A 121,940-nucleotide genomic window follows, 5' to 3' on the forward strand; every position below is an offset into this window, starting at 1 on the left:
CCTTTCTGCCTCCCCAATACGTCCTCACACCAACCACATCCCTGGCCTTCCGGCCACCACCACCCCAGAGAAAAATATGGTAAAGGTGTGTTTGGGGGGTGGGTGGGAAGCATCTAATTCCCACTGAAACTGACACCAAAGTGGTGCAAGGGTGGGGGGATGGAGTGTTTGATGGCTGAAGGGTATGACTGCTTTCTCTCCCTCTCCCTTCCCCTCCTCCCCAGGTGACATTCATGGAATAAATGACCTGCACTCTTTGTCGGGTGAGATGGAGCTGGCGGTCAGTTTCTTGACCAGGAAATGGCTGCTCTTATGTAGCAGTGGAGAACTAGGGATCGCTTTTTCCACTAATGCGCCATCTCTCACAATTGGGAGTAAGCTCCCCACTAAACCTAAATTAAGAGTCTGGGTTCGGATTAAATAAAAGAAAACTATTTGTTTATTTTTAAAGGCTCTCTCTGTGCCACTGCATCTCACATTCCGGATTTTAGGAAAGCCAGGTTGAAAGGAGGCACCTTCCGTTCCCAGCAGAAATACGACTTCCAGCGCGGCCTAAGGGCGAAATATAGTTTGGACAAAGGAGACCAAGTCCGATGGTATAATAGGAACGGAATTTGGCAGGGTTTTATCAGAGAGGTTGGGAAGGAGGTATAGCCAAAGGAGGAGAGAAATGGGTGATAGAAAGGGGAGTGGAAGGGGGGGGAGTAATGCAATGACAATTAGAGGGGAAAGTAGAGAAAATTAAAAGGGAAATAAATGGAAGGTGAGGAAAAAAACAAGAAAAGAGCAAAAATAAAAGGTATGGTGCACAAAACACGGAACTGGCAAAATCGTGCAGAGGTTGCAAATAATATACGGATCATATATAAGGATAAATGGAGGGATGTGGCAAAATATATACAATAATACTGTACTTAAAAGTCCTACTGCTCAGGGCAGGGGAGAACGAGGACATTATAAGGGTGTCAACATCTTGTCAGGCTGCCACACAGTTCCAGACAGACAAGGGCAGGCACCGAGAAGCTCAGAGAGCAGCGTGTATTGGGCTTGGAAATGTAGGGAAATGGGGCAGCGAAGGACACCCTGTTGCCAAGGGACCAGTAAGCAGGTCGCTTGAGGAAATCGCAGGCCAGGCCCTCGAAGGGCTTCCGCGCTGGACCTAACCAGTAGGGTGAGCTGTAGAGGAAGACAAGGGGCAGAGGCACTGCAGTGCTGAAAGGGTTACCACACATACAAATGCACATACACATGCCAGGCAGCAATAAAAAAAGGTCACTGCAGAGAAATGAGGTCTCACTTGACAACAGCAGATGCACACCCAACAGAAAAAGAAAGGCAGACACACACAAACAACCGCACCGACCCACAGAGCAACACACAACAACGGAACAGTGCGGCACTTCTCCTCCGACCCTATGCGTAGCGTCTAGCGAACACTGGGGGTGGGCAGAAGAAAGACAGAGCTGTGCTAAATACACAAAGCAATACAATTAAATCACAGGAGTCAGACACACAGACAACACACAGCAGATGTGGGTGCCATAAAATAAATAAATAAATAAATAAAGGACACCGATTCCACACCACACTTCTATGGGGACGTTCTCCAAAAATAAGATGCGGCGCTACTGCCTGCCGATACTCATCAGCACATTGTATTGCACACATGGGGCTGGCGTCCCCTTTCAATTTATACTCGTGGGTTCTAATCCAGATTAGCGATTGGAAAAACTTCAGGGGAGATTCCACAATCATTGTGGATCAACGATCATGGGGAGTAAAGCAGTGATCTTGTGATCTTCAAGCTTTAACCTTTCTGCCTTCGTCACTAGGCCCAGGTCTCACAAAGTCAGGGGCACTCCAATCCCCTCAGTTACTATGGCTCCTCATGAGAGAAACCGGACACAGAAACACCATTTCTAGCTCATAGCTCCCTCCTCAAACCCAGTCGGGGTTACCACCTGCAAGGAGCTGCGACTTCCAGGTTAAAAAACAAACAAACAACCCAGATTATTGGGATGTAATTTCGAAATACAGTGTTTCAGTGATAGGTCTATGAAAGTGAGGCCTAGTAAAAAGATGTGGGGGGGGGCATGGCCGGCCCTATCATGAGGTAGAGTGAAGCAGCCACCTGAGGCAGCTTTCAGGTGCCAGGAAAGAGCAGCAAATTGTGAATCATCTGATTTTTTTATTATTCTGTTTTATAGGAAGGAAGTAGGAGCTCTGGTGAAATATTCCAGTTAGGAGCCAATTAACTATGCACCTTGGCTTGAGAAGGGAGGGTGAGGGACATTTGCTGTGTTCCCTCCCGCAGCAAAATGTCAGGGGGCGAGCCCAACCTTTTGACAGGACCAGCCCTGAAGGGGAGGACGAGGCATTCTCTGAAGTTTAGGCAAAAGGAGCACTTCCCGTGATTTGCACCCCACACCCAGAAGGGAATAACCCTTCACACAATCCAAGGAAAAGGCAGTAATAGCAAAGAGATTTTGGAACTGTCTGGTGACTAAAGGATTTGTTCCAAGAAGGACCTGGCCCATTATATCAACAGGCGCGCGCACCACAAGGCCACACACGAAACAAGGGGGCTTGACAATGTATCGCTGCCACCCCTTGACACACTTTAACAACCCTTTCGCACACACACAGGGCACACACACCCATTATCTCTTAATGCAGATTAATTACCCCTTAGTGAGCTTTAATCACACTGTACTCACAACCCAGTGATAAAAGGCTGGGAGGGGGGTGTTCACCCTTTCAATCCATCTTTATGGATGAAGTAAAAGATTCTAATCCACATGAGCGAACAAGAAGGTGTTAGCTTCTCCAGATTAATTAATATGGAGCACAAGTGTTTGAATTTGAGTATACAAGATTAGGGTATGAAAGAATGATAGAAGGTTAGAGTTCTTTCCAGAGTTTGACTTAATCTTTATATGTGTGGTGGCAGTTCCAGTCTGTTTTGTGAGGATTAATCTAGGAAAATACAAGTGGTTCCCCATAAATAATCTGAACCAAAACTGTGCGGTCTTTCTTATGCGCTCAAGGAAACTTACAAGCCCAACAACTGACATGGCAATTCAGACACACAAGGAACAGAAAGGGATGCAATCTATATAGGAAAATGTAAACTCCCATAGATGACAAATAGATGGATTATGCACACCCATGGGGGCAATTTGTACACTTGCTGGGGCATAAGACACACACACACACCTCTCAAATTGCAGAGGCCTGAATGGGGATATTTAAGAAGAAATAAAAGCTGTTGGGTCACCCAACAATGCAACTGGCAGGGGAAAGGACTGTTGCAAAACTCTTTGCGGCTTCTGCATTTATTAGGTTTTTGCAGAACCTACTCCAGAGTAATTTCCACTTCGCCCTCTGTCACAGAAGTAAGACCCGCTTGCTTCTGGTGAATTATCTACCAGCGTTGCTCACAGGTAGACTTGCAACTGCTTAAAGAAAAAATGCAAGAGTGCTCTTGGTGGTTTAAGCAGACAAGAGGTAAAAATTTGGTGTCTTAAATGAACACACTGACAAAGAACAAGGGGGAGGTCAGAGGCAAGCAGCCTAGTATGTTGCCTGCTTCACTTACACCAGTGCCCACCTGTCAGGAATAAGGGGGTCTTTACAGCATATAACCACTGCTCCCAATTTCCCCATGGCAATGTCCTGTAAGTGCCCAGCCCATATCACACCACCTAACCCCATAAGCAAAGCAGCCCAGTTAGTCATTTCTGAACTCCAAGTAACTATGGACAAGTTAGGGAATGCCAATGAAGAGAGAGAGAGAGAGAGAGAGAGAGAGAGAGAGAGAGAGAGAGAGAGAGAGAGAGAGAGAGAGAGAGAGAGACTCGCCAAGGAAATGACAGGCTCTGGGACAGCAGACCAGAAGGCATCCCTCAATTCGCTCACTCTCTAATGCAAAAACTCAAGTAACAGAAATAGCAGCCGTTTTTGGAAAACTGGGATGATGTTCCAGCTTGGCCTGAGAGACAGCTATCACACCAAACATGAATTTGGGGAGTAGGTGAATCTGGATTTAGGGGTTCAGGACGGCTGAAGGTAACAGCCACACCCCTAGATCCATTATTCTTAACCCTATTCTTAAGAGATGTGTTCTCTGCTCTCTATCTTCCTCCCTCACAACCCACACACTCACTTTGGAAATTTTGGTTGCACTCCATTCTTTTGGCTCTATCTTCCCCCCCCCTCTCTTTCTCTCTCTCTGCCCCACTGAATCCAGACCACTGACACCCCTTCCTTCAGCAGGAGCTCCCCTCTCTTCTATCCAGTGGTCTCCTTTCTTTATTATCCAACTCTCCTCCCCTGCCTCAGCCACACACCCTGCCCCCCCCAGATCCACCTCCTCTCACCTTCCCCCATATAGGTCCCCTTCTCATACACTCCCCCACCCCCCCCAAAAAACACAGCCCAGTCAGAATCTGACCTCTTCACCCATCTAGCCACTACCCCAGGTCTCCCTTGCACGTGCCCCCACCTCCTAAAGATCCTGGCAATATCTCCCCCTCCACACAATAGCTGCCATGCGCTGCTAATAATTATTAATAACATTCTTCCTTTCCTCCCTCTTCTCCACCCCCACCCTGTCCATGGACAAAAGAGTCCAGTTCTCGTTGTATGTATCTGCCTCCCCCTCCTCGCTTCGGCCATTGCACCTTCTCCCCCCCCCCCCCACAACCTTCACTTTCTTTCCCCCCACCCTCACCACCGGTTCTTTGGACAATCCAAACCATTCCATCTTCGGTGAGCACCCCCCCCCCCGCGCGCGCGCATTATGCAACTTGAGTTTATAATAGAGAAGGGTCTATATACTCACTTATACCCCAATAAACACAGAAACCCCCCCCCCCGAGAGTATGAAAGCAATCGCCGCTAATGCACAGCACAAACCCCATCTTCGGGGGTGGGCGGGGGGGGGTAGGAATCCAAATATTGCAACACATTTCCTAACAATATATGCCCGCTTTGCAAAACCGTAAACGCCGGAGCCACAACCCCCCATCTCCTCAGGTTCCTTCCGTCTATTCCTCCTTTTTTCCCTCCCTTCTTTCTTCCATCGCCAGAGCATCAAAATCCGAGCCACCGCCACCGAAAAGCAAAGAGACATTTACAGAAAATCCTCTACAACGTTTTCTCTGTCTTCTGATTTTATTTTCATCCATGCAAAAAATAATAATATATAGATATGTTTTTAAACATTCGCTCATTGCACAAAGCCATTTGTAAAAGGAAATAACGGCCAGCAAATATAATTTTTTGCCATTGCAAAAAACGCCTCCCCTTTGCAATGAATAAAAATGCCCTTTAAAAACACGCCTATATCATTTTTGCATTTTATTTGCTTTTGTAAAAAAATAAAAATAAAATGCATTTTTATATATGCATCTCTCCGTTATTATTTTTCCCTCTTTGCAATTTTTTTTGTCCGTTTCCTTAAAGGCTGAGCCACAGACACCAGCAAAAATAATATGCCAGGGAGAGGAAAAAAAGAAAGCTCTTGGAAGGAACAATTGCAGCTGCCGTGTTGAGAGACGAAGAGAGAGAAAGGAATAGACTGCCTTGTGTGTGTATGCGTGTGTGTGTGTGCAATAGACCAGCTGCTGCATTAAGCATTTTGCAATCAATAAAGAGCGGGTGAGATTTATGCAAAGCGCAGATATTAATATGCAAAGTTTTAAAGATTTTTAAATGGGAGAGAGAGGGAAGGAGACAGGGAGGAGGAGGCGGGGTGGGGGGGATTGCATAGAGACTGCACCTACCTCTGCTTCCATCGGTGGGCGCAAGCTGACTCCTCCATGCGCGCATGGGTGCAGCCCAGATACACAGGGGCTGAGGGGGAAGCAGCAGCAATAGCAGAAGCGGCGGCGGCGGCGGCGGCGGCAGCAGTCAGAGCGCGAGCCAGGGCGCGCGCCGGATTCTCTCCATCATTTTCCCCCTCCCCTCCCCATTCCCCGGCTACGGTTGCCCGGGCAACGAGAAAGATGCAGCAGCATCAGCACCACGATGAAAGATGCTCAGGGCAGCAACAGCAGATGGGGATGGAGATGGGGCGCGCGTGAAAGGGAGCCCTGATTGGAGGGGGGAGCAGATGGGAGGGAAGAAATAAGAGGAGCTTCCGAATTTAAGGGGGGGTGTTTCCAAATTTCTTAAACTGAGGGACTGAGTGGGGGGAGCGGGTCTTTGAAAGTGGGAGGGAGAAAGAAAAATGCCCAGAGTGTTCCCAGCTGGGGCGGGGGCGGGGGCGGGGGACAAATGAAGGAAGGGACAATATAGAAAGGTGGGGGTTATTTACGATCTGGAAATTATGTGTAGGGAAGGAGGGCATCAAAGTCGGGGCGTGAGAAGGGTGCTTCTGAACTTTAAGATGGGGGGGCGGAATTATAAGAGTTAGGACAGGGTTAGGGTGAAAAAGCCTTAGGGGTTGGGTGGGAAGGGAAAGCTCTCTTGAATCCTGGAGCAGGATGAGCCCCCCCCCCCCCGGCTTAAAATGGGAAGGAAAATAGGAATGGAAAAATGGGAGGACTTCGGAGGGTAGGATAGGCATCAGGCGAGATTCTATTTGGGCATGCTTAGGATCCTGGGGTGTATTGTATGCAGTGTGTGTGTGTGTGTGTGTGTGTGTGTGTAGTCTGTAAACACCTTCCTTCCCCCCTCTCCTTATTTTGCACCTTCACACTATCACTAAATGCAAAATCAGGAAGAGTTTTAATGCTCTATGCAACTATGCAAAAGTTTTCTTTCTACGTTGCTCCCGCCGTCTGCATAGATCTGCCTTCTAGATAGAAATGGAGAGGAAAGAATTCTGTGTAGTCTTTCACAAAGGGGCCATGAAAAAGACCTGGTGATAAAGAACGTAACATTTTATAGAAAGTGAAGGATTTGTATGGATAATCCTAATTCAGAATTTAACATTTTGGCATGCAGGGAAAACATGCAGCACACTTTGGAGATTTGAAATATGTAATTAGTATTCAGGGGAATCAAAGGTAATATAATCTGGACAGGAACATTGCTGAAGGGGGGATTAGGTGTTCTTGTACAATGTTATACTCAGGATTTCAAATTATTGTATCCTGACTAGCAAGTGCAAAAGATACATATAAGGAGTTATTATAAAAGAAAGTAGAGTAAAAACTATATAAGGATTAAATGTAAAATTTGGTTTTAAAAACTGTGTGAAGTAGATGTTGGGGTTAAAAGCATTTTATGAAATACTATTCTATAGTGGAAGTACCATGTACAAAGCCTTACATAAGTAACGTGTTAATTAATTTAAATCTGACATTTTTGAAGTTAAAAGTCATATATGCTAAAATAATTAAGAGGTTTCCATGAAGTGCATATTAAGAAGTAGTAGTGCGACAATTTCAAAAAGAGAAAGTTACATTTTTATGAACTCTTTTGATTAGCAAGATAGTCATACACTCTAAATAAGATTTTATTTAAATATGCAAAACAGTCTTTTAAAATGTATATTTATGATCCATAGTATTACTTTGAAATCACTGAAAAATGCAGCTAATATTAAATGCTTTATGTAATTGTTGACCCACAGCTGAAATTACATTTACTTAGATTATACAAGTTCCTGCATGCTACTTAGAATTTAAATGTAAATAATCATGTGGCAAAACTGAAGAATCTGTGCATTTTATTATAGTACAATATATAGATTATTATGAATATATGTATATTATATATATATATATACACACACACACACACACACACACACACACAACAAAATATTTAATTATTTCATTTGCAAACAGAACAATATCAAATGACATTCATACAATCAGCACAAGGTGAATATTACTCATTGGAAAACAAAATTAGTGGGTACATTTAGAAATATTTTTACATTTCATGTAAATTCTATTCAAGGTAAACAGTATTATATGCAAAGCAAAAAAATGAAAATCCCAATGTAGTGTTAACTTCTAGGAATTGATATGTAAGGGAAACGAAATTTATAAGATTACATATGTCACTCCAAATATTATAGTTATATGTAAATCCAAGTAAAGATTTTGCATACGGTGAAAACAGGAAAAAGCATAATCAAATTGCAGTAATTAAAAACAGGGATTGCTGTGGATAAATGAACATAGGTATAATATTTAGAACTTTATATTTAATACTCTTTGATTAATTTTCAATTGATATGTTATATGTAAAAGAATAAGCATAGATTAGATACAGAAGCTTAAAGCCTAGCAAATTTTAATGACTACTGGAAATATATTTTCAATCACTTTATATGAAGAATTAATATGAAAATATCACCAAATCCAGAATTTTAAGAATAATTACCAACACAGAAAAGTAAGATTATCATATTAAATAATTCAAAGTAGTGTATAAAATGGAAAAAGAAAAATCTTCAATAGACCTTTGAAATCTAAATTCTGGTCTGCATACATGAAGCCCAAATTTTACAGCACTGGGTTTCTAATATTTAACTTTCAAATCCATTTAGTTACATGTATGTTAAATAACTGAAACATTACATAAGGCATCTAACTTTTAATTAACTTTCCAAGAAAATGCACCCAGAAATTCCTTGTTAAATGAAATATTTTTACTTTGCTCCCAGACAGTGTAAAAATATACAATACTAAGAAAAATAGCTGTAATTAAGTTAGAAAAATAATTCCCGGCCCCTTTCTAATGTGTGTGGACATTCAAAAGTAGTTGAAGCCAATATTTTAAGAATTAAACCTACAGCATGTGATGTGTATCATTGGATTGCGATATTTTGTTTGTCCGAGGGCTTCGTTTCTCAGCTGGTCAGCTTCATTGCAAAAATAAAAAGTAAAAATTGCTGGGGCTTTTCCCTGTTATATGCTCTGGAAGACTCGGAATTAATTCTCATTAGCCAAATAGGTAATGTTAATAATATGCACAACATCCACTATACATCCGTAATTCTGTGTCTGTTGTGTGGGTATTTATTGGTTTGAAAACCAGTCTTAGCAACTGAACAGGATGAATTACTGCCTGCTAAAGTTGCTAAGATGACTATCATGCTAACATAAAAAAATTATCACATTGGGCATTAGGTTTTGATACCACACCTAGAACTTTGCATGTCATAACGGTTTTACAGAATCTGTACTGCTTTATATGTGTTCTTGCTGTACAGTACGCTGAAATCTAAACATTTATTACATGCAGTCCTTATTTACATGCAACATGAATTCAGCATTCCACGCAAAACAAAAATTGGGGAAATCCTGTACAATAATTAAAGTTGTCTGAAGATGCATCTTCAGGATCAAGGGAATAACAAATGACAATAATGCCGAGAATGAAGCATTTTTGCAACAGAAAAGCCAAATGGGAAAAAAAACTGTTGTATTTATCTAATGGGAATCTGGAATGGGTTATTATTTTCTTACGTCTCTGAAGACATATATATATACATATTTGTTCCAAATCTACAGGTTGCTGTAAATGGCAATTAAAATATTTGTAAAGGATACACACTCATGATTCTAGACATCGTACCGAGAGTGGTTTTAGTGTTACGTAGAACACTAGCAAGCGAAGACCAACACACAGGGTCTTTTTAAGTGGAAAAATACAGATTCTATTAGTTTGTGGGGGGTTGGGGGGGAACCATGTCATGTGCCACAACTCAGACTCGCAGCCTGGAAAAAAAAAGGCTCTTTGCACCAAATGTTGCTGCAAAATTGACTTATCCTCTAACCCTTTTAACTGAGATATCAGAGTAGATTAATTATTGTAATTAATTTGAGATCCAAAACTCGGTGGCTTCAAAATGCATGCTTCACAAACAGTTAATTCAGCCTCGCTCTCCCAGCCAGTGCTCCCAAACCACAGCTGACATGCCTGATGCTTTGTTTGCCATTTTCATCCATGTGTCTGACCACCGAACCTCAATCCATGCTTGCAAAGAAAGCAGGGTCGCATGGCCAGATATAGCAAGGGCCAACAGTGATTCTGCACGCCATTCGTTTAAGATGTCTCAGGCAGCGTCATTTAAAACACCTCACTTTCCTCTTTAATAAACTTTGCCCAAACATTGCATCTCCCATTTTGCGACGTGGCGAAGGCCCAAGGACTACTTAAGAGCTGTGGGGGAAAGCTAAGGAGACCCCTTCCCTCTCTAATTCATATATTTCATCAGAAAGCTAGTTGTTTGTTGGATTATACGTTGTCTGGCGTAGCACTGACAGGCACGCATTTCCCGGGAGCAAATGCCTGCGGTGTGTGAAAACAGCGACGTGATGCCTTACCACTGACCAGATGCAGCAAACTGGAGTTGTGGTGGTGGCAACGCGGGGGTGGGGTGGGGGATCCTAATGGAAAACCAGCCCCCAGCAAACCTAGAAGAAAGATTTCTGAGTTGCGGGAAAAGATTGCTGCGCGATTGGTCTTGGCGACTCTTGGTAACAAAAGAGAGTGGGTTTTGTTTATATTCAATTCATGGTTTCCTTGAACTCGGTGCTGTGTCTCGAGTGGAAGCTGCCATTGTAAGGGCTTCAGAAGGGATCGTGTGGCAGCTGTGGTGGGGGTGGGCTTGGGGGTGGGTGGGTGGGGGCTGAGCAGCAAAATCTTCTCGAAAGCGAATGCCGGGTAATCTTGAGCGGCCGAGCCCTGAAAGGTTATTTTGTGACACTACACTATGGCGAATAAATATTGCCATGAGTTAAATTTACATTAACATATGTAATAAATTGTGGCGGGGTTTGTTTGTTTGTTGGCAGTGGGGGGACCATACTTATGTCGCATCATGCTTGGAGGCTTTTGCTTGTGGACAACGGTTCATGATCCTTGCTTATAAGACATCTCTCGCATTCCAAAAATAAATAGAACCGAGAAATCCCAAAGCCTGTCTAGTTCTGTTTCAAATGGGCAATCAGTTTGAGCAATTGGCCGTTGCCAAACAGCTACTTTTGAGTCTGGGTAGGCAGGCCAGAGGTCCCACACACCTCAAAATGGCCTCCTACCAAATCTCATTGCCAGGGCGGCAACTTCCTTCAGCAAAATGGAGGCCCAAATAACAGTGTCCGGAGAGCCCAGTTTGGTTCAAAGGCCACCAGTTGCTAAACCCAGCATCTGTCTCCCTCTTTCTTTCTTTCTTTCTTTCTTTCTTTCTTTCTTTCTTTCTTTCTTTCTTTCTTTCTTTCTTTCTTTCTTTCCCCCCCTCTCTCTCTCTGCCACCATTTCATGCAGGGAGTGGACAGGAGCACTAGCATTGCTACAATCAAGGTGGTCTTAGAATGGCAAGTGAGGAAGCTACTTTAATAAAGTATAGTGGCGCCCCCTACCAAATGATCTGGGAATGTCAGCTTCGAAAAATACTCATCTCCCTGCAATCCAGGAAGGTTTGCAGTCCAGAGGTTTGATCGTAGAACTAGTCATCTAGTCCCATGCAATATTCATATAACTTCCATAAACAAATTAATTAAATTCCATTGTAAATGCTGCTCTTTTTTTACAGATGTTTAAATTGTGTACTGTACAATGCACAGGCAAATATGCAGTAGGCAACAGAAATACTTGTTTCGGCCGTCACAATATATGTTAAAATGTTTGTTTGTTTGTTTGTTGAATTTATATACCGCCCTATAACCAGAGATCTAAGGGCAGTTAATATAAAAATATCCCAGTATATAAAATAAAAATAAAAGCAATAACCCAATAATACCCATTCCCAAATGAGCCACATTTTAAAAAGGTATGGGATGTTGATCAGGTCAACCAAAGGCCTGGTTAAAAAGGAACGTTTTCGCCTGGCTTCCTAAAGGTGTCCCTGGGGAGACCCACTGCACAGAAGGCCCGTTCTCGTGTTGCCATCCGCCGGACCTCTCGAAATGTTCCAAAATTTTGCAAAGGTCAGCCTTAATTAGGAAAATAAATGTGACTGAAATGTCCCACCTAGGTCACGGTTATCTCGCCGCACCCTAGAGGGGTTCCAGGCTCTCTCTGCAGGGCCGGGCGGAAGATGGTGCAGTCAAATAGCAAGAGAAAATGATAGGTTGGGGACCCATACACTTCCAGGAGACAGCTCAGACTCTGGGGCTCAGATGCAAAAGAGGACCAGGACTCCTGCACCTTTAACAATAGTGCAGAAGAAGACATTCCAGAAAGCTAAGCTTGCATTGCAAGCTACAAATGCTGCGAATCTCTCCTGAATGCAGCTATTAAAGTTGCAAGATCCCCGGTCCCATACCCTACAACATTTATCCAATGAAAATAGTGACGTCCTATTCCATAACACTAATTTTATTATTTATACCTCGCTCACCTGGCTTGGTTGTCTCAGCCACTCTGAGGGGCTCCAGACGTATTTAAAAAACATAATAAAACATTAAACTTTAAAAACAAAACAGAAAAAACATCTCCCTATACAGGGCTGCCTTCAGGTGTCTTCTAAAGGTTGTATAGTTACTTATCTCCTTGGCTCGGGGGGCGCATAACTCCATACCCTCCAACATTTCTCCGATAAAAACAGGGACATCCTAAGGAAAAGCGGGTCATTCTGATATCAAATCAGAAACCAGGATTGCTTCTGTTCCTGGGAAACAGGGGCACTTGGAGTGTTTGCTGTCCTCTGTCTCGTCTGGTACATCCCTATCCCAGACGAGTTAAGGCAGGTGTGGAGAGAACAACAGTGTGGGACACCCCACCCCCAAAAGACCTACAACCTCAAGAAAGCATGAAATAGCAAAGACAGTTGGAGTCTGTAAGTGACCTGGAGAGAGAGATTATACTGAACAAAGTCTGAGGACAGGAAGGGAAGTAATATAGGAACAGGAAAGGGAAAGGGGCTAGGGGAAAGGTGGGAGGCTCTAAATAGGCTTGGCCCTAGTGAGACTGGTGTTTTTTTCCAATGCAATGCCAGGAGCTTAGCAGAGATGCAACCCAGGTTTTGAAAGGCCTGCAGTTCAATGGGCGAAAACATGTTAATTTCAGTTTCTCATTTTACCTAAATTCTTCACATTTCCACATCGATTTGCGAATATTTTGCTTGAAGGCCTCCTGAAAATTCACCATCATTCTAGTGTGAATTTATCCTAATATACCTTTTTTTCCCATATGCAGTTTTGCTGACTAGATTTTGCTAAGGCATTTTCACCAGGCATTTGTATACGCATTTTGCCCTGGTAAATGCATTTTTATTTTATTTTTTGGCAAATATTACTCAGCTGGGGAACTGCACCACAAAACCTGGAGAAGTGCAAATTTCAAAGGCTGGCTCTGTTTTGATTCACACATTGTTGCAGGAAGTGCGCTTCAAATTAAGTCCACCTTTCAAATGTGAACTGAACTGGATTTCTCCCCCACCCCTACCTGCAGTTGATGAGACTTGTGCACATTTTGATACCTATCCTGTGCCCCATTTTGATTCTGTCTACGGGTGTAGCTGAAGCCACAGATCTTGATAAAGGTCTTTGCTGTGAACCAAGCAAGGTCTGCCCTGATCCTAGGTTCAGGATGTGCACAAAATAGCGTGTTGCTAATAAAATCCTGCTAGTGTTCCAGGATTTTATAGTCGCAGGAGCAGCAAAGATTTTTACTCCGCTTTTCAACTAAAAGGGTCCACAAAACAAGGTACAAAGAGAAATTAAAACATAAGAGCCTGCCAACCAGTGCGGAACCCACAAAAGGACCTAGCCACATGAACACTCACCCCTACTGTGACTTCCAGCCTGTGCCAGATTTACGTATAAGCTAAGCAAGCTATAGCTTAGGGACCCACTCTCTTGGGGGGGCCCAAAAAAAATTAAAGGAAAAAAACACCAGGTGTACATTTTCAAAATATAAGATTTTTAAAAAACCAAATAAAATAAAACATACAGCAACAGTGTTTCGTGTTGTGTAGGCTCCAATGATGTAATTAATGGGCCCCGCCTGCTAGTCTGCTCCCTAAAATATCACTGGTTTGCTCCTTTCTGTATCTAGAGTGCCTACATTCTGCATGGAGTGGTTACATGGCAACATGCGCAAATGGCTTTAGATACCTATTAAAGGTAAAGGGACCCCTGACCATTAGGTCCAGGCGTGACCGACTCTGGGGTTGCGCGCTCATTTGCATTATTGGCCGAGGAAGCCGGCGTATAGCTTCCAGGTCATGTGGCCAGCATGACAAAGCCGCTTCTGGCAAACCAGAGCAGCACATGGAAACGCCGTTTACCTTCCCGCTATAGCGGTTCCTATTTATCTACTTGCATTTTGACGTGCTTTCGAACTGCTAGGTTGGCAGGAGCTGGGACCAAGGAACGGGAGCTCACCCCGTCACAGGGATTCGAACCACCGACCTTCTGATCAGCAAGCCCTAGGCTCAGTAGTTTAACCACAGCGCCACCTGGGTCCTATTAGGTCCACAAATTACCATATAGCATATATTCAACACAAAAAACAGCGGCAATTTGTTGTTGACAAAAGGACAGCTGGACATATAAAGGGCCCCATTACCTTCAGTAGCTGAGGGCCTCATCAACCCTTAATCCGGCCCTGCTTCCAGCAACTGGTATACAGAATGATTTCTGCATCTGACTATGGAAACAAGAGCATAGACATCATAGCTGGTAGCCATTGATATACTGTACGTAGCCTTCTCCTCCATGAGTTTGTCCAAACTGCTTTTGAAACCCTGATCTCAGACATGCAATTAAAAAAAAAACCATTGGCCTGATCCAGCAGGCTCTTCCTGTGCTATTTCCCGAAAGGTGAGAAACTGCACTGTAAAGTGAGAGGTTATGTTTTATTTGGAGCAATGTCGCTGAACCTCCCAGCAGAAAATCACGATGGATGCTTATTGAGCAGCATCAGGCTGGTAATGTGCACTTCCTGAGATTTTTGTTTTTAAGTCTGCATGCACAGCTACAGAAATACCTGAGCACTTGGGGTAGGATCTACACACAGGGGAGGAAATGCTATAAGTAAGTCAGAAATTTATTTGTCATAACAAAAGGGAAATAAATTATTATTATTATTATTATTATTATTATTATTATTATTATTATTATTTGTTATTTATACCCCACCCATCTGGCTGGGTTTCCCCAGCTTCCAACAAAAATATTAAAATACAATAGACTGTCAAACATTAAAAGCTTCCCTAAACAGGGCTGCCTTCAGATGTCTTCTAAAAGTCTGCTAGTTGTTTTTCTCTTTGAGAAAATGACAAAGAATATTTCTTTGCTCTCCGGCGCCACCTACTGCTACATGTTTATAGTGCATTGGTGTTTTTTTACTAATGTAGCTGAGCCCTTGACCAGAGCAGAAGACAGCGGAGGGCAGACAAGGAATGATGGAGGAAAGGAACAACCCCCTGCCCCACAGAAACATTCTACCAAGTTTTGCCCAGAATAGCAATGAATGACCATGAATCACACACAGAGGAATGTTTGGAAGCAAATGTACCAAATACGAAGACAGGAAAAACTGGCTGCAAATGACCCGTTTGTGCTCGGAGGTCTCCTCTTGGAAGTACCCAGAGCCTCTGATTTATTTTCCTTCTTATTTGCTTTTAACATCTGCTCGGGACTTTGGACTAAGAATATTTCATGCCTCCACTTTTGCTCAGGTGCTGCAAGGAGCACGGTCTCGCTGCCCAGAGGGCTTTGCACAATCAACATTGGAAGGGACAAGCGTGGGCTGTGGAGGGGAAGAGGTCAGATGCTGGCAAATGAGCAGCAGCGATTGGGTCGGGAGGCAATGCTTCATTCCCAGGCAAAGCTGTCCAACCCACTTGGACCCTTTTCGTCTGAGCTTGTGACTTGCACAAGGGCTGCACGACAAAAGGCCCACAGGCTGACTGCAGGGCCCTCTGTTGATAGGGACTTCCCCCTGCATATCTGTTGCAACAGGGTCGCTTCACGGCCTTTTGGCTAAGATCAAGTGTGGGCAAGCTGCCTCATATTCACACCCTCCAACATTTCTCTAATGAAAACAGGGAGGTCCTATTCTTCAACAACAACAACAACAATTTTATTATTGATATCCCACCCACCCAACTAGATTGCCTCAGCCACTCTGCACATATGTAAAAACATAATAAAACATTTGAAAACTTCCCTACACAGGGCTGCCTTCAGATGTCTTCTAAAGGTTGTATAGGCAGGGCCGTCGCAAGGGGGGTGGGGTGGAGGTGCAGTCCGCCCTAGGTGTCATGCCTGCCCCCCCCCCTGGCAGATCGGCATGGTGGTGCTCTCACACCCGGCGGGTGGATTTTCGCGATTGGTGCGATCACCGCCATGAAAATCCGCCCGCTGATTGCACAAATACGCCCAGCAATCAGCCTGGTACCCCCCAGTGGGCGCTGCTCGCATCCCCAGCGGGTGGCTTTATGCAATCGGTGGTCGGATTTTAAGCTAAACAACTCTGGGCAACGTTCCCAAAAATTGCAACGTGAGGAGGATGACAAAAGACAAAAAAAATCGCAGCGGGTACCACGTGACCTTGCTCCGCCTTATCTCCTTGGCTCGGGGGTCACATAACTCCGTACCCTCTAACATTACTCCAATGAAAATAGGAATGTCCTAAGGAAAAGTGGGACATTTTGGGATCAAATCAGAAACCAGGACGGTTTCTGTAAATCTGGGACTGTCCCTGGAAAACAGGGGCACTTGGAGGGTCTGCACTATACACAAGGAGCCCTTAAATTGATCTGAGCTGCAGACCTTGGGCCACAGCCTCTGTTCCCAGCGCCCGGTCCATGCTGCTAACCACTAGGCCACTCAATAAACCACAGGCTTATGCTCTGATATCAGAGCCCTTTAAAGCCTTAGGATTAATTTTGCAACTTGGGAGCAAGTTTGCAATGTGATCAGGGAGGGAATCTGCTACAATCCAAGATCCTGCCCTCCTCATTAATGATCAGCGGCACATTTTTGATTCATAATTGGGGAAATCGCAGTCATTTACGGGCCTGAGAAAAGAAACTGGACAAATACAGTACAGTACTGTATAGACAAAATATCCGAGTAGCAGGGGAGGACATATGTAGCTTAGTGGAGCCACCTGGTGGCAATTTTGACAAACAGCGAGTGGTGTTAATTTGCGACTGCTGCCTGATTCACAAACACCTGTTTCAAAAGGAACAGAGGCTTAGTTAGGATTGGGGAGGAGGAAAGATGATGTGCTGAAGTTTGGGTTTAGTCATGGAAAGCAGTCCTGAGATGACTGAAGTAATGAGTTCGAATCCCACCCTTCCCAATCACGGGAGAGACTGCTACCATAGTTCATGGGTGAAAGTCCAAGGTTCGATTTTCGATCAAGAGCATTTCAGGTTGCAGTATGTGCTAGAAGCAGAGGCAATGCAATTTGTTGCCAGAAGTGGAGCACCAAATTCTACCAGGGGCTGATGAGAATTGCAGTCAAAAATATCCCAAGGGTGGCAGATCAGGGAAGGCTAGAGTAAACAATTTCAGACTAGGTGAATGCCTGATCTGACCATTGGCTTCAACTTCCGGATAGGAAAATAAGGGATCAGCGGCGGCGCGGCACCGGAAGTCGCTTCTACGCATGTCTGGAGAGGCACAGAGGCGATTTCCGAAGCCAAGTGAGCGAACTTTCAGCCGGGAGCCAGGACATGGCCGCCGGCGCCAGTAGGAGCTGCAAATCCGGGGGATTTCCGGGATATTTTTCAATTCGGGAGACCAGCAGGAAATTGATTTAAATCCGGGGGTTTCCCGTGAAAAACGGGAGACTTGACAGCTATGGATCTGACTTGACCACAAATCAGCTACATCTGTACTTTACATATTGGTCTGATGCCAAAGGATGGCAATACTGAGTGTGTGTCAGGTCCCCAAGCCTAGCAGCGGACTTGCCACTCTGAAAAAGCAGCCGTTTGTTTCCCCTCTTCATAGAGAGGATTAAAGAAGACCTAGAAATATCACTTAGGATGGATGGGGAGGGTCCAATGTGGACAATGGATCTGGAGGGGAGAGGAAATTCTGGAGACAGCTCTGTTTGCAGGTGTACCATTTAAGACAGGAGGCGATAAGATTCAGCAAAGTCCCCAAAACAATTGGGAATTATAGGGACAGAACCACCTAGATTGTATAGAAATTTATTTGTGTATGCTACAACAGCGGCAAGAATGCTACTTGCCCCAAAGTGGAAAGAAGCAGAAGTCCCAGCAAAGGAAGAATGGATAGAAAAACTCATGGAATAGGCAGAAATGGTGAAACTTACGGGAAAAATAAGAAATCAAGATAACAAACTTTTTATAAAAGAATGGAAATGGTTTATTAGAGTATTTATAGATAAATTGTAAACAGATAAACAGAAAAAAACATAGCAGGATTATTGTAATAACCTGCAGTTTCATAATAATATATATCTACAGTAGATGATTAAATGAGCAAGTGAAATGAATTTGGATATGCAGAATATATTAAAAATTAAAAATTAAAATTAAGGAACCGCAGAAAGAGGGGGAGGAAGTCAGATTTTGAAATGTTAAATTGATTGTATAACTAATGAAATGTATAGACTTGAAAAGTATAAATGAAAACTAAAAAGAAAAAAAGATTCAGCAAAATCCAAAATGCTAGTTGCTGATGCCTTTGTAAAATATAGGTATGCCATGGCTGAACTTGGGGTGCTGTGCATGGTTCCTACTGGCCTGTCTCAATATGGGCATACAGTGGTACCTTGGTTCTCAAACTTAATCTATTCCGGAAGTCCATTCCAAAACCAAAGTGTTCCAAAACCAAGGCGCGCTTTCCCATAGAAAGTAATGCAAAACATATTAATCCGTTCCAGACTTTTAAAAACAACCCCTAAAACAGCAATTTAACATGAATTTTACTATCTGGCGAGACCATTGATCCATAAAATGAAAGCAATAATGTACTATACAATAAATAATATAGTATTGTAGATGATAAAAATTAAAATTATTTTTTTTTCCATACCTGCACTGATGTTAGTCATTGTTTGGATGGGGGGGGGGCTTTATCCATTTCCACAGTCACACAATCAATCGATCAGTAGCTGAACTGGGTTCCACACAGTCACAAAAACTAATCAACACAAAAAGCCTAAAAACAAAAACTCAAAATAAATAGCAAAAACAAAAGCGCCAAACTTAATTCATTCCGGAAGTCTTTTTGACTTCCGAAATGTTCGAAAACCAAGGCGCAGCTTTGCATTGGTACAGGTGTCCCGGAAACAATAGGCAACAACCGCATCGGACGTTTGGCTTCTGAAAAAGTTCAAAAACCTGAACACTTACTTCCAGGTTTTTGGCATTTGAGTACCAAGGTGTTTGAGAACCAAGTCCATCTAAACTGTGGGAAGCCTGTAAAGCAGGTCACTGATGAATGTCCACAAATCTGGGAGGGCTGCAGCTCCTTTACTGCAAAGACAAGACTGCAATGTATGAAGCTATTTAGTTTAGAAATGAGGTAAGGTGTGATTAGAGGCTCATAAGATTATTCATGGTGCAGAGAAAGTTGGATAGGGAGAGGTTTTTCCCTCCCTCTCTCATAGCAGTAGACCACTGGGGTCATCTCAAGTTGGGAAATGGTCCAGTCTAAATCCCTCTTCTCAGTTTACCAGTATCCTCACCGTGGGTGCTGATATTGGCAGTGGTAGTCATTTGATCTGTAGCAGAACCCATCTCAAAAGATAGTGAAGAAAAGAGAAGACACACATACCCAGTCTAAAGCCATTTGGGGTGGGGAGGTGGGTAGGAAAAATTGTACCCTTTCCATATTGCAGGGGAAAGGCAATTTCCCGAGTTGCATTCAAGATGTCAAGTTGTTGTTTTGCTTTTATGATTCTTGCTTTAATGCCTTTTAAAATGGCGATTAAAATAGGAAAAAGGTTTTCAGGCAAAACGGGACGCGGTTTTTGGTTGCTGAAGGCATTCTGCCAGGAGACTGAACTGAGTAGTAAGTGCTCTAGATGTGGGTAAAGATGGGATTCTCTGTTCTCAGGGGAACATCATTAGAAGGATTGTCACCTTCATTAAGATGCTGGTACCAAGGTCAGAGCAAATGGGAGAACCTAACTTGGACCTGGCACTGTTCAGAGGTAAAATGGAGGTAGTACCTCCAATGATCTGGCAAGACCGGGATTTGAAGATGAGAGATCTATCCAGATGAGAGATGAGACCGGGATTTGATGAGAGATCTATCCAGACTTAAGACAGCTCAGGGCTTGGAGAACTCCCAGGCTGCCATGGAGATGTTGTCATCGTCTTTATCATCATCATCATCATCATCATCATCATCATCATCATCATCATCCTTTAAGGTTATTGGAGCTGAGGTCTACTCTCCAGTTCTCATATTTCTCCCAAATGGAGAAAGTAGGCAGGGTCACTCTTGCAATTAAACTTATTTTGTCTAGTACAGTAGATGCTTTACCACCGATGGGGTGTTTTTTCCTGTCGCAATTATAGAATTGTCAAGCTGGAAGGGAGGGTCATCAAGTCCAACCTCCCGCAATGCAGGAATCTTTTGCCCAACTTGGGACTCAAACTCACAACCCCAAGGTTAAGAGTCTTATGCTCTACCAACTGAGCTACATAAGTGGGTGAGAATTCAATGGATGAGCTTTTGAGATGGTTTGCACCAGCTTGTGGAAGACAATTCTACACATTCTACACAAGTACTGGTTCCTCCCACTGGTGGGTTCTAAGGTTGAGTGTGTGTGTGTGTGTGTGTGTGTGTGTGTGTGTGTGTGTGTGCAGGAGACACTCTCTGTCTTAGGGTTTTTATGTTGTAAACTGTCCTGTGGTCCCCAGATGAAGAGCAGTCTAGAAATTATTATTTTTTTTTAAAAAAAGATTAGACTGCCTGTTGTCTCCAAAGGCAGAGGGCTTAGCCAGCCCCCTTAGGAAGGTCTGGAGTGGAAGTTTTTGCATGGATTAAGCAATACTTGGCATTTCTGTGGTGCTTCCAAAGGTACAAAGAGTTTCACATGCATCATCTGGCTGTGGTTGTTTACAACAGCCCTGTCGGGTAGTCACTAAAATTATACCCTAAGTAAGGGGGCTGAGGCTACAAGAAAATCCCTTGCCTAAGGCCACTTAGTGAATTACAGTAATTAGTTATTCAAACTGGGCACTTCCTGATTTACAGATTAGCATCTTAGCCACAAGGCTACGCCAGCTGCAGGAAAAACCAGGAGGATGTATGCAGGACTTGGGGTGTTTTTGTGGGGGTGAGATGATGTGGCCTGCTGCATTTTCTTTACTGTCGGAAAGCACTAATGGGGATTTCCCCGAAGAATTTATCCCCTTCCACAAGGCAAGGTGGCAGGGCTTGATCTGCATCCACGTTCAGCCAAGCTGCAGTTTACCAATTAAGGAGGCAGTTTTGCCACCCTGTCTCAGCCCAGGAGATCTCAGTTAAGGACATCCTGAGCTGATCAAACAGAAAAAAATTGGCCAAAACAGATTGGCCTGGGCATTTTTAGGAGCCAAGCTCCTGCTTTTTTCTCCTAACCTTCTCTAAGTCTTCTGGGAAGCGTATGGTCCAAAGATGACTGGGGGGGGATCTCAGTAGCCCCTCTGGGATGAGAGTGTGACGTGAGCTCTAACACCCTTCTGACCTGGGTTGGCTGTGATGGGAAATAATCCCACTTGAGACTACAGCTGCTAGAGTCTGATATAATGGCCTGCTCTCCCTTGGGCACACACCCCCTACAAATCCTTGCTGACAAAATCTGAAAGCTCTGCCCTTCTCCTTAGTTTTTGATGCCCGTGTGCTCACTGTCCCAAGGCCCCAGTGCTAAGGGACAGCGTCCAAGCACAGGGGAGGAGAGGGAACAGGATCCTCTGTGGGGCAATGCTACAATGCACCTTCCTCCAGGACCCTGCTTTTCCAGTGAAAGGGGTGCACAGGGAAGAATGAGGTTGCCTGTGTGCATTGTGGGGGTGTTCTTTTTTGCTCCCCCCCCCCCGCCCTGCTCCCAGCAGAGAACTTCCCTCACCTTCTTGTATTATCCAGGGGCTGATGGCAGTCGTAGTCCAAAATGTCTGGAGGGCACCAGGTTGGCAAAGGCTGATTCAGGTGGCAGAGCCTTTAAAGGAGGGGAGAAGCTGCTTCTATGGCAACGCCTTTAAGACAATCTCTGCTCTCCTACAATCAGGGGTTTAATGGGAAAACTTGCAAAGCCACATAGGGGATTTGGGCCGGTGGATGATGCAACAGTGATGCCAATATGACTGGCAGGTGGGCCGACTAATCAATTTTGTCCCACCCAGCCAATTCTGGTAAGGATCTGGCCTTCAGGACCAAAAAGGTTCCCCACCCTAAGGAACACTGTAAGATAGCAGCAGGGTGGAGAGGAGAGAGAGAATCAGGTTCGAGTGTCCAAGAAACTTTTAGTTTCTGTCTCTCTAATGATGCAACTATAGAATCCAGTGTGACTTGCAGCAGAATACTGCTGGGGTATTTAAGTGGCCACATTTTCCAGGATGCCGGCACCACTGAGTTGGAAGGGACCAGAAGCGTCATTTACTCCAGTGTTTCCCAACTGGGGGCCATATCCCCCCCCCGGGGGGTGTCCCAGCATATTCCAAGGGGGGCACAGGTGAAAATTATGTAAATAGCTGGCTATCTGTTTGGCCGATCATAAGCAGGTAAGGGGGTAGGCCACCAGGGGGCAGGCTAGCGCTTCTTTTTGCCACACACATTTTCTTGGAGCAGTTCTGGTTTGTTTCCAAGATCGCTGAGGCTCCCGTTTTGACCACTGCTTGTAGCTGCCCTAGCTGAGCAGGGTCTTTTGCTGCTGCTGACTTGCATCTAGTATATAACTAAGTGTCTACTCAGAAGAAAGCTGCACTGAGTTCAGTGGGCCTTACTCCTAGGTAACAACAACAAACAAACAAACAAACAAACAAACAAACAAACAACTTTTTTATTTATATCCCGGGCTCAGGGCGGCTAACATCCAATATATAACATTAGTATAAAATCAAACAATAATTAAATTACCTCCTAAAGAAAGGTCAAAATCAGATTAAAGTCTAATTAGATGGCTTTCTGCAGCGTTAGGGTTGGGAACAGTAAGTCCTCATCGGCCCAACTGTTTACGCTGATCTTATATGGGCCTGTGAGAATGCTGGGAGGCCTCTTTCATATTAGTTCTTCTACAAAAAGGGGAGTCAGGCTGAGCCCTGACCAAAGGCCTGGCGGAACAACTCCGTCTTGCAGGCCCTGCAGAAAGATGTCAAATCCCGCGGGCAGTGGTGAAGCTTCATGTTCTAGCACCGGGGGCAGAGAGTAGGCGGGGGTGGGATGCACCGCCAGCAGGGGGGTGGCACACGTCCTGGGGAAGGGGCACACAGCCCACAGGGGCATGGTGCGTGTCCTGGGGGCATGGTGCGCCACCTGCTGGGCCAGGGGGGCAGCCGCAATGGCACCCTGCTGGGATAGTGTTGCTGGGGACGGTGTGCTCCCCCCGCACTCCTCTTTCTCCACCAATGCCCACAGGGCCCTGATCTCTTGTGGCAGAGTGTTCCACCAGGCTGGGGCCAAACCCGAAAAGGCCCTGGCCCTGGTCGAGGCCAGCCTAAACTCTCTGAGGCCCGGGATTTCCAAGGTGTTATTATTTGCAGACTGTAAGGTCCTCCCGTGGGGTGTGCCAGGAGAGGTGGTCCCATAGGTACAAGGGTCCTAGGCCATATAGGGCTCTAAAGGTTAAAACCAGCACGTTAAACTTGATCCTGTACTCCACCGGGAGCCAGTGCAGCTGGTATAGCACTGAATGAATGTGATCCCACAGCGAAGACCCCGTAAGGAGCCTCCCAGCCACATTCTGCACCTGCTGGAGTTTCTGGGTCAGTTTCAAGGGCAGCCCCACATAGAGTGAGTTACAAAAATCAAGCCTGGAGGTGACCATCACATGGATCACAGTGGCAAGATCAGGGTGAGAGAGGTAAGGGACCAACTGCTTAGCATGCCAGAGGTGGAAAAATGCCGCCTTTGTTGTAGCTACAACCTGCGCTTCCATAGAAAGGGAGGCATCGAGGATTACACCCAAACTCTTGACAGAAGACGCTGACACTAATTGCGCCCGCTCAAGAGATGGGAGCTGGCCCCCAGCCCCATATTGTCCCGACCCAGCCAGAGGACCTCTGTCTTCAAAGGATTTAGCTTCAACTGGCTCGCACGCAACCATCCAGCCACAGCTTCCAAACATCTGACCAATGTGTCTGCGGCCGAGTCAGGTTGGCCGTCCATCAACAGATAGAGTTGGGTGTCATCAGCGTACTGATGGCAGCCCAGACCAAAGCTCCGGACAAGCTGGGTGAGGGGGCGCATAAAGCGTTAAAAAGCATTGGGGAGAGAATTGCGCCCTACGGCACTCCACACACCAAGGAGTGCTGCGATGACAGCTCCTCTCCTAATGCCACCCTCTGTCCCCGACCAGAAAAGAAAAGAGCGCAGCCATTGTAAGACTGTGCCCTGAACCCCACATCGGCAAGGTGCTGGGCCAAACGTTCATGATCGACCATGTTGAAGGCTGCTGACAGATCTAAAAGGATCAGCAGCCTGACCCGCCTTGATTCAGCTGCCTACGGAGATCATCTGTTAGGGTGACCAGAGCCGATATTTCATCCAGAAATCCACCAAGCTGTTCAGCAACCGCTCTCTCAATCACCTTACCGAGATACGGAAGATTCGAAACTGGGCAGTAATTGGATAGATTTAAAGGATCTAATGATGTTTTCTTTAAGAGCGGACGCACCACTGCATCCTTCAGCTCCTCTGGGAATGCCCCTGTGCCAAGGGACAAATTAATGATGACACCTAGGGGGGCACGCACCTCGTCTGGGCACGCTGTAATCAGCCAGGATGGGCACAGGTCAAGAGGGCAAGTGGTGGGCTTTCCAGATCGGAGGTGTCTGTCCACATCAGCTGGGAGTATCCAATCGAAGTGGTCCAATACTGTCAAGGTAAAGGTGTGGGGGGCTGTAGTGTTTTATCTAGGCAGCCAGGGCTTCTTTGGATGACAGTATCTTTTTGTACCAGGTGAGGACCACTTGCGTTTTAAAATTCTCCCATATATACAGAACTCCCTGTGCGCCTTTTGCAGACCCTCCAAGTGTCCCTATTTTCCAGGGACAGCCCTGGATTTACTGAAGTCGTTCCCGTTTCTGATTTGATCCCAAAGTATCCCGCTTTTCTTTGACATCCCTGTTTTCATTGGAGCAGTGTTGGAGGGTACGAAGTTATCTAACCCGAGCCATCTGAAGGGAGGCCTGTATAGGGAAGATTTTTTAATGTTTAATGTCTTATTATGTTTTTATATATGTTGGAAGCCACCCAGAGTGGCTGGGGCAAACCAGTCAGATGGGCAGGGCATAAATAGTTAATTATTAAGGAATAGGACATTCCTATTTTCATTGAAGAAATGTTGGGAGGATATGATTTTGGATTTTGAAACAGAGTAGGTTTCCACCTCTGTGTCAAATAACTGGGGTCAAGTTAAGTGTTGTGTACTTTTTATAATACATGGAAGATGGATCTCCCTCATTAGGTTCTGCACTCTCCTTCCTTGGAGGTTTCTAAGCAGAGGTTCTGTCTATGGGTGCTTTAGCTGAGTTTCCTAAATTGCAGGGGGTTGCACTAGAAAGATGACACTTGGGGTCCCTTCCAACTCTATGATTCATTATGTTCTTATCATCCTATGTAATTCTATTTTGTATAAATTATAAAAATTATAAATAAAACATGTTCTATTTACAAACAAAACACTTAAATAGTGTTGGATGGGGGTGGGGTCCACAGGAAGGTAACAAGGTTGGAAAGGGGTCAGAGTCAGAAAAAGGTTGGGAAACACTGATCTAGTCCAACCTCCTGTGACCCAATCTTTTGCCAACGTGGGGTTTGAACTCACGACTCTAAGAGTCTCATGCTCTGCCGACTGAGCTATCCCATCGGCAGGGCTTGCACAGACCAGGGACTAGGTCAGGGGCTGATAATCTGTGGCCCTCTATAGATGTTGGCTGGATTACAACTCCCATCACCCCGGCCCTTGGGGCCCCCAGGCTGATGGCAATGGCATCTCAACCACCTATAGAGGACCACAGGTCCCCCTGACTCTGTTACAGAGGGAAGTCTGTGACTCAACTTGGAGGGAGACCAGCAGCTCAGGCCATTTTTTGCAACTCTCTGTGGTCTCATGGCCAGATCCTGGTGGCACTTCACGCATCTGAAGAAATGGGCTCAGCGCTCTACTCTGTGAAAGCTCATGCCATAACTATTTTTTTTCTTGAAGTGTGCATGCACACGAAAGCTAATACCAATGACAAACTTTGTTGGTCCCTAAGGTGCTACTGGAATGAATTTATTTTGTTTCGACTACGGCAGACCAGCACGGCTACCTACCTGTAACTAGAACTATGATGCTTGTGTTATTCCTTGCCTCTGTTCTGCCCAACACACTTTGGACCATCAGCAGCAGCTGATCCTTAGGCAACTGACAGGGCCCACAGCTGTTCCTGCCTAATGGAATCAGGTGGGATAAAGGGAAAGGAGTAGAAGCCTCTGAAAGACTCCTCAATTACAACAGGCATATATCCAAGTTGTTGTTAGGACTTTAAACCTGAGACGCTGGCAAATTAGAGTGTAAGAAGTAGAGTGTAAATTTGACACTAGGGTGCGCAAGATACAATCGGTGGGGAGTATGTGAACCACACGCTAGCGACATGGTTAAAACGGAAAGGTATAGTCCATAGACTTACCAATCCTTATTCACCACAGGAGAACTCAGTTGCGGAAAGAAAATTCCGAACATTGCAAGAAGCCATTGCTGCTTTACTGTTTGATTCTGGACTACCACAGCGTTTTTGGGCAGAGGCTGCACTGTATGCAAATTATTCCTTTAATAGAGTGTACAACAGCACAGTAGGCAACACTCCTTACTTCATGTTGTTTGGTAAGAAACCAAAAATTGACCATCTAAGAGTTTTTGGATGTCGTGCTTATGTGCTGGTGCCTAGGGCACAACGTAAGAAAGGTGATCCCAGATCTAAAGAAATGATTTTCTGTGGTTATCAAGCAAACACAAAAGGTTGGAGATTTGTAAATGTAGGAGGTAATCAAACAAAAATCACAATCAGCAGAAGTGCTGAATTTTGTGAACAAGATGGTTGGAATAGAATCCATGGTAATTCTGACATACTATTTGATGTGTCAAATGAAAAAGATCAGACACAGGTCCCAAGGCGAGAATTAGTTCCAGAACAGGCTGAGGAATCTAAGTCTGAGGATGAGGGTGAGAAACCTTCTAGTTCACACAAGTTTGAAAAGTCTATCACGCCCATCACTATATGGGGTGATAATCAGCCATGTCTTAAATTAGCACAGAATGGTCAATTTAAAGGTCGTACAAAACATTTGGATATCAGATTTCAAAATGTTTGTCTAACAGTGAGAGCGGGAATTGTTAAATTAAGTTACTGTCCAAGTCATGAAAATTTAGCTGATGGATTTACAAAACCGCTTGGGTTTCAGCGTCATGAAGAATTTTGTGAAGAATTGGGTCTGAAATAACTTTGTAGAACTGTTTATGTTTTTGCCAGCGAGAGGGGGTGTTAGGACTTTAAACCTGAGACGCTGGCAAATTAGCAAGGTCATGTGATGTCGTTAAGTTGTTAAGATGCTCAGTATATATAGAGCGTTTGTTTTGTTTGCCTGTGGGGTGTGGAGCAGTCATGTCTGAAAGCTCTGGAGGTGTTTCTGTTATTTTTCTGAAATAAAGCTGTCTTCAAAAGTTGAGCTTTGGTGAGTCGTTTTCTGCTGCAAAGCTACAAGAATTCTACAACAAGAAGAATCCAGCCGCTGTGCTTAAAGCTCTGCAAAGAGAACTGTTTCTGGTCTGTATAGCGCAGCAAAAGCGTTTTTACTGGACCAGTGCAGAAAACCTCTTTAGTTGTTTGCACAGGACGTAAGCTGTGGGATCTCCTCTCAGGAACAGAGGAAGTGGATGGGAGGAGTTGCCAGTCTTCATATCAAATACTGTATATACCTCTTCAGGATCTTGGTAATGATTTATAGGTCTAGAACAGTTTTGGAGTAGGGAAAATACCAAACCAAACACTGACATGATTAAATTTGTTGACTAAAAAGAACTGGGAAAGGAGGATCTGGGGCCTAAAGAGGGTGACACCAGGGGGGTAGTATGAAGGTTTGATTTTGAGGCTGCCAAGCATGTCTGGGTCTGGTCACCATATACACTGCCTTGGGAATTCCATGCAAGAAAATCAACAGAGATATCCCTGCTCAAAGTACAAGCAGGACAAAAAACAAAAGATAGTTCCTATGAGATTACGGATAGGTAATCCTTGACAGTGGGGAAATCTCTTCAGGACCCTACCGTGAGCTGATTATTTGGGGAGTGTTCCTAAGAACTCCAGTTCCAGTTGAAACACTGCCTTCAGCATTACATAAACAGCAGAAGGCAGAAAAACCTGATGTACTGGGCTATTGCCCATTCAATTTCTTTGGCTGATGGCCCACATCTAGGGTAGATGGCCAAGCAGAGAATCTTCAGTGTCACTGTATTCTGCCTTCCCTGGTGGCATTCACCCTCTTGGAATCTGGATAGCCAAGCCCAACAGCTGTACTTGCCTATTCTACATTAACAGATTATTTTTAATGAATTAAGAGGTAGGAGTCTGGCCGGTATCTAGATCCTCTGTATTCTAGTCTGCATAGTCAGGCAGTGGCAATGGGTCAGTGCGTCTTAAAAGTTAACCAGAAGGCTGATGGTTCAAGCCCACCCAGGGATGGCTGTGGGCAGGATTCCTGCATTGCCGGGGGGGGGGTGTTGTTTGAACTAGATCAGGGGTCCCCAAACTAAGGCCCGGGGGCCGGATGCAGCCCAATCACCTTCTAAATCCGGCCTGCGAACCAGCCTGTTTTTACATGAGTAGAATGTATTATTTTATTTAAAATGCATCTCTGGGTTATTTGTAGGGCCTGCCTAGTGTTTTTACATAAGTAGAATGTGTCCTTTTATTTAAAATGCATCTCTGGGTTATTTGTGGGGCATAAGAATTCATTCATATATTTTTTTCAAAATATAGTCCGGCCCCCCCACAAGGTCTGAGGGACAGTGGACCAGCCCCCTGCCAAAAAAGTTTGCTGACCCCTGAACTAGATGGCCCTCTGATTGCCTTCCAACTCTTATGATTCTACAGCTTCTATGACCAGGTACCCATCATCTCTCAGAACTTCTCACTAATAAAGAATGGAGGAATTCACTCTATAAATGTCCTTGCTCATCCTCTCCTTGCTCTTGGGATAGGCCCATCTGTTGTGTGGAAGGGTATAGGCCCTGCCCCCTTGCCAAACTAGTCACCTCAGTGACTCTTGGGTGGCCAGGAACTCCCTTTGGAAGCAGGCATACCAGCCTAACTGCCTTTCCTTGTTGGACAGGGAACAAGGTTTAATCACTACAGCAGCAGCTGTAGGCCAGGACTCTTGTATCTCAGCCTCTGATCCTGGTAAAATTGAAATATGAATCCAAGCAGTTGCAAATACTATTCTTTATTGACATTTGCAAATACAATACATTAAGAATCATTTGTCAAAAAAGTCTTAATATAAAAAATACAACTTTTTAAATTACATGTTTCTGGCCTCTGGCCCTCCCACTGCAGTCAAGCAGTGTCCTCAGCTCAGAAATTCAACCAGAAGGGTTGCACCACCTTTTTTTGAACCCTATTATTTATATTGTGTACAAATATCCACAGAACTGACAAGTTCCTCCAAAAAATGACTCAAGTTTCCACTTCTATCATCATTGGCTTTCCTGCCATGGGACTTGGATGTATACTTAAGAATGGAAGCTCACCCCTAGGTTCAGATTTAAAGGAAAATAGGTTATTTCTCTTTTTCCAGGAAAGTAGGCAACATAGCATGCCCTGCTACTGGCCTTAAGAGGTGCACCTGCAACTCTGCAAAATGAGATGCTCTCCACCTCTGCAATAGAGGTCAAAAACACAAGTACTGGTAGTGAGCATGATGCACATACCAATTTATTCCAAAAGGGTTTCAAAGCCCCTTTTTTGCTTCATTATCGGGACTAAATGGCTCTCCAAAAGCTGTCCCTTTCACTTCAAAATGAGGAATCCACGCTGAGTGGGTGCCTCTAGCCAAGCCCTACTTACACCTGAATGTCAATTAAGACCATTCCCAGTTGCTCTTTCAAAGCTTCAACCTATACAAGAGCAGCTGCTGCACAATTCTAACTACCTGAAGTCCCATCGCTGTCAAGATCCAGCCCTGCCCCGCGACAGGACAAAGGTTCCTTTGCTAAAAAGAAATTTCCTTCCTGAAGTCTACATCCAATTCAGGTAAGCCATGTGGTAATCGGGGAGTAAAAATGAAGTGCCCTGTGAGAAGAAGAAGAAAAAGATTAAGAGTGACAACCAGAATGGATGCCAACTCCTTACGCATTTATCTGTTGTCATCCAGGCACCAGAAGGGCTGGTTCCCCACCCCCACTGAGATCCTTTGGGACTGTTCATTTGCTAACACCTGTGCGATTTATGCTTCTGATACTCTTCTATTTTGCTTCTGATACTCTTCTATTTTCTGGTTCGAGGGCTTTAAGAAAACCAATCTCATCTTTCATGTTTTTAATTTCTGTAAAAAATTTTAAAATAAAATATATATGGCGGACCCAAGTCTTCCTGAAAAAGAGCAGCGATGGAGCTAGCCCTTTTATCAGTGGTGGCAAGCCTGTGGCACTCCAAATGTTGTTGGACTCCATCAGTCCCAACCAGGATGGTCAATGGTCAGGGAGGAAGATGAGAGTTACAGTGCAGCAACATCTATAGGGCTCCAGGCTTCCCATCTTGTCCTACACCAATCAGTCAACAGAAGACCTTAGTCAACAGGTTCTGGGAAATTGAACAAGTCACAAAATTAGGACAAAGGCATATTGTTGCAGTGTAATTCACTATATAGTTCAACTGCAGAACATCTGAAATTGTCCTGGCAGAAAAACTGACTTATTAGTTAAAAGCAAAGCTAAACTATTTGATTTTTATATATTTATTTTTACATTTATGTGTGTGTTTACATTTTATGTTGTATGCAAATCAGAGACCTTTCCCCAAAACTTCAATATGTAATTACAGGATGTAACTCTATTTTGGTTTTGTAGTTTGGAAATATCTGTTCAACTGCCTTGAGCTAGTCTCTTCCTTAAATTTATTGAAGCACTGGACATCTCATGTCATCTAACACCTAGACAAAAAGCCCCTAACGCCACTTGCAAAATTAATACTCTGTGTTGAGCCAATGGAGCAAGAAGACAGCTGGCAAGTAGGGGGAAATGCTAAGTTTTCAGAGAGTGTGAAGACGACAGATACTATCGCAAGCCAAAGTGAAGAGAACATACCTAAATTTCCTAGTAGCTAAAGTTACCAGGCCTGGGGAATAACACTTTCCAGTAACAGACGGCGACCCTCCTCATAATCATCTTCATCCACATTGACTAGCAGTCGAATAGCCTCCTGGCCCACGGCCTCTTTGAGAGAGTCCGTGATGAAAACCCCTTTCAGTGCCTCTAGCAGTGAGCCATTCATATAGTCGTTCCAGAAGGCATCAAGGTAGGACAGCTCTGAGAACTTGATGTCACAGATTATTGAGCCCAGGTCACGGGATTTGAGGATGGTATTGGATTGTCCAAAGACATCAAACTGCCGCTCCAGATGGTTCTGCTTGTTTGACATCACATTCTGACGCAAGACAGGGTCATGCTCACAGTATTCTGCACGAACACGGAGCCGGATGTCTGAGCAAGACACACAGAACAGAGAGAAAGAGAGAGAGAGAGGGAGGGGAAAGGAAGAGAAAGAGCGGCATTAGAGCTGGAGGTCACAAACAGATTACGCAGACAAACACACGGTCATGCAACAGTATTCCAGGGTTGGGCTGTTCAACAGCCATGAGCAGGTGCTGAACATCAATACCAACCAAGCTGAAGATGCAGGCCACCTAAGACTCCTGAAGAGTTCAGGTTCCTTAAGATGGTCAATCCCAGCAAGGGGTGTTCACTCTCGTTTTTGAAGTCTACCTTTGGCACAAAGTTACAGCTGAACTCCAATAATCAGTTACTAAAAACATCTCAATTCTCACCCCAGAAACATTCCTCTAGTATCCCCCCCAAATCATTCCTGTTGAGCTATCTGCACCAATCCTGAAAAGTCATCCACAACAGTAAATTCTTCAAAAGGCTTCCCACCATTTTCAATCCAAAACCTTGGAAAGAATTTTTCCAAGTTAATATAGCTTGTTACATGATGGCATTATCAAACTGGACCACTGCTTTATTAAGGGCCATGAGCCATTCTCGACTTGGAAGGGAAACGACTTGGGGAGATTCTGAACTAAAGCTAACTACCAACAGCCAGCCGGACTCTTTGGCAGGAAAAACTTAAATTTTAGCTAATTAAGTTCTAGCCATCTTGTGAGTGACTTGCTGCAACAGAAGTGTATTACCATGCTCTAGATGCCCCAGTAATTACTGAAGTTCAGCTGTAACTATGGACATTGGGCAGGTTTGTGTTTTGTTCAGTTGCCCAAAGTATCATCAGCATTGTAGCCAAAAATTTAAAAGGTTCAAGAGGGAGGGAGAAATGGAACAAATACAGAGTAGGATATGTTTTAAAAAATGAGGCAGGTGGTGTATTACATACGCTCAACAAGGCCGTCAGCTTTAATTTCTCTGTGTCTTGTGGTCGTCACCTGTAGAAGCATTAACTCAAAGTGCAGTCACAGCCCTTTACCAGCAACTTTGTACGGCCTGGAGCCCACACCCACCCATACTAGTTAGCTACAAGGCAGCTTTTTGGTAGCCGGTTGCTAGTTTTCAAGCAGCATGACAATTAGAACCCCTCTTTCCAGATGGGCAACAGCAGAGCTGTGCAACAAATTCAATTTGACAATTGTCCATGGCAGATTAGCCAGTAAACAGCACCATTTCAGTCCATGTAAGAAAGCCTAGAGCTTATACTAAGAGCAGTGCCATTTCCACCCCAAGAAAAACAACGTACTGTAAAACTTGAGTAAGGAACAGAGATGTCCACAATTTCTCTTTACAGTGTACACCAGCAACTGCTTTGCCTTGATAGGGCAGCACATTAAGAGCTCAGCTGTAGGACCCACTGGAAACCTTTCTCACATTCCAACCACAAGCTCCCACCCAATATGCTATATGCATAGTAACTCAGAGGTTTCATTTTATTACTCAGCTTAAGATACACAACTTTTGCATCCATGGTTTGGCATACGATTTCATCTAAATACCCATCCCACCCACTTTCCAATATAAACAGTTCTCTGAAGTAAAAATGATAGCAGCTGTCAGAGTTGGCATCAACATACTGGCACCTCTTGTGTCAGTTATGTCTCACAAGTGCCTGGAGGGCTCTTCCTCCCCTAGGACAGGATAAAAGCCTCAAATTATTGGCCACAGGGGGGAAACCCACAGCTTTTATTTCAAAACAAGCAGGATGCACATCAACTGCAGGACTGTGGGAAGAGGGTTTCTGCACAACTCAGTTGTACAAGGTGGTTAATTGCTCCATGGCCATGCTCAGCCAGTAGTAATGCAAGCCCTGAGCAGCTGCATCTAATTAGACACTTGACCTATATATGCAATAAAGAAACCAACTGAGGCAGCACAAACAACATGGTACCCACCCAACCCTCCACTTTCAGGCCCCAGTCCCAGTGAAATAATCCCACTGTAGTTTCTGTATAGACAGCTTCAAAACACGCCACTGAGCCACATACTGCAGAGGCTTCTGCCAATGTCTTTTCCCAAGTTTGAATCACAGTAACAAGAGTGAAGAAGCCTCCAAGTTAATTACCACTAAAGTAGGATGGTTTCAGAGATTGAGGCCTGTCACCTCATCATCCATGCAACTCTTTTAGCGTGTGTTCAGCATTAGAATAAGAAAACTCAAGTTATCAGTTTTCCAGAAAAGAACTGGGAACAGCATAGAGTACCAATTCAATTCAATTCAATATACCACATTTTCCCACCCACCTTTGACACACATATTTACAGGCCAGCAAAACCCATTACAGACAATGTTAACCGCGCAAAAATGCCTCCATTGTGCAGAAGGCAACAAGTCCCAGAGTCCAAGGCAGTGTCCCTCACAGCTTGTTTAACAAGAGCGCTGCAGGGTCCAGATGCAGGTCGCTTCTAACATAGGAGAAGCGGTGAAGAGGCAGCTGAAATTATCATGAGGGCCACACTTAAGTTTTTGCTTTTTTTAGTTTGCCTGGGTATTTATGCCAGTGTCTGGTACTTGGCCCGCTTGCCTGGGCCAATACTTATGCTTTTCCAGGGATGAATTTCAACTGTGGACCGAGAGAAACATGGTTCAAGACTTTTAGCACATGGCAACATCAAGAAATCATTCTGAGATTCAATATGGCAAAAGAACACAAAATGGTGTGAAAACCCTGGCCTCACTTCTAGGTAAGTTGATAAAGAGCGACTGCTGCAGATACCAGATACAACATGGGAATTCTCACTGCAAGGACACAGGGTGCATGTTCTTGCTTATTCTTGACAACCACCAAATGGCACATGTATCAATGCAGGTTAACATCCATTGTGCTGACAGATTTATCATGAGAGAAATAACCAAGCAATGCAAGTGGATTTTGAAGTGAGAAGTGTGGAAGATTTTAGAACTATTAATTGTTAGCAGCTCATCCATCAATGATAAATGTTGACCAGCAAGAGGGAAAACTGTCCAAGAAAACTGATGGAAGCATCTGGAGGACAGGTAAAGTAGTTAAGGGAATGTTTATGCCCTAAGGAAAAGGATGATTCCATAGCAGCTCACAATGGCCTGATATCTGCAGCAGTAGCTATTAACATAACTAAGGGATCACATGATATGAGAGCTATTTGCTTCTTTATCTAGTAGAGCAAAACCTTTAATTGACTGGCACTTGAGACATCATCTGATGACTGTCCCACAAGAGGCTCAGTCCTCATAGCTTTAATACCCCCAGCCCGTTTACATCACTCTGCTGGAGGTTTGCAGCATAAGCCCCCTGCAGTGCCAGTTTTGAGTGGCTCTGTACACGATTACAATCCCAAGAGCTGCCAATGCAGCCTTGTCCCCACTGACCATGAGAATAGCCAACATGCCTTTACAAATTGGCTGTTTGAGAGGCTGGCATGCAGGGTGGGCTGCCTGTGGTTCCTCTGGAAATAGGTAACTCAGCACACATTTAAACACAGATTTGCTTTCACATAGAACTGGTGGAAATCTGGGTGCATGGATTCATTTACCTTTGCGAGACCATTCTGTGAGAGGAGTGCACAAGAGAGACAGAGTCTCTTTATCATCAACTTTTGCTTAGTAACCTGGAATTTAAATGGTGGATTGAGAAAGAATTGGCAGAAATCAAGCAGCAACAAAAAAAGAGATCATTTGGGGGTTTGTATGCTCTTTTTCAGTAACTAAGCTCTAGCTTCTGCAGGCTGAAATAGCTCAGGAGGTTGCAAACTGGAAAAGGAGATGAGTTTCAAACTCCCAAGCTTAGGTGTGCAATTCAGAAGGGTTATAAAATGCAGAGCTTATTTCAGAAGCAGCTGCCTGGAAAACAAGGGTCAAGCTCTGCCCCAGTGAAGCAAGGCAACATCATCAAGTATACAGGCAACAATCTAGTGTTGAATGGAGCTTACAGTTTGATCCTTGCACCTACCCGGCAGAAGCCTTATAGCTGCACCTTGAAGTTGCAGTTTTGACACTAATTGTATTATTTTTGAACCTTCTTCGTTAGAACCCATTGCCTGTAAATTGGTCAGATGGTAAGACAAGTGTTTTTGTGCATTCGCTTTTGTTTCATTTGCATTGCACTGACACAAAGACAATAGCACATTGAGTTATGTAGGGATCTAAACCAGCCCCTAGCACCTGCCTGCTGAGTGAGAGCAGCTTCAAATGTTACGTGCAACACAATGCATTTCTGGGTAAGAAAACCGTAAACACTGTGTGTGTGTGTTGTCAAATAGATGTTTCACAGTTTCCTTATACAGAATGTCTCTCCATATAGCAACACGTATCTGAAGCTCTAAGTTAGAAAAGAGTATATGCTGGTGTTAGAGATAGACATTCAACACTGAACTGGAAATCAAGCCAGAAATTTTGATATAATTCATTTAACTGAGTTTTAATATGAATTCAGAGGAGAGTCTGGGATTTAAGAAAAATCCAGTTTGATGGGTTGGTGCTACCGACCAAGTCAGGAGAATAAACCCCTTTCGAAAGTCAGATACAGAACCAGTGCGTAGTGCAGTGTGCTATAAACTAAACATGCAAACTCAACAGATGCATCTAACAGAAAGATGTACAAGAAGGCTCTCCAGGAAATATTACGTTATATGTTACTGGTGAGCACGTACAATTTTGGAAACAACTTAAGAACGTGGACAAGTCATTCATAAGCTTGACCACCTCTTAATACTATTCAGTGCTGAAGCTATGGCACTCATGACTCCCTTGCTTAGGAATCGTACTTTCTGAAGATAACTAGCTTCATAATCCTCAAAATAGTTTTATGTTACTCTTTAAGAAATTATGTGCCGCACATCAAAAATCTCCAGAACCTCATTGTTCTGAAGAATTCATTGAATTAATTGGAAATAGTTTTAACAAAGGTTGAATTTATTTTTAATTGGAGATGACTGAAGCAGAAAAATGGCAACGATGTGTTTTGTTATTACAAAAAATAACATCAGAGTAGCTAAACCAGTCTCTTTCCAAAACCAGCATATCACATGTAATGTTGTACTGACATTAACAGCCTCCACATCCCTCCCAGCAACTGGTGCCAAGGGATTAGCAGTCTGAAGGTATCCTTTCCTCATTTATAAAGCTTTCTTTTTGGTCTTATGTTGCTCTCAGAGAACTCTGCCTGAAGGGCAGGGTATATAATTGAAGTAGTAAATAAATAGAACTGGACCTTCTAGAGCACTATCAATAAAATAGGTACCGAACAGATCACCCTGGGAATTGAAGACAACATAACAAGGAGTGGGTTAGAACCTTCCCACCCTCACCCCAAAGAGGGGGCCAAAGCTCCCATTCCCCCACTGCACTGGAATGAAGTCCTATCGCCAGATTTGTACAGAAATTAATAGTGCAAGCCAAAACTCAAGTTCACTGACATAGAACAAAACTGACAGCACTCCAGCTACATATATATATATTTTCCTCCCCCAACCCTTTCCCCATTTGGCTCCAGCCAGAGAGAAGATGAATCACTGATCAGACCCTTAACAGAAACCAAGCTGCTAATTAGCATTTTAGAATGGTTTCATGGCATTATAAAAATACTTTGTTCAATTCAAGGGCACCCCCGGGAAAAAAGCACATGCAAGGCTGACACCTACCACAGGTGACTTTCGTGGGAGTTTGGACCTCCTGCATTGGAGCATTAGTTGATTTAGCTCCCCGCCGCCTGCGGGAAGTAGACTTTGACCGGCCTCTGCTTACTCGCTTCCTTTTGCTCGTATTGGAGCCTAGAGAGAAAAAGCCAGGCATAGGCAATTATTTACACCAAAGCCTGGCAAAGAAAGCTCAGATTCCACACAGCTCCTGCTCCTACCCCCCCCCCCAAATAATCTGATATCAAATGCAAACTGTTTAAAAGGAATTGCTACCTTTCATCAGGGAGAAATTAGAAACTATTAAAAATGTATCTACAAAGCAGACAAGACATAAAACAGCTATGTAAAAACTGATGGCATTGTATATTAACTACTACACAAAAGGGATGAAACCATACACCTCCCCCCGCAGGCTGCACACTCACACACCTGTCTCCCACTGATCATTTCGAGGCTCTGCAGAGGCTGAATTGAGACAGTTGTCCATCTGCCGGTCAGATGAAAGGACAGATGGTCCATAGGTGTATCTCTCAGGAGAAACTATGGTTTAAAAAAAAAAGGTAGACACTATGTCAACTGGGAACAACAGTTCTAGAAGAAAGCAACATCAAACCTGTCAAATAAGATCATAAGTTCATAGAATCAGAATATTCTAAGCTAAGCAATAGAGGACGTAATACCTTAAAGATACCCACCCCCTATCTTTCTATTGCTAAAATTCTGGCCAGAAAGCTGAGTTGGAAGCTAGGATTATGTCCATTCAAGAAAGAACTTCATTTCACTCAATTCAGTCAGGAAGTCAAAGTTAATGACACTAGATCGTATCCAATGTTAGTCTTTCTCAGAGTATATTCACTGAAATGAGTGGCTTGGGTCCACCAATTTCAACCTATCTATGCTCAGAAAACAGATAATACCCACTTGCTCTCTACTTTTCTGGCTCAGTACCTGTACGCTGCCTTTTCAGAGTGACATATGGCAGCAGATCATGCCTTGTCAGTACTCTCAGGAGCTGCAGAAGCTGCACGAAGTTGGTTTCATCACATTTGCCCCTCCTCTCTAGCTCCAGGAGCAGTTGTACACCATTCTTGGGCAGTTGCCTCTGAGCAGCAACTTCAAGACTACCATCAGTCTTGCCCAAGCTACATCGCCATTGATTTTTCCTCTTCCAGCTCTCCAGCACAGGTGTGGTAGTCTCAGAACCACTCTCTTCTGCTGCTGCCACAGCCCAAAGAGCAGGATCCAATGGGTGAGTCCAAGGCTGTGTCTCATCCAGAAGGAAAGAGAGTGCATCCATGTCATTTTCTGTAAGCTGGGAACCAATGACCTCAAACATTCGATGCAGGGAAATCATCCCATAGTACTCTAGACATTCTTCCTCCTCCCATATGTGGGTAAAGATTGGCCTTCTCATGTCAGCCATATGGAGACACTAACCCCAAGAGGGATTTACTGTTATGAGCTAACAGAACAGATGTGCTGTGCTCTCAATACCACGGGAAAGAGACACGTTTTGGCAGGCTGTGTATGATTATAATATGCTATAAGAGAGCCGGGGAAATAGAGGTCTTGAGGGAGGATCCCAACACTCCACAAATGCCTGTAAAAGGAGAAATGGGGGTGATTAGAGCATACCACTTTGCCCCACCCTAAAAAGCTGTTTAAGAGGCAGAATACACACAGAATAACACAGATAAAACGTTTCTAATTCTGCCATGAGTCCCAGCCAAAAGAGGGAACATGCGATGTGGAAGGAGCAAAGATACAGGGGAGAAAATGCTCTCTCAAGGCCGCTGCCGTGGCTGCCTCCTCCAAAGGATGCAGGGCCCAAAATGCGCCACAAGATGGCAGCAGCCACAGGAAGCAGCAGTCTCCCCTCCCCCTTGTCACAAGAGCAAGCACAAACCAGCCAGAGGTGTGTGTGGACTAGCCCCGTGCTTGCGGCTCAGCCCCATCTTGGCGTGCGCCGTGACCTCCTCTTCTCCATCCAAACACCCCTCCCCCCGCTATCCCAGCCAGTCAAGGCTCCGCCCCCTATTTGCATAAACAGTCCCTCTGAGAGCGGGGTGGGGCTCCTCTGGGCGTGGCTTCTCCTCCCCTCCGCCCGCCGATGTTGTTTTTCTCTCTCCGGCTCACACCACCGCCGTAATTACGTGTTCTTTTACCTCTCCATGTTTTCGCGAGGGCATTTCTGGGACTCTCCCCCCCCCCCACGAGACACCACCCACCCCCGCTCTTCATATACACACTTCCCCCCCCCGCCTCCTTCAAGTATTTTTCCACCCTCGTCGCCTCACAGCTGTTCCCCTTTTCGACGCTCCTCTGCCTCCCTCGCCTATATTCTCTTGCCGGCCCCCCAAGCCCCGTTTCCCAGTTTACCTCAGGGAAAAACGGCTCCCTCAGCCGTCCCCCCCCCACCCCTTCCCCTCAAAGCCGCACCACAGAAGTCGCCTCGTTTCCTTTCCCCTGTCGCCATTCCTATCCCAAACCTATTTCCCTACCCGCCCGCCCCCCAATAAAAATAAATCCCACACACGAATAAATCCCCCTCACCGGGTCTTCCACCGCCGCTACAGCCGGACGTCGCCGCCGTTCCGATCTTTCTGGTAGCTTCGACACGACTGCGCCTGCGCCAACCGAGCCTCAAGAGCAGGGACGGTTCTCCCACCACCTCACCCGTCGCGCATGCGCCCGGGCTGTCCGGCGTCTTCCACTCCCCCAACTGGCGTCGCAGGATCCCAGGCTGCGCACGCGCAGGCCCTGCCGCCAATCCGAATAACCGCCGGCGGCGGCACGTGCGTCGCCCTCCCCCGGCTCACGCGGACAGACCGCTGGTGTCCGCGTGACCCACGTGCGGGGGAGGAGCCTCCTTTGAGTTGGAAAGAACCTCAACGGCGGCGGCGGCGGCAGCAAAAGCAACTGCAGACCTGATAAATTGCTCTCGCTCGTAGCCGGCGCCGCTGTACGCCGCGCTCTTTACGTGACGGCTTAATTTAGCTGATTGGGTGGTGTGATGTAGCAATTGAGGGCGGCTTTGCGCTATAAGCGCAGCGCAGTTCCCCCTACTCGGCGCCTCTCTCCCTCAGACTTACAATGTTTACGTAAACGGGACGTGCGGTGTCAAGGAGACGGCGCTGATTGCGTAAGCGAGGGACCGGGAAAATAGATACTGTACGTCGATGCAGCGGCGACAGGAGTTACGTAACATGCGTAGGGAGAAGAGGGAGGCGGGGCGGCAAAGCGCAGTACTGTCACCTCCTTCCTCGTGACTGGGCGGACCTAGAGAGCCGCCAGTACGCTTCTTTTGCCTCCCTCCTGAATGGGTGCCTCTCGCCCCGCCTGTGCTTGCTGGCCCCACCTGAGGGCGGGCTGGACTTCACGTCACCGAGCCGCTGGAGCCGAACCGCCCCCTTAGTATCGAGGCAGCTGATTGGCTTCCCAGCGGTTGTGGAGGAGTCAATGAGAGGGCGCGGTGCAGCCTAGGCCAAGCAGGGCCTGTGTGAGGAGACAGAGAGAGACTGAGAGCAGGCAAGAGGGCGGGCGAGCAGCTGTGGCAGGAGTGGGACAGGCCCACGGGCCGGGTGAGTGTGGCGTTCCTCCCACCACCCGAGCCCCCCGCCCCCTCTTCCTCCTGGCGGCATTGCAGTGAATTCCGCACAGATCTGCGGGGCCAAAGGCATACTAGCAATACCCAACAGGGCCGCCCCTTCACCCCTTTAAATGGCCATAGCAGTGGCACTGAAAGAAGGGGAACAAGGAGCTCTTGAAGGGTTGTGTGTAAAACTCTTTCAGGATCGCCTGGGGTTGACACCAGTTTTTTCCATTCCTGGTATCATCGCTCTTCTCAGCTGTTTAGGTACTTCTGCATACCGCAGCAGACATCTCCCTGCTCTTTTTGTTGTTCTTTTTGTACCTCCATTATACGAACTCTCATGGTGCTATGCATGACTTTCTCCCTTTATCCTCCCAGCAACCCTGCAAGAGGCATTAAAATAATACACCCTATCAAAATGCCCACTATCATTTACTACAGACAGACACTCCTAATCTATCTACCTTTCCTGTTATTCCCTTATCTTTCTCAATACATGATGGTGTCTTCCAAAAATTAATATTCCTTTCCTCTTTTTTTATTTTTAGGCTGAAACAACTATCCATTTATACAGAGTGTTCAAACACTGCTTTTCTCTTTTATAATCTATCATGGTCCTTTAACTCACCTTGGTTTTTCTCTCCACCTTGCAGGCGAAAGCTTGCAGTTACCATGGAAGAAGAACTGCCTCCCTCTTTGTTCTTCCAGCATCAGTACATGTGCTCAGAGTGTGGACTCCTCTACAATACTTTGGAGGAGGTGCTGATCCACCACCAGAGCCATCTAGGCGAGGCCTATGAGCCTGAAGCTGCTGCCACTGTTGTAGACACAGGGCCCCAGCAGGACAACCGCTACCAGTGCCTGGAGTGTGGCTGTGTCCTTTGGTCACCTGACGAACTGCTAGCCCACCAAGAAGTGCACCCCAGGGAGGTGCCAACCCGGCCTCAACCTCCGCCAGCTACCAGTGGACAGATCCGCTACCAATGCAATGAGTGTAATGAACTCTTTCCTTCTACCAGCCTATGGCTAGCACATCGCCAAACACACCAGAAACAAGAGACTTCACCTGAGGCTCCCATGTCAGCCCCACCAACCTCCCAGTCAACTCCATTGCCCCCTCTCCAATCATCTGTTCCACTACCTTCCCAGCCATCCTCCCCACCACCCTCTCAGGCTTCACTTCCAACACCTCAGCCAACTCCACTCATGCATCCCTATGAGTGCTCAGAGTGTTCTTGCCTCTTCCCAACTCCTGAGGAGCTGCTAGATCACCAGGGTGAACACTTCACTGAGATTGAGAAAGAGAGCAGTGAGTCATCTGAAACAGCAGCTCAGGAGATTTGCAGTCAACGTGTGTCCCCGCTGCCATGCCCTGAAGAACCCCCTGCTGTGCCTCCACCTGCTCAGGCCTTCTGTTGCCGTGAGTGTAAGCAGGCCTTTGGGACAGTGGAGGCGCTGCGGAGGCACCAGCAGGAGCACTTGGGGAGCAGTGAAGAGTTTCTTTGTGGCGAGTGCCAGCGTGGTTTCACAACAGCCAAGCGGCTGTTGGCTCACCAGCGAGTGCACGTAGATGGCACGTACGAATGTCCCAACTGCAACAAGATATTCAAAAAGGCAGCATCCCTTGAGCAGCACATGCGCATCCACAAAGGTGAGGCACTCTACCTCTGCGTGGACTGTGGGCTTGGCTTCTCTACTGAGATGACTCTGATCATGCACCGCAAGAGCCATACAGCCAATCCCCTGCACCGCTGCCACTGTGGCAAGACTTTCAGCAACATGACCAAGTTCCTTTACCATCGGCGCACACATGCTGGCAAGAGTGGCATTCCACCCACTCGTGGGGCCGGGGATCAGGCACCCAGCCAACCTCCTGAACCAGCGCCCAGCGACAGAGAATCAACTGTAAATGGCTCAGTTTCCCCTGCCGTCACTGCCTCCTCCCTGCCAGGGACATCAGTAGAAGTGCCCAGTGCTGGGTTTCTGTGCCCTCAGTGTGGAAAGGCATTCTCCACCCACATCCGGATGGTGCGGCACAAGCGAGTGGTGCACGTTCTGGAGCGCAAGCACAAATGCCCCACCTGTGGCAAAAAGTTCAAGAAGCTGGTGCATGTGCGGAACCACATGCGGACACACACTGGTGAAAGGCCATTTCAGTGCTCTGAGTGTGGCAAGACCTTTGTCTCCCAGGCAAACTTAGCACGGCACCACGTGACGCACACTGGAGAGCGCCCCTACCAGTGCCAGGTGTGTAATAAGCGCTTCACCCAGTCCTCTAATCTTCGCCAGCACCGCCTCTTGCATATGGCACCTAATGGAGAGGGGCCTCACTCCTGTGAAGACTGTGGAGTAGCTTTCTCCCGAGCCCATCAACTGGCTCTGCACCGGACCGTGCATACGGGGTGTTTGCCCTTTCCTTGCCTAGACTGTGACAAATCCTTCCCACGCCGTCGCCTCCTGGAATTGCACCGGCTCAGCCATTCTGGGCATGAGCCTCACCGTTGCCCGGATTGTGGGGCTCTCTTTGTTACGGCTTCCAAGTTGCAGGAGCACCGCTGTGCTAGGCGCCGTGACCAGGCGACTCTGCAGTCCTTCCTCTGCATGTCTTGTGGCAAGTACATGGGCTCGTTGGCCAAGCTTGCGCTACACCAGCTGGTACATTCAGGCCAGCGTCCTTACCCTTGCCCACTTTGTGGGAAAGCCTTCACCACTCCCAGCGGGCTGAGCCGGCATCAACAGCGCCACGCTGGCCTGCGCCCCCACAAGTGCTCTGTTTGTGCCAAGACTTTTGTGGCAGCCTCTGGGCTTCAGCTGCACCAGCGTATCCACACAGGGGAACGCCCTTTCCCCTGCCCTGACTGCGGTAAGGCGTTCCGGCAGGCTACCCACCTGCGGGAGCACCGGCGCCTTCACACCGGTGAGCGCCCCTACCGCTGCCCAGACTGCGGCAAGTCTTTTGTGCAGTCCATGCACCTTGCTGAGCACCGGCGCATTCACACCGGGGAGCGCCCCCACCCCTGCCCACTTTGCCCCAAGACCTTCAAGACTCTTTCCAACCTGCGAAGTCACCGCAAGACTCACACTGAACTGGCTTCTAGTCAGGAGGCGCTCCAGTCTACAGGGTCTCTCGTGGCTACTGGCCAGCCCACCCAGATTATCATGTGCACTGAGTTTGGGGAGGCTATTGCTATCATTGAAAGCACTGAGCACCTCCCCTTGGTAGAAACTATAGAGATCTACCAGACGACACTAGAAGGCAACATTTAGGTGACTGCCTTTGTACAGGGACTGAGCAGACACAGTCTCTTCTTTGCTCAAGGGCTCTATGCAGGTCAGCAGGAGGGAGAGTACAGCTCCCTTTCCTCCATGCATCAGTTTAGCATGGTCTACCAGTGACAGAGCCTGCAGACCAATCTTAGTGTCCTGATGCAATCTGTTCAGTTTTGTGGTGGAACCTGGCTCATAGCCTCACCTGGAGGTTTCTTGAGGCAATGCCTTTTTTGTGTGCAGCGGGCAGTGCTGTGGAATGGCGTCAGACTGCTTGTCTCTGCCACAACTTACATGTTTATTGTAAATTGAAGCAAAAAGTTCTGTTGTACTGCTAAATTATTCCTGTTGTGTCTCTGATTATGAGACTCTAGGAATGTGCCTGCCTGCTGCTAGCTTGTCTGTAAAATTCAACTCTCTAGTACTGTTCATCCACTCCTAGGAAATAGATGGCATAATTTCCTGTTGATCAGAGAGCAATGAAAGCAAAGCCTTTGCTTTTCATGATGAGGTACTGTTGCCTGATTTTGATACCCTAATGAGAAAATACTTCTTTGATAATTTTACAGAAAGAAGGGTTGACACATGCAGCTCCTCTCACCAGATGAGCCATGTTTGTTAAAACTGTCCCTACTGTGCAACAGGTTGACATACAGGGTCTCTGTTTCGTTTTGAAGATGTAACCCTTGCTGAAGGTCTGGTCCAGTTTTATTTTTATTTTTTTCTTAAATAAAAGTGGGGGAATGGGACCAATATCTTGTTTAGGTCACTTGGGGTACCTTGATCAATTTGAATTTGTCTTTTTTATTTCAACTACTGATAGGAATCTTGGATTTTAGTTTAAGATGTTTTTCAGGGCAGGAGATAGCAGCATAGGGGAAAAGGAAGCTGTTGCTTTTGTAGCCCTGAACATTTGCCAGGAAACTGTTTGTGCTGAGTGGGTTATATTGGATCTTTCTAGGAACAGCCATTTACATCACCACTGTGAAAGAGGCATACCTACAGACTGGTTCCTTTAGCTATGTTTTACAGTGTTTTTATCTGTGTACAGGAAGGATAAGATTAGTTAAGGATAGCTCATTTTTCTTCCAGAAATGCACAATACTTCCAGTATTTGTAACGTTACTAGAACAAATATGCATAGGAGACTGACCTCTGATACAAAAGTTGAGTGTATCACTATTTTCAGTTAATGGCAAACACCCCTGAAATATAGCAGCAAAACCTGTGGTATTTTTAGAGGAAAACCAGTCCAATTGCAGTAACTGTAATCAAGTTACGCAGCTGCTCTTTGGCTAGTCCAGAGCCCCGTGTGTTATATACACTGTACAGAGAGGTTCAGGTTTAACCTTTGCTGGTAAAGTTCTTATGGAGAGTTCTTAAAATTAGCTGCAGCCGCAGGATAGACTTTGAAAGGTGTTTAGCCACTTGCAATTAAGGGAGGGAAGGAGAAGAGTCATAAGACTATTTTGGAAAGCAAATGTTGGTTCATGCTTGCATTATTATAACTCACAGAACACACACCATAGAGCTACGCTTCCACTGTCCCATTTACTGCAGAGTTGAACATACCCAGAGCCTTTTGGTTTAATTTTTGTGCTGGGACCTCAGATCAGGGACAAGGAACCTGTGGTTCTTGGGCTCCATCGCCTATCAGCCCCAGCCATTCTGGCCAATGTTCAGGGATGGTAGTTTTAGTTCAACATCTGGAGGGACACTGGTTCCTTATGCCTGCAATCTATTCCCATCCCTTCCTTGTTGCAGTACTGTAGCCTTCTTGTGCCTCTGGGCCCCTAGATATCACAAGCAACATACAGCTTAAAACATGCACAGATTTTCAACTCCACAGAGGCTAGTGGTATCCCCAACAGCAAGCTGGGTGGTGGTGGTTTACAGATGGTGAAAAATGCATGCTTGCCCATTATTGTCTACACTTCGGCTTGTCCCATGCTTTTGAGGTACAGGTCTGAGCGATCTTTTATTTGCCCTGCCACTTTCCCTGGGAAAACCTGCTATTTAGTGCTGAATTGGAGCAAACATCAATCAATGTAAAACCCAATTGAATTTTGTTCCGTTTCAGTGGTAAAGGTCAATTTCCCTGGGGGAAAGCCATAGTCTGAATGAGCCCTATGTGAGATGTAATCCTTGGGCATCAGGACACTTGGTTTGGGCATGTGGACATGTTATGACAGGGAAACATATAGAGCTCATATTAGTCAAATTTTAAAAGGTTATTTCAAACTCAGAGCCAGGTTTTCAAAATCTAGTTAACATTTTAATCGGCCCAGGAACACACAGGTGGCAGGCTGCAAAGATTCATGCTAACAAAACTGAGTATTAACTAGTTACATTGAGGTACCACATTGTGAAACTGATGGACTAAATAAAGGGCTTTTCTCCACTAACTATTTAATATCCATTTGTTGGTGTGAGGCCACAGTTATTTATAGCATGTACACATGTTTTATGTGAATTAACATCTAGGCACTGGTGTTACTGCAGACAAATCTATACCTCTTTGAAGGGAGGCAGTTTTTTCTACCTCACCCTCTTGCCCCGCAAAAGTTATGCAGAATCCAGGAAATCCAGCACTGCCATTTGCAGCTGGGTGTGGAACCAACTTGTAGCCTTGGAGCAGTTTTTTCTTTTAAAAATAGTATTCCAAGTGTGCAATTATGCAGAAAGGTGGCATGAAGGCTAAGGTAATCTCTAGGAAAAGGATACAAGCAGGCCTAAGCTCCTGTGCTCACTTCCCTCATGGGAGACATCAGCAACAAAATCAGGAAACTGCATTGTTCTTTGAACTTGAGTTACTCCCTGGGCTTTGCTGCTCAAAGACTGGGCAGAAGCCACAACTCAAGTAATTGCAGAATCTCGCTGTTTGGTCGTTCAGTGTTCTCTGCAAGGGGAGTGGAGCATGCAAGCTTGAGGCTCCTGATCTCACCATGAGGGAACAGTGTCAAGAGAAACAAGCTATAAAAAGGATTTGGAGTTATGAGGAAATGCAAATGCTCCTTGCGTACATCAGTGAAGAAATTGCTTCAAGTTTAACTAGCGGGAATGGTTAAAGCAGATGTCATCATATGCAGTGCTAGTGAAGTGCCTACTCCTGGGTCTGTAGTACATGCATGACACTGAACAAAAACAGTGCCACATTTTGCAAGTCTTTCCTTGTGTAGAAATTGCTTTATATGCTCAGCTGGCAGAGCATGAGACTTTTAATCTCAGGGTTGTGGGTTCCTGCATTGCAGAGGTTTTGACTAAATGACCCTCACGGTCCCTTCCAACTCTACAATTCTAGGATGCAACGTCCAACGCTCATTGACAATGGAGCTTTAGTTACCAAAGTCTGCTTTACCTCCATGCTTATGGCACACAATTCTTGGTCCCTACATTAAGGGGACATTTAAGCATAGGGAAGCCGTGGTTGTATGAAAGTAAGCTTGGAAGCAAATGAAGCCCATTGTCTCGCCTCTGGTTGGAAGCACCAAACGTTTAACCACCAGGAATCTCCCTCCTTGCCAGTGGCTTCACCCTGCTGCCTTTCCCAGCTCATCCACACTACCAAGACCTTCCCTGGTCCGAACCCATAATAAGGAGCTCCATGCCATTCTTTCCGTTCATGCCAATAATTTATTGAACCGGATGTCTGTACACAGCCAAAAAACCTAAGAAAGAAACTAACACACAATGTTGGAAGGGAGGGGGGGCAGTGATGAGGAATGGGCATGGGGAGGTGGGGGGAATTTATCCACAGGCTGCACCCTGGCTCCCCAGGGGGGGACCTTCAATCCTAGAGCGATCTGAAGATGGAGAGGGAAATGGGGTTTGGGGCAATCATTGCAACGTTGCATTAAGAAAAAAAAGTATAATCTATTTACAGGGAGAATGGTGAAAGGAAGCCACTGAGGGAGAGGGGTGGGGAAGAAGAGATGTATTTACAGCAGGAGAGGGAAAGGGCATGGAATTAAAACTTGTCTTCTCCTTCCCTCTCCTCCCACCCGCTTTGAGAGAGCATCCCCCCTCATCCACCCACATCATTGATTTGCGGTGCTGGGGAGCAGATGCAAGCTCTGCTGTAAATTTATCCACCTGCCTGGGGAAGGAACAGCTTCCAACGCCAGCCTGTACTGAGGGCAAGGGGAGAGGATTTCCCACAAGAAATCCTGGTGCCATGACGTAGGGGAGGGTTGGAAGAGGAAGGTGTGGTTGGCTGTGCCCCCCTCACAGTCCAAGGCAAGGGGGATAGGAGTTTCTTGTTCCCATTAAGAGATTGTGGTGGAGGCACAGCCAGCAAAATGATGAGGGGAGGGAGGCCTTTCAGGGAAAAGGAATGGTCCTAATTCCCCACCTGAAAGTGACAAGTTGAATTTTATTGGGGTTAATAAGAAAACCAAAGGGGGAAAAGACTGACCCGCTTAAAAATACAGCATCCGTGCTTCAGAGGCAGACAGGTCTCAGGTGGGAGAGGGACACCCAGTGAGGGACCAGACCGGTGGGAGAGGCCCACAGGGTCGGAGTTCGGAGAGCGTGGGTGACATGAGACTGGAAATAAAACATTTTTTGTATCCCTCGGGGATGTTAAAAACGAGCAAGTTAAAATCGAACTGGGCCATCCTTGGGAAAAGTGGGAGGGGAGGAGAGAAATGGGGGTGGGGTGGGATGGCAGCTCTTGGGTCTCTCCCCCTCCCCAGAGGCACCAACCTTGACTGCTTTTGAAAAAGGGAGCCCTTAAGCCATGGGATTTTTTTCTGCCCTCTCCCCGTGCCGAGGCATCATGGGACAACATGGGAGGGAACCGCAAAGTGATTCAGGGAGACAGGGAATTCCGCCCCCTCCCCCTTCCCATCCAAGTGGCCGTCTCATCTCCGATTGGCCTCCCCACTGGCCAACGGGAGGCAAGCTCCACATGATCCCCCAGGCCACACCGTTGCTTCCCCCCCCCCACCGTTCACAGTTCAGAGAAGTCCATGTGGGTGGCCTGGAGGGTAGGGGGTAAGTGGAGGGGACCTGCCCCCCGGCCCAGCAGCCCCTCAGGATGTGTTGGCGATGGGTCCTGCTCCGTCTCCGGGTGTAACCTGGCTCCTGTCGGTTCCCATTCTCCCCTCACCTGCAGAGAGAGAAAGGAAAGGCCTCAGGCGTAATACTGAACCCTCTACTCCGTTCCCAAAATGCATCAGAGTGGCCTTACTTGAGCACCCATTCACCACTGAAAGGAACAACCCACCCAAGCCCACATTGTTCTTGCACCAAATCTCAAGAGGATGAAGGCACTCACTGTGCGAAGATGTGGAGCCAGGCACACTTCCCACCGAGCTGGCCTGGGATCGAATGTGTGGTGGAATGAGGTTTGTGTTCAACCCTGGCTGGATGGATAGCTCTGCAAGGGAAGAGAGACTGGATCAGCCATACAGGTATCTGTCAAGGGATGATAATCCTTCATGCATCTGATGAAGTGAGTTCTAGTCCACAATTGCAAAAAATAGGGTGGGGGTGTTTCAGAAATTTTCCAGAGGTTCTGAACTGTTGTTAAGAGGGTTGAGCTTGAGGTTCTTCTTAATGTTCTGATCAAACAGTTAACGAGGGGAGTAGGGATAGGTTAACTACCTCCATTGTGGAGAATACATGGAGTACGATGTGACACTGGGTCTCAAACCCTCAGTGAGTTAGGGACTTCCCCTGCACGTGGCAACAGGCTCCAGCAGACTGGAGCAATAGTGGGTCCAACAGTCAAGAAGGTGGTTTCTATACGTGCTGTAGAGGGAAGTGAGGGGCAGGTGGGGCTTGTCAATCTGGGAAGGGAGCCCATTTAAGCTCTGATCTTAAACCTCCACTGCCTCACAGGGTATCTTAAGAAGAAGAAAAGGCTAAGGAGTACACGCTGCACAAATCTGCAGCGGAGTCTGTAAGGCTGTTGGATAGCACCTTGTACAACTCTTTCCAGCAACTCCTGCAGCCAAGCTGGTGCCAGACATTGCTCTGCTTCTTTCTGGACCACATCAGCGAGGCTGTGAGTGGGGTCATTGTCTGGGAAGTCCAAGACCTTCATGTACACTGCTCAGGGTTGCACCCCAGGGAGGTCACATTGGTGCTGCTAACACAGTGATTTGACTTTACCCCCAGAGGCCCACATTGCCCACAACCATCTTGTGGGACGAGCTTTACATTCTGACCCCAAAGCAGGGATAACAAAGACCCAAAATGGGGAGGACAATGAAGCAGCAAAAGAAAAACTGTGGAGAGGAGTAGCAAAATAAACTGAATAATCAACATTCAAATGCATCCACTCATTTCCTGGCTCAGTGAGGCCACATCTGGGGATGGAATTTAACCTGCATCAAAGTCTTCTCTAGCAAATGTTTTGTGCTTCCTCTAGGACCCTGACAATAGGCCTCCTTCTCTTTCCCTGCCTGACACCCCCAACCCCACCACTCTGCCTGCTTTCCAAGATGCCAACCACTTACCCACAGGACTGAAGTTGAAGAGGGGGGGCAGGTCGCGGCCGTTGGGCAGCCGAGCATTGGGCTCACGCAGCTCGTCGAAGAAGCTGTTGGCGCAAGCCTCCAGTGGGGAGAGGCGGGTGGCGGGCGTGTACTCCAGCAGCCGGCTGCACAGCGAGATGGCCTCCAGCGGCGTGCGAGGCTTGAACACCTGGCATGGGGGGCACCAGAGGTCATCCACAATGCAATGCAGCTCCACTCCCTGTCCACTTGAAAAATGCTACTTGAGTTGCATGCAAGGAACAGGTTTCACATGTGCATCTTCTGCAATATGCCCACCTTTATCACGGCCAATGACTTTTAAGCAGAGAACTGCCGGAGTCCCTGGTAAAAGTCTTGAAGAGAGTAGTGTGCGCTCTCAAAGATAGCACGACATAGTGGCTAGAGTTATGTAGCCGGTCTAGGGATATCAGAGCTCGAGATCCTGTCCGGTCTTGAAGATTATCAGGTGACCTTGCACCAGGATCGCTCTTGTTCTCTCCCTTGCTCTCTTCTAACCTACTTCACAGGTTGGCTGTAAGGATAAAGACCTTTTTGACACCCTGAGCTCTTCATAAAGAATGGTGGGATAAATATGTAAATACCATATTTTTCCGTGTATAAGACGTAGGTTTTCCCCCTTAAAATGTCCAAAATTAGGGGGCATCTTATACATGGGGGCGTCTTATAGACGGAAAAATACGGTATTTGCTGTCACATAGCAGTGTTCCCCAAACTTTGGTCTTCAGCTGTTTTGGGACTAGAGTTCCCAAGCTGTAGGTGGGAGACCCAAGTTTGGGAAATGCTGACATAGATAGAATGATTTTTTTTTCTCCTGCTGCTTCACAAGACAAGACCCTAACTGGTGGGTTCAAGTTATCAATGGCAAGCAATTAGGAGAAACCTCTGGAACGTACAAGGTAATGGAGAGTGAAACCTGTGCTGCAAACTCCCAAAACTCCTCTCCAACGATACCCTTGAGCAGCTGTGGGGAAGCCTCAGGCCTAACTGGGCCCACCTGCACTACACCCAGCATTATGCAGTGTCATTATGCGGTGTTATGCCTGCCCAACCTGGCCCACTGGGTGGGGAGTGGGGAGAGAGGGATCCAGCGTAGTAGATGCTATTCCCCAAGCCTGTGCAAGAGCCTCCCCCCACTTTGAGCAGAGGACAGCAACATTCTCAGGAACCTCCACCTATCCCGGCATTTCCCCCATCATCTTTACCTTTATCCAGGGGTGTGCTTTAATCTGGGGGAACTTAAACTCCGTATAGTTGGGATTCATTTCTCGGATCTGTTCTCGCGTTGGTGTCCCCAACACCTTTGGGGGGTGGGGGAAGAGAGAAAGGGGGGTCACACTCAACAATCACAGAAGGGAAACGTTTTTTAGTCACAAAGCATATCAGGATGACTTCTCGGTTCTCCTCCTCTACCCACAATGTCTTACTGGCATCTCGATGGGATGGGAGGAATTCTGTCCAAATGAAGGGTCACAGACTGGTTGGACACAGAGGGATGGTGGGAGGAACCAGCTGGGGAAACCCCAAAGGAAGAAGGCTCAGAGCCTGGCGAGTGGTGATGGTGGGACAATGATGAGTGATCGGGGGGGGGGGGGAGAAGACTGGGAAAGGAGGTGCCAGAAGCTGAAGAGGCAACAGGGTTTAGTGAGCAGGGAGAGTCTGTGGCAGAGAGAAGTGCAGAATCTGAATCAGAAGCAGAACAGGAGGCCAAGAGGCTGAAATGAGTCCAACTGGGGAAGAGGCAGAGGTGTCTCCCCCTCCTGCTGCAACTAGCTCCACTCCCTCGTCTCCCAGAACCAGGAGAGGCATGAAGAGGGTGGAGAAGTTAGCTTCACGCAGGTGCAGTCTCAGATAGCTTGGGGAAAACCCTAGCGAGGAGGAAACTTAGGCAGCTGTGGGGAGGCAGTGACCTTCAGTCTCAGCAATGGCTTCATGGGGCAAGACCTGCCAGAGATGAGTTGCTGCGCTCATTAGGCCTGACACACCTGTGCAGATCCTGTTCTCACTAGTAAAGAGATAACGCCAACCTGCTTGGCGTGATTTACTGCTGGCTCGCTCCTGTCATGAAGGGAAGGATGACCCAGTCCTCTGTTTGATGTAACAAACCCTTTCTAACCAGGTATGTCCATTTCATAGCACAGGAAAGAGTACGCCAGTGGCCTTCAAACTGTGTTCTGGGTGGGCTTCAAGTTATTTTCAGTGGCTCCTCATTGACAAGATCAAGGGGAGACTGCCGCTTCCCCCCACCCCAATACATTTTGTGCACCATCACCTGTCTACTGTCACATTGGTTGTGCATGGAGGTAAGGTGTGTGACTATAACCCACATAAACCAAGCAGGGGCACACCAGAATTCATTTGCAATGCACAGGGTTCACCAGGCAAGAGTAGTTTCCTGAAGGATCTCTGAAAACCACTAAGGGAGCCCACAAGATTATCTATTTGAATACTTGAGCTGGAGTGGCCCAGTGAGAAAGAATAAGTGATCAATTTGTTACCTTGATGATCTCCACCAGCTGGTCCACTCCACTGTCCCCAGGAAATATAGGCTGCCCCAGAAGCAGCTCTGCCAGCACGCAGCCAGCAGACCAGATATCTAGGAAGGAAGCAGATGGGGACTTCATTGAAAGCTGGTGTCCTGGGAGGGAAGCAGCACCCATGCCTAGAAGTTTCAACTTTCTCCTTTTAGCAGTGGGTGGGCAGAGGAGAGAGACTCCTGCCATAGACCAGAAGTAGAGTACAAACTCCGCAGGTGGAAGGGACCCAGGTTAGATCCTCCAGCATCTCCAATCCAGCTAGTAAGAGTATTTTGTCTGAAACTCTGGAGAACCACTGCCAGTCAGTGTTGGCAGCAATGAGCTAGATGGTGCAGACTCTGGAAGGCAGCTTCCTTATAGCAAGGATGGGGAACTTCTGGTCCTCCAGATGTTCTTGGACCACAACCTCTGGGGCTGATGGGGTGGGGAGTCCAACAACATCTGCTGAGCCACATACTCCCCACCCCTGCTTTATGACATAATGCCAGCTGGGACGTACTGCATCTCACAGTGGGTGACGTTTCAGGCATCCACCTCTTCGGGGCATTACAGAATTCAGAAAAGCTTTCTTCTGTCAGCCACCAGGTCCCACTCACTTGTTACAATGAAAGGACATTCACTCTGCAGAGGCGTCTGAACCTCACAGAGATGCAAGATGCAGGGGGTGGGTGGGGTCAGGCACTCACCTATGTTTGAGGTGTAGTCTGTGGCTCCAAAGATGAGCTCAGGAGCACGATAGTAGCGGGAACAGATGTAGGAAACGTTGGGTTCTCCTCGCACCAGCTGCTTTGCACTGAAAAGGAAAACAGAGTATGGATGGCTGTGATAAAGACGGTGTGTTGCGGCAGTTAAGAGTGGTGGTTCTCAAACTTTTTTCTATGGGCCACTCTTTCAGAATCAAACTTTGCTTGTGCCACTGAGAAGAAATACACTGGAAAACACAACTAGGATTGTCCTCAACATCACATGATGCTCTTGTCTCATTGTGAAAAGGTATCTAGGTGTATGCTGCAAAAAGAAAAAAGATACTACAGTATACTACACTGAAATGTTTGAATGTTTCTTTTGAGTATCCTTGAATCTTCCCACATTTGCCATCCTCTCCTGCCACACCAGTGTGGCACATCACATCCTCTGAGAACTGAGTTATAGTGTCAGACTAAGAGACCTGGGGTAAAATGCCTCCTCAGCCTTGAAGCTCAGCGAGTGACCTTTCAACCAGCTGCACTTTCTCACTCTCTCTTTCAGCCTAACTTACCTCACAGGATTGTTGTGAGGGTCATAGAATCTTACAGCTGGAAAGGACCAAAGGGTCCTCTAGTCCAGCCCTCTGCAATGCAGGAATCTTGGCTAAAGCATCCATGGCAGATGACCATCCAGCCTCTGCTTAAAAACCTCCAAAGGAAGGAGAGTCCAGAATCTCTCGTAGGCATCTGTTCCACTGCTGAACATCTCTGTCAGAAAGTTTTTCCGAATATTTAGTCGAATCTCCTGTATACAATGTATAGCTCAAGTAAGCCTACTGTTTGATTGAGGACTTTTAAATAACCACCTGCTGAAGTCACTAATTCATCAATTGAATGAATTAACCAAACAGCTTGCATAGTGTAATAATTAAGGTGCTGCACTAGCACTGGGGAGACCCAAGTTCAAATTGCTGCTGGTGACCTTGGGCTGGCTATTCTCTTTCTCGCCATCTCAGAGGGCTGATGAGGATAATAGAAGAAGGGGCCCAAAGCAGGTTTAAGATGTTACCCCTAAAGAGGTCAACCAGCATAAAACAACACCAAATAGCTGCTTGAGTGAGTTATGAAAGCAGCATGAAGTTCGTCGACTGCAAGGTAAGCTGCCAGTCATTGTAAGATGAAAGGGAAGGGAGGGAAAAGATGGCCTATGACCACAAAATCAGGATGGATAAAAATCAATGATTTTTTAAAAAATAAATAAAATCAGTTTTTTTATTTAAATTGGGTTTTTTAAATTTAAATTGGATTTTTAAAAATAAAATGCTTTTGGAGGAAAAATCTTTTTAAAGTTAGTTTTCTGTTTAAGTTACATTATAGTCCAAAGACTATTCATCAGGAAATAAGGATTTAAAACAGTCTAAATTGATTTGATTTAAACAGTTAAATTGATGTGATTTAAATCAAATCCACCCTGCACAAAACACACAAAATTGTATGTAAACCTGCATCCGGAACTCGGAACCCCAACTACAGTGGTACCTCGCAAGCCGAATGCCCTGCAAGACGAATTTTTCGCAAGACAAATGCATCTTGCGATCTGATGGTGACTCACAAGCCGAATTCGTTTTGCGAAAAGTTCATCTTGTGAATCGCGGTTTCCCATAGGAATGCATTGAAATTTAATTAATGCGTTCCTATGGGCGAAAAAAAGAAATTTCAATGCATTCCTATGGGAAACCGCGATTCACAAAACGAATTTTTCGCAAAACGAGTTGACTCGCGGAATGAATTAAATTTGTCTTGCGAGGCACCACTGTATGTCAGCCAGCTGCAACCTTTGTTTATTAAAGACTGGAGCCTACAAGTCTCCATTTCCTTTTCCACCCTGAGATGGCACAGGGTGGTCAAACTGCTGAAGGAGAAAGGTCGGTCAAAAATGTGAAGGGAAGTCCGGTTTCCGCCTGCAGGAATGGCGGACCTGTTTTCCATCTCTCTGACCTTCGTAAGGAATTTGGCGGTTGCTAGGGGAGTAAATGGCAACCCCCTACCCTCTCCGGGGGTTACGGAGAGGGGCCGCTGGCCCGCGATGCCCCCAGACCCACTCCGACTGTTTTTGGAGTGGGGGGAGCTTGGGCTGAGCACTTACGAGGGCCAGGACTCCCGGACGCTAATCTGCATGGCGGGGATTTCCATGGTTAAAGAAGATAATTAGGCTTAAATCTATGGACATACTTCAGAAGGAGGGGAAGAAGCGCTGTTTACTGCTGAGAAATTTATGCTGCTGAAAGGAGAGGAGTCAAAGATTGTACTGCATCTGGAAGAAGGATTGATGGGGACGGAGCGATAAGGGAAGCGAGGTTTTTTTTTTTTCCTTCATATTGTTGCCTCGTACCTTCCCGGACGCGATGTCCTGGCTTGTTTGGAGTGAAAGAGAAGCAAAAGACTGTGTGAGTTGAACTTTATAACTATTGTTACTGAGCATATTTTTTTAAAGATGTGGAGTTGCCGATGAGAAAAGCCTCCCCCTAGTTGGGCGGAAGGAGTTCTGGACGCGCTCGGAGGATTTATGAGTTGTGACGCACTTTAAATTGGAGCAGCGACCTGAAGCTAAGTTCAGCTATAGGGCAAGGAGATCCATTAATTTACCAAGAGTTTATGGTTTGATGTTTGGGTCTCCTGCCTGAAAAAGCTGTAAATTCTATAATGATCGTGAATCTTCATGACTATGAGAGAAAGCGAAAGTGATTTGAGCTTTTTGAGATGGCGCTGCTTCGGGCTGCTTCGACGCAACAAGGAGCTCCATTAAGAAGATTTATGGGGAGGCTGGACTGATTAACTCACACAGGAGAAAGAACATCTGTGAAACGTTGTTTGATATTTATCTCAGCGGCTGGGAAACAATCGGATGAAAGTGGAAAACATCTATGTGACTGTAAGGGGAAGATCTGGATTATTATGAACTTGGAGGACGATTTGAACTTTAGAAAAAAGACGGCAGTGGACAGTTGCGAGGAATTCCCAATTTCTTGAAGCATGGGAACCCAAATAAAAAATTCTTTAGATGATTTGGCATAACATTCGGTTTGATTGATATATATATGTGTATAATTTGAAATATTGAATGTGATATAATTGGTTTTAATTGGAAAATTAATAAAAATATTTTTTTAAAAAAAACAAAAATGTGAAGGGAAAGCACTGTGAAGGAAGGAAGGAAAGAAGGAAAGAAGGAAAGAAGGAAGGATCTAATTGGTGGAGAAGCCTCATCTGAGGCCTGTAGAATGATGGAGCTATGCAATGGCAAGAGGGAAAAGGGAGGCTTGAGAGGCGGCAGAAGTCAAGTCGCACATATGAGTATGACATAACCAAGCAAACCTTTGGCTGAATATTTTGAGTGAATTATGGATCACGGACAGAAACAAGTCTACTTGTGTATTTGCAGCACCAAGGTAATTTGTAAATCCATCACACAAGGACCGAAGTCCATTGTACGGGGGTGTGTGGGCTGTGAACAGCCTCTTCCGTGCCTCTCTCACCTGCCAAAATCACAAAGCTTCAGTACTGCTGTGTCGGGGTCCACCAGTAGGTTCTGGGGTTTGATGTCCCGATGACACACGCCTTGAGAATGGATGTAAGCAAGACTGCGGAACAGCTGGTACATGTACACCTAGTTGGGAGAGAGGGAAGAGACAGGCTTTTAGGTTAAAACAATAACTTAAATGATATAATGTGTATAGAGATGTTTTGCTCAGAGACCCTGGCTCAGTCATGCAGCAAGTTAAAAACGCAAGCAAGGGAAAGCACTTTAGGCTCAACGTATAACCAACCTATGGAGTTTAATGTCATGGATGATGCAGTGGTCGTCAGCATGTGACTTCGGAGCCAGGGGTGGGAACCCTATGGATGTGGCCACCGTCAGATGCTGCTGGACTCCAAGTCCCATCAGCCCAAGCTGGCATGCTCCAATGTCCATGGATGATGGAAGTTGTAGTCCAGCAACACCTGGAGGCAGCCACAGGTTCTACATCCTGAACTAAAAGATTTACGGTGTGGTGCACCCCATGGGGCTTCCTTAATGTCACAGAGGGCTCGGAAAGAGGAAGACTGTCCTGCTGCCATTTGCTAAGCTGCTCCGATTCTAAACTGAAAGCAAATCAGAGAATCTTAGGAAGCCCCCCCCCTCTCTCTCTCTCTGTGTGTGTGTGTGTGTGTGTGTGTGTGTGTGTGTGTGTGTGTGTGTGTGTGTGAAAAGCCAATGTCCAGCAGAGGTGAAAACATGTCTGGGAAGGCCAACAGAGGGAGCAGTCTCAGGGGGAAAGAAAGCAGGCCAGAGAGAGAAGCCTAAGACGAGAGGAAAAACTCAAAGAGAACAGGCATACACACGTATCCCATTCAAGAAGGCCAAAGTTCACATATTGATTACCAAACAGCCATCTTCTGGTAGCAACTACCAAAAGCTAGGCGTTTTCTTTAAAATTCTGTTTCTGGTGTGTTGTTGTTATGAATCTATTTGGACTGTTTTTTTGTTTTATTTTTATTTTGCTTCCATTTTGTTAGCCGCTTTCAGCATCTGCATTGTTGGGGTGGGGGGAGCGGGTTATAAACCTCAGTGTAAAAGAGACTGTGGCACATGGGCGTGTTGTTCCCTGCATTTGCCCTGAACTGCGGCACTCTGCAAATGCATAAGATTCTCATCAGTGGCTGTCATCCACACGAACTAATTAGCACTGGGTTGTATCCAACTGTGGAAAGGCTCTTTGATCCAGCAGAAGCTTCTGTGAATGGGAAAGGGGGGGCAGAGGTGATTTATGTAAATTTCCCCTTTTTCCTGCAGCTCCAGCACCATCTTCCACACTGTTCAAAGGGTCCCCCAACCCACTGGAGGAGATTTGAGGAGGGAGCATAAGGGAAAATCAACAAAATCATGTCCCCCTCCACCTTTCTGTTCACTGGGGCCTCTGGCGGCTTAAAGAGCCTTCTGCCACCAAGGGAAACACACATACAACCCCATATCTCCACGTCCAACTACAATATACCTCTGACTCCCAGCTACCGTGGTTCAACAACACAAATGGGCATCATTGCCACGTCAGAACCACGAACCTCACTTTGGCCACTGTTGGGCAAAAAAATGTGTCACCCAACCTTGCCATTCCTATTCTTAGGATTCCCTACAATCAGAAAAGCTACAATGACTTGGCACCAATTTTATTTACACACTGCCTTTCTAGGATAAAAGAAAAAAATAAAATCAAACTCAGGGCTGCTTCCAAATAAAAACAGAAACTGCAAGAGAAGTAAAACCAACAAAACAAAATCAGCAGTAATCGAAGAAAACAGAACCACAGAAACCTCATCTATGGAGAAGCTTCAAAAGGACTGGAAGTGCCATTAAAATTCAAAATTAACTGAGAAAAGGGGCGGGATCAGGAAGGGAAGTCTATTGATGTTTAAGATACATTTCATAGGTCAGTACAGATACTTAAGCAGAGATGTTATTCGCTATTGATAGGGAAACCCCACCAGCAGACGAACTGCACAAAGACAAGGTACCATTCACAGCATATCCCATCTGAAGGAGCAGAAAAAGACCCTTCTTTGCCCTCAAAGACCCCAGGGAGCTACTGCCAGTCAGGCAAGATAATACTGGCTACAGGGACCCGTAGCTTCACTCAGTATGACACAGCTTTATATGAATATACACATACAGTATTTTAGAAATGCAAAATAGTTAATGGGAGTCTAAAAATTAGCTAGAGACAAAAATGTCTGTTATCCTGTTCGATTTGGAACAATTTTTCATGCTTTATAGTTATAGTGATATTTTATTTTATTTTACAAATTGCATATCCTGTCGTAACCCATCCTGGCACCTTGTGGGAAAGGGCAAGTAAGAAAGTATTAAATGAAAAATGAAAACCTCACTCCATTCACTCAGAAAGGTTAGCAAAAGGAGGAGAAAAGATAGCTGTGCTTGGGAAGGGGCAACATGAGTGCCTCAGGGAAGGGCTGGGGAGCCTTTAATCCTTCATATGTTTCTGGACTATTATTATATTTATTTGTATCCCTCCTTTCCCCCCAGACCAGGACTCAAGGAAGCTTACACAAATTAAAACAACATAGATAAAACACAGAAGGTGAAGAATGTATAAAAGGAACCAGTTAAAAAGCAATTAAGACTATAATAGTATTAAAACAATATAAAACAGATCTAGTAAAATTCAGAACTAGTAAAAAGAGCACAGCACTACTTAAAAGCCCTTTCCCTTAAAACAACAACAACAGACTATAATGTCAATCATCCCTAACCACTGGGCATGCTGGCTGGGGCTAATGGAAACTGTGATCAGTGGATGTTAGCAAAGTGGTTTCTCCCTTTCCTATATAAGAAGCGGGGGGGAAACCTTTGGTTGTTCAATGTTGATGAACTGTAACTCCCATCAACCCCAGAAAGCATGGCAAATGGCTACAGATGAAGGAAGTTGTAATTCAATAGCATCCGAAGGCCCAAAGGTTCCACACACCTGCTACATAACATGCAATATTTAAAATCAGAGAAGGGGGTAGGTCCCAACACTTCTTTTTCCTTACAAGCTAATCTTGGGGTGAAAGGCAGGCGATAAATTAAAATAATATTTTCGTCATCCCTTTCCAACAGGGATATTTTATTTTAAAATGAGGGTGTTTGCTGCCACAAACTCAATGAAGGTGCATGTTCTCGATCCGTGTTACTCAAATAAACCTTTCAAAAACGATGGGAGATCCTAATCGACTTTATTAATACCCGAGGCTCATTGCAAGATCCTGAGGAGGCAAGAAAGAGCCTTCCGATTATGCACAATAAAATGGGAACGCATGGGGGGCTTTTGCCCCTTCAAAGGAGGTAGGGGGCACAAGACGTCTTCTGGCCATTGCCATCTTCCCATGAGATATTTGTTGTAACCAGGAATAGCAGCTCTATAATGGGCCCAGGGGCTCGTCTGTCTGCATCGCAGACAGAACTTCTGAAGCGTTCATCACACCCAGGACTCTGCATATGCTGTCGTTGTACAGCATGCAAAATATGACATTATGGGCACTCAACTCCTGCTTCCAGGAAACCTCAACTTTCTATAAAATAAGTTTTTAATAAATAATAATAGTTACTATTATTTATTAAATTTATACACCACCCTCCATCTAAGAACCACAGGGAAGTAGGCAACTCCATGAAGGACTAGCTATTTATTTCATAAAAATTATATACCATTTGATTATAAAAAGAAAACCACAAATAAAATTATCACTAAAAATTTACAACCATAATTTAAAACATACAGAAGGTTAAGGCCATGATAGAATAGAGTAAAACAATTTAAAACTCATGCAAACTTTCTAAACGTCTGGACAGGCTTATCTAAAAAAGGATACCTTCAACAGGCATTGAAAAGAATACAATGAAGGCACCTGCCCGAAATCAGTAGGCAAGGAGTTCCAACGTGTTGGTGCTGCCGCACTAAATGATCAAGTTCTTACAGATGTGGTGGGGTTATAATGTGGCAGCTGAATAAGTTTTATGTTCTACCTCTGCTGCTGAAGGCATTGCGCCTCTGAATATCAGCTGCTGGGAATCACAGGTGGAAAATCCTGCTCCAGGCTTTCCTATCCAGTTGGCCCCTGTGAGAATGGAGAGCTCAGCAAGATAGGCCTTTGGTCTGATTCAGCAGGCTCCTCCCACAACGTGAAGCAAAGGTTCGTCCTTGGCTTCCTGATCTTAGTTTGAGCAAAACCACCCCGGGTTCAGACGCAATGCTAAGTCCGGGGTGGTGTTTTGCTGTTTTCACTCTTGCTAGACGAGGAGGGAAGAGAGCAATGCGTGGTTCAGTGCAATGTGCAAATGTGGTCCTGGGTGCCACTGTCTTCTTGGGCATGGAACATTTTGAAGCAGGAATGACGCTCACCTTTACATAGATGACAGGGATGGTCTGTTTGGCTTTGGTGAAGTGTCGGGCCACGCGATAGACCGTCTCGGGCACGAAGTCCAGGACTAAATTAAGATAAACTTCATCCTTCTGCAACAGATTGCAAAAAAGAGGGAAGTGAGGGAACCTCCAGACAAACTCCACCTTACAACATGTGGGCAACATGGAACCCTGACGATACACCTCTTAGGACTGCCCTAACGCCAGCTTTCATCTCGAAAAGATATACAGACTCTCATATAGTATGAAATGACTTTTACATAAAGAGCTCATATGGTTGCAGCAGTGAAGGATAGAAGTGCAACAGGAAAAATGAGGACTTAATTTTTAAAACGAGAAATGTATCGCATGCTCCCGCTTATCTGGAAGGCAGAGCTCAAGTCCCAGGTGCTTCCTCAGCACTTAAGTGCTACGTATTTATGCTCAAAGGCATTCTGCTATTTCCAGGTGTTCTCGAGTTCAGCTCCAGCAATGAAAACGCATCCTGTAGCTGAGCTCTGATGAGATGCGCCTCAATTAGATCTTGGCAAAAACACCAAAGGGCTGGAAACAAAGAGGTCAATTAAGAGAAGTCTCAATTTTGTTATCGCTATTAGCTTTGCCTGCACCCCAACAGCCAGGATTTAGGAAGTAGCACAAAGGAACACAAAGTAACAGCTATTGCCACTTCGGATTACCAAAGTAGAGTAAGACTATCCCTAGAGTAAGAACAAAGTGTTGACAATCTGACTGTGGCTTTCATCATGCCAATCATGTGAACTATATACAGTGGTACCTCAGGTTACAGACACTTCAGGTTACAGGCGCTTCAGGTTACAGACTCTGCTAACCCAGAAATAGTACTTCAGGTTAAGAACTTTGCTTCAGGATGAGAACAGAAATTGGGCGGTAGCAGCGGGAGGCCCCATTAGCTAAAGTGGTGCTTCAGGATAAGAACAGTTTCAGGTTAAGAACGGACCTCCAGAATGAATTAAGTTCTTAACCCGAGGTACCACTGTACTGCTAAATCATCCAAATTCGTCGTAAACCTTTCCCCACTGGACCCTCAGGTATAAAAGAACCAGAATGGAAGGGCATAGCAAATAGAGTAGGACTGAGGACACCCAGATTCAAATTCCCATATGGCCATAGAGCTGAATGAATGACCTCAGCATAGTCCAGGCATCCCCAAACTTGGCCCACCAGGTGTTTTGGGACTACAACTCCCATCATCCCTAGCTAACAGGACCAGTGGTCAGGGATGATGGGAACTGTAGTCCCAAAACATCTGGAAGGCCAAGTTTGGGGGTGCCTGGCATAGTTTTTGTTCCCCTTTGGACTATGGGACTTGTAGCCCCAAACATCTGGAGGGAATCAGTTAGGCAAAGGCTGCCTTAGCACAGCTGCTCTCTCAGCCTAACTCAGGAGTGAGGAATCTGCAGCCCTCTAGATGTTGCTGGACCCCCTAAATCCCATCAGCCACAGCAAGAGTGGCCAATGAACAGGAACCAATGTTGCCAGACATTTTGAACAAACCATTCTCCATTTCCTCCCCTGCCCGTACCTTCTCCCCACTCGAGTAGAAGAAATACCGCAGGCGAACAATGTTGCAGTGATCCAACTTCCTCATGATCTGCAGCTCTCGGTTCTGAAAGCAAGACGATTGAGGTGAGCTACAGAATCCCAAGTGGCAAAATCAGCAAGACACATTGACAGACTTTCCCTTTCAACTCACCTTGAAGCGTTTATCTTGCAGCACCTTCTTGATAGCAACCAGCTCTCCGGAATCTGCTAGTCGGGCCTGGTAGACGACCCCAAATGACCCATTGCCGATGACCTTGATATCAGAATACGAAACTTCTTGGGGGCGGTCGGGGCCCTGACCTGGCGTGGCCACCACGGTGGTCACCTTGCCGCTATCTCCTGGAAGAAGGGGAATGTTTGAGAAAAGGGGTGGGAGTTCCAGATGCTGCGGGAATCTCAAGCACCACTTGACTTCCGCTCCCCAAACACATATCCACACCCTCAACACAACACAGTGTCAACATGCTCCAAATAGGACACCATTAGGTGACCCTCAGCACCCCCTAGCTGCTTCATCACCGAGTTCAATGGCCTACACACCCGTACCAAACAGCTGTTGCCGAACACACAACATTCCTAAGGCAACCCAAATGAGTAACCAAAAAATGTCACATCGTAACTCCCTACGTTACAGCTAAACCTTACAAAGCACTTGATAATAGGGACCAGCAACTGCATACCCAAAATCTGATTTTTAGGTAGGGTGGTTGTCCTTTTCCCAACTGGTAATCCAAAGGGAGTGGACAGCAACACCCACAAAATGTGCTTTGAGATTAGGAGGTTTAGAGGGTCTTGGTCTACACCCACTCTTCTCAAAGTGCCATTGCTAATTGATAGAATTATGATTGTGCCCCTAAAAGCCTAAATTTTCATGTTGCACATTGCTTCCCTTCTCAGTGTCCAGCCGAGCCTCAGCCTCCCTCCACCCAACACCTCCACCCCTCACTATCTTTCAACCACACACCTGCACTGCCTTACCTGTGCTGCTACAGCCACGCCCATTCTGAACTGCCTGTTACCAGGCAACCAGACCCTGCTCCAATTCTCCTTGCTCTTTCACCCAAGCAGTCGTTCTCCCTCCTCTCCCTCCCCTTCATGGTCCAGCCCATCTTTCATTGCAACCCCCTCCTGGAGGGCACTGTGTCATTCCTACGCACACTAGCTCATCTCAGCACCAGATTGGCACTAAGGAAAGCATAGACAATTCCAGCAGCCGTCACAGGCTGCCTCCTTCAACCCCATGGAAATGAACACCCCTGGCTACCCTTACTAACCTCCCGGCTTCAATGATTTCATCCTGACGTCACCAGTATAATTCTGGACCACTTGTCCAGCTGCTGACCTCAAATAGCCTTTTTCCCAGAGTCCTGGTCCCACCAGCTGAGAACCTCAAGCCCTTGCAGATTCTCCCTGCACCAACCTAGGCCAACTTTTCTTCTGCACCACCACTCTGAGATGCCAAGTGACCCTGCTCTCTCCTGCGCTGGTGCCCATTAGCAAACCCCTCCAAAATAAACACACACCTCCTCAAACCTAAGGGGCACATTTCCAACCTGTTCCCTCCTCGATTATTCATTCATTGGTTAGGCCTATATCCCACCCTTCCTCCCAAAGGAGCCCAGGGAGGCAAGTAGGACCCCGACCCCCCACCCCGCTTCCCTTTCCCTAAACCTCCGGAGCCCCCAAAACTTGCAACACCCTCAAGAACAGGTGTGGCTCAGGGAGACTCCTCCCTACCATCCTATGCCAGCCACCCCAAACGCTAAGCACCCTCAAATACTCCCCCTCGTCCCATTTCTCCCCACATCTCCCCCTCCTTTGTCCCCGCCTCCCAAGCTCTCGTCCATCCCCCCACTTCCCTAGCACCCCTCTTTTCTTTCGCCCTTTCCCAACCTCCTCTCTCCAGCCCCCTGCCCTTCTCCTCTTCCTCTGGTCGATTTCATTCAAGCCACCCCTTCCCCTCCCCCACCCCTTCTTTGTCCCCCCTCCCCTTTCCCCATTGCCACCCCCGACCCAGGCGGTACTTACGGCCCAGCTTGAGCCCCGGGAAGGAGCCGACTGCCGTGCTGGACCCGCCTCCCCCCGGGCCAGGCCCGGCAGCCCCCCCGGGCTTCGCCCCCGGCGCTGCCCCCGAGGTCGGGCCTGGCGCGGTGGACGCTGTGGCGGGAGCCCCGCCTGACGGGTCTGCGAAGGAGCTCGTCCGGGGCCGGGAAGAGCCGGCGCTGCCGCTACTCATGGTGAGGCCGGGACCGGGGAAAAGGGAAGGGGGGCCGCGCTGGCTGGCTGGCTCCGTCTGAGGCAGCTCGGGAGCCGGCCCAGCCCGGCCCTGTCGCGGGAGCGGATGGGAAATGGAGTCCCGGCCACCATCCGCCTCGCTACCCGCTAAGGGAGGCGGGACTCCATTTCCCACAAGCGGCGCCGCGGAGGCGGGCCGCTCGGCCTCCTGCCGAAGGTCATGATGGGACATGGAGTCCCCTGGCCCCGAAACGCCCCGCTGCCCGCTAGAGCCAGGGGACTACGCATCCCAGGATGCTGAGCGCACCGCTGGGCGGCCGCCGCGAGGAAGGACGGGAGATGGAGTCACTCGGCGAACAGCCCAGCAGGACTCCCCAGCGCAGAGCGCAAGGGAGGGACTGCGTTTCCCAGCGTCTCCCGCGCGAGGACGGCTAACCTATCCGGAGACGCGAGCAAAATGACCCTCTTGTGAGGCAAAGAGGAAGGCTGGGAAGGAAGCTCGAGCCTTCCCGTACGGGAAGCCAAGAGGGTCATACAAAGCCGCGGGGCGGAGAGTGTCGTAGACGCAGCTCGGCCATCAGAAAACCAAGAGAGACTTAACCTTGAGCCCATCTCGCTCTGATATCCATTATCGCCTCAAAGCCCAATGGAGCCGGAACGAGGCCTCATCAGGCCGCGGCGCGGTGCACGATGGGAGACGGCGTCGATGCGGCCGACCGCCGCTTTCCCAATACGCTCAGCGCGGACGCCCCGTGACGCGTTCGGCGGAGCCCCCCCCCCGTCCTTCCAACAATTAGCGGACTACACTTCCCATCGTGCACCGCGACAAGCAGGGCCGCAATTGGCAATGGGAGGCCGTTGTGGCTCGGGCACGGCCCGCGAGGCCCTTCAGGCCCGCCACACTTGTAGGGCAGGCGCGTTATGCGGTGGGGCGGTCCATTCTCGCTTGTAGAGTGGTTCCTTGGCATTAGGGCTCCCGACATGCAGCGCCACACTGGGGCAGCGGCGTTGCTCCCGGCGTGCACTGCGTATCTTCCGTAGGGAGTTTTTGGGAGATGTAGTTTTTTCGGCATTTCCAGAGAGCAAATGGAGTGGGGCTCTTCTCTACCGTCTATTTGCAAGGAGGAAAACACGGGAACTAATTATATTATTCATTCATACACTGCCTTTTCCACCCTGACAGGGACTCTGGGAGAATGCTAGTTGCAGCACAGTGAGTAAGCGGAAGCCCATAACTTAGCATGCATTTAACTTACGCATATTCAGCTTTTTTTGCAGGTGGCTAAATAAATAAATGGGAGAGAATGGGTGCAGGGTTCTGGGGGAAATGACTTTGGCAGTCCCACCCAGCATTGGACTCAGTAGGTTTGGGCAACGGGTCAGTGCATCCGGCTGTGAACCAGAAGGTTGGTGGTTTGATTGCAGGGGGTTGGACTAGATGTCTTTGGGGACCCTTCCAGCTCTACAATTTTAAGATTTTGACTTTAGGCACAATCCCTGGAACGTAACCCGTGTGTAGGTTGCAGTTTGTTTTATATTTCTCCTACTGGACACCTGCAAAGCTAATGAAGGCAAGAACCACACGGAGGCATTTCTATGTTTTAAGAAGGCAAGAACGAATAGGGTGACCACTTGTGCACTGGAGTGTCCCCCACGGAAAAAGAGTTGTGCAGTTTTTCATAAAATTTGCATACGCTCATTTATATGTGGAGTTTCAAATTTATAAATAATGACCAGGGCCCCCATTGGCATAACCAGGATTTGGGGGGGGGCTTTTGTTGGGGAGGGGACAGAACCTCAGTTTATTGATATGGGAGGGGGCAGCTGCCCTTCCCTGCCCCCCCCAAGTATACCCATGAGTGGCCCTCCAGGATGTTGGTTGACTATAACTTGGGATGGCTCAGTTGGCAGAGAATGAGACTCTTAATCTCAGGGTTGTGGGTTTGAGGTCGAACCCCCCCCCTTTGGGCGAAAGATTCCAGCATTGCAAGGGGTTGGACTAGAATAGATGACCCTCATGGTCCCTTCCAACTCTACAATTCTGTGATTCATTGAGGGCTAACCTCTGGCCATGCTGGCTGGAGCTGATGGGAATAGGTGATTTCAGAATCAGTGCCAAGCACCCCATGGCATTTCTGGGCCAGTGCCTCCCACTTCCCACCCTCCCACCTCTGCCAGCTTCTCTTAATGTAGAAGATATGATTCTATGATTTATGATTTATATATATATACACACACTCACACTAGCTGGCCCGGCCACACGTTGCTGTGGCTCATCCCTGTGACTGCACCCATCCTGTCCCAACCCATAACCTATCCCGCCCCCTCAGCCCAGTCTGCAAAGCCAAGCGGAGATGCTGTGGAGAGGGAAGCTTTACTAGCTGCAGTACCAGTGTAGCCGTCACTAGAGAGCGCTGTTTTGCAACCTCTCCTGTGCTCCCAGCATCCCCAGCTGTCTGAGTTTTGTGTTCTGGAACAGTGGGTTTTACCTGCTTTACCTGCCATAGATGTGACATCTATCTACGCAAATGGTATGCAAACCCTCGCATATCCGCGTGTGACGTTGTGTCCAAATTTGAACACAATCGGTCAAGCAGTTTCGGTGAAAAGTGGAGACCAACAAACATGTCCCTTTTACATTTTGTATATAGATAGATAGAGATGAAACTTGCATGCACCTTGAAACAACACAAGAGTTGGATCAAAAAATATTTTTATTCCATGCCCTGGAGGCTGCTATCGGTTTGCCAACAATTGTTTTCTGGATGGATATGCTTTAACTATCAGGGCATGGCAGCATAATAGCCACACACCTTTCTAGCCTTGAGGCTTTTTATAAAAGGAGAGCTTAAGGTTGCAATAGGGGAACTTCTAAGTAGGCATGCCTAGGATTGCAGTGTGAGTTGTTTTAAGGAACATTCACCCTAGAGTCATAGTTCCAAGATAAATCTTGCCATGAAAAAGGCCAGTGCTCTCTCTTTCTCCACCCCAAGCCCTGTAAGCAGTATTATGTACAAAAGAGGTCTAAGCTATTAAGCATAAGGCTCAGATTACCATCTCAGAAATGAAAGAAGTTTAGGGAGAGCAATGGCTGCAACAAGAAGACTTGGAATCATGGAACTGTGGAGTTGGAAGGGACGCCGAGGATTATGCAGTCAAAAGCCTTGCATCGCAGGGATATGCGACAGGCCTGTAAGCCAGGGGATCGAACTCATGACTTTGGCATTATCAGCACCACACTCTAACCCAGGCTTCCTCAAACTCGGCCCTCCAGGTGTTTTGAGGCTACAATTCTCATCATCCCTGACCACTGGTCCAGCTAGCTAGGGATCATGGGAGTTGTAGGCCAAAAACATCTGGAGGGCCGAGTTTGAGGACGCCTGCTCTAACCAGTCGCATCTATTGTTTGGCCCTACCCTCTGGAGCAGCAGAAAACAAACTTGCCACATGTGACAGCCCTTCAGATATTTGAAGAAGGCTTAACCCACCTTACAGGATTGTTGTGGGGATAAAATGGGCTTGGAGGCTGTCCCGAGTGAGATAAAAAATGGACTGCATAATAACACAAACTAATATGAGTCATCCCATTTCCTGATGCAGAAATCCTGTCCAGAGTTACTTTATAATAACTCCCCATTGAACCTGCTAGTCAGCAGGTGAGCTCTTTTATAAGCTCTCTGGTTTTTCAGGGTGTGGAAAGGAGGATTTTTTGTAGAGTGCAATGCTTTTGCATTCCAGCGGTCCCAGATTCAATTCTTGGCATTTCCAAGGATCTAAGTGACCGGTGCTGCAGCCAGTCAAGGAAGATAATCAGGGTGGTTGAGGACTGTGGCTCCAGCAACCTCCAGCCAAATCAGTTGCTGACCACAGCTATAAGTCCAAGCAGAGAGGGATATATGAAGCAGAGAAGAGCTGCCTGTACCTCTAAAGCACATTCCCCTGCCTCAAAGAATCCTGGGCGCTGTAATTTACCCATCTCAGAGTTACAGTGCCCAGTAACCCTTAACTACAGTGTGTGTGTGTGTGTTCTTTCAGTGTGCCTTAAAGGCATATACCAAGGGTCAGCAAACTTTTTCAGCAGGGGGCCGGTCCACTGTCCCTCAGACCTTGTGGGGGGCCGGACTATATTTTGAAAAAAAAAATATGAACGCATTCCTATGCCCCACAAATAACCCAGAGGTGCATTTTAAATAAAGAACACATTCTACTCACGTAAAAACATGATTCCCGGGACAGCCACGGGCCAGATTTAGAAGGCGATTGGGCCACATCCGGCCCCCGGGCCTTAGTTTGGGGACCCCTGGCATATACTGTACAGTACAGCACAGGTTGAAGGCATGCTATGGAATACAGTCGCCACTAGGGGGCACTTGGAGCACTGTGTTCCCACAGGGAAGAGGACTGTTTCCACTCCAGCAGTATAGATCTGACCTAAAGGGAGTTTTGAAATACCGTATATATTTGCACAAATCTTCTAGGTGCCTTTAGAAAGCCAAACCTGCCCTGCAGGTGAGCAGCTACAAATAGCCCCCCCCCCCCCATGTCCTGCAAAGGGGACGACCGTTATGGTAATTATAGGTGGAAACAATGTGCAAACGCACACAACCAAGAGTGATCTCCCAGGTAGATTAAGTGTCCAAACCAGAGTCAGCCAAAGCAATAGAGCAGGTCTGTGCAGTACTAATTTAGGAATTCTGTTTTCAGCTGCCTGGGCCCCGGGACTCTTTTCCCAGACTGCAACCCCTCAGTGATCCCTCCTGAAACACTGTTGCCTAACTTGGTAAGAGCAGATGAGCTGGGATGATGCCACTTGCTTGTCTGGAAGAAGTGTGTGCATGTTTGTAGAAGCCCCTGGCTGGCTTTTTGCGTGGCAAGAAAGTAACCTACTTCAGAGAGGTCAAAGAGGTCAAAGTGTTGCTCCGCTCACTTTTGGTCCCGGCCGGCATGGGGGGGGGTGTTCCCCCCCCCCAAGGGCTGCTGAAAAATCTCCTCCACCCCTGCTCTACAAAGCCTGTTCGTTCTTCTGGTAATCTGCTTACTCGACACAAAAATTATATCCTGCTTGATTGTGTAAATAGAAGCTCTAAGTGGATTGCAATAAATAAATAAAAATTGTCAATAAAACATGAAGTTGAAAACAGGAATTCTGGGGGGGGGGGACATCAAAATATAATTAAAATCAACATTTACACTAGAAACTGATTACAAACACATGTCGGTTTTTAAACGCCCAGCTAGGCTTGCCTGAAGAAAGCTGTTTTTAGCAGGCACTGGAAAGAGCACATCGAAGGCACTTGCCAGGTATCAATCAACAGGGAGTTCCAAAAGTGTTGAAGCTGCCTCCCTGAGAGATTGATTTCTTACAAGCGAATAATGATATTATACAACACCTGTAAAGGTCCCAGTTTTGCAGATCTAAGCTAATTATTGATATACATCCTCTTGGCTGCGGAGGTTCCACTCTATTATCATGCCTTCCAGCTGCTGATAAGGCGAATCGACGGAGGAGGATAGTTCATTCTTTCTTGAAGCTGTCAGAGTTGGTGGCTGTCATTACAGGCTCGTGGCAGGGAATGCTGCACCCTGATTTCATGTTGTGCGAAGAAGTCCTGAGCTATAATTGTTGATCAACTTCTTCGGGTGAATTCAGCTTCTTGTATAATTATGGAGTGAGGTGGGAGAGAGACTCCATAATGAGACCGAGAGATCCTTTGCTTGTCAAAACAAGTTTTGTGGAGCAGTACAACTTCACCTGAGCCAAGTCTCGGCCTTCAGAAACCTTCTTTGCTTGGTCCCCCCCCCCCCAGTTCCTGGAACATGCAAGGCAGTTATGAAGTGCAGAGTGCTTCTGAGCATGTTTAAAATGTATTTTGCTCCACCCAAGGGGAAAGCGATAGCCTACTCCTCTCCCCACCCCAAATGAACCTGGGGTTAGGAGCAGAGTCCTTGCGTGATTGAAAGGCAGCCCTTTTGGAGAGTAACCGCTGTTCTGTAATAAACAAATTTCTTTTCATGTAAGACCAGGCACTTGTGGTCAGCCACCCGTTGGTTGTGGCTGGGAAGAGCAAATCGCAACCTAGGACTGCTCCCACGGTGGAGAAGTCACATACAAACACATCATTTTGCCTCAAGTACCTTGGAAGATCAGAAGCCAAGGGACCTCAAAGGAGATCTGAGGGCAGATATGACCCTCCTTGGAGAGTGCCAGTGGAAATACACACACTCATTCACTCCAAGGCAACACTGAGCACTTGAGCTACATACCAATTGAGTTTGATTTTGCTCCACGCTACAAAGCCTGCCACACTAGCAGCCTGATCCTAAGCATCTTTACCCAGAGGAAAGGAGCCAGCTTGGTAGGTATTGCCCCTTTGAGGCCGTTGTGGAGACTGAAGGTCCCTGCCTTCCCACAGCTGCCTATGTCTCCTCCTCCACTGGTCCTTTCCAAGGAATCTGATACTACGCCAGGGCACCTGCCTTTGCTATTCCCACTTCATGCCACTTCTGGTCCTGGGAGACCAGCAGGGAGGGGAGCTTGTTGCAGCAGGAGGGGGAGATACCCTGGTTTCTTCACCAGCCTGACTCCTCTCTGTCTCTTGGCCATCCTCCTCTCCTGCTTTTTCTTTTGCCCTTCTCTCTGCCACAGACCCTCCCTGCTCACTAAACCCTGTTACCTCTTCAGCTTCAGATACCTTCTCTTCTCAGTCTTCTCCCTCTGACCACTCCTGAGCCGTCTTCCCTTGGGGGTTCCTCAGCTGGTGTCTCCCACCCCCCTGCATCCAGCTGGTTCATGACAGGTACATGTCTCAGGTATCAGCCAGGGGCAGGGAGTCACTCCCAACCCTCCCTCGAGATGCCAGAGATTGAACCTGGGACTTTGGTATGCAAAGGAGATGCTGAGCTGTGTCCCACCCCAAAGCCTCTGCCTCTAGAATCAGTGCATAATAAACACTTGCCCTACAGCTTTGCAAGCAATTACATCGGATTCTTGTTCCCAAAGAAATGCAAAGGCTGTTTGCAGGGAAAGGCTTAGACCAGTGGTTCCCAACAGGTGGTCCGGGGACCCCCAGGGGTCCGCGAGCTATGCCAGAGGGGTCCTCAAGATGCTATTAGATGCCAAGCCTCTGGCCCGCCGGAACCGGCAGAACTGCCGCTGCCGGTGCGCGGGCGCCAAGTGAGCCCAGTGGATCAACCGGGGAGCTGCTGAAGGCCCCCCGGCGACCGCCCCAGACCGAGGCTGAGTGCGCCCGGCCGGAGACTCGGCGGAACCCCTGGGCCTAGAGGCCCGAAACCGGCTTCCAGGCCATGGACCCCGCGGCGACCGCGTGGGCGTCGGAAACGTCCGGCGGAGCAAGCGAGGAGCTGCTGAGGCCCCCCGCAGGCCGACGGCCGAGCGGAGCTCCGTAGCCCGAGACCTCCCACCGCGCAACAATCCTGGGGGGCCTGCCTCGCGACTGCAGTCGCCATCACCCCTAGCTGCCCAAGAGGGGGAAGGAGCCCCCCCAAGCGAAGGCCCCCGATCCCGCAGCTCCTGCGCGCCACACGGGGAGCCTCGTGGGGACCCGAAGAACAAAGGCTGCACCGAACCTGCTGGCGCTGCTACTGCCACAAATACAGCCACCCCCAGAGGAGGAGAAAAGAAGAGGGGACGACAGGGAAGAGAGGGCACCACCACCACCCTCAACCCAGGTGAAAGGGTAGAAACCTCCCCCCCTCCAAAGGGAAACCCCCCAACCCCCAGACGGCCATCACACCGCCGCCACCACAGCCACCACCACACCAACGCCCCCCCCCCCAAGAAGGATAAAGAAAAGAGGAAAACAACTGAAAAATAAATAAAACCACTTTTTAATTTTAGGATTAGGAATTAATGGGGGTCCTTGTCACAATAGCGGCTCGATGAGGGGTCCTCGAGAAAATTTTGTTGGGAACCCCTGGCTTAGACAGCTTCATGGGAGAAATATTAGCTGCAACAGCTATATAAAACCTCCACATCCAGGAGGAGTTTATTAGAAATTACAAAAGGAAGTACTTCCTCACAAAACACATTGGAATTTGCTGCCACATGTCGCACCAGGGGAGAAATCAACAAACCCTCCCAGTGTCCCTGTTTCCAGGGACAGTCCCGGATTTACATAAACCACCCCAGTTTCCGATTTGATCCCGGAATATCCTGCTTTTCCTTAGGCTTAGGATGTCCTTATCTTCATTGGAGAAAATGCTGGAGGGTATGCAGTTATGCGACCCCTGAGCCAAGGAGATAAGTAGCCATTCAACCTTTAGAAGACACCTGAAGGCAGCCCTGTGTGGGGATGTTTTTAAATGGTTGTTGTTTTCATATGTCGGAAGCCACACAGAATAGGATGTCCCTATTTTCATTGGAGAAACATGGGAGGGAATGAATCAATAGAGTGCAAGGCGTTCAGCGGCCGCTAGCCACAATGGCTGTGTATTGTGCCCAGGGGTCAGGGACGACGTGTACCCGAATGCCAGCTGCCGGGGATCAGCTGTTGACCTCAGCTGCTGCTTGCGGGCTTCCTGTCGGCCACTGCGGGAACAGGATAGGTCTTGGTCCACCTCCAGCAGCCATGCTCTTCCTAGGCAAGGCAACCTCCATCATCTTCTGAGCTACTCAGTGGCCTGCCACTGACGAAGGCAGAGCCCCCTCGGCCTCGGAAGCTAAGCTGTCATTAAACCCGATTAATGTGGCTGACCCATTGCGGCCTACGCCTCACTCCAAGAATATTTTCGCCGTGTGCTGAAAGCAAGGACCTTTGTCGCTCGGCCCAGCAGTAGCCGGGCGTGAGTCCATGCGCCCTGTAAACGCTGGCGGGGATTTCTGCCCGCCCACCCTAGATCTCCACTCGGGAATGTGCGCGACCCCAAAGGGTTAAAGTTTCGGGGGGGGGAGAGCTGGAGAGGTTAATGAATTATTGAGTAAGTCAAGGGTAAGAAGCAAAGAGCCTCCCACCGGGAGCAGGCAAGATTAATTCAATTAGGGGATGACGGCACTCAGGCACACATGCAGGCCCACTCCTGCCAGCTCACGTCAACAGAGTTGCATGCTGGGGGGGGGGCAGCAAAATCGGGACGAAGCTCATGTGCGGGCAGCCGGCCGTTTTATACTGATGCATGCATTCAGCATAATTTCTAATGCTGCTGGGCCCTCACATCGCTGCTCCTCCGTAGGGGAGGCATCGCTGTTGCTAAGAGACAACCAAGTCTTTTGGTTCAGGCCTTGCTTTCCAAAATAGCAGAGCCAGCAAGAGGCCGCACCCGCCGCTCTTCCCCCGTCTTCTGACACCTCAGAAGGGGTGGCAGGTAGATTGACCTCCCCAGCATCCCTCCCGGCAATAGGTGGTGGGTGCTGCCTTCTCCTGGGCCCAGCTCTCGCCCTGTGATAGGCCCGGATCCAGCTATTTGTGGAAGGCCCCACAAGGCTGTTACCTGCCTGGAAATATGATTCAAAGGATGTGTTTAATTATTAGGGATCCGCACCAGGACAGTAGGGCTTGAAGTTCATAGAACTTTTGGTTCAGAAGGGACTGCAAGAGTCATCTAGGCCAACCCCCTGCAACGCAGGAATCTTTTTGCCCAGCGTGAGTCTCGAACCCATGGCCTTGGGATTGAGAGTCTCATGCTCTACCAACAGTCACCAGGGTAGTCGTGGGCCAGTGTCTCTCTCGCTCAGCCTAACCTACCTCACTGGGTTGTAGTGAGGATACAGTGGGGGCAGGGCAGGGAACCGCCACAGATAGCCCAAGAAGTGCGTTCCAACTGTTGGTTTGTTTTTTATTAGGGCCTTTTCTGATGCCCATCCCAGGCAAACCACTATCTCTGCTTTGAGAGATGCATGTTAAAAAATGTCCTTAGCATGTCACCATCCTCCTCTCCCGCGTTCCCCGGCTCTTAAGAAATTGAGCGAGTTGTGTACCAAACCTGTCACCTCTGCACAAACATGCATGTGCACGAATGTTCAGGCTACAGCATAGTGTGTTTATTGCCATAGCTGGCAAGGTTCCTTTTGCTCATTTGATGATCCGTTCTAGAACAATTGTGTTCCCTGTACAAACACCCACCCCAGCCATATTTCTTGAACAGGACAACACCCTCTTTGCCTTTCGGGCCGTGCAAGCCAGGTACGCTGGCAGCCATCAGAGCTATGGGGTACATTTTGCTGCCGTCCCTTTGGACAAGAGACTCTGCTTTGCACCAGAAGGTCCCAGGTTCAGTCGCCAGGTAGGCCCAGGAGAGACTTCCTCTATGAAACCCTGAAGAACATATACTGTACCTGTGAGCACAGAATCTGTGGCGGGGAACCTGCAGCTCTGTAGAGGCTGCTGGACTCCAACTCCAGGCAAGACAGTCAACATTAGGTAGCGTAGTCAAAACTCAACAGCCAGATTGCTCACCGGAACAATTCATTTCCGGGCCCAGTTCAAAGTGCTATGCAGTCTTACACAGCTCAGGACCTTAATATCTTAAAAGGACTGCCTTTCCCCATACGAACCAACCAGGACCCTGCACTATCGTCAGATGCTGTTCTCTATGTCCCCATTCCCCGAGAGGCTCGGAGGGTGGCAACACGAGAATGGGCCTTTTCTGTGGTGGCTCCCCGTCTGTGGAATGCTCTCCCCAAAGAGGCTCGCCTGGCGCCATCATTATATGTCTTTAGGCGCCAGGCAAAAACACTCCTCTTTACCGAGGCCTTCAGCCGTTAAATAATCTATGGCCTGTTGAATGTGCTGTTGGGGGGAGGTTTGTTATTAAGATTATTTTGTTCACATGCTGTCTATTGGTGTATAAATTGAATGAATGAATGAATAATAGTCCAGCAACATATGGGTGGCCCATGCTTCCCTTACCTCAGACATGAGTTATCCTGCTACATATATGCCACAGAGTCCTGTTCTGGGGGGCCTGCAGGTTTTGGCCAACAGGCAACCTTATAACGACAACGTTCCTCTTTTCGCTTAGGAAGTCTGCTGTCTCCAGAATGACGGAGCCCTGATTTCTGCTGGGTGGGCAGATTATTTCATCGCACTGCAGGCCATGGCAAGAACAGGAAGGACAAGCTATTCCGGCACCCACAGCTGCCCCACATTTCCTCCCTCTACTTGCTTCAACAGGGGTGCGAGGGACTTTCAGACGAGCAACCTTTGCAACAGGAGGAGGAGCTGGCTGTCCTTGAGACCAGCTAACTGTCAGAACGTAAGCCATGGTTTGTATCATTTATAGAACACAGTCAATGGGGGCGGTGGGGGGGAAGACTATTTTTTGAGGGGTGGGAGGAAGTCCCTGTTCCAGAAAGCTTACATTCTAAAAAATTTGACAACCAGGGTGGGGTGGGGGAAATAAGATGGTGGTAAGAGGGGGAAACTTATTCGGTTTCAGAAAATTGCATAAATTTATAGAGAATTAGACCCAATGCTTCATGGAAAACACGTCACATCAGCATTTTGGGAAGCATGTTCCAGGCAGCAAAGGGAAGCAAGGAGGCCTGATTGGGAGGACTTATTAACAATGTGTCTTTTTTTGTCCAGAAGGGTGGACTCAATGCAAGGTAGAAAACCAGTGTAGAAATATTAAAAAATGGGTGTAGGAAACAGCCTAAAACGCTGCCGCCTGATAATACGGAATGAAGGTCAAAAATAGGGATATGAGAGTGCAGAAATGAGCATCTAGGAGACACCTCAGGATAATTATGTTTGAAGATAGAACGAAGCAGACACTCCAGGTGTCCCTATTTTCCAGGGACTGTCCTGGATTTATAGAAGCCGCCCCGGTTTCTGATTTGATCCTGGAATGTCCTGCTTTTCCTTATCACAGTCCCTATTTTCATCAGAGAAATGTGTGTTTTTAATGTATGTTGGAAGCTGCTCAGAGTGGCTGGGGCAACCCAGTCGGATGGGCAGGGTAGAAATAATAAAATTGTCATTATTATGAAATGAAAAGGTGACGGGACCCCTGACTGTTAGGTCCAGTCGTAGACGACTCTGGGGTTGCGGCACTCATCTCGCTTTATTGGCCAAGGGAGCCAGCGTACAGCTTCCAGGTCAAGTGGCCAGCATGATTAAGCCAGAGTAGCGCACAGAAACGCTGTTTACCTTCCTGCTGGAGAGGTACCTATTTATCCACTTGCACTTTGACGTACTGTACTTTAGAACTGCTAGGTTGGCAGGAGCTGGGACCGAGCAACGGGAGCTCACCCCGTCGCGGGGATTTGAACCGCTGACCTTCTGATCGGCAAGCCCTAGGCTCTGTGGCTTAACCCACAGCGCCACCCGCATCCCTATTTTCATTGGAGAAATGTTGGAGGGTATGAAAACACCTACTAAAATCTCAAACAAGAAATATTGGTAGGATTTTCAGTGATTGGCCGTCCTTGACAGCCTCTTATTTTTTTGCAAATCTGCAGAAATTGGATTGCCTGGGTACAACATTTCCAGTCTCATGTTAATAAATGAAAAGGTGACGGGACCCCTGACTGTTAGGTCCAGTCGTGGACGACTCTGGGGTTGCGGCACTCATCTCGCTTTATTGGCCGAGGGAGCCAGCGTACAGCTTCCAGGTCAAGTGGTACAACATTTCCAGTCTCATGTTAATAAATTGACAATAATATTAAAAAGTACAGACATTGCTATAGCACTTCCATGAAATCCTACTTGCACAGCTCCACATATTGCTGTTTCAGATATTGTGACGGGTAGCTCAAAGAAACAGGGTCTCTTCTGCGGTGAAACTTTAGCAGCCCTGGGGAACATCATGGCCCTAGCCAACCATCAGGGATGATGGGAGTTGTAGTCCAAAATAACCCCCAGAGGATGGCTGACCCTGAACTGCAGCACCACCCCCGCCCCCCCAGCGAGACACTGGTCTTGCTCATTCCTCATTTACCTTCTGCAGAATTGCAGGCCAGTATTTTTTGGGAAAGTATTTAGGGATGGGTTATTTTACATGTGCTGGCTCCTGTTAAGGGAAAACACATTTTAAGGGAAAACACATTTTTCCCTCCCCAGAACCCTACACAAACCTCACGCATTTGTTGCCTTAAGACAGGGGTCAGCAACCTTTTTCAGCCATGGGCCGGTCCACCGTCCCTCAGACCATGTGGTAGGCTGGACTATATTTTGGGGAGAAAATGAACGAATTCCTATGCCCCACAAATAACCCAGAGATACATTTTAAATAAAAGCACACATTCTACTCATGTAAAAAAACACCGATTCCTGGACTGCCCGCGGGCCGGATTGAGGTGGCGAGTGGGCCGGATCTGGCCCCCGGGCCTTAGGTTGCCTACCCATGCCTTAAGACTTAAGTGATATGGCCCAGACAATTCTGCCGGATCATAATTTACATCAGCTGTTCATTCCCATTGAAATCACTGAAACTTAACTTCATTCCTTAACTCCCATTGAAACCAATGTGAAGAGTTGAGCAAAATCTAGTTTGGACTCCATCCTTCTCCTCTTACTTAAAGCTTGTCGGAGAGTGTTAAGCAAAGTGGTAATTTAACACTTGGACGGACACTGAAAATGTTAGAGACCTTGGTGCTGCGTTTGAGGGTCCACAACTCTTCTCCACCTCCTTTTGCACCCAAGGGTGCTTGGCTAGGTTGCAGCCTAGGTGGAAGAGGAAGCGTGTTCTGCAGACAAGCCTTGCCCCAGGGAAGTACCTGAGATGTATGCTGTCTCTCTTCCCTGCCACCCCCCAATCTTGTGCATCACAAACCGGTCTTTCTGGCAGGCATGATGCTGGAGGCTGGCTCCATAGGTATTAAGAGAGGTGAACGAGTGCAGTTCTTTTCAGGCTCGCTCTGGGGTCTTAAAATCCTTTAAGCCCCACCCTCTAAAAGCAAACAGGAGCAAAAGGAGGTTATTAATTCCACAAGCATCTCCTTAAACCTTGAAGAGATAACAGCCCCAACCAACCACAAACACGCATGGCAGTTTCTAGAAAAGGACTTCAACAACTGGCCTGGGTTTATTTTGTACTGAAAAGAAATTAAGGTCCTGCTTCCAGTCATGGCAGATTCTTATGCCTGCGTTAAGTTAGGCAAACTTGCACAATTTACTTCCATGTCTTTTCTAGTTGCAGGGACATGCAAAGAAGTCCTATTGCATCCTGATCTTAGTTTACCTCTCCTTGCCCCATTGCCGCTGGCTTCTGAGATTTCCAGAAAACTTCACCCTTCATTTTCAACATGTATATTTGCAACTATCAAGTGCCAGAAACTGCTTTGCCACAACCCCTTTGTTCCTTTTTAAAAACAAAACAAAACAAAAAACGCAACATATGTGCAAGCGGAGTTTCCAAAAATTGAAATCTGCAGTCCATACCACAATTCCACAAAGTTGCATCATTTGGGGGGGGGGTATCCAGGGTTGAAGCAACCCTTTCTCAAAACCTCCACAATAATGGAGATTGTGGCAATGGGGAAGGGAGGGGAAGAAAAACAGCATTTCCAAAGCAATCTCGGAAAAGCAACTGTGCACCAAGAGATCGGTCTTCCTGTGCTTGTGGTTATCTAGCCAAAAACTACGAGAGACTTACTAGCAGACTGTGCATACTTCTGCGATACCCCAAAATTCTGCAGAGGGGAAAAAACCACAACCATAAAAATGGTCCCCTAAGGACATTAGGAGAGCCTTTTTGCATTAGGCCAGTGGCTCGTCTTGTCCAGCATCTCAATGACCCACCAGATGCATGTACTGCCTCCAGCTACTTCTGTGCAATTGGTGCCCCTGAATTGTGCTTAAGAACTTGAAGAGCCTACTGGATCAGGCCAATGGTCTTATCTGCTCCTGCATCCTGTTCTCACAGCGGTGAACCAGATGCTTGTGGGAAGCTCACAGGCAGGAGCAGAGTGCAACAGCAGCACACTTCCCTGCTTGCAGTTGCAAGCAACTGGTATTCGGAGGCATGCCAGTGGCCTAGATCAGGGTTTCCCCAAACTTGGGTCTCCAGCTGTTTTTGGACTCCCACCATCCCTAGCTTGCAAGACCAGTGGTCCCTGACAAGTGGGCAGGGGAATGAATAATGGAGGGACAAAGAGGGCAGTGAAACTGCCTTGATGTACGGTGCTGTTCTAATAATTCCACCTGGTCCGCTTTAAAACAAACCAGCTTAATTCACAGTCTCAAGATTTGTTTGTGGCTCAGAATGCAGTTATCAAATCAACTGCACGCTTCTGCATTTTGATGTAGAGCTGCACATAAAAATGCATACATTTTAAATGCAACTTGTTTTGTTTTTAAATCCACATCAACGGGAGGCCTATCAAACACATGCAGAGCTGACACAGAACTAAGAAACATATCCATCCATCCATTGCTAATCGATCAGCAGAGATGGTCACCCTGTGAAGCTTCAGATGGTTAAGACCCTAGTTTGCATCAGGTTCAGCTGGTCTAGCCTATAGTTCTGATAACAACATCTGAAGGTTTTCTAGCTCCAAAGCACAGGGTGTGGGGGGAGAAACATCTCGCAGAATGGGCTCGTGTGAGGATTGTGAAACCAGTTCTGATCCCGAAAGTAAATTCCTGTGCCTAGGAGTCACCATGCTCTTCATCTGAAGTGTACTGGAGCAACCCCCACCATTATTTTGCATCTGACTCTGGTTGGGGGATCTTCATGTCCAAATAATAATTGGGGGGGGGGGAGAAATACCTGAAGTCTGCCTAACCGTGCCCTAGGCCAGTGTTTTTCAACCACTGGTGTGCTGTGGGAGAATTACTTTATATATAGTCAATATAGGCACAGAGTTAAATTTTTTAACATTTTCTAATGGTGGTGAGCCTCGTGATTTGTTTCATGAAATAAGTGTGCCTTTGCCCAAAAAAGGTTGAAAAACACTGCCCTAGGCCACCCATCACTCCTTCCTTCAGGCCAGAGCACAGCTCACTTCCACTTGTTCCATGAACAATCTTCAACATGCCTGCCTTCAGGATTCTGCAGCTTTTAAAATAAGGTATTAAGAGGCTCCTCAGTGAGAATAATGGCAAAGGAGGATTGCACCCAAGGTAGCACGAAGTTCCATTAATGTAAGGATTTACACTTGTGCAACAGAACCTCCTCCCTTTTCCTCTTGTACTGTTTTGGGGTTCTCTCAATCCTCTGGAGCAAATTTGGGTAGGAAATTCCATTGTGCTAGTGTTGAATTTCCTGCATCGCAGGGGGCTGAGCTAGATGGCCCTCTGGGTCCCTTCGAACTCGGCAATTTTGTAGAATCCTTGTGCTAATGGAATCTGTGTCTTGGGTACTGTCCATGGTTCTTTGATGGACAGCTTGTTCACTACTGTCCTGTCGTCCACCGCAAAGGACTGCCACAAGGGGACTGTCCCAGGGACCAATTGATTTATCCAGAGATACAGGAAGGTCTGCTAGGCCTTGCCAGCACCCGTTTATAATTCTGCAATATACAACGGTTCCCCTGCCACTTATCACAGCGCCGAGCATTTTCCAAGCGTGCATGTTCAAACCGCGTGACTCTGATGTAACGGGGCTGCTTCTGTGGGTCAGCAGGGTCTCTGTGGGAAATATATAGCTACCCCTCAAGATTAGCTCTTTGCAATGGAATTATCTGCAATTTTGCGGCCTTGGAACACTAGGCACGATCCTAGAAAGGATCCTTTAAAATGCTTCTCCACAGCTTTTCACTCGCAGAACGGAAATGTGTGGCGAAAAGCAAGCAAGCCCAGGACTCCTTGCAAAACACGTTTGATATTAAAGTTAAGATAGGAAATGAAAATGTGAGAGAGAAGTTTTTCATCAGCCTTTGAGAGTTTGAGGGAAGGAGGAAATCTCATCTGAGATATTCCATGCAATATGTTTAATCAGAAGCAAGGCCTCTTTGGAGAACCTGTTGCTCTCCAAACATCTCCAAATATTGACCATACTTGCTCAGAATGATGGGTGTTGGGAGTCCAACAATGTCTGGAGGACCACATAATCCTCACCCCTACCATGTTATATATAAGTGGAGTCATGTGCATCTATAGCAGCATAGTCAGGAATTTTACCTTTTCAAGAATCTCAGTTTTTATCTTGACTATGTCTACCAAACTGTGCTTGTAAATCCATGGGCAATAATCCCCGCACTCTTAGAAGCTAGCTTCCACTATTAAAGCTTCATGTGGCAGAATTCAGATGTTCTTGGTAGAGAAATTGCAGCCAATGCAGAACCACTTTTTAGGGAAACATTATAGCAATGCATTCAAATCAAGAGCAATGCATTAAACCAGGCATCCCCAAACTGCGGCCCTCCAGATGTTTTGGCCTATAACTTCCATGATCCCTAGCTAACAGGACCAGTGCTCGGGAAAGATGGGAACTGTAGTCCAAAACATCTGGAGGGCCGAAGTTTGGGGACGCCTGCATTTTAAACAGTAACATTCCAAGATTCACGAAGCAGTTTTCTTTTCTTTTTTTAAGGGAGCACAAAGTTATGAAATCTCAAAACCCTTTTATTGGTGTTTTTTGTTTTGTTTTTACATTCTTAAAATGAGACACCCCCATTTCCTCGGTATGTACAAGAAATTGAATAAGGCTGTATATATAAAAAAAACCTTTAGCATGATGCCTCGTTATGTCCACCCTACAAACAGCAGGTTATGATTGAAGACCTGGCCTTCCGGGCTAACAGCACCCTTCTGAAACCAGTTTTGAGCGGTGGTTTTGTTTTTTCGTCTGGATGCAGAAAAACAACAACAGACAACATTTCTCTCTCCTGCTGGGAACTGGAAAAAGTCTCTTTCCTGCTTTAATGTGGGGTAGCTGAAAACAAAGGCGGGTATGCCTGCCTGGGTTTGGGGAGCAATTAGGAGGTACACAAGTGTTTGTTTGTTTGTTTTGGGGGGATCCCTGCTTTGTTTTTTGCAAGGCACTGTCATCCTGCAGTTACCCCCTGGCTCCAAATCACCCTCTTTGAGAGAAAGGGGGAGGTGGGGCGGTTCCAGCCCTCCCTCTTGAGGAGGGATTTATTCAGCGAGGTGGCAAAACAGTGCCTTAATTTGGGGGTGGGGGAGGAGGCGTGTCGAGAGGAGAAGGAGGCGGGGTTTTGTGGTACAAGAGTATTGGAAAAGTAGGGTTGGGAGAAAAAAGAGAAATCTCTTGGAAAAAGCACTTGCAACAGGCACTTAAAATCCCCTTTGAAATCCCACCCACCCAAGCCCACAGTGGGACAGGCAGAGGCGGGCACACTGTGACCAAGCCCACTATTTCGTTTTTGGTTACATAAAGCAATGGATTATGAAGGAGTTTCTTTGGAGGACTGGGGGGGGATCCCTCTTCTTCTGTTATTATTCTGGATCCCAAGGTTTCACAATTATACCAACTTACTATTTATTCATAGGAGAGGAGAGATGGGCTGGAGGAAGAGATGGAGATGATGCTGTGGAGTGAGACTCAAGAGCAGTCCAACACACTCTGCCCTAGAACCCTCAGGCAAATGAGGTTGGCTTGTGGGTTTTTTTTTGGTGGGGCAGGGGAAGAGCATGGTTGAGGGGGGGTGCATTTTATTTTTTAAAAGGTACATCACTTCTACATAATATGAGTTAGAAGGGGATATTAATTACCCCGCACCCCACTTCTCGGGCGCTATTAAAATGGAGTGAGACGCGTGAAAAATATGGCTAATTCTCTTCTCAATCCCCTGGAGGATTAAAAAGTGTATTGTGCTTAAAACTTGCCAATCGCAAGGGGGGTGGGGTAGAGAAGGAAGATATCGGGGAGGTGGGTTCTTTTAATAAGACCACCCCTTAAAAACCCCGTGAAGGCAAAAACAAAATTATGAACTTTCGCTCTTTTAAAAAATAAAAAAACCCTACTCATTCCTGCGGAGTTTTCTTTTTTAAAAAAGGCCCTGGACTATATAACCTTAAAGGATTTTAAGGGAAAGGGGGTTGAACAGGAATAAAGAGAACCCTTAAAAGTCATCCCAGCATATTATTTTTTTAGAAATCCCCCCTCCCCGCAAAGAGTTTATATATATATATTTATATATGTATATAGACACGTAAAAACTGTTCAAAATTTTTTTCACCTCGCCCCCTAATTCTTTTTCTTTCCTCCTTTTTTTCTCTTTTTTTCTGACTTCCAGATAAGAAATAATAATAAAATTTACAGAGTTTCCGGAATAAACAGGGGGCGGGGGTGGAGAGAAGGGAAACTGACAAAAGGTAAAAAGATAATCTCTGAGTTAAGGCAGCAAAACCAGCCCCCCCTCTTCCCCCTCCTGCCCATTTTGTCCGTCTGTCCTGGGAAGGAAGCCGGGGGAGGGGGGGCTGCGCATCCCAGCTCTAGGAATCCCGGTTCTCCAGGGTCAGCTGGGCCGTGGCCCGCTGCAGCTCAGTGCTGATCCGCCGGCCGCCCACCCCGTCCCCGTGGCTGCTGGCGTCGTCTTCCCCCTTCACCTTCTTATCATCCGTTTCTTCGGCCCCCGCGCCCGCTTCCAGCCGCTGGTCCTCGCTCCAGCGGCGTTTGAAGCGCAGCTTCAGAGGGATGCATTTGCCGCTGCTCTCCCCGGCGTGGGAGGCGGGGGGCGCAGCCGCCATGGCTGCCGGGGTCTCCTCCTCCTCTTCCAGCTTTTCCAGAGGCACGGGAGGAGCCTTGAAGACATCCTCGTCGTCTTCGCTGATGTCTGTCACCTCGACGGTCATGTCCTCCTCCGACTCTCCCTCCGAGATGGGCTCCACCTTGATCTGGGGCAGCAGAGGCGCCTCCGCCCCGGATGTAGAGGCAGAGGAGGAAGAGGAGGAGGGGATGGTGCTGCTGGATTCTCCCGGGGGCAGACCGGGGTGCTGTTGCTTGTCGCGGTTGCGGCGCCCCAACGGCGGCGGCTGCAGCTTGAACTTGAAAGGGGAAGGCGGCTCCTCGGCCTGTGGTGGGGGTGGAGGCGGCAGGGGAGGCTTCTCGAGGCGCTGGGGCTGTGGGATGACGATGTTTGGGTAGTGGAGGAAAGCCCTGGGGCTGAGGTGGTAGTTGTACACGCTCTGAGTGTGGGCCTGGAGGTAGCGCTTCATGTCCTCTGGGTTGAAGGAGAAGTGGGAGCCCCCAGGGTACATGGGGCTGAGGGTGGGCGAAGGGGTGTAGTTCATGTGCGTGGGCGTGAGGGGAAGGGCCGGGGACAGCTGAGGGGGCAGGAGGCCCGCTGGCCCAGCCATGGGAGACACGGGGAAAGGGCTGAGGGGCTCAGGAACCCGCGGGCGGGGGTAGACCCGGAAGAGGCCGTCGTGGGTCAAGCGGGCGTGGCCGGGCACTGGGGGCCCACGGAAGCTACCGGGCTCACCGCTGCGACGCTGCTCCTCAGCCAGGGACTCCTCCACCTCCGAGTTGGCAGAGGTGCCGTCGCTGCAGTCGCTGACTGAGCCCCGCGCCAGGCGGCGTGCCACGGCCGAAAAGACGCCCGGCGAGCGCAGGTCTTCAGCGGGAGACAACACGTCGGATGGCGTCGAGGGGGGGAAGCGGAAGTGGGAGCCACCGGACGGCACGGGAGGGGCGCTCTGGGGCACAGCCCCGCCTGCGGAAAGGGAGAGTAGTTAGGGAGATCCAACATATGGGAGGAGGAAGGAAGAAGTAGCCAAAACTGACCCAAAATTCTATTACAGTATTATTAAATTAAATTAAATTTGCATAGATCCATCCATCCATAGATCTCAGGGCAGTTGACAACATAAAATTCTAGCATGAACATATCCAGTATCGGCTAGCTGTTCCGTTTCCAGGCCCAATTCAAGGTGCTCACCATTCGTGTATAAAGCCTTGATTAACTTACAGAATTGTAGGGTTTGAAAGGATCCTGATTATCTGCTAGTCCAACCTCCTGCAATGCAGCTGCCCCATACAGGGCTTGAACTTGCAACCTTGGAGTCATCAGCACCATGCTCTAACCAACTGAGCTATCTTAGTTCTTGAAAGATGACCTCCCGCCCTCCTAGGTGTTGAGATCAGCCAATCTTCCACCTTCCTCAGACATTTGGGTGATAGTGGTGGCACAGGAGAGGGTCTTCTTGGTGGCAGCCCCCAAAAGTTGTGTAATTCATTCTGGCTTCTTCACTGCACATTCACTGATGTTTCGGGCTGCAATTTCTATCAGCTGTAGCACAGCCCCCCAAACCTTTTGGGTAGGGACACCATGGACTGAACCTCATGTACAGAACGCATACATTCCTATAACAGGTGACTTTGCCCCTGGCCCTGTGCACAGGGAACAGCAGGTGCTTGGATTCCAGATTTAGATTCTACATTATGCCTTTCTATGTGTAGCCACCTCCATATAGGGGATGGCTGCTTTGTTCATACACCTAGGCAGCACCCCCAATCTTTGCAAAAAACAAAAACCAATCACTTTCATCACTTCTGCATGTTGACATGCGTTTGCTGGCTAAACATTCCTCTGTAATGCAATCTTTCGCTCGAGCCAGGTCCAAAGAACCTTTGGCTCCTCCAGATGGTGCCGGAACGACAACTCCCAACATTGTTCTTGGCCCATGGATTCCGATTGTTGGGGCTGATGGGAGCTGTAGGTTCAACAACATCTGGAAGGCCAAAGGTTCCCCGCACCTGGTTTAAACTTTTGGATTCTTTGCCCCACCACACCACAAACTCACCTGCCATGCCCATGTCAATGAACGGATAGTTGACCAGCACCAACTTGTTGAAGTTGAACTTGTAGGTGAAACGTTTGCCCTTGGTCTTGTGTAGGATCCGTTTGTTGTAGTAGTACCTGAAGGAGGACAAGGCGCAGGAGGAGAAGGGGGAGGTCAGTGACTCACAAGCCCCATTCACTACCCACTACAGAAACTCTTCAGGCTCTGAATACTTGGTGGGCGGTTCTGTGGTTCCTGCACACTCAAGAGCAGATTAGTTTTTTGCAGCCTGGGCACCTAATAAGCACTATCTGTTAACAAAAGACAAGTTTCTAGACATCATGGTGGCACAGGAAATTTATCACTCACTTGGATGCCTGGGTTACCCATCTCCTCCAGGTGATGGCTAGAGAACATTCATAAAGCTTCATTTTCACCATCCCACAGGAGGCGGGAACAGATTTAAGCCCCTTACTTGGTGCCAACTCAAGAGGGAAACCTCTGTTCTATTTGTCTCTTTGGAGTTGTCAGCTCCCACAAGCATGCATATTATTTCCTGCTGTGAGGTTATGTTCCCCATTGCATAGGTGGAGACCGGAGGTGGGGAGACAGTGATTTATCAACTTCCCCCACCACATACATGTGCATGCACGCAAACACACAGACAGCTAAGCTGCTACAATTCTCAAGAATGCTTTATCAGTCAATCTCTCTTCACAGGGAACTCTGGGAATTGTAGTACTGTGAGGGGAACAGGGGGTATCCTGGCCACTCTCAGCATCCTTAACAAACTACAGCTCCCAGAATTCTTTGCAGGAAGTGGTATAGTCTATATCAGGCATCCCCAAACTTCGGGCCTTCAGATGTTTTGGACTACAATTCCCATCATCCCTGACCACTGGTCCTGTTAGCTAGGGATCATGGGAGTTGTAGGCCAAAACATCTAGAGGGCCGAAGTTTGGGGATGCCTGGTGTGTGTGTGTGTGTGTGTGTGTGTGTGTGTGTGTGTGTGTGTGTGTATATATATATATATATATATATATATATATATATATATATATATATATATAAACTGGGCATGTGGATTATTATCCACTTTTCTCTGAAACCGCTTCACTGATTGTGTTCAAATTTGGACACAACGTCCCAAGCGAATGTCCGAAGGCTCTTATAAAGTTTGCTAGGACAGATGTCACACCTCCGCCAGGTGAAACTCCAAAAAACCCAGAACGCACCACTCAGCCAAAAGTGCATGCTGGGAAAAGAACTAGGTTGCAAACCAGCACCCTCTAACGGCGGCTACACTGGTACTGGACCTATAAAAACTTCCCTCCCAACAGCAGCTCAGCTACCGTTTACAGACTAGGCCGAAGCCTTTACAGACTAGGCCGAATGGAGGTACTGACTCGCCTGGGTGGGGGTCGGGGGGGAGGGAACGGGATAGGTCAGGACACAGCAGGGCCAGTCACAGGGATGAGCTGGGGGTTGGGGGGAAATAGGGGGCATGATAAGTCATGGGTCGGGACAGGTTGGGGGGATAACAGGGATAAGCCAGGGGTGGGGGAGGAAGGGGTGGGATACGTCATGGATCGGCACAGTGTGGGGTGGGGAATCACGTGGATGAGCCACAGCAACGCGTGGCAGGGCCAGCTAGTTTTAAATATATGGTGTGAAGGTGCCTTTCTGGCTACAAATTCCGTACAGACTCCAAAATGTCCATCATGCCGGCTTACAGCTCTGGCCCAATGAAACCCAAAGAGCTGCCTTATACCATTTTGGATTACAGTGGTACCTTTAGTTATGAAATTAGTTTGTTCTGGAGGTCCATTCTTAACCTTAAACTATTCTTAACTAGTGCCGCCGCCGACACACGATTTCCGTTCTCATCCTGGGGCAAAGTTCTCAACTCGAGGAAACTCTTCCAGGTTAGCGGAGTTTGTAACCTGAGGTGCTACTGCATTTGGCCATCTTGCCCAGCACAACCTGCTCTGAACAGCAGCCATTCTCATCACCTGCTACTGAATCCGGCACCCTCTGCTCTACAGCCACCCCTCCGCAAAACTGATGGAATCCCCCTGGCAGGAGTATACACAAATGACTGTTATCAGGCATGGGGAACCTTTGGCCCACCAGATGTTGCTGATCTACAATTCCCATCAGCCATAGCAAGCACGGTCAGTGGCCAGGGGGTGACGAGCATTGGGGCTCAGCAAAATCTGGAAGGCCAAAGGTTCCCCACAGCTGCATTACAAAGCCAGAGGTCTTCCATTTAGATACACAGAACCAGTGAAAACCTGCGCCTGTGGATTTGGAGTGATGGGATAACTCGTCTCTCAGGGAGGAGCAAGAGAGGCCTACCTCACAGGGCCATTGTGAGGCACCCTTCCAAAAGCAATGCCAAGCACAATGGGCTGGTGCGGTTTCACACACGTGCCACACATTTTGAGCCGAGCTTCTTTTGCAAAGTTGAGCGGAACAAAACAAAGCAGGGAACTGGGAGCTTGCATGATAAGCACAAGGGCCAAGTGTTTGTGCCCCAAGATGAATGCACTGCAGGGAGTTGGACTAAATGACCCTTGTGGTCCCCTTCCAACCCTACAATTTTATGATTTCTTAAAAATTATGTATTGTGCACCAATGAAAGCAAAAAAATAAACTCAGAATGAAGTAGGCAACATTTGACAGCTTCCACAATTCATTCTGCTCTGAAGATTCAGAAAATAGTGTACGGTATCTGTGTGTGTGGTCTGACGGGGAAAGGATTAAGCCAGGCATCCCCAAACTGCGGCCCTCCAGATGTTTTGGCCTACAACTCCCATGATCCCTAGCTAACAGGACCAGTAGTCAGGGATGGTGGGAATTGTAGTTCAAAACATCTGGAGGGCCAAAGTTTGGGGGTGCCTGGATTAAGCAGAGAAGTGCATTCACAAACGCAGTGGGAGACAGACAATGAACTCTGGAGTCTTCCCCTCTGTTCACTCAGCCCTGTTTCTGGATTTCACCAGGTGCTGCCAAGTCCTTTCTGGAGCCATTAAGGACTAGCACCATGCAGTTTTGAAAATAATAAAAGGCTGCAGTCTCAGGATACAGATTTCCACTCCAGATATTGGTTCCCAGGGCAGTTGCACAGGCGTGAAAAACAGAAAACAGCCCAGGAGGGTAGGGACAAGCGAAGCAGACTCTCGGGGTTTCTCTTTCCAGCACCCTTTTCTGACATCTCCTGCCCCACAGACTCACCTCAGGGCCCGGCTCAGCTTGTCATAGTTCATCTGGGGCTTGCACTTCCGCACCCCCCAGAGGCGGGCTACCTCGTCCGGGTCCTTGATGACAAACTCGCCGTAGTCCCCCTGCCAGGCGATGACATCATGATATTCCTCTTTGCGCAGAAGCTCCAGGATGAAATGCCACAGCTGGATTTGGCGTGAGCCAGGGCTCGACTCTGGCTTGTAGGCCCAGTCTGGGAAGGCGAACCCTGGCAACGAGAAAAGCAGAGTTAGCCAGCTCGGGATAGAGGCAGCAGCCAGGTTGCGGGGAGGGGGAGAGAGAGAAGCAAATAATTTTTCTGTTTAAAAAAAAAAAGAGGGGGGAGTCTTGGAACAAAGCTACTGCCATTTCCCATACTCTGATCCGCTTCCCGCATCCCATCGGTAAGTGCTGGCAGTAGGGCACAGTGGTTACAGCCAAGGGAGGGCTGGAAGTTCAGGACTCTGCCGGCCCACACAGTATGAAACTACGAGGCGCATGGATTTCTCTCCCCTCCCTGCCACCCCCCCAGCGCACACACAGGGAGGGGAAAAACAGGAAACCGACGGCTGCTGCCGCCGCCTCTCCTCTTGTGCAGCCAGGAGGCTGGGAGGCGGGCCAAGCCGCCTTGCGACTTCCAGGCTGGGTCCCAACCAGATCCTCCTCCAAGCGTGGGTGGGAGGGAGGAACAGCCCAGGCTTGCCTCTTGATGTTAAGCCTCCCTCTACCTGGGGGGGAGGAGGTAGGAAAGGGGGGGGAGAAGCCAGAGCTGGCGGCCTCCATCAGCAAACTTACAAAGTCCTGCCCCGGGGGACCCATACCTGTACAACAATCTCCACCCCAAGAGCAAAACACACACTGAGCAAAGGGAGAGAGAGGGACGGGGAAGGAGACCTAAGGGGTGCAGCTCAGCAACTCTGGGAAGAATCAGCCCCATTATGGCACACACAGCGAGGGAAGCATCAACATGTTTAAAAGGGGGGAGGAGAAAGGGGGGAAGGAAGGCTCTTTGTGCCATGTTCTCACAGGGCAAGGGGGGGGGGATGGTTAGTGGCTGAGGTCAGCAGCTCCCAGACAAGGGGCCCTTTTTTCCAGCCACGAGGCAGCAGCCTAGCCCAGCCCCAGAGCATTCCTGGGGAGGGGGGTGGCTGTGGGGCTGCTGCAGTGGTGGTGGGGGGGGTGGGGGCTGGAAAACACAAGAGGACGTCAGAAGCACACCCAGGGCCTAAGACTACCTCGTACGTAGGCCTGTGTTGGCAGCACCAAGGGGCAAAACTTTCTTGGGGAGGGTAGGGCGCAGGTGGGGGTCCCCGAACACCACACAGACTTGTTTCCGACCCATCCTGGGATGGGGGGGGGGAAATAACATGCCTGTTCCCACCCACCTCACCAAGTTTTAGCTGCCCTCTCATAAACAGGAAGTCGGAAGGGAAAACAATAGGGCTGTTTCCATGCTTGCCCTGCGGGGAATGGGGCCTCCCACTAGGCCTGATGAACACCCATCACCCACAAGTTAAGAGACTTTTTTTGGAGGGGGGAGCTCTCCCTAAAGGATCCTGGGGGCCCTTCCAGTTTGACACGCTCCGACCTCTGCGCGTCTCACAAACCCAGTGCCACGCGAACCCACCATTTGGTTTTAAACTTATTTACATCCCATCTTTCCTTTCGTCACCAAGGCTCACAGGGTTGTTTGTAAACCCTCTCAACAGCCCTACGAGGTAGCTCAGGCAGTTACAGCGAACAAACTGGGGGGGGGGGATTTGAATCCGGATCTTCTAAGTCCTGGGTCCACCAGCCTCTGCTCCAAGGGAAATGCCACTCTCTTGTGTACGGGTCAGTAGGGCATGCCTGGCACACCGAATCCATACAGAGAAAGCAGTTGGAACTTCCTCACGCAGCAACTAGTATATGGGTGGTTGTAGGGAGACCACCCCCCCACAACCTTCTTTGCTTTTCTCTCCTCCCCCACCACCCCGCCAAACCCATCATGATCTCCTTGGCTTGAAATTGCTGAGCCTATGCCCAATGCCTTGGGGGAGGGGGGTGTCTGAGCGTTGCCGGGGGGGGAAGGAGGGGGGCACTGTGGTTTCCCATTTCCCAAACCCCAGGCGCTCTGAGCCCATCAATAATTCAGGGCCCTGTAATGGAGGCTGGGGACGCGGGCGGGCGCCGGCTCAAGGGCATCTCGGCGCACAGACCAAGCCATTAGGGTGGTGATGTCATCTAGAGAGGAGAGTGGGGGGGGGTGGGAGGGCTTAGAGGTGGGTCCCATAAATGCATGCCTTGGAGGGGGACGCTCCAAAGCTATTCCGTGTTGCATGTGTGTCCCAACAGCCCCAGCACCCATGAATTCCCCAACAGCCAAAAGGGCAGTGCTAAAGTGCAGTCCAAGCGGGGATGGGGAAGCAGAGTTGTTCTCCCCCCCCCCCCACCCACCATTTCAGCTGAGCATCTTCCTCGCTGCCTTGCTCCCTGGCACCACAAGGGCCTTTTACAAACAGAAACCACCCCACTCCCCCCCCCCACAAAGTACCAGTCTCCAAGCAACAGGCAACAGCAAGGGAGACAAGAGGCTAAAAATAAACGGGGAGGAAGGGAGAGAAGGCACAGCGTGAACTGGGCAGCACCCCAAGGAGAGGCAGCCACAGGCACCCCACAACCATGCACTGATGGCACAGGGAGGCACAACAAACCCCCCCGTCCCATCCCGATGCCCGGCTCAAAAGCAGCCCTGCATACAGCAGGTGCCCACGCGGGACTCTTGGTTCGAAAAGCAGTGGGGTCCCTTCTCCCCAATACCAGCCACATTTGGTGGGGGGGAGGAGGAGAAAGTTTGGAGCAAGTTGCTCCCTCTTCTTCACAAAAGGAGTGCATTGCAAAGCATCAATCTCAGCAGCACCTGTTGGGGCTGGTGGAGGGGGGTGGGGAAGAAGCCATTTCCAGGTACAACTTAAGCTCCCCTCCCCAGCCCCCTATATGCCCCCCCTTGACTCCTGGTTTTGCACCCCATCCAGCCCCCCCCCCCGATTGTTTTCCACCAGCAGTGGAGTGGGTGGACGACATCCCATCTCCCAGTTCCTGTGAGTTTGAAGAGGGTGGAAGGGGGCGCGAGAGAAAAAGAGGGGACGGGGAAGAAACAAGCCAGCCCTGCTCCCCTCACCTCCCCCGGCTGCAGCATGTGAGTCAGCCCAAACTCACTCTCTTTTACACACACACAGTCCTGTTCTCACTAATTAGGAAGGCGGTGGAGGAAAAGGGGGGGGGAAGGCCGTGACATCAGCCGCCTGCAGAGAACTAAACACAGTGTGCTGAATGGGCTACTGTTCTCCGGCTGGTGCTACCAGATACACTCCCCCCCCCCCGCCACCCCCACCAGCGGAGTCCTCTCGGGGTGTAACAGAGCCGGAGGAGCAATCCCCCTTCCCTCTGTCAGGGAGTTAAAGGGGGGGCCTTCACATGATTATGACAATCAGGGCATTTCTCCCAGCAATGCAAAACTTCCCCCCCCCCACGTCGTCGCATAGGATTGCTTTCAGCAGAAACCTCATGTACCAGGATAGCCTGGGTGTCTGCAGGAGGCCTTATCTGTGGGAGAGGGCTATAACTCCACCCTTTTAAAAAAAGAAATAGGAAAACGGCAGTGTTCATGTTGTCAAGAGAAAAATTGTGTGTGTGTACATAAAGGACCCCTGACCATTAGCGTCCAGTCGTGACCGACTCTGGGGTTGCGGCGCTCATCTCGCGTTATTGGCCGAGGGAGCCGGCATACAGCTTCCAGGTCATGTGGCCACCATGACAAAGCCGCTTCTGGCGAACCAGAGCAGCACACGGAAACGCCGTTTACCTTCCTGCTCTAGCGGTACCTATTTATCTACTTGCACTTTGATGTGCTTTCGAACTGCTAGGTTGGCAGGAGCTGGGACCGAGCTCCCCGTCGCAGGGATTCAAACCGCTGACCTTCTGATCAGCAAGCCCTAGGCTCTGTGGTCTAACCTAGTGGTACCCAACTGCAGGCTCATGCACTGATGCTGCGAGGTGCAGACTGGCCCTCAAGGATGCTAGCGGACATTTGCACATCCCCTAAAGTAAAAAGTCTGGGTTAAGGAACATGTGGCCTTCCAAATGGACTGTAAACCTCCATCCGGTGTAAGCTGGGAGCCCAGACGCTCATGCAGGGCCCCACTGATGTGCTAAATGATGCACAAAGAATGGTGTGTGTGCCAATGATATTCCACGCTGGAACCAACTCACCTGTGTACATCAGGCCTCCTGTGAGCGGTGGTGGTTGGGGGGGGGGAGAGGAAATTTGGCTTCCTGGTCCACCCCGCTCTTCTCTTCTCTGCAGGGGGATCCTGCAGTTGGGTTTGACATCCAAGCTGGCACAATCATTTTGAACAGGGCGGTTTGAGGGAAGGGGATATAGAGTCCCATCAGCCAAAGAGGCAAGGCCTCTTGCAAAACTTTTGGTCTCCTCTTAACGAAGTGTGGGGTGCCTGCTATGGGGGCAGGCCAACTGGCAGGAGATGGGGAGGAAGAGGAAGAGCCTGGCAGAGCTGACAGCCAGTTAAAAGGGCACTCTTCCGACACCCCCCTCCCCTCCAGTTGCCTATCCCGCAGACCCTGTCCTGCTGTTTAGATTCTCGCCAACTAACACCCTCCCAGGAACGCACCAGGCACATTCCTGTTCCTATGGCTGGGAGAAAAGGGAGAGAGGGGAGAAAGAAGGATGGTGCTTGTTGCATTGCCCCATTGCTCAAAGACACAATCCTCTTATCATTTTACACCCACCCAGAAGCTCCCTTGCAATGATCAAGCTGCAGAGATTTAATCTTCCAGGGGAAAGGGTTTAGGTTGCTATCTCCTCTACTAAAAAAAAAGAAGTAGTTATGCAGACACACACAGACACACTTCCTTCTTTATTCACAAAAGTCCCCTTTGCACCCAAACCGAGGAACCCAGGATCACACCCAGCCTATTATCCTTGCCTTCCAAGTCCTACCACAATGCGCCACAGCCAAGAGGGTTTTCTCCCCCCTCCCCGCCATTATTCCAAAGTGGAAGAGGCACAAGACCGTTTCAACAAGTCCTCTGCTGCCACCCACCCTGCCCATGGCTGTTGCCACCATGTCTCCACCAACTCAGCCACCTCCTTTGCCAACCCACGGGGAGGGAGGCGGCAAAAACCACCGTCTGTTGGCTGGCAGTGCCCCCAGCTCTGGCACGAACCAGAGGCAGGCCTGTGCCAAGGGACTGGCTGGCCCGGGGTGGGGGGAGAGAAGACGACGAGACACCAGCAGTCCCTACCACAGAGCTCGTGGCAGGTCTGTGCCACCCACCCAAGCCATACTAAGCAGGGGGAGAGAGAGTTTGTCATCACCGCCAAACCCTTTCCAGCCACCTCTCCCAGCACTTTATGGGTCCCAGATGCCCCACTGGCAAGAGATCTCTCTCATCAAATGAAGCCCACCCGCTTCCCCATCTCTGCAGGGCTCTGCAGCAGGGAGTGAGGGCTACCAGCTATGGCAGGAGGGCAGCCCAGAGCCACAGCTATGTCCCAGAGAGGGCAGGCAGGGGGAGAACACCTTTGACCCATGCACATGCCCCAGATTGGGGGGGGGGACTGAATGCAATTAGGGGTCTTTCCCCTGACAGCAAGAGAGCAAGGCGCACGAAAACGCACACACAATGCACACAGTGTTCGCAACCCCAGGCTTGGCTTAAGACTCCTCTGGCCAAGGCAAGCCCTCCACGCCCCCCTTCCTATTTTCCACTGCTTCCTAAGAGAAGGTGGTGGGGGGCCTAAAACTGCTCCTGCTTGCCAGAGTTCTAGCATGTGTGTGTGTGTGTGTTTTATTTCAAAGCTCAGCTGAAAGGGGACTCCATTTTAAAAACACTTTACCTCCTTTTGTTTGGTTGACTAACTCAAGGCTAGCCACACAGAGACCCTCCTCCCTCCCCTCCCCATCCTTCAATGAACTATGGTCTGTTTTGAAGAAGGGGCTCTATGGTTATTTGCTCAGGGATTTCCTGGAAGACAGCAAAGAAGAAAAAGTGGGAGGGAGGAGGGAGAAGAGAAGAAAACTGGAAATTAAGTTGATATCTCTTTAAATCACCCCCCCCCTTACACACTCCAAACCACACCACCCCTGTGACTAATCCCCGGAGCCAGAAGCTAAAAGGGCTGGAATTCAATCCCAGCTTCAGAAGGGGGGGGGACCCTTAATATTACATCACTCCCCAATACTAACAGCTTTCTTAAAGCCACATGCACAAGTCTACCATTTTCTGGCTTTCAGCAAGGCAAGCGGGGTGAGGGGGGGGGAGGTCGGAGGGGGGCCCACGCTCAGCTAGCAGAAGCCACATCAGAGGCCGTCTGCATGCAGCATGCCAGCGAGGGGTGGCAATAAAGACGAAGCCAGACACCTCTTTCCTCCTCCCCTCCCGCGCCAAAAACAAAGTTGATTTTTTTCAAAGCGTTTTTCAGACGGTGGAAAAATTAAGCGCCTTGCAACTGGGATCTGGATGCATTCAGATCTGGGATCTGCGTTCGCTCTGCGTGTGAGAAAGATTCCAACATGGGGGTTAACGCTGCAAGATTTTATTTTCCTAGCGGCTTGGGCGAGGCCCAGGAATTATTATTAGGGTTTCTTTTTTTTCTTTTTAAACAGACGCCCAAAGAAAAGAACTTTCCCAGAGTTTAAGGGGAAGGGGGGGGAGAGAGAGAGAGAGAAGAGTTTTCAGTGGCCTCGATTACTGCAAAAGAGGAGGTGTGAGGGGAAGACAAGTCCGAACAGAAGCACTTCAAAAAAAAGACACACAAGATTCCAGGAGACAGACAATCGGGCTCGGAAGGGAGGGGGGAGGGTGGCGCCAGGGGGGGATGGGGTGGAAGCTCTGAACAAAACCAGAGAGTGAGAGAGAGGAAGGAGGGGGGAGAGAAGAGAACAGAGGAAAGAATCTGACCCCTCCCCAGAGGCTCTGCCAAATAAAAATAAAAATAAAATTTAAAGGAACTTATGTCTGTCCACACACACAATGCAAAAAGATTTTTTTAAGTACCTTTCAAACAAATTGTTTCTCCACCTCCTAATGCAACCTCAGCTTTTTTTCGTATCCGCCTCCCCCCCCCCCGCAAACTCCTTTCAAGGAGCAAAGTCCACCAACCACTTGTCCTCAAACGGAAACCGCTGCAAGGCCATTTTTAAGACGGCACACACACACACCCCCGCAAGAGCCCAGCTTAGTAAAAGTGATCCGACAACACTCCCACACACATCTAAGGGTATCCCGCTTAAAGGTGGCCAAACAATTCCTCCCCCCACACTCGCCAATCCAGTGAACTGGACTCAGGCAGGATTTTGAATCTGGTTTTTATGTTTTTATTTCGAGAAGCGGGGAGGGGAGGGCATTCTTCTACAGGGACACCCCCTTCCTTATAAAGAGGTTAAAGTCCAGAATTTGAGGTTGGAGATTAACCTCCACACACACCCCCTCACCCCGCTACAAGAAGACTGAAGCTACAGTTAAGGTAGCATTTGCCAGCTGGTGTAAAAGAGGGCCCCGCCCGCCATGTACCTGGCTTACTTATGTTTGAGGTGGTGGGGAGTTTGAGGGTGATAGAGGAGGCATGAGACCTCCCCCCATCCCCAAACCAAATAATGCACAACTTACAGGCCACCCACCACACCGCCGCGCTTCCACTGACCATCCCCGCCAGGCCACCTTAACACCACGTTGTTTGTCGGAAACAAAAGTTCCTTTTTCGAACGCAGAATTTCCAGTTCGGAACGCTTTGTAACTTTTTCTCCATTTCACGGGCTCCCCTCACTCCCGGCGCCCCATATTTACATACACACACGCCGCGATGCGCCGTGAACCGTTTCCACTTGCCAACAATATTCTCCAGATTTGCTTTTTTTTGCGGAGGAATATAACACACACACACACACACACACACACACACACACACCGTAACCAGGGAAAAGGAAACCACATGCCTCGTTTGTCTTTTTACCGTATTATCACTTTTAATTGCTTCCAAGGTGACAATGGGACGGGAGGAGAGCGCCCCGGTCACTTCCACAGATCCGAAGTGAATCCCTCTCCCCAAAGCTAACACAAACATTTCCCCCACTCGGCTATGGATGTCTAATCTGGTTTCGGCAACGTGGCGTTTAGTAACGTCTCTCCAACATCTCCCCACCCCAGAGCCCCCTAAAGAAAACCCACCGGGATTCAGTCTATCCGAAACCGAAGCTAATCCAGTTTCAAAAATTCCCACAACCCCACGGTAGTGGGACGGTTGGGGGTGGGAAGTAGACAGCGGAAAAAAGGAGCCCGAGGCCTCCACAATTGCCACACACGCAGATTCCACCCCCACAAATCAGGGCCCACACAGCCTCAGTCACCCCCCCCATTCATTTCCCTGCCCCCTCAGTCTGCCAGCAGCACCCACTGCAGTACAAGCGGGCCAGGGGGAGGCGGGAGAGAAGCACCCAGGGCGACCCCCCCACCCACCCCCGCTGCCTCCACAAAGTCGCCCCCATAACTCCGCTCACTCCCCCACCCCCTCCATTCCAGGACAGCAGCGGAAACTCCCGACTGGAGCACTCCGCGCCTCTGTCCCGAGGCCAAGCGAGCACTGCCACGCGCGAAACGGAACCGCGACAGAGCCGGGAAGGGAAATGCAACAGGTTCCTGCGCCGCTCCTGCTCGCAAACTCCGGCGGTGCCCGGAGAAGAGAGGGGTGGGCTGCCTCCCACTCCTCGCCCGCCTCCCTGCAAAAGGATCTCCCCCGAGAGGCTCTATGGACAGGAAACGAGAGTTAAGTAGCCTCCATTAGCTGCCAGAGATGGACTCCAGGAGGGGGAGGAGGAGGGGGCGGAAAGGGGAAGGAAAAAAACTTGCTTGCACCCTTCCCTGCAGGAACCTCCATTGCAGCTTCACCCCAGGCATGGGAGCCGAAGCCCGCTGCGGCTCTTGCCTCGTCTCCCTCCCTCGCTCCCCGGTGGATCCCTGCCGCTCCTTGCAGGATTGTATAGAAACGTTTCCCCTTCCTCCTTCCCCTCCCCCGGAGCAGGATCCGTCCCCCTCTTTTCACCCAGGAATCCCTTGCGCACAGATACGCACAATTACCCCTTTACCCCACCGGGATCCCCAAAGTCCGAACTCTCCCGGGGTCGTTTTGCTGGGAAAACTTCCCTGCATCTTTCCAACTTTCCAAGCCCACGTGCCGCGGCCCGACCCCCCCCCCCAAAGCGACACCCCCCTTTTACTCCTCCCCACGGGGGGACCCCATCCCCACCCAAGCTTGGGACCTTCCCGCGGTCCCCACCTGCGTCCGCCGGGGTCTTCATGGCTCCTCGCGCTGCAGCCGCCGGGTTGGACTCGGGCTCTGGCCCCCCTCGCTTTCCCCCCCTCCGCCTCATATGGAGCCGGGACGCCCACGCCCCCTGTCGTACGTCACCGCCGCGTCGCCATGGACACGCTGAGCCCGCCCCTCCGCCCCAGCCTGGCTCGGCTCCGCCCACAGAGCTCGGGGAGGGATCGGGGCTCGCGGGGTTGGGCGGGGGGAGACAGGGGAAAGTTAAAGGGGCCGCGCGGAGAGGAGCCGCGGGCCGGAGTGGGATGGAAGTTTTGCGCTTGGGAAGTTAAGGAGGGAGGCAATTGGAAGAGGCGCATGTGGGTGGTGGGTGGGAGTCTGGGAGAGCGATGAGGCACGCATCTACAAGTCTCCCCCCCCCTTTTCTGTAATAACAAATGTTAGTAGCAAGTGTGCCAGGAAGATTTTGTTAGGGTTGCCATATTTCAAAAAGTAAAATTCCTGACACCCGCAAAATTGTTGAGGTTATTTGGGGGGGAACAAACCCAAAGTGTTGAGCTTTTGGGGGAAAGCCTACCCCGAAAATAGCGATTTTAAAGCTTTTTGAGCTGCTTTTCCCATTGCATTGCCATAAACCAGGTTTTCCCTGACATTTTGCCCGACGCCATTTTTACACCCCAAAACCAGAAGATGTAAGGAATTTTCCCAACCTATTGCAAGCCTAATTTTGTGCCTAGGAAAGCTAGACTTAATTTTATTTTATTTATTTATATTTATTTACACAAGGTAGAACCTGTATAAATTACTGCCTGCATAAAATTAGCAAGTTTGCACCTATTGGATTTGTTTGCCCCACTTTTTTTTATTGTAGGTCCAGTTGTTAACTTGAGAAATTACTGCTGCAAGACTCAGCAGTGATGGCTGCTGGTTAAAATGACTTTGAAAGGGGGTCAGACAAATCCAGAGACGAAAGGTCCATCAACAGCTATCAGCCATGATACCTAAACTGAACTTCCACTTTCAGAGGAAGTGTATCTTATCAATACTGGTTGCTGAATGGGGCAATGGCAGAGGAAGGTGATTGCATCCATGCCCTTTTTGTGGGCTAGTGTTGCAAATAGCATGCTCAGCCCAATCCTACTCACTCAGAATTAAATCCTGTTGCATTTAATAATGAAAATAATAAAAAGAAAATCTGCACACTGCCCTTCATCCATAAATCTCAGAGCTTACCCCCATTAGGGCTGGGCAATATTTGGTTTGCAACATCACGACATATCACCAGCTAAACATTGTGATATAATGATAGATCAAAATGTCTGAAATAAAGATGGAGTTATGTAGAGGCATTGGCTGAATTCAATGTTTTCCCCACTTTGTGATTTTTGCATAGCGCACACACACACATAATGATTCATTCTCTATTGCCAGGTGAAAAATTATGAAACCAATATCACAATATAGAGGTCAAACCAGTTTTGAACGATGTATCAATATATTGCCCAGCCCTGCTCCCCACTAAGTGTGTGTAAGATTGTAGATTTAGTAGTCTGATACAACAGGGCTCATCGTTTTAAGTGCCAAAAAAAAGGAAAGTAAAAGATGTTGTATAATAGGTACATGGTGCCTTATTTATAAAATTACATAACAGCCTTCCCTTAAAAGCTCCTTAAATATTAAAAACCGATATAAAAAAACTAATACAATAGTCAACACAACTAAAACAAACTCTCTTTGACTATAATATCAGTGTTAACCATTCTTAGACACTGAATAAATAAAACATTTTTAGAAGTCTTAACCTAGAAACACACACACTGATTTTATTTTTACAGTACTGTCAATGTACAGAGCACATTAGAGTGCGCAAGAAAACAGGTCACTGTCCCGAAAGGCAACAGGAAGATGGGAGATTAAAGGGATAAAATAAATGAAACTTCAGTACAGTGGTACCTCGGTTTTCGAACGTAATCCATTCCGGAATTATTATTTATTTATACCCCACCCATCTGGCTGGGTTTCCCCGGCCACTCTAGGCGGCTTCCAACAAATACCAAAATACATTAAAATATCACAGATTAAAAACTTCCCTAAACAGGGCTGCCTTTAGAATATGTTTTCTAAATGTCAGGTAGAAGACCATTCAGCTTCCAAAACATTCAAAAACCGAAGCATTTACTTACAGGAAACTCAATACGGAAACTATGTGGCACATTCAACTTCTGAAAAGTGTTTGAAAACCAAAACAGTTACTTCCGGGTTTTCGGCATTCGAAAACCGAAATGTTCGCTTTCCGAGACGTTCAAAAACCGAGGTACCACTGTATTTATGTTTAGCAAGCCATGAGGGCTCTGGCTGAAATCTTAAACCTGCTCACCAGTGAGAAAGCCCCACTAAAGGCAATGGAATTTAAGTAGACATGGACACGTTAAAATAGGGAACTCACTCCCACTGGAGACAGCAATGATCACCAACTTGGGTAGCTTTTAAGAGGACTGGACCAATTCATGGAGCATAAAGCCATCAATGGCTACTAGCTAAGATGGCGATGGTTGCTTGGGGGTGATAATGCTTCTGAATACCAGTTGCTGAAAACCACAGGAGGGGAGAGTATGTTTCCGAGCACAATTCAAAGTGTTGGTGCTGACCTTTAAAGCCCTAAACGGCCTCGGGCCAGTATACCTGAAGGAGCGTCTCCACCCCCATCGTTCAGCCCAGACACTGAGGTCCAGCTCCAAGGGTCTTCTGGCGGTTTCCTCACTATGAGAAGTGAGGTTACAGGAAACCAGGCAGAGGGCCTTCTCGGTAGTGGCACCCGCCCTGTGGAACGCCCTCCCGTCAGATGTCAAGGAAATAAACAACTGACTTTTAGAAGACCTCTGAAGGCAGCCCTGTTTAGGGAAGTTTTTAATGTTTAATGCTGTATTGTGTTTTTAATATTTGGTTGGGAGTCACCAAAGTGGCTTGGGAAACCCAGCCAGGTGGGCGGGGGTATAAATAATAAAAAATAATTATCATCATCATCATCATCACTTGTGCTTGGAATGGATCCTGCTTGTGGTTTTCCACAGGCATCTGGTTGGCCAGTGTGAGAACAGGATGACAGACTAGAGGGGCCATGGGCCCAATCCAGCAGGCTATCCTTACATTCTTATGGATAAGACTGTGCTCTAAGGAGCTAGCCAAGGGTTCGAAAAAGTGCTGCAATGAGACAGTATGGAAGGGAAATAACGACAGTAGGTATCATATAGGTGTTCTGAAAGGGAGTTCCAAAGTCACATAAGGAATCCATCCAGTGGCTGAGGCTGAAGGACCAAAGTTCATAGGCAGGACTGCATTGAGACATATGGGTGGAGAAATTCGGAGAGAAGTGAAGCAGTTAGATAATTTTAGGCTCTGGACCTCAGAGTCTTTTGTGGCAGGGGTTTTAAAGATAGTATTGTGTGCAGCTTCGCTTGCTTTTTGCAACTCATTCTGTCGAGTGGGGTCCTTTGGCAAAGTCCTGCCCTGACAGCACCACAGGGGGAAAGGCCAAGGCCATGAAAGGCCTATACAAAGGCTACACCTGGTCAAAATTATTCCATGATTCCGGCACTACCACTGAGAAGGCCCTGCTCTTTGTTTTTTTGGGGGGGAGGGAATGAGGAGTGGCACACTGGGATTTACCCTACATTGGCTAGTCATAGAAAAGGTCTAGAAAGAGCTGTGCGAGGCACTCAACTGGAAGTCCTGCTTGTGAGCTCCACCCAAAACTTCTGAGATTGTACCTAAAACATTTTGGAGGGCTGAAGTTTTTGTGGTGAAATCACACTTCTTTCTTCTTTGGCGATCGCTCCTAGCCGAGTAAGATTGTCTTCCATAAACACGGTTTTAACAATGAGTCCGTAAGTGACTGTGGAGGCCAATTCTGGATCCACGCGTCCTTCCACAGTGGGGACATTGGTTCCCGGGCAGGAGTTGAACACAGTGTGGATTTGCCAAGCATGCCTTCCCCTTAGCACGTTTCTCCCTTGAGATTAATGCCCAGTACTCAGTGAGTACTGAGGAGACCCCTTCCATGTGGGGGTGGGGGGGACAGGCTTTTATTTTGGGGGGGGACTCTAGAGTTCTGAAAGAAAGAAAGAAAGAAAGAAAGAAAGAAAGAAAGAAAGAAAGAAAGAAAGAAAGAAAGAAAGAAAGAAAGAAAGAAAGAAAGAAAGATGTGTAGATAGATTGATAGATGATAGATAGATAGATAGATAGATAGATAGATAGATAGATAGATAGACAGACAGACAGACAGACAGACAGACAGACAGACAGACAGACAGACCTTGGCTGCCCTCGGCTCCCTTGCGAGGAAAGACAGGCTAGAAATCTAATATATAAATAAATTGGTAAGGGATTAAAATCCATTCCCCCAATTTTAGTGACCTCACAGGGATTTTTTTTAAGGGCTTTTAAATGTGCTTGTGGGGGGGAGGCGGAGGAGTTGGTTTGTGTTGTTTTTTTCTTCTTTTATGCCTTTCAACATCCAAGAACCAGAGTTATGGAAGCCAGGGTCCAAAACCTGGATAACTGGGACAACCGTGGGCCATCCATTGTCTCTCAGCCTAACCTACCTCACAGGGTTGTTGTGAGAATAAAATGGGGAGAGGGGGAAGCATGAGCTCCCGTGGGGGGGGATGTGGGTGATAAATGTAATTAGTAAATAAATAAATAAAATTAAGTCCACCACCTTTCGTTACAGAATCTGGGAACAGGGCTCAGAATCCAGTGGCTTCCAAGACTTTGGAGGAGGCCAAATTGCAGCAAGGGATGCAGGGAAGGACTTGGAGGAAGATGTTTGCCACTTGCTACAAGTAGCCCGAGGGTGTATTTAAAACAAAGGGGAGGGGGGGGAGACCAGCCAGCAATTTGCACAGGATCAAAAACAAAGAGCAAGAGTGAATCGGGAAGAGGAAAGAACTGCAAAACATTCTGTGAATAGCCTGGAGGAAAAGGGAAAGGATACAGATGCAGATAAGAGGAGGAGGGTGGGGGGAGAAGGTCCAGACAATGGTCTGATGGCACATGATGCTATTACCAGTACTGTATAGTTGTTAAAACTAAGCAGGTCTCCAACCTGGCCAGTTGCTTAGATGGAAGACTGAATAACCAGTGCTGGCTCAGTCAGAAAGGCAGTTTGTAAGAATACATGAGGGGAGACCGCTGGAGCACTTAGGTCAGGCATGTCCAAAGTCTGTCCTGGTGGCCTAATCCGGCCGGCCCGGTTTAATCCAGCCCCTGTGGCAGTTTATTTCCTTTATTTCTGGGATAAAATCCCCCAAAAGCTCAACAACTTCAATTTTTTAAAAAAGATTAACAACTTTGGTCAGCCCTCACACATGTTCACCTCATCAAATCTGGCCCTCTTTGGAAAAAGTTTGGGCACCCCTGACTTAGGTCCTCATAGGCTTCTCATAGGCATCTGGTTGGCCACTGTGAGAACAGGATGCTGGACTAGATGGGCCACTGACCTGATCCTGCAGGGCTCTCCTTATGTTCCTCTGCCAAGCTGCAGCCCCGCATAAAGGAAGGTCATGACCCCAAGTCCTATGTGTCATGTAAATGTTTCCCACAGGGGAGCTGTAGAAAGAATGTGGTTGGTCAAGGGAGCCATGAACTCCAAAAGGCTGAGTGAAAACCACTGCTCTACAGGTTTCCACCTGCGAAAAAAAATAAAAATGGAAAGGAAGCAAACCAAGAGGTCCTTGCAAAGCACTTTTGATGCATATGCTTAGATAGGAAAGGTTGAACAATTTACAGTGCGTTTTCTCAACTTTGGGGGATTTTCTAAAAAAAGCTCAACAACTTTTTTTTGGGGGGGGTCTCCTAAAAGAAGTTCTGCCTCAGGAGCCGGTGGGGGTTGCTACACCACTGACGAAGGAGAGTTTAGGGCCGAGAAACCCCCATCCATGTTTGAAACAGAAGCAAGGCCTTTGTGTAAACAGGTTCGAGCCTGGCCTCGTGAGACATGAACCTCCTTGTCCAGATTCCTGCCTAGCCAGGGGTATTCCTGGGCTCACAAACAGTCTGTCACCATCTCAGCTCCCCATCTGTAAAGCAGGAATATTAATGACCCGGCTGCTGGGAGCTACTGTGAGGTTGGGCGAGGTGATTGCTGCAAAGCACACTCGAGGGGGAAGGAGTGCAGCTGAGAAGGTGCTAGCACAAAAGTGAAGGATCAGGGGTGGGAACGGCAACTCACTCACTTGTTCCTGGGCCACGGGGCACACAGGGAACAGGCAGCAGCAGATCTGAAGGAATGTGAGCGGGGAGGGATCCCTGTCCAGGCATGTTGGGGAGCTCGGAAGATTCCATCCTCCAAGCAGACAGGCAAGGGTGGGGAGAGGCAGAGACCGAACGGGGCCTGGCTGCAGGGAGGGAAGCGCTGATCAGGAAGCCCCCCTGAGGACAACAGGCAGGACCACTTTCTATTCATGCCTATGAAGAGTGTGCCATTAAGCCGCCTCTTCTCTGCAAAGGCCGATTTTGCAGGACTTGCACAGTGCAGATCTGGGGATCTGGGCGGTGGGGGAATAGGCTTGCTAGCTCCCAACTTCCTTGCATGGAGCAAAGAAGAAATGGTATCAAGGAGGCCTCCCTACATAACTAGGACACAGCACCAAGCTGCATTAGGACACAGGTATTTACGTTGTATAGGGACCCAGGTGGCACTGTGGGCTAAACCACTGAGCCTAGGGCTTGCTGATCTGAAGGTCGGCGGTTCGAATCCCTGTGACAGGGTGAGCTCCCGTTGCTTGGTCCCAGCTCCTGCCAACCTAGCAGTTCGAAAGCACGTCAAAGTGCAAGTAGATAAATAGGAACCGCTATAGCGGGAAGGTAAACGGCGTTTCCATGTGCTGCTCTGGTTTGCCAGAAGCGGCTTTGTCATGCTGGCCACATGACCTGGAAGCTATACGCCGGCTCACTCGGCCAATAATGCGAGATGAGCGCACAACCCCAGAGTCGGTCACGACTGGACCTAATGGTCAGGGGTCCCTTTACCTTTACCTTTTATTTACCTTGTACACAACCTATGCGTAAAGCACATTCAACGGATATTTAAAGCACATGGCTTCTCCCAAAGAATCCCAACCCTCCAAGTGTCCCTATTTTCTAGGGACAGTCCTGGATTTACAGAAGCCGTCCCGGTTTCTGATTTGATACAGGAATGTCCTGCTTTTCCTTAGGACATCCCTATTTTCACTGGAGAAATGTTGGAGGGTATGGAGTTATGTGAATCCCGAGCCAAGGACATAAGTAACTCTACAACCTTTAGATGACATCTGAAGGCAGCCCTGTATGGGAAAGTTTAAAAAACAACAACAACATTTGTTTTATTATGTTTCTATATATGTTGGAAGCTGCCCAGAGTGCCTGGGACAACCCAGTCAGACGGGCAATATTGTTATGGAATAGGACGCCCGTTTTCATCGGAGAAATGTTGGAGGTTTGGAATCCTGGGGATTTACATGAAGCTGTGATTCCCATTACATCAGCGGTCAGCAAACTTTTTCAGCAGGGGGCCGGTCCACTGTCCCTCAGACCTTGTGGGGGGCCAGACTTTATTTTGACGGGGGGGGGGGAAATGGACGAATTCCTATGCCCCACAAATAACCCAGAGATGCATTTTAAATAAAATGACACATTCTACTCATGTAAAAACATGTTGATTCCCGGACCATCTGTGGGCTGGATTTAGAAGGCGATTGGGCCGGATCTGGGCCCTGGGCCTTTGTTTGCCTACCCATGGTTTAATTATGGAACCTACTTCCATATAGGGGTCGGTTTTTATTTTCTCCATTTTCTGTTTTTCCAGTCTTAAATGCATCTCTGGGTTATTTGTGGGGCCCGCCTCGTGTTTTTACATGAGTAGAATGTGTGCTTTTATTTAAAATGCATCTCTGGATTATTTGTGGGGCATAGGAATTCGTTCATTATTTGTTTCAAAATATAGTCTGGCCCCCCACAAGATCTGAGGGACAGTGGATCGGCCCCCTGCTGAAAAAGTTTGATGACCCCTGCATTACATTAACAAACTACAGTTCCCATCATTCTCTGGGGGGAAGCCATGTCCTTTAAATGTTTGATGTGGATCTACCTAGTTGTCTTCTTAACCTATATATCTTTCATTAAGAAGACACTTACAGCGGCATTCCTAGGAAGGTAGGAACATACTGAGCCACAGCACCGGTCCATCTGGTTCAGTATGGACTACACTGATTGGCAGAGGCTCTCTAGGTTTAAAGTGGGTCTCTCTCAGCCTTGAGATGCCCAGCATTGAACCTGGGACCTTCTGCAAGCAACGCATGTGGCCTGTCACTGAGTGACAGCCCAAGTATCACAAATGTTTTGAACAACTGTTGTTGCCCGCCTTAAACGGGTCTGCAAATAAACTCGGGTTTCTCAAGGAAGGTGGGATATACAGTTTAAAAATAACACAAAGGGCGGGAAACCAAACACTACAGAAAACACAACTTTTCCCAACGTGGGTATTAAAGCTCTGTGTTTAAAACAGGATGTGCAATGCAGTTTTTGCACTATGTAATCTAGGGGTACGTGGACAGCAGCCCATACAAAAACGTGAGTGCATAAGAAAAGCCTTGGTGGACCAGCCTCGCTTTTGGGGGGGGGGCAGAGGTCGCTGTTTCAATCTGCAGCATATCCAGTTTGGGCTTTTCCTGGACAGAGTTGCTGCTAGTCAGTGTAGGCAAAGGTGAGGAAGGTGGACCACTGGCCTGATTCAGTGTACAAGGTGGTTTCCCGTGTTCCTGACGTACGAAGTGCCCATCTAGTAGTCTATCTGGTATGCTGCTGCCTGATCCCGCTGAGAAAGGGTGGCCCAAGGAGGAGAAGGAGAAGGGAAGCCCACGAATCTGAGTTATATATGTGGTGAAAGGGGCATTCACACTGGGCAAGAGGAGTATGGGATGATGTGCAGGCCCAAGCAAGAAGGGATGCAAGCCACAATGGGAAGAGGCAGCAGGCCGGTGTGCGTGTGTGTGTGTGTGTGTGCGCGCGCTATGTCCCTGCTTCCAGCTCTAAGGAAGGGGGGGGGGAATGGTAAGCCCCAAAGAGATGTTCAGCAAGGCTGCATTTATTCGGTACAAAGGCTGCAGAATTCAGCATTCTGAGGTTCTCAGGTTCCACTTTAAAAAAAGAAAGAAAACAGAGGGAGAGAGAGAGGTGGGGAAAAAGAGAGAGAGAGAGAGAGAGAGAGAGAGAGAGAGAGAGAGAGAGAGAGAGAGAGAGAGAGCAAGCTCCTTGCCTTTACGGTGACGGAGTTAAAATTTCAATATTTATTTATTTTAATCCTGTTGCGTGCAACACCTGGAAAAACCTCCGAAGCCTTCTTGAAAGCTCATCGCCAAAGGGTCTTTAATTTAATGGCATCTTAACTTAAGGGTTCCCCCCCCCCGCCGCCCCACCCTCCCAAGAGTAAATAGTAATGGCATGCAATATTGTAAAGAGGAGGATTTTCCCTAGCAAGCAGCAAAGTCTCAGAGGGGCCCACAGGGGTGGGGAGGAAGGCACACTGGACAGAGAGAAAGGTTATGCAAAAAAGCTCTGAATAGCCAGATGATAGGAATATCAGCAAGGAATATATTGAGGTTTTCTTCTATTCCTGAGAGTAGGAAGGCAAGGGAGCACAAGTCTTTTAAAGTTTCAGGCTGCAGTCCTAAGCGGGCCAGGAAGCAAACCCCATTGGGCACAGTGGGGCTTGTTCCTAAGTAAACACACACAAGATTGTGCTGTTATTAAGGCTATAAATTAGGAGCAAATGGTCGAGAACACAGACTTCCTTGCACCATATACAGTACGAACTTTCTCAAGACCTGGCTGCGTTGATGGGCAGCCCATGGACCTCTAAGGGCTTAATTTTTTATATAAATATCAGTATGTGGTTTGAAAAAGTCATCTGCAAAACAAGCCTTAAATGAGGCTGTGCTACAGGATTGGTCATAAGGAACTGTTTTCTAGTGCATGCTGTTTGGGAACAGGGCAGATCCATCCATTAGCAGACAGATGAGTCCCTGGCCCTGTCAGCTGTCTGGATAGGAAAGCACTTTTTGGAACCATATTGTTATAGATTTGAGGGGATCCCCCCCCCAAAAAACCTAGAAATTAATAAATGGTAGTATTCTGATTAATTGGGATATGGGTGAAAATACAAGCTGCAGGACTGTGCCAGGCAAGAAATCCCTGGGCTGGCTTATGTAAAACAGCCTGGCTGGACTAAGGAAGAGCAAATCTGTTAACATGACCTAATGGGCCATCCTAGAGGAATCCTTTGGACTGGGAAGACAGGTGTTGCAAAGGTGATGGTGTGTGTGTGTTTGTGAAGAGATAGGAAAAGAGAGTTTTTGAGCAAGGTGTTCTAGGAAGAAGAACCAGAAATAGAGAATGGGATCCATTTGCATTTGCTGGGTCCTCAAGACTGGCCAAGGGTGCACACAAATAATTACTGGGCTGCATGTCCCGCTTCTTCCAAAATCCTGGAGCCAATGCTGAGTGCAGGACACACCCTGCATGTTTGTTGTGGAATGACAATACACCCCTCTGCAGGAGCAAGAGCTGGGCACAAATTCAACAAATTGATGAACATCTGATAGCAACACAGTGTCAACCTCCTTTCAGTCAGGCACTGCATGTTGCCAGACAATGATCTGAATTGAAACTTGGATCCTGCCCACCAAACCTGAAAAGGGGGGGGGGGGTTTTACATTGAAATCTACTGGCTGCTCCCCCTGCTTGCTAGGGAAAATATCATGGCAAGGAAGAGACTAACTTGGCCCCGTCTGTTGACCAGAAAAGGAGCAGTGCAGAGAGCTTGCTTCGTTCTTCTTTCCCTGCCAGAAGAAATAACACCTTGCAACTAAGAACTAGTGCCTGGGTTTGTTTTTTTCCTCCTCCCTCCCAAATGCTTTTCCTTTTGTGTCATGTCTTCTGTAAGCCTGGGTTCAATGACTGATGGTTTCAATACACTCTAGGAAGCCCCCCCCCTTTGGGGTTGAAGAGCAGGGTGCAACACACGCACGTAAGTAAATAAATACTGATGCTGAAGTGGGAAATTCAGAATTGCTAAAGTCACAGTTGCTAAAGGATGCTGCGGGATAGCTCAGTCGGTAGAGCACAAGACTCAATCTCAGGGTCGCGGGTTCAAGCCCTATGTTGGGCAAGAGATTTCTGCATTGCAGGGGGCTGGACTAGAGGACCCTGGGGGTCCCTTCTAGCTTTACAATTCTATGACTCTAAAATGTGGGAACACAAGGAGAGCCCAGCCAAGGTTCATCTTCCCTCAGCAGCCAATCCCCTGCCTCTGGGAAGCCTTACAAGCAAGTAATGAATGGCGCAGCCCCCTCTGCTGTTGCCTCCCTGCAAATTGCATTCTGAGGCATACGGCTTCTGCCCCTGGAGGTTCCATGCTGCCATCATGCTGGTTAGTGGCCAGTTAGGAAGGGCTATCTGCCGTGAGTTCCCCCTAATGCACTTTTAAAGCCATCACCACCACCATGTCTTGGGGCAGTGAATTCCAATACCACACGAGGTTTAGATTTGCTATGCCAGCTAGATCTGGGGGTGGATGGCTGTGGAAGCTGATCAGGATTTCTCCAGCGGGAAGGTGAACAAGAGAGGGCAGGTTTCAGCGAAATATTGCTTGCCCACTGGTCCTTCAGCATACACAATTGTGGGGGAACCCTGTGCCTATATTAAAAGACCTAGGATGCTCTCAAGAGTTTACCTAGCACAAGATGCCTTAGAACCAGCCCCCAGAATCTTCTGCACTGTGCAGAGCTTCTATGGCAGGGGTTCACATGGCAGAATGTCAATTCGGAAAGGGTTCCTCGAGAGCGGAAAGTTTTAAAAGCCACCGGTTTAACACATAGAGTTTAATCCAAAAATTCAGGGCAATCTTATTTGACAACAGCCCTCTCTCATTCTCTGAAAGCTGTTATCCACAACTAGGATAATCTGATTCAAAGCCATCTTTTAAACCTCAGCATTGTCTCAACAGAAAAGCAGGGCTTGGCTGAATGTGCTCTGTCTGCTCACCCAGGTGTCCCATGAGGGGAGATTTTTTTCCCAGGCTTGTGCTCCTTCCTAAAAACTGAGAATCGGCTCCAAAAAAACTGGGAGCAACTTTTTCCAGCCCTGCTGCTGATGTATCTAACGATTTCAGCATCTTTCTGTCAAGCCTTTATTATGGTCATCGGGTAACATTATATTGCTGTTGTAGCAACACACTCCAAGGACAATTGACAAGCCATTGCTTTTGTGATCTACTGGCGAGCTTCCAAAGGCATCAATACCTGATCATTGCTGGAAATAGCAAGGGGCTAGATGGGGCTTCCTCGGATTCAGCAAGTCGGTCTTTGCATCCATTTGTGCCCAAAGCATGCACGGGAGAGACCTGTATCATCTACGCACGATCAAGTGGAATACATATAACAAGTGAGATCTGCAATAAAATGTTGCAGCACACCAAGTGTGGGACACTTCTGGCCCTCAAGATGCTGCTGAACCACAACTCCTATCTGCCTCAGCAAGCATAGCCAATGACCAGGGATGATAGGAGTTAAGCAACATTTTTGGGGCGCGGTGGCAGCAAAGGTTCCCCTACTCCTGCACTATACCCTAACACCTAATAGTGCTCCTGTTCAGGGTTCCAGTCAACCATGCCCTATGTCAAGAAGCTGTTTTGTTTTCCCTTTCCGACTGATACTCAACATTTTGTGAATCCGGGGTGGGGGTGGGGCAGCACTAAGCATGCTCGTTCCCTGTTGGACTGCTGGGAGTGGGTTTCCCCTTTTGGAGTTTAGGAGGGGGATGCAAAAGCTTAGTACTTGCTTCTGCATAACTTGGGATTTACCTAAGCATGCCATCTCGATTTCCAGCAGCCCCTTTTTGGCTCTAATTCTGTCAGGATTCTACCGCCAGGGCACAATTCACAGGGAATGATGCTGAATTGCAAGCCATGAGCATGCGTGTCTCCTTCTGTTTAAACAAGGGGTTTGGAGGATGGGTTTAAGATTGCAATCTAACAGGTTCCTAACCTGCCTGCCTGTTTCAATTTGTAGCCTCCAGTGTTTGTTTTAGCGTCCATTTTAAGCCATGACAACTTAAAAAAATAATAAATAAATAAATCTGAATACATCTAAATGCATTTATGGGTGCACATGTTCAATAGCATGAGAGTGGATAACCAAAGAAAAGCTGGTCTTCTTGCTAGCCTATGGGACAGAATTGCTACTGCTACATTTATCCTGGCGCAAATTTGTTTTATCCCAGCATATGTCATCCGACTACCTTTTATGCTGCAAGGAGCCTTTGAAGTTATCTTCTGGTAGATTCCCACCCTCAGACTATCAAACAAGCTATGGTTTGTTTCCCCAAAGCTCGGTTTGTTTTCCAGCTGCTCTCGCCTCATGACTTTGCAGTTTGGTGACCATCCAGGATGGGGTCAGTCCAAAAAACAACAATGAAACCAGGAAACCAAGTTTCATAAGCCAAATACAAGCCATAGCTTCAGATCATTCTTTGTTGATGGTAAACAAACCATAGTTAAGTTGCTGGGCATGGTTCACATGTAACAATAAGGGTCTTAGCCAATTAAGTTCTATTTAGAGTAGAGCAACTGAAATCAATGAACCTAAGATAGCTATGTCCTCTAAGGGCTATCAAGATAAGAGTTTACAGTTAGGCTTGTTCTTACGGGCAATGTTCAACTCTAGGCATCACTAGTTAAAGTAGGGGGGGGAGAGCCTGTGGCCACCAGGTGCTGCTGGACTCCAACTCCAATAATTCCAACAAAATCTGGAGGGCCATAGGTTCCCTATCCTCAAATTAAAGGATCTTAACATTAAAACCAGAGCGCAAAGGCAACATCCCTTCCAAGCTGATTGCCCTCAGTGTCTTGTATTCACACAGGCATATTGCCCTCTGTTTGACAGAATCATAGAGTTGCAAGGGACCTCCAAGGGTCATCTAGTCCAACCCCCTGCAATGTAGGAGTTTCCATCTAGCTCTCCTGGCTAATAGGTGCTGGAAGACTGGTTATCCTCCACAAATATGCCTGCTTGCTGCTTCTTCCTTTTAAGTCCTCTTAGCTAGCGGCCATAAATATATCCAGTGGCGGTGAATTCCGCAAGTTAATTGCACGTTGTATATGAAATACTTCTCTCTTTCGGCTCTCCTGAGCCTTGAGCTATTAATCTGCCGGGGAGGTGCCGCTGCGAGATTACGACCGGCTCCAAGGCTGCCCTGTGAACTGCCATAGCAAAAGTGGGATTAGAACTCTGCTCTCCCAGATCAAAATATAATCCTCTCCTTGGTGCACTAAGTTTGTGTATATGTTGCATGTATGCAGACAGAAATGTCTCACACAGCCGAAATCTCCCGTGGGGACGCCCCTCTCTTCTCCAGGTCTCTGGGCTGCCTGCCGTTGCCCAAGGGGGTAATTATAAAGGTGTTTGTTTTTGATTGCCTCATTTAGACACAAGTGGCTTTAGCTCAGCACAGAACCCGCCTTGCGTGTGCATGTGCGTGTCTGTATATCTATATCTGCCTGTCTGATGCAACAGCTGAACACTCAGAGAGGGAAAGATGGGGCCCACTCCCCTCTTATCTAGGGGGAGATCCGTCATCCATCGCTAAGGGGGAAGACTCCAAAATTGGCCGGGGGAACACACACTTTTGACCCACATGAATTTTCCGAAGGGGGCGCCTTCCATTTGTATTCCCCCCCCCCCGCAACCCCTACATTTTAGGGCTATGAGAAAGTGAGGCCTGGAAAATCCCTAGAAATGGACTCTTCTGAGACAGCCACAACTAAAATTAGAAGTGCTGTAACTATGGGTGGAAGTGAGGGAGGACTTTGTGGCCAGGGGAACGGGCCCAAATTATCCCTAACTTTATTAATTATGCTGTTAGAAACACCTGAGGTGGCCTGGAACACACACACACACATACACACAAGCTGTGCATATCTCATACATTTAAAGAAAAGAGAGAGAAAAGAATCCTGGGAACTGTAGTTTCTGAGACAGCTTGGAAATGTTGCTGTGGGGGGGGAACTACAGTTCCCAGGATTCTATGGGGGATGGGAAGATGTGCTTTAAATGAAGGGTCCGTACGTAGCTAGTCGGTCAGAGGAAGTGGAGCCTAGTAGGCAGGCATGAGAAGGAGAGGGAGAGAGAAGGGTTGTGAGGCTTACCGTACCTTGCCTCCAGTCCGCAGCGCCATCTTGCTTGCTTGCTGGAGATCGACATCTGCAATACATTTGACTTTGGCAAGAGGATGCCTGTGCAAACAAAGCAGAGGGTTAGGATACTAGCACAAAAAGTGTGGGGTGGGGTGGGGTTAGAATCTCTGCCAAGAGAATCTGGCTTAAAGGTGTCGAGGACCGAAGGGGACACCTCACTGCTCCAAGCCCAAACGAAAATGAACGGACCGAAGACTGTGGCTGTGTACCTACCATGCATTTAAAGCACATTACGGACAATCCTGGGAACTGTAGTTTACCCCCAACATACCTACCATTCCCAGCACATTTATCAAACTACAGTTCCCAGGATTCTTTGGGCAGGGGTTGTTTTGAATATACGGCTTGTACCACGGCCAGCCCAAGACATTTGGGCACCTGAGGAGAACCACAAAATGGCGTCTGCTCACCCCCGCCAGGAAACATTGGGGAGTAAAGATCAACCTCAGGAACAAGGGAGGAAGTATCTACATCAGGATCCGAGTGATTATAGCTAGCAGCCCTTAATAGCCTTGGTAGTTGCTGCTGTGCTATAGCTCCCAAAATCCCCTGGGCAATGCAGGCGGAAGCTGGTGTTAGTTGTAGTTTGAAAATTTGCAGGGCAACAGGTTTTTGTTTTTAGTTTATTATTAGATCTGCCCTTCCTCCTGGGAGCTCAGCATAGGTCTTCCCACTCCCTGTTTTATCCTGACAACAGCCCTGCAAGGTTGATTAGGTTCAGAGATTGCGATGGGCCCAAGGTCGCCCAGCGAGCTTGATTACGGAGTGGGGATTTGAACCCAGCCCTCGCCTACAGTAACATCAAATTAATGTATAAACTTTTCCTGCATTAACTACAACAGAAAACACCAGAATGTCACATCGGTAGAGGGGAAAGGGAGGACTCAGAAGGTGGAGATTTGGGGTCCCAAAAGGTTGTGTAAGTTTGCAGCCCAGTGCCACTTCCAAACACTTGACAAGTGTTTAACGTGTGAGCCCAGAAGATCCAAATTAAAATGTCATGTCTACCAGAAACTCAGTAGGTGGTCTTATGCATATTTCCACACACCCCCACGCCTCCCATCCATATTATTATATGGACAATAATGATTTCCAGAGGGGTAGCAGTAGCCTACATTACAAGGCTGTTGTAACGATTGCTGAGCCTGTGCATTCACAGCACTTTGAAAGGCTCTGTGTAGGAATGCATTATTCTTAAATAGGAACGAAATGTAAAGCAGCTGAAGGATATTACCAGCAGAAAGGAAGCTGTCTCGATCTATGTCGGAAGCATCGGAGAAGACAGCCTGCATATGGCACGATATTGCTCGGAGGCACTTCTTCCAGTAAAACTCCGCAAGTACCCCTCCTTTGTTAGAAAACACAACTTCCAAGTGGGTGCATACCGAGCAGACATTTCCACACTGATGCGTCTGCAGTGGGTGGGAAGAACTTAGTAATGAAAAGTTTTGGGGAGCCCAAAGTAACCCATTAAAAGAGAAGGGTGTCTGTTCTGTTTCAGGATGAGTCACTGGCCAGGTAATCCTGCCCCATATCTGGAAAGGACAGGGTGAGCAGGGAGCCTGCAGCCCTCCAGATGTTTCTGGATTTCCGCCAGCTGTGACCAGCATTGCCAATGGTTAGGGACAATGGGAATTTTGTAGCCCAACCTCTGGAGGGCCACAGGTTCCCCAAACCATGACACAGGAAAAGATTCCCTGCCTTCAGAAGGAGACGTACTCTGCAAGTCAGCCAGATTTGTTTATTTATCACATTTATCTCAAGGTGGTCATGTGGTTCTCTTTTTACAACAACCCTGTGAGGTAGGTTAGGCCAAGAAACTGTGACTGGCTCAAGGTCGCCCAGCGAGTTTCACCCAGGATTTGAACCCTGGTCTCCCAGGTCCTTGTCCAACATTCTAACCACTAAACCACATGGCTTGGTTGGTGGTTTTGAGCTCTTTGGAGGGCAAGTTGCTTTTTAGTCCTACGTGTTCTTAAAAGTAAATAATTTGGGGTCCAAGAGTAAAGTGGCCTTGCAGTTTTAAACCAGACCTTCTCGGTGTTGGCTCCCAACAGTGTGGGACGCCCTCCCTATAGAAGTGTGTTGGGCACCATCCTTGCCAAGCTTTAAGTGGTCAACGAGGGCTGGCCTCTTATTATTGAATGTTATTGGCCGCTTCCCCTGGTCCAGCTGATATGCGCTGCATGGCATTTTGTGGTGGGATCATTTTCGATCCAATCTATTGCATTTATCTTTCCTGGACGTTAACTGGCATTTATGGTGAAGGGCAGTTAATACAACCAAATAATGAAGACTACGAAGGAAAAGATGTGCCAGCTACCAGTACTTTTCACTGGGTGTGGAACACAAATGCAAAAACTAGTAGAAGGAGGACAGTTCCCACTAGGGCCCGGAATACAAGGGGTTAACCGGAGGAGCTTGAGGCCTGACACCTGTTTAAAGAGACATGTGGGAATTTTCCGGTCCTGACCCCTGCTGCTGACCCCTGGCGACCAGGCTACTGGGGAACCAGGCCAAAATATGGGAACAATCTCCCCAGGCATGAAAACTGACAGCTTGGGGGAATGGAATGACAGGGGTGGGGGTGGGGAGAGGCTATACAAGGACCCAAGACGGAGGGGGCTGGGGCGGGCTGAATGCCCCTTGCATCCACCCGCTCCCTGCCCCCCACCGCACAAATCCCAACCTCCCAATTCCTTTTTTTAAACTTTCTTTCTTTTTCAGCCTCCCATTGCACCTCCCAGGGAAGACCCCTTTGCAGATGCAATTTTTACCCAGCTCCCCCCACCCGCCACCCTTTGCCCTGCGCTGTCCTTGGGACTCCCTCTGGGTGAAGGGAGGGCGCGAGGCAAGGAGGGTGGGGTGGGGGGTGGAGAGGGTCACAAGCCCAGGGAGCAGGCAGCAGCCGAGGTCTGGTGCCACATTTTCTGGGGCCCGGCTATAAATAGCCGGCGTTATAAATAATGCAGCATTATTCCCTCTATAATTATCGGGTGGGAAGTTTGTGGCCGGGCTGGCGTATTACACGGCTGTGCAGGCCGGCACCCTCCTGCCTCCCTTAACGCCAGTCTTCCTAATTTACACTCCTTCCTCGCGGGCTTGTTGGTCCGTCCCTCCTGCCAGACGGACAAATCGAGCAACCGGATACCCTCCATTACTCTGGACCCCCGCGCAAAAGGTTCCACGGCGTAGGCCGCATCCTTTTCATTTAAACTCCCGGGAAATACGGAGTGGGACCCTCGCCCACTGTCGGGAGGGGAAAGGGAGCCGCCTCCCCACTTCACCCCACCCAAAAGCTTTTGCAATTGGAGCCCCCGCTAGCCTGAGGTTAATTTTGAAGGCAGAAATTTTGACCCGCTCGGCTTTAAGCCTGTCGAGAAGACGTGCCCCTCTGACCCACAGAGCCTGTTCCCTAATCCGACATGTGTGTGGGTTGCCCGGGGTTACTCGGTAGTGAGGGAAAGGCAGGTGGGATATGCTCAGAAACACACTTGTCATGTTACAGGGTAGATTCTGGATATTTAGCATGCTCTGGGGCTCAGTCCCAGCATAAATTAAGATCCGCTTCATCATGACTTATCATCATTATTATTATTATATAGCACCATCAGTGCATGGCAGTTTATAGCATGCAAGAGGACAGGTCTCTGTCCCGAGGAGCTTACAATTAACCTCATGATACTAAAGTTCCCTAGGTATATCATTTAAAATACATCTACTTTGTTAGGGTTTTAGTCCTGTTTTAACTGTATTTGCTGTTTTTAGTCTTATGTGTTAAATCACCCTGAGGCAGTTGTATGGAAGGCAATTTACAAATCACTGATAATGCAGTAGTAATTAATATCCAGCCCAATTGTTTAGCTCCCTTATTTAGAGGCAAACTGTCAAATCTGCTTTCCTCGACACCTGAAAACACCTTCAGGCATCTCAGAAATATAACCCGCCAAATTTTGACTACATCCAGAATCTTAGCAAATCGGGGGTGTCCAAGCCAGCACGGGTGGGGAAACTGAGGCAAACACCATGAACAGGGATGACGAATGCAGGCCTGTTTGTTCCTAACAGCACCATCTTGCCTTAAGGGAGATGGCAATGGAATAAAGGGCACCCCCTTCTGCTGTGGGAGAATTGCAATCTGACCTCCCTATGCAGGTCTACTCAGAAGTAAGTCACAGAGGTCAATGGACACAGCATTAAAGACTGTGTTTCAAATATGTACTCTGTTCACACAGCTCACTGGGTGGCCTTCTGTTACTCAACCTTGCATACCTCACGCAGTTTTATCAGACGCATAGTATTATATATATTTTGTAACTCACGGAGTCCCTCTAATACGGTACAGTGAGAAATAAATCTAGATGAATTCAAAATAAACAAGCCTTCTTTTTTGGCACGGCTAAAATACGGCACCTAGGAATTCAGGCTTTCATTAAAAGGCCCTGTCAGAAGTGATGCTTACATGCCTCTCTTTTTTAAAACCTTCATCTTCCACAAGTCTACTGCAGATGAGGTTTTGGTCAGGTGGTTGTTGTTGTTGTTTTACACTGAAACAGGTTCCCTACGCATGCTGTTAAAGCAATATTCGCAAGGACTGGCAATCCAGGTTTAAAACGGCTCCCTTGTGTTTCCAACATCCACACATGGACCAAAGTTTTTGATGCAGCTGAACTGTATCCCATGGGGGAAGGAGGGAGGGAGGGAGGGAGGAGAAGAACTTTGAAAACTGTAGCCCCTGATAGGCAAAAGTTAATATTTAAAAGGCAAAAATTTCCACGCTGGGACCTTGAGCGTTTCAAGAAAACCTGCTCTTTCCAATACAGTTGAAAGCACACACACCAAATTTGTAATATCAACTTCTATCAATTATAAGTTTCCGGGGTTTTTTAAAGTCACTCTTCTGCTTTCATAATGATGCAACACATTCTAGGACTCAGTGGTTGTTTTTTTAAAACCTTCTGAGCACCATTTAGAATCATAGCATTTATGATTTATAAATGTCCTTAGGTTTAAGCCTTTTTTCAAGGGTATTGGGGTTTTTTAATGCGAAGACTCTCCCCTACCTAGACACACACACACTCTTACTTCTACCTGTATTCAAGACTGTTGTTCTACATCTTCCTTGGTCCCCCCCCCCAAAAAAAATCATAATAAATGGAGAGTTCGTGATCACCCCCTTGGTGTTGGGTCCAAGAATCAGAGGCATGCAACGTCTGGACTTATATGCAACACTCCCCCCCCCCAAAAAAAAGACAGAGCTGAGGGTGGGGAAGAGGAGAGAGAGAAAAAGAGACTTACAGAGCAAAGAGGAAGAGAGGGCTTTCTTTGTGTGGGGCTCCCCCATAGACGGGCTAAGTCGTCCCCTCCCTTTTTGCCCCCGGCCAGCTGGGAAAGTCAAGTCCGGGGAGCCGGCCGGAGGGAAAGAGCGAGCGAAGCGGGTATATTTAGCCGCAGGGCGGGGTCGGCCGCCTGAGGAAGGAGGGAAGGAGGAAAAGAAGGAGTAAAGCGGGATTAAACTCTAGAAGGGGACGCCCGGCGCCTTGTGACTCCTCCATCGCCGAAATAGCAGCGCGAGGCGAAAGGAAAAGTTTGTTCCTGCGGCGGAATTAGCAGCAGGGCACTAAAAACAGCTGCAGCGAAAGCGCCGCCGCCGCCGCCTCCCTGGCCCGGGGCGCCTGCCAGCTGGCAGCGAGCTCCGGCCCTGCCCTGCCCGGCCTGCCTGCCCGCTCGGAGCGAGAAGCGCGGCAGACACAAGCACAGGCCCGCACGGCCCTTCGCACGCACGGCGAGGCTCCCTTTGTTGCCGCTTCCTTAGCACCGCCGCCGCCCGTAAAAGGCGTGGGTTCCGCCTCGCTGGCGCCCTCGGCTGCGCAGCGCCTCCTGCCGGCGGCGGCCCGGCGCGGCCGGCAGGGGGCGCTAAGGACGAAGCGCCCGGATACAAGGCGGCGACAAGGCAGCTCCCGCCGCGCCTCTGTGTGAGTCTCCGCTCTGGCTTGCCTCCTCGTCCTCCTCCTCGGCTCCTCCTCAGGGCCGGATTTAGATTTCATGAGGCCCTAAGCTACTGAAGGTAATGGGGCCCTTTATATGTCCAGCTGTCCTTTGTCAACAACAAATTGTCGCTGTTTTTTGTGTTGAATACTGTATATGCTATATGGTAATTTATGGACCTAAAGCCATTTGCACATAACAAAATATGTATTTTATCAAAGTAATTGTTGAAAAGTCCATGCAGAATGCAAAGTCCATGCAGAATGTAGGCCCCCTAAATATAAGAAACGAGCAAACCAGTGATATTTTAGGGAGCAGGCTAGCAGGTGGGGGCCGTTACTTACACCATAGGAGCCTACACAACACAAAACACTGTTGCTGTATGTAGGTTTTATTTTATTTGTTTTTTATCTTACATTTTGGATATGTACATCCAGTTTTTTTTTCTTTAAATTTTTTTGGGAGTGGGGGCAATATAAACAGTATAGCTTGTTTAGGTTATACATAAATCCAACACTGATCAGGAGTGCCACCTTGAATAAAATATTTGTGGAAAGAGGGAGCAAGCAAGCTCAGAATCTCCAAATGTCCCTCTTTTCCAGGGACAGGCCCAGATTTACAGACACTTCTGATTTGATCCCAGAATGTGCCACTTTTCCTTAGGATGCCCTGATTTTCACCGGAGAAATGTTGGAGGGGATGCAAGCTCCGCCCCGTATAATTGGTCAAGGCGCAAGCACACCATCTGAATGGC

General features: G+C 47.9%; 4 protein-coding genes across 12 annotated transcripts; 1 reads left to right on the forward strand and 3 right to left on the reverse strand.

The window, feature by feature from the left end:
• Positions 1 to 29,515: 29,515 nt before the first annotated feature.
• DEDD2 (death effector domain containing 2) lies at positions 29,516 to 40,116 on the reverse strand. Its single transcript, XM_035117590.2, has 6 exons — positions 39,973 to 40,116; positions 38,368 to 39,019; positions 37,849 to 37,959; positions 37,423 to 37,551; positions 31,393 to 31,788; positions 29,516 to 30,379 (listed from the first exon to the last, which is right to left on the reverse strand). Exons 2-5 carry the CDS (start codon positions 38,840 to 38,842, stop codon positions 31,415 to 31,417), a joined length of 1,089 nt encoding a protein of 362 aa, XP_034973481.1. The 5' UTR covers positions 38,843 to 39,019; positions 39,973 to 40,116; the 3' UTR covers positions 29,516 to 30,379; positions 31,393 to 31,414.
• A 222-nt stretch (positions 40,117 to 40,338) lies between these two features.
• LOC118086203 (zinc finger protein 574-like) lies at positions 40,339 to 46,925 on the forward strand. 3 transcript variants are annotated; one of them, XM_060275620.1, is made up of 2 exons: positions 40,339 to 40,561; positions 41,665 to 46,925. In XM_060275620.1, the coding sequence occupies exon 2, from the start codon at positions 41,684 to 41,686 to the stop codon at positions 44,276 to 44,278; it is 2,595 nt and encodes an 864-aa protein (XP_060131603.1). In that variant the 5' UTR covers positions 40,339 to 40,561; positions 41,665 to 41,683; the 3' UTR covers positions 44,279 to 46,925. The 3 variants fall into 3 exon arrangements, with proteins under 3 accessions (XP_060131603.1, XP_034973476.1, XP_034973477.1); XM_035117585.2 differs by lacking the exon at positions 40,339 to 40,561 and adding an exon at positions 40,912 to 41,275; XM_035117586.2 differs by lacking the exon at positions 40,339 to 40,561 and adding an exon at positions 40,912 to 41,000.
• Positions 46,926 to 48,283: 1,358 nt separating this feature from the next.
• On the reverse strand, positions 48,284 to 66,471 carry GSK3A (glycogen synthase kinase 3 alpha). Its single transcript, XM_035120298.2, has 11 exons — positions 66,362 to 66,471; positions 63,677 to 63,864; positions 63,506 to 63,589; positions 61,942 to 62,052; positions 57,538 to 57,668; positions 54,002 to 54,108; positions 53,277 to 53,374; positions 51,984 to 52,079; positions 50,743 to 50,929; positions 49,557 to 49,658; positions 48,284 to 49,388 (listed from the first exon to the last, which is right to left on the reverse strand). Exons 1-11 carry the CDS (start codon positions 66,387 to 66,389, stop codon positions 49,312 to 49,314), a joined length of 1,209 nt encoding a protein of 402 aa, XP_034976189.1. The 5' UTR covers positions 66,390 to 66,471; the 3' UTR covers positions 48,284 to 49,311.
• Positions 66,472 to 83,204: 16,733 nt separating this feature from the next.
• Positions 83,205 to 120,836, reverse strand: ERF (ETS2 repressor factor). Of its 7 annotated transcripts, none has more exons than XM_035118564.2 (5): positions 120,497 to 120,836; positions 115,156 to 115,237; positions 90,585 to 90,819; positions 87,369 to 87,484; positions 83,205 to 86,278 (listed from the first exon to the last, which is right to left on the reverse strand). In XM_035118564.2, exons 2-5 carry the CDS (start codon positions 115,214 to 115,216, stop codon positions 85,059 to 85,061), a joined length of 1,632 nt encoding a protein of 543 aa, XP_034974455.1. In that variant the 5' UTR covers positions 115,217 to 115,237; positions 120,497 to 120,836; the 3' UTR covers positions 83,205 to 85,058. The 7 variants fall into 7 exon arrangements, with proteins under 7 accessions (XP_034974455.1, XP_034974456.1, XP_034974457.1 ...); XM_035118565.2 differs by lacking the exon at positions 120,497 to 120,836 and adding an exon at positions 116,433 to 117,175; XM_035118566.2 differs by lacking the exons at positions 115,156 to 115,237; positions 120,497 to 120,836 and adding an exon at positions 99,925 to 100,004.
• Between the last annotated feature and the right edge of the window lie 1,104 nt (positions 120,837 to 121,940).

The sequence above is a fragment of the Zootoca vivipara genome, chromosome 6 (assembly GCF_963506605.1).
Source record: "Zootoca vivipara chromosome 6, rZooViv1.1, whole genome shotgun sequence".
NCBI classification, from domain to species: Eukaryota; Metazoa; Chordata; class Lepidosauria; order Squamata; family Lacertidae; genus Zootoca; species Zootoca vivipara.

Coding starts and splice junctions, on each gene's coding strand:
- DEDD2 (XM_035117590.2), bottom strand. CDS start 38,842: ATGGCTGACATGAGAAGGCCAATCTTTACCCACATATGGGAGGAGGAA. Junction 37,960..38,367: donor TCTGAAAAGGCAGCGTACAG/GTACTGAGCCAG, acceptor TTTAAACCATAG/TTTCTCCTGAGAGATACACC. Junction 31,789..37,422: donor TCCCACGAAAGTCACCTGTG/GTAGGTGTCAGC, acceptor TGTCTTGCTCAG/ACATCCGGCTCCGTGTTCGT.
- LOC118086203 (XM_060275620.1), top strand. CDS start 41,684: ATGGAAGAAGAACTGCCTCCCTCTTTGTTCTTCCAGCATCAGTACATG.
- GSK3A (XM_035120298.2), bottom strand. CDS start 66,389: ATGGATATCAGAGCGAGATGGGCTCAAG. Junction 62,053..63,505: donor TCTACTCGAGTGGGGAGAAG/GTACGGGCAGGG, acceptor AATCTGTTGCAG/AAGGATGAAGTTTATCTTAA. Junction 53,375..54,001: donor AGACTACACCTCAAACATAG/GTGAGTGCCTGA, acceptor CTTCCTTCCTAG/ATATCTGGTCTGCTGGCTGC.
- ERF (XM_035118564.2), bottom strand. CDS start 115,216: ATGTATTGCAGATGTCGATCTCCAGCAAGCAAGCAAGATGGCGCTGCG. Junction 87,485..90,584: donor AAGCTGAGCCGGGCCCTGAG/GTGAGTCTGTGG, acceptor GTCCTCCTTCAG/GTACTACTACAACAAACGGA. Junction 86,279..87,368: donor CATTGACATGGGCATGGCAG/GTGAGTTTGTGG, acceptor CCCTTTCCGCAG/GCGGGGCTGTGCCCCAGAGC.